Genomic DNA, 144179 nt, shown 5'->3' on the forward strand with positions numbered 1-144179 from the left:
CATGTACGACGTCCAGCAGCACGTCCAACCGCCACCGTCAGGGCTCCCACTTGCAGTCAGCTGAGAGAGAGCGAGCGAGCGATCCCTCTCGCCGCCGCCATGTCCCCTGACTGCCTGCGGCCGCTGCGGCCACCCCCCCCCCGCTCCCATCAGACACTTGCTGTCGACGCCAGAGGAGCTCCAGCTGGGCGGGGCGCTGCCGGTACTTCCGTCCTGGGGCTCCCGCTCGCAGCTGTCCCCCGCCTCCTGCTCGATGCCGCGGTTTTCGGCGCTCTCCTGCTGGGCCCCAAAGAAAGAAGGCAGGAAAAAGGTGCGAAGAATGGAGCTCTCCTTCTTCCTTCCTGCCTTCCTTCTTTGGGGCCCAGCAGGAGAGCGCCGAAAACCGCGGCATCGAGCAGGAGGCAGGGGACAGCTGCGAGCGGGAGCCCCAGGACGGAAGTACCGGCAGCGCCCCGCCCAGCTGGCACACCGGTTGGGAAACGCTGCACTAGAGTGCCTTCCATCCCCTGTCCTATTGCTCTCCTATATCTCCTATACCTTTCTTCTATTCCTATATCTCTTCTTCTATTCTTTCATTGATATGTTCTGTTACTATATCTTCTTTTCTATTCTTTCTTAGATATATTTTACTATGAGTATCTCCTCTATAACCTTCATCATGTATTTTACTATGTGTATATAGATAGATATATACCCACTAAAACCCTTATTGTGTATTGGACTAAATAAATAAAACAATAATTAATTAATTAATTAATTAATTAATTAATTAATTAATAAAATAAAATAAATAAAATAAATAAAATTGAGAATGGGAAGTTCAGAGTTCAGTTCAGAAGTTCAAAAAAAATTGGCAAATTTAAAAAATGTGAATTATAAATAAATAAGTAGCATGGAATGCATTTGATTAACAGTTTCATTTAGTCCCATTTAGAAATACCTTAAAGTTGATTTGTTTGGCAATTTTTTTTCCTGTAAACAAAATTCCATACACTACTGAAATATTCTTTGTAGGCTCCAAATGCAATGCAAACATATCAACATGCACTTAATCATGTTAGCTTTTTAAAGACCTTGTAGAGAATTTATGGTAGGTAAACAGTGAAGGAGATGGAAAAGGGGAACAAGGGGGAGATCAAAGGATAGTAAACAAGGGTGGTCAGCAATTGGTCAGTTAGAAGAGCAAAAAGAACAATAATAATGTCAAATAACATTTCCCTTACAAAAATCCAGATACTGTTTTTTATTTAGAGAAGAATAATTACCGCTGTTGCAGAAAAGGGTTTTCTATAGGTTGGCGACCGCTTCTTCACGTGACGAACTTGTCCTCTTTTGCCTAGCTTCCTTGGCTTACGCTTCTTGACCTCTTGTTTCTAAACATTTCATATAACATAATTATAGAAATAATAGAATAATTATATTTTTCAAACATCTGCCCTTGTAAACAAATACATTTATGACCTAGAGACAGGAGACAGTGTTCCATATAGACATATATTTATTTTTAAAATACACTACAGCTTATCAAATTCAGATTAAAAAAATTACATATATAATTTTTTCTTATTCATTCAAGCTTGGTAAGATGCAGGATTTTAACATCAACCCAGATAGCACTACTGTTTATAGAAAGCTATAAAATATCAATTAACACATAGCCACATTTTAAAAGAGCACAAAAGGATAATTAGTTTCTTTAGATAGAGATGGAATGAAACATTGTTATAAAAAGAAACATTATAAAAAGAAGTTAAAAGCAATTCCCAGAAAAGCAAACTATTACACAACAAATTAAACATTTACATCAGCAGTCCTTTATTTTAATGAGACAAATTGAAATAAAAATAATCTAAAAGAAATTGAATGTACAAATAATCTGGGGAAATGTTTGCTATATAAGCTACAAAAAAGAAAGAGAAAAAAATGATATTAAAAGTACAAGCTAGAAACATTATGACAAGATAAACTTTTAGAACAGTTCTAATTTGTTGCCAAGCAACAAATCCATTGTTATAGTTAGAAAATACACACTTGTCACCAGCAGATGGCAGCATTTGTGGGTCAAACCCTTTAAAATGTTATAAGCATAGGCAACATTTTTGCAAAATTTCCTTTGAGAAAATTGGCCCCAAATGATTTAAATCATGGCATAATGACAGAACCAGAGTGGCTTTAGGGAAAAGAAGAGAAAAGGCCATTCAATTATTATATTAGAAATTTGCTTTTCTGCTGCCATATTTGGGTTACTTTACATAAGTCCACTGAGCAACACGATCTTAATTGTTGGTATCTATTTTGAGATACAAAAGGGCATTCAAGCATGAGATCTGGAATCTCGGGAGCGATCATTTTTGTTCAGGCTTAAACTGGGCTGTGTTCTATGAGCAAAATTCCCCAAATATCAAAATATAAGTATTAGAAAGAAAAAAAAGCTCAAAAACCTTCACTCCCTTCTGTATTTCGATCAAGCCTGAATGTGTGGCCTTTTCTTCAAGCGTCTTCTGCTTAGGATGCTAGGAAGCAAATGCATTTAATTAATTAACAACATTCAAACAATAAATGGGAGATCAAAAAAATCTAATCATTACAAAATGAAATAAGTCATAGAAATTTCTTATTTGTATTGTGCTGTGCTCGATACTCTATTTACATAACTGAAGATCGAAACTATTTTATTATATATGCACAACTGTGCCCAATTCCCTGGTGGCATTAATTGGTTTATAATGATACAGCAAAGAAAAAAAAAGAATCCTGAATGTTAAATTCCATGGATTAGACCAGTGATGGCGAACCTATGGCACAGGGGGCACTCAGAGCCATATCTGCTGGCACCTGAGCTGTTGCCCCTAGCTCAGCTCCAATGTGCATGTATATGCTGGCCAGCTGATTTTTGGCTTGCAGAGGCTCTGGGTGGATGTTTTTGGCTACCAGAGAGCCTCCAGGGGGATGGAGAGGGTGTTTTTACCCTCTCTTAGCTCCAGGGAAGCATTTAGAGCCTGGGGAGAGTAAAACGCTAGCCTACTGGGCCCACCAGAGGTTGGGAAACAGGCTGTTTCCGGCCTCCAGAGGGCCTCAAGAGAGTCTCCAGGGGGCGGTAGAAGCTGTTTTTGCCATCCCCAGGCATTTTTATTATGAGTGTGGGCAATCATGCATGTGTGATATTCCTCGCCCCCATTCTTTTGGCACACAAGGAAAAAAAGGTTTGCAATCACTAAATTAGACTAATAAAGAAATGGAATATATGCAACCTGGTAAGCCTTAGCTAAGGACCACAGAATACTAACTTCACTTTGTAGCACAACCTGAACTAATTTTCCAACTCCATGTAAATTTAACCTGCTCGTAAGGATGTTCTGAAATATAGGAGCCTCCAAATCCAGTACTACAGAGGCATGCATATCAGCGGTGGGTTCTGGATTCCTTTACCGCTGGTTCACTCAGGGATGCGCAGGCACATGCACACTTTTTACAAAGTATTGCACAAGTACAAAAAACAAGATGGTGACGACTATGTCACAGCTGAGAGAACCGGTTCTGGGGTGTGACAAGCCTGGGTCGGTGCCAGTTCCAATAACCCAGGCTGCCAAATTACTACCAGTTCTATAGAACTGGTCTGAATTAGGAATAATCCACCTCTGATGCATATGATACAGCATAAGTGCAGCATGAAGTAGTCTGTATGCGTGATAGATCATAGGGGCCAGCTTTTGATATATTATGTGTACAAAATAATAAACTGTATAATACACACACACACGCACACAGTATAACAATATAACTATGAATTTTAGATTTTTAAAAAATCAAGATACTAGTTTAGAAGATTTTTCTCTGAAGACTTAGGGGGTGGGGCATGGGGAGCTTAATTTATCTTCCAAGAATTGGCTTCCTGTCGAGTTAACACAATCACAATTTTTTAAATTAAATTAAATTCCCTTTAAATTAAATTAAATTAAATTCCCTTTAAATTAAATTTATTTCCCTTTAAATTAAATTAATTTAATTCCCTTGTCTCTATGAAGTCGCAAAGCAATAGCAACTTAAATATAAGCAGCCTTTCCTGCATAGCAAGGACAGAATAATACAATGAAATCCAATTAGAACAAAAACTATTCTGCTTGACTCTTCAGTTATCCAGTTAATGTTAACCCTGACCTTAATTTATGATGACATAAACATTCTGTTATGATATTGCAGTGAGGCTTCTGAATACAAAAACGTGTCATGATACATAACTTAGTGTTCTTCAGATATATTAAAATAGGCCACAATCTATGCCAGGAGTGTCAAACTCAATTTGACACAATTTTCAGATGCGATTCCAGGTGTTGGTCATTATTGTTACAGTCCTACATGGCTTAGGGCAACCGATAAGAGCCCACAGGGTTGGTCTTCTCTGGGTCCCATCAGCTAAATAGTGTCAGCTGGTGGGTCCACGGAAGAGGGCCTTCTCTGTGTTGTTTCAACTCCCTGGAATCAATTGCCCCCTGAGATCTGGACTGTCCCCACCCTATTGACCTTCCAGAAAGCGGTAAAGACCTGTCTTTTCCAGCAGGCCTGGAGCCATTGATCTGATGGTGGTAACCATCGAGATCTGCCCATAAATGGTATGCATGGATTTAACTGTTGTATTTAAATTGTTTTTAAACTGTTTTATAGGAATTTAGTATTATTTGGATGTTTATTGTTGGTTGTAGGCCGCTCAGACTCCCTAGGGAGTTGCGCGGCATAAAAATCAAATAAGTAAGTAAGTAAGTAAGTAAGTAAGTAAGTAAGTAAGTAAGTAAGTAAGTAAGTAAGTAAGTAAGTAAATGAATAAATTTTATTGAGGGTTGCATCAGGGTTTGTTGAACCTTAGGGGTGGGGGGTGGCTAGTTTGACATCATTCATTGAGACTCTGTTTCCAGCCACAATGGCCTTCTGCAGTCCTCAGTCATGAAAATGGGAGGACCACACACAATCTTCCCAAGATCTATTTTCACAGGCAGAGGGCTGCAGAAGGCCGTTGTGGCTGGAAACTGAGCCCAGGATGCCTGCGTGTGGCACTCCTGAGCTCCATTTTCTCTGGCAGAGGCACCACAAGCCAGTCCTTTGCTGTTTCCAGGGTTGGCCCATGAGCCAGATGTAGCACCCTACAGACCAGATCCGGACCATGGGCCTTGAGTTTGACACTCCTGATCTCTGCCTTGATTAACTTTGGGTGTTTTAACCCAATGCATCTAGATGGCATTAGGAGAGAGAAGGCTGATTGCTATACAGTTATAAAGAAAATGATCAAAGGGATCAAATGCAGCTCTTTTCTCCTTGTTTAACTTTATTTCTGATTCTTCTCTTTCTTCTCTTGCCTTATTTCTGATGTAGACTGCTGTTTTCTAATTATTTGTCTCTATATTTGAGAAACATTGTGGATCTCTTCTTCCTGACTCTGGGGAGTTTCTCAGTAAATACTAAATCTAATTTATTATTCCTTATGTAAGTATTCCTAGTAAATTACTGAAAAATCACATTGGAAAAATCTTTAACAATAATAATAATTCAAATTAACATGCTTATTTATTAAAGTGACAGTTTACAGAAATGTGCTTTATTCTCCTATTAAAGGCAGTAAGTTTTAAAGTAATTTTATATTAAGTGAGATTTTACCGATTCTCTCTTATGCAGACTGTCTTTTCCAGAAGTTGATATCTTTTCTTCAAAGATGTAAGAATCTAACCAAAAGGAAAAATAAAATGTGATAACTAGTGTGATAATTTTATTTGCAGGTATCAAGTACAGTAATACCTCATGATACGAACTTAATTGGTGCAAGGAGGAGGTTCGTATGACGAAAGGTTCATAAGACGAAACATTGTTTCCCATAGGAAACAATGTAAAGTCAATTAATCCGTGCAACCAAAACCCCCCCACAAAAAACGGCTTTCGGCGACTGCTGGGAAGCCGCGCGGCTGTTTTAAAAGGTGACAGCCGGCCTGGGGGGCTCCCCAGCACCCCCCGAACCCGGGTTTGGGGTTCAGAGGGGTGCTTGGAAGCCCCCCAGGCCAGCTGCGACCTTTTAAAACAGCCGCGCCGCTTCCCAGCTGTCTCCTGAAGCCGAACGCCAAAGCCGAACATCCGCGTTTGGCTTCAGGAGACAGCTGGGAAGCGGTGCGGCTGTTTTAAAAGGTCGCAGCCGGCCTGGGGGGCTTTCCAGCACCCCCCCCCCAACCCTGAATCCAGGTTCGGGGGGGTGCTGGGAAGCCCCCCAGGCCGGCTGCAACCTTTTAAAACAGCCGCACCGCTTCCCAGCTGTCTCCTGAAGCCGAACGCCAAACCCGAACTTCCGCGTTCGGCTCTGGGAGACAGCTGGGAAGCGGCGCGGCTGTTTTAAAAGGTGACAGCCGGGCTGGGGGGCTTCCCAGCAACCTCCCAAACCGAACCCGGGGTTCAGAAAAATTTTGCCTCTTCTTACGAACTTTGTTCGAGTTATGAACCGGCGTTCAGGAGGCTTCTGGGAAGCCCCGCCGCCCGGCTGTCACCTTTTAAAACAGCCGCGCGGCTTCCCAGCAGTCTCCGAACGCCGGTTCGTAACTCGAAAAAAGTTCGTAAGAAGAGGCAAAATTTTTCTGAACCCCGGGTTCGTATCACGAGTTGTTCATAAGACGAGGGGTTCGTATCTTGAGGTACCACTGTATATGGAAATAGCAACATCTTAAAAAATGTCTATAGAGGAAATAGTTCTTAGTTATTTTTATGTTGCTCTTCAAACTACATCCAGTGATGGGTTGCTGTCGGTTCGGTTTGCCTAAACTGTGGTGGAACTGGAAGCAATGGCTGGCTGGCGATGCCCCCGAACCGATCCTCTGGTTGCTGCTCCTTGAAAGTGGCTGGGTCATTTCTCCAATGCGATGCGAACCGGTAGGGAGCGTAAGTGGATCCCACCCCGACTACAATCCATTGGTACACATGCTATCGTAGGCCAAATTTGTCTGTAAATCCAAATGGTAATGGCAATTTTTGTTTATAATTCATGGCCTGAAGGCAGGGGACATGACAGTGAACTCAGCTTCCTAATAGCAAAGTTAATACTGTACAATGGTGGTTCTCAACCTTTCTAATGTCGCGACCCTTAATACAGTTTCTCATGTTGTGGTAACCCCCAACTATAAGTCTAGTGCCAATTATCCCAAGAGAGCCTTAAGCTGATTGGCAGGAAGGTCAGAGGGACACTCCCACTGTAAGCACCTTATTGGTTGGATTGTAAAAATATGTTCCAAAGTGCCAGAATAGAAGCTTTAGTTCCTAACACCATGGAAATTTGTCTTCTCCTATGGTTTTAGGCAAACCCTATGAAACGGTCATTCGACCCCCAAAGGAGTCTCGATCCCCAAGTTGAGAATCACTGTTGTACAAGATTTACCTTCCAAAAGGAAAAACAGTAGACAGGACAAATGTAGAAAATGCCACACATCCTGCCAGCAATAAGCCAACTAATATTTTATAATATAAGGAGAAATATTTTTACAATGTTTAAATATGTAATGCATAATATAAAGGCAAAGGGAATTTGGTTTTTAATTATATCAGTAGAAGCTCTTTAGTTATGAATGGTTAGTTCTTCAAACGAATGACAATTAAATGGAAATCCAGTAACAGATCTGAACGAGAGCAGGAATTGGAGGCAATAATATCAAGGTCAATGATTAAATGGAGTTCAGAAAAACAAAGAGACAGTATAGGGATCCTGGAAGTTTCTGAAAGTGGCAGACCGATCATGCCATTGCTTCTGTTTATGGAAACTCTACTATGGGCTTTTAATTATTATTATTATTATTATTATTATTATTATTATTATTATTATTAATTAGATTTGTATGCCGCCCCTCTCCACTGATTCGGGGCAGCTCACAACAGTGATAAAAACAGTATACAATGACAAATCTAATATTAAAAGTCTATAATAATAAATCTAACATTAAAAGTCTAAAAAAAACCATTGTTTAAAAATCATACATACAACATACCATACATAAAACTACATAGGCAAGGGGAGATATCTCAGTTCCCCCATGCCTGACGGCAGAGGTGGGTTTTAAGTAGTTTACGAAAGGCAAGGAGGGTGGGGGCAATCCTCATCTCTGAGGGGAGCTGGTTCTAGAGGGTTGGGGCCGCCACAGAGAAGGCTCTTCCTCTGGGTCCCACCAGACGACATTGTTTAGTCGAATCACAAATCCCTATATACACAGGGGCTTCAATTCTAGTGATTTGGAGAATTTTAAATTTCTTTTTCTGACTAAGCAGCATTTTAAATCTTCCTCTTCTTTTCTCAAAAATGCTAACTGCTTTAATGGGATGGAAATGCTGCAGTATAAGATATATAACAAGTGGGAAAAGGTTCCACTGGTTATACATATATTATATTCTAGCCGATAACCTAGCATTGCCTGGGTATTTATTTATATTTATTTACACACACACACAAACACACACCTATGGGTGCTAGGGGTATCTTACCCCCACAGTATTTGCTTCCAGTAGTAAGTCATCTGTGTACCAAGATTGGTTGAAATTGCTCAAGGCATTCCAGAGTTATGCTGGAACACCCACACCTACACATCCATTTTTATATAGAGAGAGATAACAATTATTGTAATGATATACTGTATGACATTACTTTGGTATGTTTTACTTAGAAGGGCATCTGAATGAATTCAATCAGATTTATGTCTTACAGCATTAGAATGCATTCTTGCACTCTTTACCTTAACTCTATAAAGCAAAAATGAAGCTCCAATTTCAGAAGGAAATGTATTAAATAATACTTGACATTCAATCCAAAACTCATCTTTTTACTTTACGGGAAAGAACAGATATATTGACACACATCTATTAGCACAGTTATGTGGCCACAAAATTCAACACTTAACTACCAAAATAATACCAATTGCTTTTAGATATTTCATGTAGATAATGAAAACTCACATTTGCAAATATTTGGCTCTGATTGTGTCTTTTTATGCAAACAATAATACTGCTTTGGAATGATTTCTGCTGCTTTTGGAGGCACCTCTTCACGAATTTGCTGCTGTGTTTCTTTTAAAGTTCCTTTTAATGGCTTCTCTATGGGTAATGAAGTCACTTTTTCAACTGTCTTTAAAACAATAAAGCAGTCTTAGAGGTCACCAATGAAGTACAGTACTGAAAATAAAAGACTCAAAAGTTCATCTCTTTTGCTCATAACGTAAATACTGGTAATTAGTGTTGGACGAACCCAACAATATTCGGGTTCAGCAAACTCACCCAAACTTTGCTGTAAAGTTCAGGTGAGTCCGCCGAACCTGAACCCGAACTTTACTCGAACCCGAACTTTACTCGAACCCGAACTTTACCTGAACTTTACCCGGACCCGAATCCAAATAGCAGCAGTGCCGTTGCGGCATCTTTTTCTGTAAAAATAAACAAGGAGGTGGGGAATTCCCCACCTCCTTTTGCTTCCTTTTATTTTTACAGAAAAGGTCGCCGCAGCGGCGCTGCAAGCAAAAGAAGGTGGGAAATCCCACGATGGGATTCTGGGGGCGGGGCTTTGACGTCATGGAGACTCCTCTCCGTGATGTCAAAGTCCCGCCTCTGGAATCCCATCGTGGGATTTCCCACCTCCTTTTGCTTGCAGCGTCGCAAGCAAAAGGAGGTGGGAAATCCCACGATGGGATTCCCCACTCTCCTCCCAGGCGGCAGTGTTTTGTGGTGTTCGGCCGAACACCAAAGCCGAACCCGAACTTTACCCGAACTTTTAAAAAGTTTGGGTTCGGGTTCGGCATGCCGAACACTGCAAAGTTTGGCACGAGCCCGAACTTTGCAGGTTCGGTTCGCCCAACACTACTAGTAATCCTAGGACTGTAACCAATGGTGGGATTCCAAATCTTTTCCTACCGGTTCTATGAGACCGCACTTTGCCCATGCACATGTCCAATGCATGCTTGCACAGGCGTGTAGCACTCAAAAACTGCGCTTTGTGTCAGTGTGATGAGCTGAGCTGTTGTTTACCTCTGCTGAGGTGCAGCAATCCACTTCGCTGTGCAAATCAGCTGAGCTAAAAATCAAGGGAATGTAGTACAGGGAACGGTGGGGGTGGGGGAGGGGGGGTTTGGGGCCAACCAGAGGAGGTATATGTTGGTTCTCTTAACTACTCAAAATTTCTGCTATGGGTTTGCCCAAACTGTTCCGAACAGGTTGAATATATACTTACTATAACATAAACTTGATATTGTAATATACTGCTAATGAAGCTCATATACCAATTCTTTTTTCTTTTAGTTTCCAAAATAAGATAGTCCTCAACTTACAACAGTTCATTTAATGACCATTAAAACTTTACAGGGTGCTGAAAAATGTGACTGATGACCATTTTTCACACTTACAACCTTTGCAGCATCTCCATGATCATATGATCAAAATTCAAATGCCTGGCAACTGGTTCAAATTTATTGCTGTCTCCCAAAGCCATGTGATCCCTTTTGCGACTTTCTGACAAGCAAAGTCAATGGGGAATTCTGATTCACTTAACAATCAGTTTATTAATTTAGCAATTGCAGTGATTCATTTAACAACTGAGGCAAGTAGAGTCAGGATGTGAGGTAAAACTCAGTTAATAAATGTTTCACTTAACAACAGAAATGTTGGGCTCAATTATGGTTGTAAGTCGAGGACTAGCTGTATATAAGAAAGAAAAGGAAAAGCAGAAGGAGGTGTTTTGCTCTCCAGAAAATTGCCAGATAAATAAAGGTATTAACCGAATTTGCCCACCTTAGTGGAAATGGAACTCCAAAGCTTTGAGATGGTGAAAATTAAGTTATCGTGTAGGGGAGATGGGCAGCATAAAAATTTAACAAAATACATAAATAAAAATAAAACAAACTCCAAAATTAGAACAAGAAAATGGTAAAAAGAAAACGGAAAGGAGACTAGAAGAAAAAAGTGAGACAGCAAATTGGGGGGAAAGATAAAAAGAAGAAACAATGGAAAAGGAAAATATAGGACCAAATATTCAGGGGGGAACAAGGTAGATAGGCTAAAAATTGAAGACAGAATGAGAGAAGGAAAACAAAAGAACTCCACTGGGGAAAAAATCAGTACTGAAAATAGCTGTAGTTCATAATATTGATTTGCAAAGAATTTCCTGCTTAGGATTCTGTCCTCTTCTTGCTGACAACTCTAATGCTTTAGCAAATGGAGGACTAGTTAAACATAAGCTTAATATTAACTTAAATATTAACTTAAACTTAATATTAACTGCTCCAAACTTGACTGTAAAAAATATGACTTCAGTAACCGAGTTGTTGAAGAGTGGAACTCATTACCAGACTCCATAGTGTCATCCCCAAACCCCCAACACTTTACCCTTAGATTATCTATGGTTGACCTATCCAGATTCCTAAGAGGTCAGTAAGGGGCGAGTACAAGTGCACTAGAGTGCCTTCCGTCCCCTGTCCTATTGCTCTCCTATATCTCCTATACCTTTCTTCTAATCCTATATCTCTTCTTCTATTCTTTCATTGATATGTTCTATTACTATATCTTCTTTTCTATTCTTTCATAGATATATTTTACTATGGGTATCTCCTCTATAACCTTCATCATGTATTTTACTATGTGTATATAGATATATACCCACTAAAACCCTCATTGTGTATTGGACAAAATAAATAAATAAATGAATGAATGAATGAATGAATGAATGAATGAATGAATGAATAAATAAATAAATAAATAAAGCAAAATCACAGGGAAAAGGCATTGGTATTGTTGTTATCGTATGCTATTCGAGCATACTATTCACTTTTTCTAATAAAAGATGTCACCACAGTCCTAGAATCCAGGCAAAACCACTGCTAGAATAATGGGTGTGAAGCTTCAGTGTCTTGATGATTTCAGAGAAACTTATATTTCCACCCAGGCAACGTAAGCTATGCAGAAGAATAGAAGAGATTCTATTTGCACTTAACATGAGCAGATATTAAACAAACAAGAATCATACATGGCAATTGGAATGGAGAAGGTGCACAAATATTCAGCTGCAGCTTATTTGCTTAAAGAATTTTTCCTGTGATATTTTAATATTAACTGTACAAAAAATATATATAATCATAAAAACCTTCTTTTCTTCCGGTTTAGTTTTCTTAAGTGGCACATGAATAAAAGATGGAGATGGAGAAACTCCGAAGAAGGGCATTTCCAACATTGCTGGTGCTGCAGGTTTTGGCTCAGGCATATATTTCATATCTTTGGTCACAATCATTCTTTTATACACTGAGGAAATAAACCAAATTGTCTTATCCATTGAGACTATACATTTATCACTTAAATCAGAAATTTGTGGCTGAAAAAGCAAGCTTTACTACCTTAAACTGAAACTGAATGTTCATCAACTAAAGTAAATTGCTAATGTTTGTTTGATTGAGGATAGAACAAGAAGCAATGGGTGGAAACTCAACAAGGAGAGAAGCAACTTAGAACTAAGGAGAAATTTCCTGAGAGACAAAACAATAATCAGTGGAACGGCTTGCCTCCAGAAGTTGTGAATGCTCCAACACTGGAGGTTTTTAAGCAGATGTTGGATAACCATCTGTCTGAAGTAGTGTAGGGTTTCCTGCCTAAGCAGGGGGCTGGACTAGAAGATTTCCAAGGTCCCTTCCAACATTGTTGTTGTTGTTGTTGTTGTTGTTGTTGTTGTTATATTCTCTCTTTCTCTATTTGTAATAGTGCTGAATTATCTGCCTCTAATGTTTTATATAGTGATACAAAGTATAGTGTCTGAGCGGCAGTCCCTTCGGGACTGGGCGGCACAGAAATAATAAATAAATAAATAAATAAATAAATAAATAAATAAATAAATACATAAATAAATAAATACATACATAAATAAATACATAAATAAATACATAAATAAATACATAAATAAACAAACAAACAAACAAACAAACAAATAAAAAACCCACCCTGTTTTGCCTCAGAGAATTTCAAAATAAAATACTGTACTGTGTGTCTATAACAGTGAGCTCATAATAGGGCAACTCTATCAATATCAAAATGCCACTTAAATAGTTGAGCTAGTTTCAAAATAGATTTTGATTTTCTTTCTCTCTTCCTTACTCCCATTCTTTTTCTTTTTCTTTTTCTTCCTCTCTTTTTTCTATCTGTTTCTCTCTCTTCCTCTCTTCCTCTCTCTCTCCTTCCCTCTCACTCTTTCCCTCTCGGCTTCTGGGCAGGTTTGGAAATGATGATTTTTAAGTGAGCGATTGCTCACTGCTCAGCTTAGAGGGAACTATGTCCCCCGTATATGTTTGCTTTCCCTCTGCACTATGTGAAAGGAAATTTACATCACACATACAGTGAATATTGTTCAGTTTCTAATTTGGAATGCAGTGTACTAATTTACACAGTTTCAACCATTTATTTGACAAAATTTGGAAGTTCTGTTTAATATGTAGAAATCTTATGCTTTTGCTGGTCCTGTTTAATTTCCAAAGCAAGCAAGGTATCATCTCACAATTAGAAATAACAATTTTTGTTAGATCCAATCACAGTCGTTTGTCACAACTCAGTAACAATAATAACAATAATGAAAATAACAATAACAACAACAACAGTGTTGGAAGGGACCTTGGAGGTCTTCTAGTCCAACTCCCTGCTTTTATGAATGGTATGATTGTATTGTATGGTTCTTAATGATGGGTTTTTAAAATGTTTTTGTTTTCTTTTTTAATATTGGATTTGTATATTGTTGTGATTGTTGTGAGCTGCTCTGAGTCTCCGGAGAGGGGCGGCATACAAATCTAATAAATTAAATTAAATTAAATTAAATTAGGCAGGAAACCCTACACTACTTCAGACAGATGGTTATCCAATCTCTTCTTTAAAACTTCCAGTGTTGGAGCATTCACAAGTTCTGGTGGCAAGCTGTTCCACTGATTAATTGTTCTAACTGTCAGGAAAAGTCTCCTTAGTTCTAAGTTGCTTCTCTCCTTGTTTAGTTTCCACCCATTGCTTCTTGTTCTACCCTCAGGTGCTTTGGAGAATAGGTTGACTCCTCCTTGAATTGGGTGCTACAGTTGAATTGGGAACTGCAGTTAAGTGATAAGTCAATAAACTGGTGGGTACATCTTTCCACCTATATAGTGCTTTGAAGAGACTATAAAGTAGAAACAAACTGCAGCAAAAGGAGGAATGGGAAGAAGGACAAATAAATGAGATTAAGAAAACAAAGCATATATAATCAAGTTGAAATGTACAACTGATTTTTCCTTTTGTGTTGCATCAGGACATTTCATGGGCAATAATTTAATCATAATATATAATAGTTCCCAATTTTTCTCCATTATTCTGCTTTTAGTGCACACCAATCAAATGAAATGAAGATATTGTTAAGCTACAAAAAGTATGCTGGTTGGTCTGGGATAGGTTTTCACAAGACAGAAAATGCATGGCTTTCAAATAATGGGTACTATACTCATGCCAGGAATATATAAATTCTCAAAAACATTACTTTTAGCTTTATCTTGTTCTTCTAAGTCATGAGTTCCAGCTTCGAGAAGGAAATCAAACATTTCTAAAGATGCCTCTGAGGTACAAGGAGACAAGTATATCGTTGAAGGAGCTACTGGTATTGGCCAGAATTTCTAAGGGAGATATAATTGGGATTGTAATATGCTAAACAAATCCAACTTCTTTTATTAATTGCTTATTAATTATATATAAACAAATTTGGATATAATCTAACACTATTTGTAGAACCCTTTAAACACTACAGAAATTATGACTTGACTCAGTAAGTGATACTTTAGCAATTGTTATTAGAAAGGCAGCCTTAGTATTTTCCTTTTCCCTTTTCCTGCTATAGTTGTTAGATTTGGGCAAATAAGGACTCAAAGATGCTGTAGCTGCTATTTTTTTATTTGCAAGATCAAGCTGTAGCAGGAATGAAGTGAGCCACGCTGCAAGGAATAGCCGCTTTTAAAAAGGCTGCCTTGGAGGCATGGCTCTGACAGTCGCTTTAGCCAATCCGTAACCGGCATGTAAATTTTGGGTAGCGTCCCTCCGTACACAACAATAATCATCACAACATAATCATGACAACTTCAAAAGCAAAGAAGTGAGACCTTTAATTCTCAATTCTATTAAAGTTGCACTGCACTGATTAACAATTAAACATTTAATAGTTCTGATATTATATATATAGTATATCACCCCCCCCACCGAAACTCCTTTCTATCTTCAATAAAATAATAAGAAATAGTTAGTAAAATAGGAAATAATTTTGTTTTCTTTATAATTCTGGTATCAAACTTGATTGCTTTGAGATCAACATTAATTAATTCACCCATTCACAGTTTTATTCATTAAATCACGTTAGCCAAATCTTGGAGAGATAGGACAGAAGTATATTTTTCTTTAGATTGTAGGCCTACAAGGAGACTGGATAGAAGTACATTTTTCTTTATATTGCAGGTCATTTGTATTCTTGCCTTTTCTTTCTTTGCTAGCAAAACTTGCAGCTCTGATGTAAAATCTTCAGTAAAGGCGTAGCCTTTATAAGGCATAGCCTTTATAAGGATAGAAGTACATTTTTCTTTATATTGCAGGTCATTTATATTCTTACCTTGTCTTTCTTTGCTGGCAAAACTTGCAGCTCTGATGTAAAATCTTCAGTAAAGGCATAGCCTTTATAAGGCACCTAAGAAAAAGAAAACAAACAAAAAACCAAAAAAGTATATATACCTATGGCACTATAACTTTTAATATTATAATACATGTAAATGTAGCTATTTGATATCTAGCGTTAGAAAGTTTTATACTTAAAATTTACAATGCTATTTTGTATGTTTTGCCTTTTAATGAATGAAATGAGGCTTATGAGTAAAGAACTGAAATCTTGATGAATTAAGTGTTTTGCACTGTATGAAAAGGGAAATATGATCCCAATGAGAAATCAAAGTTACTGGGGGGAAAAACACAATGTAAGAACATGCTTATACACATAATGCAGGAAAATATTTTTTGTTCATACCATATTCTAAACTTACATTCTAAAGAAATCCCACAACTAGAATTTCTCCTTGCTGTTATTATGCAAAACTACATCTAACAGAGGGTGGCACATGCTGCATTTAACATTAAATGCTGTTTAGTTTACTGGCCTATATCTTTAATACTCAATGTGGTTTCAGGTCCTCAGCTGATTAAAATAATATCAAAAGTGTACATACCAGATATGAAGCCAACTCAACTGGTTTAGGGGGCTCAATTTTGCATAGACAATCTAAAAGCTGGGTTTCAAAAATATAGGAATCTAGAAAAGAGATCACAATGGAGATACTTATATTGTAACACTACATGATAGTTAAATTATTTATTTATTTTATTTATTTATTTATTTTTATTTATTTTGTCCAATACACAACAATACACAATGAAGGTTATAGAGATTACACTCGAGTAAAATATATTAGAGAAATAATAGAAGTGAAAATTTAGGAATAGAATATATCAATTAGAGAATAGAAGAATATTATGAGAGTAGTGTAAGAGGATTAGAAGGATTAGAAGAATACAGTAGTAGATATGATATATGAGATATAGGAGAGACAATAGGACAGGGGACGGGAGGCACGCTAGTGCACTTATGCACACCCCTTACTGACCTCTTAGGAATCTGGAGAGGTCAACTGTGGATAGTCTGAGGGTAAAATGTTGGGAGTTAGGGGAAGATACTACGGAGTCTGGTAATGAGTTCCATGCTTCGACAACTTGATTACTAAAGTCATATTTTTTACAGTCCAATTTGGAGCGGTTAATATTAAGCTTGTATCTGTTGTGTGCTCATGTGTTGTTGTGGTTGAAGCTGAAGTAGTCATTGACAGGCAGGACGTTGCAGCATATGATCTTGTGGGCAATACTTAGATCATGTTTAAGACGTCATAGTTGTAAGCTTTCTAGACCCAGGATAGTGAGTCTAGTTTTGTAGAGTATTCTGTTTCGGGTGGAGGAATGAAGGGCTCTTCTGGTGAAATATCTTTGGACATTTTTGAGGGTGTTAATGTCTGAGATGCGGTATGGGTTCCAAACAGATGAGCTGTATTCTAGGATGGGTCTGGTGAAAGTTTTGTAAGCTCTGGTAAGTAGTGTGAGATTGCCAGAGCAGAAGCTATGTAGGATTAGATTAACAACTCTTGAAGCTTTCTTGCCGATGTTGTTGCAGTGGGCTTTGGTGCTTAGGTCTTTTGTTATTAGTACTCCGAGGTCCTTAACTGAGTTGGGGTTATCTGTGATAATTTGTTTGTTCAGTTTGTATTTGTGGTTCTGATTCTTTTTGCCCATGTGTAGGACAGAGCATTTGCTGGTTGAGATTTGGAGTTGCCATTTGTTAGACCAGTCAGAAATAGAGTCTAGATCTTTTTGGAGAGTAATTGTGTTATCAGTGGTGTTGAAAAGTTTAACATCATCTGCAAAGAGAACACAGTTGCTAGTGATGAGATCGCAAAGGTCGTTGATGTAGAGAATGAAGAGTGTTGGTCCCAGAATGCTACCTCAGGGGACACCGCTTTTAACAGGGATGGGGTAGATATGGTGTTTCCTATCTTAACCACTTGTTGTCTGATGATAGGAATGCTGTAATCCAGCAGTGGAGGGATCCTGATATGCCATAGGATTTGAGTTTTAGTAGTAGTTTGTCGTGGACCACTGAATCAAAGGCTTTGCAGAAGTCAATATAAATTGCATCTGTAGATTTCCCTTGATATATTCTTGCAGTGGAGGAGCTGTAGGTTGCAGGATAGTTTTTTTCTGAATCCGAATTGTTTGTTAGAGAACAGATTATTAGTTTCAAAGTGGAGGGCAATTGATTGGTTTATAATTGATTCCATGACTTTGCATCAGTGTTCCCTCTAATTTTTTTTTTGGGGTGGGTGGAAAAGTATAGTGTCTGAGCGGCAGTCCCTTTGGGACTGGGCGGCACAGAAATAATAAATAAATAAATAAATAAATAAACAAACAAACAAACAAACAAACAAATAAAAAACCCACCCTGTTTTGCCTCAGAGAATTTCAAAATAAAATACTGTACTGTGTGTCTATAACAGTGAGCTCATAATAGGGCAACTCTATCAATATCAAAATGCCACTTAAATAGTTGAGCTAGTTTCAAACTAGATTATGATTTTCTTTCTCTCTTCCTTACTCCCATTCTTTTTCTTTCTCTTTTCCTTCCTCTCTTTTTTCTATCTGTTTCTCTCTCTTCCTCTCTTCCTCTCTCTCTCCTTCCCTCTCACTCTTTCCCTCTCGGCTTCTGGGCAGGTTTGGAAAACTCTGAGTTGATGATGATTTTTAAGTGAGCGATTGCTCACTGCTCAGCTTAGAGGGAACTATGCTTTGCATGGGATGCAGCATAGTGATATTGGTCTGTAGTTATCTACAAGAGAGGGGTCTCCTTTTTTGAAGATGGGGATGACCATTGCTTTCGACCATAGTTTAGGAAGTGTGCTGATGCTGAAGGATTTTTCAAAAATTATGCTCAGAGGTTCAGCTACAGCAGAAAAGAGCTTTTTTTAGGAAGTATGCACATAAACCGTCTGGTCCGACTGATAGAAAAGGTTTAAAGTCACGTAATGCTTTTTCAACTCAGTCTTCAGTGAAGTCTATTTGGGTTAGGTCATTTAGAGCAGGGGTCTCCAACCGCCGGTCCGCGGACCGGGCCCGGGCCGTTGGGGGTTTTCAGCCGGTCCGCGGCGCCAGGGCCCCCTCGGCCTTTCCGCGCTGCCCACCGCCCGCCCGATTTGCCCCCTCTGCTCCTCTGCCACCTCCTGCCTTTCACCGCAGCTCCTCCCGCACCCGGAACGCACGCCCTGCCCGCCTCACATTTGCCGAGAGGACTTTCGCCCCGGGCTCTCAGCAAGGGGGCTGCATGAGAGGCGGGGCCGGCGGAAGGTGATATTCAATGTCGGGGGTGCACGGGTGGTTTTGCGCGCGCTCCCTATCTCCCTGCTAGCCCACTCGGAATACTGTATTCAAAATAAGAAAAGCCTTCGCCGGCAAAGGCTTTTCTTATTTTGAATACGTATTCCGAGTGGGCTAGCAGGGAGATAGGGAGCGCGCGCAAAACCGCCCGTGCGCCCCCGACATTGAATATCACCTTCCGCCGGCCCCGCCTCTCATGCAAACCCCCTTGCTGAGAGCCCGGGGCGAAAGTCCTCTCGGCAAATGTGAGGCGGGCAGGGCGTGCGCACGTCACCGCTGAGAAGAACGGAGAGAGAACGAGAGTGAGTGAAAGCAACAGACAGCAAGATAGAGAGAAAGTGAGAAAGAGAGAGTGAGAGAAAGGGGGGGAGAGAAAGAGATAGCAAGAGAGAGAGAACAAGAGAGAGAAAGAGCGTGAGAAACAAAACAAGAGAGAAAGAGTGAGAGAGAGAGAAAGCAAAAGAGACAGAAAGAAAACAAGAGAGAGAAAGTGAGAAGAAGAGAGAGAAAGAGGGGGAGAGAGAGAGAAAGAGAGAGGGGGGAGAGAGAGAAAGAGAGGGAGAAAGAGAGGGAAAGGGGGGAGAGATAGCAAGAGAGGGAGAGAGAAAGAGAGAGGGAAAGGGGGAGAGAGGGGGGAGAGAAAGAGGAGATAAAGGAAGAGGAGAGAGAGAAAGGAAGAGAAAGAAAGAAAGAGGGATAGAAAGAGAGAGAGAGTGAGAGATGCTCAGTGAGCCTTTCTTTGAAGTTGCCTTTCTTTCTTTCTTTCTTTCTCTTTCTTTCTTTCTTTCTTGCTCTTTTTCTTTCTCTCTTTTACCTTTCCTTCCTCTATTTCTTTTCTTTCTCCTTCCTACCTTCTTCCCTCCCTCCCTCCAGTCCTTCCTCTCTTACTCTCCCCTTTCATAAGTTTCCTTGCTTCCTTCCTCTGTTCCTGTCCCTTCCCTCTTTCCTTCTTCCTTCCTTCCTTCCTTCCTTTCCTCCCTTCCTTTCCTCCCTCCATTTCTTGCTTTCCTTTTCCTTCCTCCCTTCTTTCCTCCCTCATTCCCTTCTTTCACTCCTTCCTCTCTTACTCTCCCCTTTCACACCTTTCTTTGCTTCTTTGCACCCTTCTTCTGTTCCTGTCCCTTCCCTCTTTCCTTCCTTCCTTCCCACCCTCCGTCCATTCATTCACCCATTCCTCTCTTGATCGCCCCTTTTACGGCGCCGCTGACAGCTAGCTCCCCCCCCCCCCACCGGGCCATGGAAAACTGGTCTAGCTGAAAGCCGGTCCCTGGTGCAAAAAAGGTTGGGGACCTCTGATTTAGAGAGTTTGAGGTGTGAGAGATTAAATTAGTGCCAAAGAATGAGTTGAAGAGGTTTGCTTTAGATGAATCATCATGGTATTCTTTGTTGTTGGGTCCTTTGAGAGGTGGAATAGGTCTAGAGTCTTTGAGTTTATTGTTGACATAGTTGTAGATGGCTCGACTGGATTTGGTACGTAGGAGGTTTTCCTCTTGTATGCTGTGGTAGTGGAGACATTCTGCTTTTATTTGTTGCATATACTTTTATAACGGTTTTTGAAGTTTGCTATTTGTCCTTTTTTGTTTTTACGCCAGAGGGATTTTTTCTTTGTTTGTAATTTTCTTATTGAGATGGGGAGGCTATTTTTCTTGATTGTGGTGGATGTTAATGGTACGTAAAGTCTGATTATTGTTTTCATCTCTAGCAAGAATGTGTTGTAGAGGTCATCAGTAAAGTTGCAGTTAGAGAATATAGTTTGCCAGTTTAATGTTGAGAGATGGGCATCAATGAGTTCATAGTTAGCTTTTTTGAAGTTGAATTTTGGTGTTGCATTGTTTGGGTGGATCTTAGTATGGCTTAGGTTGAGATTGAAGTTGATCATGCAGCGGTCACTGTTGGAAAATGGTTCTTTTATTTGTAAGCCATATATTGCACTCTTGCTTTTGCAGAAAATGAGATCCAGACAGTTATCTAATCTAGTATTGTTAGTTACTAGTTGGTCGAGTCCCAGACTAGTGACGGTGTTATATATAGTAGAGTGGATAGGTTCGGTGGTACATTCATTTAAAGTCCAGTTAATGTGTGGTAGGTTGAGATTTCCGAGGACAATGATGGGGTGTGGGCAGTGGGTAGCCCATGTTAGTAGTGTGATAATTTGTTTGCATGTGCAATGTCATAGTCAGGAGCTCTGTAGCAGAGTAAGAAGCGAACTGTGGTATTTAAGGATAGATCACAGACAATGGTTTCAGGGAGTAATAGATCCTGCGCAACTTTGATGTTTTTTAGATGTAGAGATTTTTTGTAGAATATAGCTACTCTACCTCCTCTGCGGGATTCACAGTCATAATGAGAGACAAGATAGTTCCTTGTTGAAATAATGGAGTCTGGGTAGGATGCATTGAGCCATGTTTCACAAACAAAGATGATATCAAAGACTAAGGAGTCAAGGAGGAGGAGGAATTCTTACATCTTATTAACTATACTTATGGCATTTAATAATTTGCATTTAAGATTGGATTTGTGTTGGGAGTAGGTTTTGGGTTGGTTAGTTAGAGGTAGTAAGGGGTGCACTTTTCTAGCCTTTGTTTCTGGTGTTAGGGATGACATTTTGTTGTTTTTGTAGTAGTGCTGGTTGGTAGGTGTCAAATTGTTGGTGTGAGATGTTCGGCTGGAAGATGAAGGGTGGTCAATGATAGATGCTAGGTTGGTCATTGTGGGGAGGGTTGTAGGTTCTGGATTTGATGCATTCTGTGCGATAATCTATGTATAAGTTTGTTTCACCCAGGTCACGACGACTCTTTAGTTCCGCCCTTAGTTCACGGGAGCAGATGCGTTGAAGAAGCGAAAGGTCTGGTCTGGATCTAAGTTTGTTGAGACTGTTGCTGTTTCTGGCTATGTGGTTAATGGTCTTGATGAAAAGCTGTTTTGCAGGTTCATTTTTAAAATGCTTTACCTATCTGAGAATCCACACAACAAATTCCCTATTAATACATAGAACAACGTATCACTTGACACAAAGAGGCTGCAATATTAGAAGATCTTAAATTCCATTAAATGTAGTAATGTATGCATCTGAATTCAAAGGACTGGGGTAGACTACTCAGTTAATATCATAATTAAGTTTACCTGTTTCTGAAACTCTGATAGTTTGAATACTAGTTCTCAAAATTTTCATCATTTTACTGTGATGTAAAATATAAATATCATTTTTGAAAGCCAGTAAAATATCCCCAGAACCATTAAGGAAACAGGCTGTGCTTAAAGTATTATCAAGTGTGATATCAGCCATTAGGTCTTTCTGAATATTCCATAGTTTTATCACAGCATCTGAACTAGAAAATAAAAGAAATAATCATAACACAGAATTTATTGTTAGGCAAATGCTTAAGTTCAAGAGCCATGGATCCACTGTTAGACCCCCTGCAATTTGCATACTGAGCAAACTGATCAAAGGATGATGCTGTTAATATGGCTCTGCACTACATTTTAACTTTATCTGTAGATTGCCCTCATTTATCTGCCTTTAAATATTATACATTTTATTAACTTCCTTAAAGTTTTATTAGAATACTGCAGATATAATATATTTGATTTCAGCAAGGTGCTGGGCAAAATAACCAATGCAAATTAGGCACATAAAACATGGGATTGCTATAGGCACAATATATCTTAAGTGAAGCATTTGATTAAGAATCCCATGACATGCTGATTATCCTACTTTTCAACAAAAGTAGAATTAAAAATAAAATATCTTAAGTAAATGTAACTAAAAAGAATTTCTCAATTTGATTCCATGTATTTCAAATACTTACAACGATTTAAAACAAATAGACGTCATTAAAGATAACGTTGAAAAAGCATTGCACCGCTGAAAACCTTCTTTGTCAATCAGACCTGATGGACTATGTGCATACTTCCTTAAAAAAACCCCTCTGTATAGCCATAACTGAACGACTAAGCATAATCTTTGAAAAATCTTACAGAACCAGTAACCTATGGTTACTAGCCATGGTCACTTCCATCTTCAAAAAGGGAGATCCCAGTATAGTAGAAAACCAATCTCTCTATGTTGCATCACATGCAAAGTCATGGAATCAATCATAAACCAATCCATTATCCCCCACCTATAAACTAACAACCTACTTTCAATTTGGTTTTAGGATAAAAATTATTCTGCAATCTACAACTACTACAATGCAAAAACATATGGACTTTAAAACTTAACCAGGGCACAACAATAGATGCAATTTACATAGACTTCTGTAAAGCCTTCGACTCACTGGTTCATGATAAACTACTTCTGAAACTGAAATCCTATGGCATCTCTGGACCCCTACATGACTGGATAACTGTGTTTCTATCAAACAGACAACAAATGGTCAAAATAGGGAGCGCCCTATCTAATCCTGTTCCTGTTAACAGTGATGTACGCGAAGGTAGCATAATAGGACCAACACTCTTTATACTCTATATAAATGACCTTTGCAAACACATTACAAGCGACTGTGTTCTCTTCACTGATAATGTAAAAATCTTCAACAGCACTGACAACACTGCTTCCCACCAAAAAGACCTTGACTCTGTTTCAGAATGGTCAAACATCTGGCAACTCCAAATCTCAACCAATAAATGCTCTATCCAGCATGTTGGCAAAAAGAATCAGAACACCAAATACAAGCTGAATAAACAAGAGCTTGCAGATGACCCTCACTCTGTCAAAGATCTTGGAATATTCATATCAAATGACTTAAGTGCCAAAGTCCACTACAATTACATTGCCAAAAAGGCTTCAAGAGTTGTTAACCTAATCTTATGTATCTTGTTATCCAGTAATATCACATTACTAACCAGAACATACAAAACATTTGCCAGACCAATCCTTGAATACAGCTCGTATGTCTGGAAGCCACACTGCATATCAGACATAAATACACTAGAAAGTATCCAGGGATACTTTACTAGAAGAGCCCTCCACTCTTCTACTCACAACATAATACCTTATGCAACCAAACTTGAAATCCTAGGCTTAGAAAGCTTAGAACTACATTGCCTTCAGCACAAACTATGGTAGCATTAAGAATGAGCAGTTAGATGCTGAAACAAGAGGTTTTAGAAGTAGCTGCGGCAGCCCTCCTAATCAGAAATCCAAATAGAAAAGTTAAAGAATCACCACCAGCATTATTTTTCAGAGTACCAATCTTTTTTTAAGAAGCTCTGGTTTGTCTGCAATCATCTTTGCTCTATTTCATCATTTTATGACCCTATTTTATAGAAGGGCAATGTTGATTTATTTACCTACCCACAACTCAGAAAGACAGAAAGATTCTTGCACGAATCCACTGATATCACAGGACCCTCGTGGTAGGTTGATGGAAGATTTTTTTCTTCTATTTGCTCTTGAAGATAGAACATAAGGATCAGTTCTCAATTATGCTACATAATTTCACAGTTAGAATATATCTTTCATTTTAAAATTATTTTAATACAATCTACAGGATTTTACTCTACTTCTATAGATTTGTATTTTGCTGTATAGCTAATTTTGTAAAAATACTTCTACAAACCATAGTATGAGTAAAATGTACAGAGGGATTACTCTTCGATAATTAAAAAAAAAATTCACACTTACTTTCTAACATGCTATAACACACAGGATCTTTTTCATGCACTTTAATTTTCCTTATTTAAAGTAAGTCCTAGTAAAGCATCTTTCAATGTCAAAATAGTTCCCAATGAATATTTCAACGTGTAAGCATTACTTCCAGTCAGGGTAGGTTCTAACTTATCTCACTGATAGTTTGCTTTCTCCTATGCCCCTTGAGCAAGCATCTGCCTGCTTCACCGTGCTAGAAACTGAGCTTCTGCACATGTACAGAAGTGAAAAACAAGATGGCAGCATTTATGGTGCCACTGAGAGAGTCAGTTCAGGAGCCCGTCCAGCTGGCTATCGCTGCCAGTTCAATGAGCAAGGGGGAAATTCCCATCACTGTTTCTACAGAACTGGCCCGAATGGGCAGGAACCTACCTCTCTTCCCAGTATATAAGATAATATTTAAAAATTATTTGAGCTAGGGTCTACCCCAAATTAGGTCAGAAAAGTTGTTCATATAGCCCTGTTTCTGCTTATTATAATAATCGGCATATACTCTCAACAGTCTTAACCTCAGTTGTTATTTGTTCCTCAGACTCTAAAGATGAATGTAGCCTGTTATCTGAAATTTGTTTGTCTGTCTGTCTGTCTGTCTATCTATCTATCTATCTATCTATCTATCTATCTATCTATCTATCTATCTATCTATCTATCTATCTATCTATCTATCTATTGGATTTGTATGCCGCCCCTCTCCGTAGACTTGGGGCGGCTAACAACAATGATAAAAAACAGCATGTAACAATCCAATTAATAAAACAACTAAAAACCCTTATTATAAAACCAAACATACACACAAACATACCATGCATAACTTGTAATGGCCTAGGGGGAAGGAATATCTTAACTCCCCCATGCCTGGCGGCATAAGTGAGTCTTGAGTAGTTTACGAAAGACAGGGATTGTAAAATTCGTAAAATTGACCAAGAAATCTTTATTTCAAGACATGGTGCAAACAATATAAATAAAAATAACTGAGAATTCATAGCAAATTAGGTATGCCTGAAGGAGCAGGAATGTGGTGAAGATCGGCAGCCACATGACAATGCATTTTAGCCAGCCAAGTCTGACAGAAAAGGGAGAAATCATAAGATTCCCAAATGTAACTCAATGGTTAAGATTTGCTCAGCCTCATTTCCTAACCCCTTCCAGAAATTGCTTAATTATTTTTCAGTTAATTAAAGAAACTGAATTCAGAATGAGTTTCCTTCAATCCTTAGCCAAAATACTTTCAAATACAAGTTTAAGGAATTTTAAAACTTCTTTTTTTTAATAAATAGCAAAATAGTGTTAATAGCATGGAATTTTGGAAAGTTATGAACAGACTAAGATGGATTTGAAATAAGTTTTTAAAATTAAGAATCCTTCCATTCTTGCTTCACTTTTAAATTCTTTTTTAAAAAATGACAGGATGGGATTATCAACTTTGGATACCAGAGGGATCAGAAGGAACTAAAATTTACAATTAAAGAAGAATAATACTTACATTTGATCTACTGATACATAGCAAAATAATTAAACACTGGACATATTGAAGGATATTTGTGAACAATTGTTACAGAAGTTAATTTTAAGATTTTTTAAAAAAGACCTTTCAAATATAGGATAGTCCCCTGAGAAACATCCCAAGAGCTGAATAACCACATGGAACAGCCTACATAATTTGTGAGTTATAATACATTGTTACACTAGCTGTTGCCAAAGCCTGAAACTGCTTTTCCCACAACTGGGTAAAAGCTATCTGCTAAAAATCTATAGGAGCATATAACACTGCCTAATGTTGACATTAATGTTGATAAGAGAGGGTTTCCTACAAATGCTCTCACTTTTTGTTGAAGCTTCAGGGCTGCCACATTTATTGCCTGGGAAAACAAGGAATGGTGGAGAATTAGTCATAACAACATTCCTTTCTCTGGGAGTCAAGGGCATTCGGCCTGCACCTGTATGGGAATGACTGGGAGGCATTTCCAGTTGGAACAGTGCATTGATTGGACCATGCAATGGTCATGTAGGTACAGAGAAAGGGACTTGGACTTCCTTTTGGGTGGGGTAAACCCGGAACTCTCAGATTTGGGTTTTCCCAGATGTGCCAATATGACATCTCTAATAAAATGGAATTTGGAGGAACATGTCTTGACGTCTTCTTTCATTGGAGGTGTACCTTGGAACCCTGACAATATTATTTGAAGGGATTTAAAAAGAATAAAGATTGTTAAAAAGGAAACAATGTAAAATTAGTTGATCAAGGTTAAAACAGACATATTGTCATCTCTGATAATCTTTAATAGACGTGGATTCCCAAGTGATACAGCAGTCATTACTGATATAAAAGGAAATTATTTAATTTTATGGGCTAAAATAACAGAGATTATGGTAATTATAGTTAATGTTTATGGATCAAATTTAAATTTCAATGAAATATTGGACACTGAAATTAAAAGAAATATACTGCCACTCAAAAAAATAATTAGTAAGGTTTATAAGATTTATATGAAGATTAAGATTTGTATCAAATAATTGAATTTAATAGACTCCTGGAATTCAGTTTAAAGGGTACATTTTATTGTATTTAAATGTCCACTAGAATTTTATTAGACTTCATTACTTTTTAATAACATTGACCTTCTATCACCATATATTGTAGTTCAATTGCTTCAAAATGTGCATTTCAGAAACCCACTAAGAAATTAGTGTTTTAATATTTCCCTATTGACTGATAAAGCTTTTGATTTGAATTCAATGTTTTTTTAAACAAGAAGCATATTTTCAAGGTAGAATTATTCCTCGTGCATCAAAAATAAGATGAAAAATAGAAGAGAAAATAATTAGAAAGATGAATCAAAACATTATGGACACAGATGGTAGGTGCCCATCTGCAGCTGTCTACAGAGATATATAGAAAAAGATATATGAATTAACTACTATTTATAATAACATGGTTATGACAGAGATCTTGGGAAAATGGAGACAGAGATGTTAAGATCTTTGCTAACCATTTAAAATAAAAGAAAGCACAATGATCACATGGAAATACTGGATGGAAGCAAAGATATTGATTTTGGATCAATTGATAGCTGGCGAGGATCATTTAAAAATATTCTGTGTTAAAGTTGACTATATCAATAACAAAACTCAATGGCAATATTTATAATTGGAACATTTATTATTACATTTTTAATTTGCTACAAAGTATGCTGGCCAAAGGCAACATATTCTTGTTGTGCTAAGACTGATCTTAATACAGCATCCATTGCATGCAAGGTATCAAACATCTTTTCTGGTATTTTTCATGTGCCAATTATGTTCTGCATAGAATAAAGGCCATAGACCAGGTGGTGGTGGTAGCTTTTAAATGCTGTATCCAGCAAGTGCAGTTGGCTAGCATTGAACCCTGTCAGGAAAGCCTTTTAACATACATTAATATATTGTTTTAACACTGTCATAACAGTAGTAGCAATACTTACTCATAAATACTGTAGGACATGTGCTAATTGTGCATGAAATTAAATTGGAAACGGACTTAACTGCCTTCTTAAACATATCAATTACAATCTATTGGAAAGTTAAATGAGACAATAAATTACAGCTGCCTAGGTCTTCCTTGAGAGCATTGACAGTGCATAGGGATGACTAAATAGAGAGAGATGACTCAATTAAGAGGAAGTAACACTGAACTATCCATCAACCCTTTATTGTACCTCATTTCCATATGCAGTGCAATTACTCAATTCTTTTACAGAGTAAATAACCAGAAACACATTTTTCTTTCCAAAATCTAATGCTTATTTATTTTTAAATCAGCTAAAAACAGATAAATGTGGAGGGAACACTTTCCAATAGCCAGCAGGGGCCAACTGATGTTTACGCAACATACCTGGTTTCAATATACCTGATTTCTATTTATAAAAGAAAAATCTTGATATAGTCTCTTTACCTCTACCCTCTCTCTTCCCCCTCTCACTATGTGAAGGAGGAGGAGGAGGAGGAGGAAAAAGAGGAGGAGAAGGAGGAGGAGGAGGAGGAAGGAGAAGGAGAAGGAGAAGGAGAAGGAGAAGGAGATTTATATTATTTATATTTTGTTGGTAGAGAATTAGAATTTGCAGCAGCCAATTTATCAGGTGATTGATAGTAAAAAAAGGAGCAGGCTTGAATTTCAACAAATCCACTCGAAATAGAATACCCTACAGCAGTGTTTCCCAACCTTTTTGGAGCCGCGGCACATTTTTCATATTTTCAAAATCCTGGGGAACATGGAGGGGGGGGGCGCTAAAAAAAGTTTGGACAAAAAAAATCTCTCTTCCTCCCTTTCGCTCTATTTCTCTGTCCCTCCCTCTTTCTCTCTCTTCCTTCCTTTCTCTCTCCATCCCTCTTTCTTTCTCTCTTCCTTCCTTCCTTTCTTTCTGTCTCCTCCTTCCTCTCTCATCTCTCTTTCCTTCCTCTCCCTCCCTTTCTCTCTTTCCTTTCTCTCCCTTTCTGTCTATCCTTTCAATCTCTCACCCCTTCTCCCTCTTTCATTCCCTTTCTCTCCCTCCCTTTCTCTCTCATTCCTTTCTCTCCCTCTTTCCTTCCTATCTCTCTTTCTTTTTCTCCCTCCTTCATATCTTCTTTCTCTCCCCCCTTCCTCCCTCTTTCCTTTCTCCCCCTCCCTTTCTCTTCCTTTTTCTCTATCCTTTCTACTTCTTACTCTTTCTTTCTCTCCCTCCTTCATTCAATTTTCTCTCCCTCCCTTTCTCTCTCTTTCCCTCCTTCATTCAATTTTCTCTCCCTCCCTTTCTCTCTCTTTCCTTTCTCTCCCTCCCTTGTTCTCCCCTGGGGCTGCCTGTGCCTGCCCTGCACCACCCAACACGGACAGCCCCCGGTCGTCGGTTCGTCGCCCCCCACCCCCCCACGGAGGGAGATCGGGCTGGCGGGGGCGGCGAATCCACCTCCCCAGCCGCGCGGAGGGAAATCCGGCAGGCGGGCGGGTGGCCGCGGCTCCCTGCGCGCCCCTGGAAAAGCCTACAGGGAATGGTGCCCGGGGCCGCTGCAGCCGCCCCCCGCTCCCACCGCCAGTGCCCTCCCGCCGGGCCCCAAAGGACACTTGCCGCCGCCGACACGGCCAGGTGTGCCGCCGTCGACAGGGAAGCTCCAGCTGGGCAGGGCGCTGCCATGCCGGTGCCTCCGACCTCCCGGTTCCTGCTCGATGCCACAGTTTCTGGCGCTCTCCTGCTGGGCCCCAAAGAAGGAAGGCGGGAAAAAGGCGCGAAGAATTAAGCTCTCCTTCTTCCTGCCTTCCTTCTTTGGGGCCCAGCAGGAGAGCGCCAGAAACCGCGGCATCGGGCAGGAGCCGAGAGGTCGGAGGCACCACAGCACCCCGCCCAGCTGGAGCTTCCCTAGCTTCGCGGCACACACCGGTTGGGAAACGCTGCCCTACGGGACTAGACTTTCAATCCTGGGCCTAGAAAGTTTAGAACTAAGACGCATTAAACGAGATCTAAGTATTGCCCACAAGTTCATATGCTGCAATGTCCTGCCTGTCGGCGATTACTTCAGCTTCAACCACAACAACACAAGAGCACACAACAGATTTAAACTTAATATTAACCGCTCCAAACTTGACTGTAAAAAATATGACTTCAGTAACCGAGTTGTCGAAGCGTGGAACTCATTACCGGACTCCATAGTGTCATCCCCAAACTCCCAACACTTTACCCTTAGATTATCTACAGTTGACCTATCCAGATTCCTAAGAGGTCAGTAAGGGGCGAGTACAAGTGCACTAGAATGCCTTCCGTCCCCTGTCCTATTGCTCTCCTATATCTCCTATACCTTTCTTCTAATCCTATATCTCTTCTTCTATTCCTTCATTGATATGTTCTATTACTATATCTTCTTTTCTATTCTTTCATAGATATATTTTACTATGAGTATCTCCTCTATAACCTTCATCATGTATTTTACTATGTGTATATAGATATATACCCACTAAAACCCTCATTGTGTATTGGACAAAATAAATAAATAAATAACAATAAATAAAATGGCAGACAAGCTGAAAGGGTAGCAATGCTCAGCAATCTCACTAGACTAGCAGAGATACTGAAAGCCTACAGCAAGCCAGTGTCTAGTCAAGCATCGCCCTCCCTCTCTCAGCATAGACTGAGAGACAATGCAAAGATAATTTGGCAGTTCATAACAGCAGCTGGTAGCAACAGCTAACAATTTTGTTGTAACCTCAAGCAACAAAACAGGATAGAATTGTTCATAGGACTGTTCATGAATTATTCAACTATACAGCATATATCACACACGCTATAATATGGTGCAGGGTTAGTGAAACATATTATGCCAGAGATTAGGAAATAAATTTGTTAAACTTTAATACAATAAAGGCCTTCCTGGAAACATAAGAAAGCTAGCGATCTCTTTGTTGATGGTCTTCCCATTTCTTTTATATTTTTTTATTAAAGAAATTTTTAACAAGGTAAAAACATTACAAATGTTAAAGAAGAAATAGAGAAAAGAAAAATAATGAATGGATAAGAAACAAAATAAATTATCTTTTAAACAATACATTTACATTTTGTCCCCTTATTTATTTATCAAACTTGTATGCTACTCATCTCAAGATAAGTTTTGCTTGAAGATTATATATAAAACTAGCAAAATACCTGTGCTTCGCTATGAAACTATGTGATGGGGCTTGATAAATTGACACTTAAAGGTTGAAAATTAAGTAGTAGTTAAAAAGGGACTCTATATTTCATTAGAGATGGTAAGCTAAGTTTCTGTTACAGATGAAGACATTATTATATTTGCATAGCATAGAGTTTCAATTTGTCCCTCAGATGAATTGTTCAGGACTTCTCTATAAACAATATTCTTGGTTTTGTTCTCTGGCTGGAGGATGACCAGGCTGTCAGGTGAACTGACTCTGGAGCATGCCACATAGAACTGGCCATGGGAGAAACATGCAGCTTCCCTTATTTGTGCTTCCTAATTGCATCTGTAAATCTTTTCCTGCATTTTTGCCTCTTTTCCCTTTAACTGGTGGTTACAGTAGAATGAAAAGATTTGTCTGAATTGAGGAGGAAAATAAGGGGCGGAAATCTATCTCTGCCTACAAGCCTCCACTGGCATACATCTGGTTAGTGTCCTGTCAGTATGTGAGAGAAAATCAAACAGTATTAGCTGTGTGAGCAAGGAGACAGGAAGGAGTCTGTATGTGGCTTAGCTCAACTGTTCTGCAGCAAAAGCAAAACTGTTATGAAAGCAAAAGCAAAACTCCTCTGCTTGTGTTTTGCATTTGGATCAGATTTCTTTTCAGGTGGGGAGGGGGGGAGGAGAACTTCTTAGCATCAGAGCTTGTTAATAATAATATAAGAAATACTCATGCTCTGATGGTCATTTTCAAAAATCATTTTTAGTGAGTGCCTAGAAGGAAACAGGAACATACACCACATGGCGAATTTGTAAGCTTTATGATTCTGGAGATTTTGTGATTAGCACATCCCTTCCTAGGCCTTCCTACTAATATTTAATCAGTTAAAAATAAAGAGATTGGTTTTTGGCGGGATTTTCTGACCTAGGCTTCAGCCCATTTGAAAAGAAAATGTATGGCAAGTTCAACCAAACATCTCCAACTCGCAAGACTTTTTTTTTTTGAACGAGCTGCCCTGGACACACTGCTGAGGAATGCGACAGCGGAACCAGTACAAGTGTCAGGTAGGACGTGCGTCTCATGGTGGGGAACAATTTGGGGGTGGCAGGTTGGATAGGATGGGCCATGATGCTATTTACAGTCGCGGTGGAGAGTTGGGGGGCTCAAACTGTTTACTTCTGCCTAGGGTGGAGTGACCGAAAATAATTGAGAAGCACTGTCACAAACTATCCCTTCTTTTATTTCTTTGTTTTGAACCCAGCCATAGAATCGGGTGTTCAGGGAAAGGGGAAAACTGTGTTAGTGGTGCATGCTAGAAAAAAAAATTCTAATACAGAGATTTGTGTTTTAGTTCTTCTAATTTATTTGTACATTAAATAATTAATAATGAATTCCATACCTTTTTCAGGAAATTCATTGTTTTCTAATTCATTGTTTTCCTCTAAAATATTTAAAATATCCACGATGCCAGATTTCAGCCCAATAAAAAGTGATCTGTCCTGAAATATGCAAATTATTTTAGTTTGCCAAATGCAAATGTTGTTTACTTTGTTTATAGTTTAGCCCACATTAAAAAAAAAAGTTGGTTCAGAATGAGCAATGTCTTTATCGTAACTCTTAAATCATGTTTTTTTTTCACCTAATACAAACATAAAAACCCAGATGTGTTTTCAGATCAACAGCTTCTGTTCCTAGTTTTTATCTTTCCTGATGCAGAGGAAACAAAAAAACTGTGTACATAAAAATAAAGCGTTAAACATATAAAATTATTAAAAGTGTTTTCCAAACAATTTTCCAAATATTTACTGGTATTGTTGCACACTTTCACTATTAACAGCATTATTTTATGAAAGGTAAAAGTAGTTCAGTATCATTAGTCCAAAACCACAATTTAAAAAGTATGTCATATGGAAATGTCTAAAAGACAACTTGGCAAGAATTATACTACTTTAGGAAAAGTCTCCATCTATAGTGAAATCTGAAATACAGCTGGACATATCTATTTCATACCATTTTTTCATCATTTTTAACTGTGCGTGAATAGAAGTGCTCATCATTCAAGAGTCTTGGGATAATAAATTCAGTACAAATATTTAAAAATCTCCACATATGCTTCCACAATTAAAACCTTTTTCTTTTATATGACTAATTGCAGAGATATAGCCAGTTATATCAAACAACATATACATATTTTCAGAGTATAAGATGCACTTTTTTCCTCCCTAAAAGAGGCTTAAAATTCAGGTGCATTTTATACTCTGAATGTAGCTTTTTTCCAATGCTTTTTTTCAGCCCTAACTAAGTGCTAACAATCTTCCCAGCTCTTACCTTGCAGGTTCTTTCATTGTTACTCTCTACAAAGAATGTTTTCCAAGCCTAAGTCTTTGCAGGGTTTTTTCATTGTTCTAACTTGCTCCAAATAAGTTTCTCTCCAGACCTAACCAGATGTTCCCATCTCTTATCGGCTTTCAAGCTCTTTCTTTGTTACTCTATGAAGGATGTTTTCCAAAGCCTGTCTTTGTAGGGGTTTTTTTATTGCTCTACTTGCGCCAAATGTTTCTTTCCAGCCCTAACCAAGTTCAAATGATTTTTGCAGCTCTTACTGGCTTGCAAGTTCTTTCATTGTTATTCTCTCCAAATAAGGTTTTTAAAGCCCTAACCAGAGGATAAAACAATGTGCTGAACCTGACCAGACTAAGGATGCTAGCCAGATGAATATCTGGTAAGTAGACTCCCCCCCTTTTTTTTCTTCCCCAAAAATTAAGGTGCATCATATACTCTGAAAAATACAGTAGTAGAGGTCCCCAAATTTGGCAACTTTAAGACTTGTGGATTTCAACTCCCAGAATTCTCCAGCCAGTTGGCTGGAGAATTCTTTGAGTTGAAGTCCACAAGTCTTAAAGTTGCCAAGTTTAAAGACCTCTGAGATATAGGATTCATACAATGTGATTAGATGAATCATAAAAAACAAGCAATTATAATGAATAAATAAATAGTTCTTTCAATGATATGCCATTCAACTCTACACTCACAATATTATATAACTATTCCTATTACTCACAAGCCTTGTGAAATCGGTGGCATCGTTCGGCAAATAAACTTGAAAGACCAGTTCCAGAGCAGGTAGACTCCTGTAGTGAATCAATTTGTATTTTGGTTTCTGGCACATGATTACCAGTTGGCGATGGACTATATCATGTTCCAAACGGATGACCTAAATATTGAATGTATTTTTGAATAAAAACAATTTGTAAGTGATTATATAAATTAAAAATAAAAACTAATGTTAAAAAATTATTGGATTAAATAGGTTAATATTTCTATGTAGTCTTTGGAATCAAAACACTAATATTTAAGGGATTTTTAAAAAAATACAAGCTTTAAAATATCAAATTCCTAGAAACCAAGTTTGAAAGTCATAAATGTGATTGTGAATTTTTATTATTTTTGTTATTAAAACCACATGAATGTCCCAGAATAGTTGCTTGGTAGACTTCCGAAATTCACAAAATTTACTGTAAAAGATAGTGGCCATATACCCTATTTTTCAGAGTAAAAGATATACCTCCCCCCTTAAAAGAGGGTGGAAATGTTGGTGCATCTTATATACTGAATGCAGCCATTTTTGCTGTCCTGAAGCCCCGCCCCACCCCACCCCACCTACAGAAAACTCTTGGGTGCTGGGAGATGGCAAAAATGCCAGTTTTTACAAAAAATTAGCTCTTTTTCGCCCCACTCCCTCCACAAAAATGGGGTGGCCAAAGTTACTGGAGAACGTGCAAAGAGCTCCTGGGGCTGGGGAAAAACAAAAATGTCTCAATTTTTGTGAAAAGGGGGGTGGAAAATGGCCCATTTTTCATAAAAATGGGGGCATTTTTGCCATCCCCCAGCACCCAGGAGCTCCCTGCAGGCTTCCCAGACCCTTTGCCCACCCAATTTTTGTGGAGGGAGTGGGGCTAATTTTTTGTAAAAACTGACAAGCGTGGGGGCATGTTATCGGGCATTCACGAATGCCCACACCCATAACTCAATGCCTGGGAAGGGTGAAAATATCTTCCCCCACCCCCTGGAGGCCCTCTGGAAGCCAGAAGTAGCCTGTTTCCCAACTTCTCATGGGCCCAGGAGGCTCGTGTTTCGCTCTCCCCAGGCTTCCGTCGAGCCAGGGGTGGGTAAAAACGACCTCACCCATCCTGCCAGAGGCTCTCTGGAAGCCAAATATCAGCTGGCCAGCACACACATGCACGTTGGAGCTGAGCTAGGGCAACAGCTCGTGTGCCAGAAGATATGGCTTGGCGAGCCACCTGTGGCACCCGTGCCATAGGTTTGCCATCACTGCTATAACATGTAGGATTATCTTGTAACAGCTTTTGATAACTGAAATGGTATTTTTTGCGTAACTGTATTGAAATTTTCCTGACAGCTTTTAACATTCCAAAATGGATGAAGATTTGTCCAGTAGCAGATCCCAGTGATATCCATTTCACAGAACCAAACCTTACTTAAAACCATGACTGTGTACATTTATAATTCTAAGTGGCATTATACTGAATTTTGAAACAAGAAACTGGCTACTGACTAATGCTGAAACAAGAAACTGAATATATGTGTCAGGTCCCATAGATCTTCTAACAGGAACTTGCCATTCTGGTGGAGGTGAGGGAGGTTTGGGATTATGCTTGCAATGGGATTTTCCCTTGTTCCTGTTCTCTGTTTCGATGTACCTGTTGTGGCCTATTAGCCACCACCCAAATCAGAGGAGGAGGAAGTATGGAGTCAGGATCAGCATCAGGGCAACCTGGGAGCTCCAAGGGGGAAGATGGAATGGAGCTGGCAGAGAGAGAAAGACAAACAGACAGAGACAGAGCCTGGCCATCCGTCAGACCTCACATGGAGAGTCAACAGCCTCCAGGCCTGGAGGGGTTGATGCAGAAGAGGAACAGCTGGCTCCAGTACCTGACAGGCAACTTTGTAGACTGCAGAGAAGAGGAGAGCAGTGGAAAGTCGTGGGCTGATCCTGGGGAAGGCAGAGCCACTGCTGCTAACAAGGCCCCACCTTGTCTCTGGGGATAAAAGGCAGAGGGCGGAGATGAATAGGTGTGGCAAATAACTATTCATCTTCCGGCCAGTGTTCTGCCTGGCTCTATGGTATGAGTCTCCCGAAAATTCAAGGGTACAAATTTCAGACACACACACACACTTGAAAGTTCAAAAACAATGTTCTTTATCCCAAACATTCAAAAGAAACAAAGCACCCTTTTTGTATTGCAAAGAGCACTCTTCCCAAAACAACCTGGTAGTCTGTACAATCCCTTAATCAGTCCTTAAGTACTTAGCTAGCAGCTGTGAAGAAACGTCACAGTCCTCCTTCTCCCACAAAGTGAAACACACACACTTTGCTCTGCTTTGGTTTCAAAGTCGTGAAAAATCAACAAAGCCCAGAAACAGCAAGGCACAGTCCTGAAGTACAATGATCAGATAATCTTCCACAACGGCCCAAGCCAGCACGCTGCTATTTATACCAGCAGCTCTAATTACTGGAGCCCCACCCAAACACAGGTGGCCTCTCTCATCTCCTATATTTCCTCAATTGGTCTCTTCTATGTATAAGTCTGCGCCTGCATGGGTCTAACACTTCCTCATCTGAATCAACCGAAGATAATGGAGATTGGCTTCCTGGGCTGTGTGCAAGTCACCCCCACCTTCTTCTTCGTCCAAGGAAACTGCACTCCCTGACTCTGTCGGCAATAAAAGAGGCCTATGACATGTTGATGTTTCCCCTGCATCCACTTCCACATTCCTTGGGGCAGGAGCTGGGCCAGAGTCAACCACAACACCCAGCCAGATTTGTTAGCCTGCAAGAGGAACTTTTCGCCGGAGCTGCCGGCATTCCTAATAAAAGAATCTTTTGAGTTCACATCAGGGGGTTTGTCATGTTTGGTGAACTGGTTCAGAACAGTACCTTGGGAAGTTGGGAGAGGAGAAGAATGTGCCTTGGGCCTTCTGTTTTGTCTCAATACCAGAGGAGTGAGATCATGGTGCCTGGAAACTGCCTGTTATCACCATTTCTGCACAGAGTTCTCACAACATCACACCTGGGGATTGGTTCAAAGATGAAATGGACATTGGGAAGGGCCTCAAAGGAAGCGGCTTACCCTAACTCTCTGCAGGAAATTCAGATCCTGCATTACATTCTCTTTCCTATCACTGTCGTCCTATAAAAGTTTCTTTTGAAATACCATTTGTTTCAAGAATTCTGTTTTCTTGAGAAGGCTGGTGAGGCAGAACCTTACATTATGTTTCTGCATATATTTGGCATTAAATTAAAAGAAATATTAGGAAAGATGCACTTACAGGATCTTCATAAGTAGCCATCTCATAATATACCAAGTTTTGAACAGATGTATGGAGAAATAGAATTCTTCCATCCTTTTAAAAGAAATATTATACCCAATCTGATGAAAATCTGCTATACCACATGAAAACACACATACACATATGAAATTTTCTATAACAGTATTATGGGATGCTTTCTCATTGTACCACTATGTTCTGGAGGCAATGATTTTCTGCTATTTATTTTACACGAATAAACTGCTTAGAATATTTAAATCTAAAATAAATGTTTTATAGATCAAAGTTTTTCAAAGGTGTTTCATGGAACTCTAGTGTTTCCAAAGAATTCAATGGAGTTTCTGAAAAGACTAAGGGCCAAAAAAAACACCATTCAAATACAATCAACTTTTTATCGCTAAAGTTTTGCCCCTTGATCAAGAATTCTGGGAAGTTTTTAATTGATAAATACTTCTGCCTGAAAAACTTCAAAGCCCTTATTACAGATATTTGCAGTTTAATATAAGCCACCAAATAAAAATCTAATGACTAAATCTTAAATTCAACTTCAGATTTTTAAAAATAATATTTGAGTCACAGCTATCAAAATATAAGAGAATCACTCTACAATAACATAGAGAAACATTTTATGTTGTACAAAACTCTGGGGGAAATTGAAATAATGTAATTTCACAACTCATATGTACTTTAATAAATGGATGAGATAGAAAGTTGCTTATCCTTTCTTTCAGTAATCCCAAAATAATGTACGTAAATTTATTTTATGTGTTGATTTTAATGTACTAAACAAGTAAACTGAATGTTTCATACTGCATTTTACATAATGTCTGAACACCAGAACAAACTAAAATATGCATTTATACTTAACTTTAATTGTTTGCTATACTTGCTCAAAAATATACTAAACACCTCAAATATAATTACTGGCATGAAAGCACCTAGCATGAAAACAAGGAATATAAAACTATGAAAACTTATGTCCAATCATTAAACTCATCTAAATTATCACATCTAAGTTTAATTTTATTTAATTTTAATTTTACTCAATGAAATTTTGATTGATTCAGAACCAGAATTTAAATGATTGAATGAATGTTAAGTATTCCCTTGAAAAATGAAATTTCAACGTTTCCTGAATGTTAGGTTTAGAAGGCAATCAACAGTCCTGTTAGGTAACCCTTAATATTGCATCTCTGGAACATGGCATTCAGCCTCTTTTTAATAATACTTCCATCACTAGATAGCCCACAACTTCTCCGGGCAATCTGCTCATATCATTAGGATCCCCTCAACCCACCCCCGATATTAAGCTAAAATCTACTCGTTTGCAGTTTGAACACATTTTCTTCTCCTATCTTCTGGAACAAACCTGAACATTTCTATGTCACAATTCTTTACATGTATGAAGATAGCTTTCCTGTCTCTATATATACTTCTCTTCTCCAGGCTAAACACAGCCAACACTTCAAATCATTCCTTATAGCTTTTTGAATTCCAGACGCTTATAAGTTTAGTTCTGATGGTGTGGATATTTTGTCAATGCTATCTGCTCACCTGATACTATTTTATAATCTCCAAGCCCTCTTTTCCCCCTTTCATCTCCTTGGGTGAGTTTGCTCACTTTTCTCAACCTCAATGCTCATTTCCTTTCAAACTCAACTTTTCACTTTTCCTATCAACCAATATCTTAGATGAGATCCAATACAGTAGTAGCTCTAGATATGAGCTGCTCCACATGCAAATATTCCAAGTTACGAGCCGCAACGCGAGCGAAATTTCTGTTCGATACCCGAGCTCAAATTCGGAATATGAGCCGAGCTTCCACTAGGTGGCGAAAGAATCTCCTTGCTTCCAGTTATCTCAGCGCAAAAAACAAAGTCTAAAGGCATTCGTTCGAGATGCGAGTTGATCGACTTACGAGCTCGGATCTGGAATGAATTAAACTCGTATGTCGAGGTACCACTGTTCTACCTTTATTAGACACCGTGACTCATATTACTTTCTTGAAGAGTATAATTCAATGTGTGATGATACTTTAGAGCAGGGGTGTCAAACTCACAGCAGTAAGGCATTAGTCACATGACGTATTGGGACTTTTCCCCTCTCCGCTAAACCGGGCAGGGGCGGAGACAGCATGTAATGCAGCCGGCCCCTGGGCCGTGAGTTTGACACCCCTGCTTTGGAGCATATCAGTACATGTAAATTCTGTTAGGTAAGTTACACTATAAAATCAATTCGACAGGAAGACTATGTAATTACTTTTATTAAGATTGACTATAATAACAGAATCTTACAATTTTGATTGTGTGTACCACCTTCTTAATGATCAATGATTTTGGGAGGGATTTTTAAAAAATTTGTAATATTCGTGAAACATCCCAAAGTTGCTTCTTTGCAGGGTAGAGCAGGCAAGGGAGGGTGGGAGAAAACTTTTTTTAAGTACTTCATTCTGTGTTGCAGACAAGTGGACACTAGAGGGACCGTGAGGGTTTGGTCAGAATACACTGTTTTTGAATTTTGCGAGAGGATGGTGGCACTTTTCTGGGTTTTTTGTTGTTTTGTTTTTACAGTGGGAGGAGAGCAAGTGGAGGGAGACGGCCATGCTTCCGGCTTGTGTAGCAAAACTTCATTGTAGCAGAATGGTTGTATAAAAGTTGTTATCATTTTCAAATAAATTCCAATACTAAATATGCACAAATCTATATCCAGCTGCATTTTTACCTGCATACCAAGAACCAGAAATTCCTCATTATCTGCATACACTTTTCCTTCGTCTACCAAGTAACATAGTGGTGAGGACAAGCTGCAGAGGCATTCGCATTTCGCTGAAGTCCTAAAGTTCCTTTTCTGTGTGTGTTGAAAATATCCATTTTTCTCAATACATCTAGGAAGATATATGAGATGCCTTTTAATCAATATGTATCTTGTGAAGTGTAAATCAATTTACTTGTATAAAAAAGACAACAAACTATTAATTATCAATTGTTAGTCATAAAACTACAATATGAACATATAATTTTTCTAATGAAGTTATTCCATCCCAAAAGCACAACTGAGTAGACACTTGCAAATTAGTATTTCAACATGGTAGGCAGTAGCTTTTTTCCTTCCCAAAGAAGCTGTTTCCCTAAGTTGCTGAGTCTAGTACAGTAGTACCTCTAGATATGAGCTGCTCCACATGTGAGTATTTCAAGTTATGAGCTGCGACACGAGCAAAATTTCTGTTCGACACCCGAGCTCAAATTCGGGATACAAGCCAAGCGTCCACTAGGTGGTGCAAGAATTCAATTTTTTCCAGTTATCTCCGCGCGAAAAGCCAAACCTAAATGCATTTGTTCGAGATACGAGATGATCGACATACGAGGTCAGCTCTGGCATGAATTAAACTCGTATGTCAAGGTACCACTGTACAGCAGTTCTCAATCTGTGGGTTGTGAATGGGGGTCGAATGACCCTTTCACAGGGGCCATCTAAGACAATTGATAAACACATATATTGATGGTCTTGGGAACTGAGATACTGCTCTTCTATCCATCTCTAGGTAGGTCCACCCACATGTAAATAGACTACTACAAAAAGAAATCTGTACCATGGGAGCTTCTGAGCATGCGCAGATGTGGAATTTCCGGCAATGCGCATGCATTGCCATCTTGCTTTTTGCTTTTTTTTTTTTTTTTTGCAATTTTTAAATGCAATTTTCAGAACTGTGCATGCTTGTGCGCGCAAAGCAGAAATGCAGCCACACAGCACAGGAGGAATCAGACCGGCAACAGAATAAGTTAGAACCCACCCCTGAGTTGTCTAATTATTTTATTATTTTCCACAGTCAAGTTTGGAGCGGTTCACTTTGAGTTTGTATCTGTTGTGTGCTCGTATATTGTTGTGGTTGAAGCTGACAGGAAGGACAGGTAGCACATAATTTTATGAGCTATGCTTAGGTCGTACCGAAGGTGACATAGCTCTAAGCTTTCTAAGCCCAGGATTTCAAGTCTGGTTGCGGGTATACTGTTGCGGGTAAAGAAGTGGAGGGCTCTTCTTGTAATATATCTCTGGACACTTTCTAATGTATTTATGTCCGATATGCAATGTGGGTTCCAGACAGATGAGCTGTATTCAAGGATTGGTCTGGCAAATATTTTGTATGCTCTGGTTAGTAGTGTGATATTACCGGAGAAGAAGCTATGTAAGATTAGATTAACAACGGAAAAAGCCCAGTCTCTATTCTCTGGAAATAGTTCTCATTTGATGGGGACTATCACAAAATCAGACCATCTTCCTTCTGAACCAGAAACTACCTAGTTTTTCCATTATTACCAATCACTGCAACATAAGAAATAATAATTCTAAACTTTCATGCACAGCCTTAAACAATCTAAAAACACAGTTTATAGACAGTGACATAAACATTTGCCTTTTCATTTGTAATTAAACCTACACTTTCATATCCCTACTGTGTTTCCCCCAAAATAAGACAGGGCCTTATATTTTTTGAACCCCAAAATATGGTCTTGGCATTATTATCAGGGGGGTTATTATTTTGGGGGTGCAGGAGGTAGTGAGAGTGGATGTCTCATAGCCACCACCTGCTCTCCCTGTTTTGGGCACTGGCCAAGTGGCTTGCCCGCAACCACTGCCTCATGGAGCAGGACTCTGCAAAGCTTGTTGTGTCATTGCATACACAAACTGCAGGACTGTAGCGAGCTTCGTCATAGAGCACAGCTGAGATCCTACTGCCATTCGTGCATGCAATGGCACAAGCCTTGCAGAATCCTTTTCCACAAGGCAGTGGCGGTGGCATGGTAGAGACTCATTTCTGGCAGATGGGACATGTTGGGCCATGAGATGCATGTCCTACCTGGGACTTGTAATTCCCTCGTGTTTGTTGTGGTTAGCTCTGGCCCTGCTCCTGCCCCAAGGACTGTGGATGTGGGGGAGACATCCACATGCTGCAGGCCTGTTTTTCCCCCGGTGGAATCTGCTGATGAAGGCTCCTCTGACCAAGAAGACATGAGTGACAGGGAGGAGGAGAGTGGGGCAGACAGCTCAGAAGGAGATCAATTATCTAGCTCCTCCTTGGATTCAGAACAAGAGTTAATGATACAGCCACACATGCGGAGAGCGATGCATAGGCAACAACAACTGAGAGATTATTATCAAAGAAAATGAGGCCACCTGTGGTTGGGTGGGGCTGTGGTAATTAGCGAGGCTGCTATAAATAGCAGCCTGTGGGTTTGGCCATTGTGGAGGATTATCTGATCGTTGTGTTTCGTGACTGCTTTACTGACTTTGACTTTTCGTGTGTTGATGATTCCCCGCTTTGAAACTAAACCAGAGCAAAGTGTGTTTCACTTTGTGAAAGAAGGACTGTGAATTGCCTCACAGCTGCAAGCTAAGTATCCCAGAACTGATAAGGGACTTGTACACATTACCAGTTTGTTTGCAGACGAGTGCTCTTTGCTATACCAAAAGAGGGCTTGGTTTAAGTGAATTTTCATTAGAAAGAACATTGTTTTGAATTTTCAAACGTGTGTGTGTCTCAAATTTGTACCTGTGAATTTTTGGGAGGAGTCTACCAGAGAGCCCGACAGAACAGTGTTCATCGGTGTTGTGTCCAGAGAAGCCCATTGCAAAAGAAAACTTCTCATGAGTTCAATCAAACTCTTCAAACTCACAAGAAGTTTCCTTTTACAATGGGCTTCTCTGGATACAACACCGAGTAATGTGATGGAGCTCGAATGTCAAATAGGATGCATGTCTCGCAGTCGGGCACAATTTGGGGGTGGCAGGTCAGGCGGGGTGGACCACAAGACATTTGTCCTACCTGGGACTTATAGCTCTTCTGTGTTCTTCAGTGTTGTATTCACTGACCTCCCCCACCTCTGGTATTGGAGTGAAGTGGGAGGGGGAAGAAACTTTTAGGGGCTGTCTGAGGAAACTAAGCTGACAGTCAAAACATCTAGCCAGGCTCAGCAGCAAAAACAGCCGGGCACACACTTCCTTGTCTCTTCCAAACGCACCTACCCTCATTCAGCAAGGATGGGGAAAGAGTGCACTTAAGACACAGCTCCAGGATAATATATATCTACATAACATATGAAAAAACTGACCAAAAAAACTGACCAAAAAAACCCTAAAAAAAAACTGACCAGAAATTTGGTTTAATTACAACAAAAATTAAAGATACTTGCGAAGCTAAAGGGTGTTTTCGATATAAATGTTCTTGTAGTTCCCTTGTGGTCCATACTGCTGCTCTACATGCAGGATCAGTCCTAAAATCAAAACCAACCTCAGGTGTATAATGCCAATAGCAATAATAATGGGGCTAAGATTAAATTGAAAGAAATGTATTAGGAAGAACAAGCAATTCACACCAAAAACATATACAGTATTACATACAAAATGCTGCTTTGATTTTTTTTTTAAAGTTTATTATCGTAACAATAAAGATGAAAGATAGGAACCTGTCTTTGACATTGAAAGCAGGAAAAAAAATACTCATACAATTTCATTTGGGAAATTACTTTTTGAGTTATCTTTTGATGTTTATTTCATTATCTTTTTACATTAGAATGAACAATGTGGGGGGAAATTAGTCCGCTATATTCCATGTTCTTACTTTAACTGCAGCTGCATGTGTTGACATGAATATCCAATCAACCGTTCTTCAGATTACAACACAAAGTCTGTTTTGTTTTTTCATATTTGGTACCAGAAATTCCAAATTCCTTTAAATATTATTTTTCAAGTGCTTCAAAAATCACAAAGCTAGTCATCATCTCACCCAAGGGGCAAAGATAAGATCTTTTGAGAATTGATACAAACTATTTTTTTAGGAATTAATGATGCACACCATCTGTAAATAATCAGAACGGAGTTTTCAACTAATATTCATTGAGCACATTGTCAGAGGCAATCCATCTTTGTCAATAATTTTTATATAACAACCAAAGGCTCCAGGTTAAAAACAATAGGGGCATGGCAGTCAGAAGGGCTGACTAAAAACCAAATGGAAATTAAACATAAATAATTTTAAATTAATATTATGATTTTCTTATCTTAGCCAACAATTTTGGCTAATAACTGTTTTATAACCAAAAGCGTAGAGCTACTGTTGATCTCCTCTCAAGTCCTGTTATTCTATCTCATCATGAAAGATTGTTATTACTAGAGGAGATGACTAAAGAAAACAGAGACAGTATATCAAGAATATAAAGATATCGGAAAATACTGGAGGACTGATAATCAGTTTGAAGACAGGCTTATTATTTAGATGATAGCTTGTTATTTCCTTTATTTCTTTCCCATATTCAAATGCAAATTGAAAATCAGAAGTTGGAACTGTCAATACTTGGAAAAAAATATCAAAGTATCATATATTTCAAGATGGCATATTACTATGGATTTGGAAGCAAGTTCATATTCTTATATATTAATTTTCTTTTATCAAATTAACAGTTCAATTATTTTTATTAATTAAAAACACAACACAAAACAATTGGCACAACAGGATTATACAATGGGGATGCAACAACAAATACCGTATTTTTTGGAGTACATATTGCACCAGAGTATAAGACACACCTAGATCTTACAAGAGGAAAACAAGGGAAAAAAATATACTGAACCAAATGGTGTAGTAATATATACTGTTCAAAAAATAAAGGGAACACTTAAATAACAGAGTATAACTCCAAGTAAATCAAACTTGTGTGAAATCAAACTGTCAACTTAGGAAGCAACACTGATTGACAATTTTGTTGTCAGCACTTTCAACTTTGTACAGAACAAAGTATTCAATGAGAATATTTCACTCATTCAGATCTAGGATGTGTTATTTGAGTTTCGCTTTATTTTTTTGAGCAGTGTATTATTTAATAAAATACTAGTGTAGCAGAATACTTTTTACAACCATGTACACTTTTTATAAACTTCAAACTTGACCGTTTTAAGACTAGTAGATTTCAACTCCAAGAATTCCTCCTCCAGTCATGCTAGATGGAATAATAAGAAGGTAAAAACACCCTTTAAAAAAAAAAAACAGACCGTTTTCAGCTCACCCCCCCACAAAATTGGAGTGGGCAAAAGGCAGGGGTGGGCTACGGCCCAGACTGGGGGAGGGGCACAAGTGGGGAAGCAAAAATGGAGCTCCACCCCAGAGCACCCAATTTTCACTGAAAGATGTTGAAAGAAAATGCAGGTTGTCCTGCATAAGCCAAGGCCACAGTGTGGTAGTACAAATTTTGGTAGCCCTTCACTGGCAAAGGGTCTGGAAAGCCTGTCACTTTTGCCCATTTATTCACAAAAATGGGGGCATTTTTGCCTTCCCCCAGTCCCCATGAGCTTTCTGCCGTCTTCCCCAACCCTCTCTCCACTCCATTTTTGTGAAAAATTGGCCTATTTTTGGCAAAAATAGGCCATGGGAGCATGGCTTTGGGAGGCGTTTAAAAAGAGACTGGACAGACATTTGTCTGAAATGGTATAGGCAGTAATGGGCAGCCAAAATTTTTACTGCCACACTGTGGGTGTGGCTTATTTTGTGGGTGTGGCTTGATGTGACTGGGTAGGAGTGGCTTGCCAGCCATGTGACCAGGTGGGAGTGCCTTGAATGATCATCATCGTTCAAGTGAACTGTTATTGCCGCACAATGCCTTTTCATCTCAGTTGTGGGCAGAGGGGAAAAAGATCGCAGCCCAGACTGCTTCGGTGTGGCGCCGCTTTCCTGGCCTTGGGAGGTGGCTGTGTGAGGCTGGAAGGGAGCTAGGCAGGAGAGAGGGAAGCTCGTCTGAGGCCAGGAAGAAGGAAAGAGGAAAGAAATAAGGAGCGCACAGCAGCAGCAGCGGGGGGGGGAGGGAAGGAGAGCCGAGCTGAAACCAGCAATCCAGGAAGTTACTGCCACTGGTCAGCTGGAGCTCTGCATGCACCTTCATTTCCTACAGTGGAACTGTGTTCCACCATGTCCTGCCCGCTGCCCACCCCTGGGTATAGGGCCGTGATGGCAAATGTATGACACACGTACCACAGATAGCACGAAGAGCCCCTTATGTGGGCACGCAATCTGTCACCTCAATTCAACTCCACTGTGCATGTGCATGCCTCCCTCTGGCCAACTATTCACATGGTCGGTCATGCGTGCTTGGGGGCAGGGCACATCTGTGGGCATGCATGCACGGGGTCATGTGCGCATTGCATTTTGGGAATTTGGGTGTACACTTTGGGCACTCGGTCCAGAAAAGGTTAACCATCACTGATATAGGGTCTCCTGCTCAAGTAGGGAATTGGAATAGAAGATCTCCAAGGTCCCTTCCAATTCTATTATTCTGTGTTCTATTCTATACTCTATGTTCATAGAAACATAGAAGACTGACGGCAGAAAAAGACCTCATGGTCCATCTAGTCTGCCCTTATACTATTTCCTGTATTTTATCTTACAATGGATATATGTTTATCCCAGGCATGTTTAAATTCAGTTACTGTGGATTTACCAACCACGTCTGCTGGAAGTTTGTTCCAAGGATCTACTACTCTTTCAGTAAAATAATATTTTCTCACGTTGCTTTTGATCTTTCCCCCAACTAACTTCAGATTGTGTCCCCTTGTTCTTGTGTTCACTTCTTGAACTTTTCCCATTTTTCATATCTAACTCATTATCCACTCCTAATATAATAATTATTTTCAATTGTTATTAAAACAGAGATATTGTGCTTTCTATTACCTTGCTGTATAAATCCATATATCATAAGGTGTCAATAAAAAATAAACAGTTCCACAAGTCCGGTTGCAGGTAAAGCTGAGAACTGGCTGTAGCACAGGAGGATAAGGAGGTGGCAAAACGGTGCATAATTTTTTCCCAGTTTGAACAGAGAATATTCTTAAACTTCGAAAATAAACAGAGAAAAATTAATAAAAAATGATCCATCAACCTTAAATATAATAAATAAAATCTATGAAATTGCTGAAAGGGATAAACTGACAATGGAAATTCGACAAAAAGACAATACAGAATTCTACCAGACGTGAAAAACGTGGTATAACTGGGTTGACCAAAAAATCTACTTAAAACTTTAAATAATCACATTATAGTCAAATATGTTAACTACAAGCAATCTTGATACTCTTTATTATTCCTTTACTACAAAATACTGGATATAAGTGTGAAACACACTCAGCCAGTAAATATATGAATATAGAAAACAACAGTGAAAGCTGTAACAACAAGGCCAACTTGTAGGTTGGCAAATATATGTTAATTGGTTCGTTTTGCCTTTTTCTCTCTCTTTCTTTGTTTCCCTTTTTCTTCTTTCTTTTTCTTTGTCTTTCTTTTTTCTATATTGTAATTGTCTCATCTTTTTTTTAGAGTAAATAAAAAATAAAGATTATTTTTCAAAAAAAAATTATAAAAAGACATTTAATGGTTATACCGTGTTTCCCCGATAGTAAGGCAGTGTCTTACTATCTTTTTACCCCCAAAAGCCCCACTGTGTCTTACTTTGGGGGTATGTCTTACATTGTCCCGGGCACCGGGGCCGGCTCGTCTTCGGGCGCGGGGAGCTGCCGGAAAGGAGGCGGGCGAAGGAGGGCGCCTGACCGCGCCACTCACCTTTCCGCTCGCCTCGGAGCCGATCGGCCTCACTGGCCGCTTGCAGCTGAGCCTCGGCAGGGGAAGAGGCGGTGGCGCCGCGGCGAGCGAAGGCGAGGGGCGCGCAGGGAGCTGCCGGACAGGAGGCTGGTGAAGGAGGGCGCAGCTCCGGCCGCTCGCCTCGGAGCCAATCGGCCTCGCTGGCCGCTTGCAGCTGAGCCTCGGCAGGGGAAGCGGCCAGCGAGGCCGATAGGCTCCGAGGCGAGTGGCCGGAGCTGCGCCCTCCTTCACCAGCCTCCTTTCCGGCAGCTCCCTGCGCGCCCCTCGCCTTCGCTCGCCGCGGCGCCACCGCCTCTTCCCCTGCCGAGGCTCAGCTGCAAGCGGCCAGCGAGGCCGAGCGGCTCCGAGACGAGCGGAAAGGAGGCGGGCGAAGGAGGGCGCAGCTCCGGCCGCTCGCCTCGGAGCCAATCGGCCTTGCTGGCCGCTTGCAGCTGAGCCTCGGCAGGGGAAGTGCCCAGCGAGGCCGATCGGCTCTGAGGCGAGCGGCCGGAGTTGCGCCCTCCTTCAACAGCCTCCTTTCCGGCAGCTCCGTGCACGCCCCTCGCCTTCGCTCGCCGCGGCGCCATGGCCTCTTCCCCTGCCGAGGCTCAGCTGCAAGCGGCCAGCGAGGCCGATCGGCTCCGAGGCGAGCGGAAAGGAGGCGGGCGAAGGAGGGCGCAGCTCCGGCCGCTCGCCTCGGAGCCGATCGGCCTCACTGGCCGCTTGCAGCTGAGCCTCGGCAGGGGAAGAGGCCGTGGCGCCGTGGCGAGCGAAGGCGAGGGGCGCGCAGGGAGCTGCCGGAAAGGAAGCTGGTGAAGGAGGGCGCAGCAATAGTATTTGTCTAGTTTTTTCCCCCTTTAATTCCTTTTATACTACCGTGTTTCCCCAAAAGTAAGACATATGTCTTACTTTCGGGGTATGGCTTATATAAGCCGACCCCCCTGAAACCCCCCATATGTCTTACAATCGGGGGGGTCTTACTATCGGGGAAACACGGTAACATACATAAAATAAATCTTAAATAAAGATTTTGTTGTCATACATTCATCATAAATTAAGAAAGTTTGTTTTAGTTATACAGTATATGACAACATTTTAACATATATTGTTATCCGCAAGTGTACTTATTTGGAGACTATTTCAGTTCTTAGTAGAATTTAGTTCAAATTAAAAACATTAATATCTAACAAAAATCCTGAAAAGACTTAGAGGAAGATTGCCAGTTTTATTATTGTTTTAGCATACCTGTTATCAATTCCCATTGCAGCCACTCTGTTGGATTTTCCAACAGCGCTATAGATGAAGAAGTTATTTACTCGGCTGTTCACATGACTCCAAAAGCTGGTAAATGAATTCAGATCATAAATATGAACATTGTGAGCAGAGGAGCAGTAAAGAAATTTATCTTCCATCGTGCCAATCGAAAGTACTCCTTCTTGGAAGGGGCATAAACTGGATAAAGAAGAATAGCAGTATAGACCAAAGGTAAGAAGAAGAAAGGAAGTCAGCTGACAGTTATGTACTCCTGAAACAACCAGTTTCAAATGGGTGACAGAACAAAATTAAACATGTTCATAAAATGATAATAATTTGTACAACTGGACCAGTCTCTTCACAGATGTTTTGGAATACAACTCCCCAAATTCCCAACCAATAGAAAGGCAGAAGGGAATAAGAATTATATTCCAAATACCTGAGGTAATTTAATAATAATAATAATAATAATAATAATAATAATAATAATAATAATAATAATAACAACAACAACAGAGTTGGAAGGGACCTTCGAGATCGTCTAGTCCAACCCCCTGCTTAGGCAGGAAACCCTACACTATTTGAGATAGATGTTTATCCAATGACTGCTTAAAAAGTTCCAGTGTTGAAGAACAGTGTACTTTTGTCACAAATGAATACATTACATAATGTATTAAATTATTACATTATTATTACATGTAATCATTTCTGTGTAATCACAGAAGATAACACAGAAAAATGCAGAACATATTCTGCACAATTTTTATTTAAGTCCGCTTGAACACTACTATAGTTATGCATCATTGAGGTATTTATAACGATTTGTGCAAGGGAAAAAATCCAACATCTTTATAAAAATAAAATTATTTTTATGGACACTAATTCGAAACAGCTTTATACGTACTCATATCCATTTTACCACCAGCTTATTCGGAAGCCTGCTTTGCACTACAACATTAATATGTATATCTTATTTATAACTTTAAATTCTATTTATGTTTTATATTCTAAAAGCTTAATACTAGTTACTTATTGTATGTAATTGATACAAAATTGATCCAAAGGTATCCTGTCACCCTAAGTCCTCCTGAATATTTTTAAACTGCCAGTATAATGTCTCAAAACTATCTCATTTCTAGCCTGATGTTTGTACAACTTATTCTTTCTGCATTTCTTGTTTGCCTAGTACATGAAAATTGCTTCCTTTCTGGAGAGGAATTTTTTCACCACAAGCCTGATTCTTGTCTTCAGTTTCACCGTTTTATTTTCAGCTGAAACCAGAGCAGGTAATACTATCTGCAATCAATTCTCTCCCTCTATTAAAGTCAGTATTTTGTCATGGAACTTTTATACCCTGGTATTCCTACCAAAAGGCTTCTCAAAGGAGATTTACCACTATTTCACCTTATCTAAAAGCATTTGTTTATATTTTTATAATTCTCTTGCTATTATCTTTAAGCTTTTTTTGGGGGGGGGGTGTTATGTATATGGTGGGTTGGTAGGTTTTTTTTTTTGCAAGCTACCCAATATTTCTTTTAAAAATTAAGGCATAGTTTAGAGGCTATTTAATTGTTGAAGGGAAATGAAGAGTTCTCATTAACTCATAATCTGATGAACTGATTATGGGATCAAAGAGAGTTTAGTTACTGGCTACCTCCAAGATTACAAGAGAAAACAATGATAATCTGACATTCTCTGTATGTTCCAGAGTTGCAAATGCTGCAATAATGGTGCCCACAAATGTCTGTGCAACATGTAGCAGAACATTTTGTGCCCATGTAGGCTTGACAGCCACCTCTGGACACGTCACGTACAGACCACAACCCATTAGATGTCAAAGTCCTCTTTGAACACGATGGACGGACATCCAGAGCTGCAAAATATACTCACAATTATAGTGCAGTGGTACCTCTACTTACAAACCTTTCTAGATAAGAACCGGGTGTTCAATATTTTTTTGTCTCTTCTCAAGAACCATTTTCCACTTACAAACCCGAGCCTCCGAAACTGTAACCAGAAAAGGCAGGAAGAAAGCTTCATGGGGCCTCTCTATGAATCTCCTGGAAGGAAACAGGGCCAGAAAAAGCAGGGAGAAGCCTCTGTGGGGCCTCTCTAGGAATCTCCTGGGAAGAAACAGGGCCAGAGAAGGCAGGGAGAAGCCTCTGTGGGGCCTCTATAGGAATCTCCTGGGAGGATACAAGGCCTCCATCCTCCCTGTGGTTTCTCCAATTGCATGCATGATTTGCTTTCACAATGATTCCTATGGGAAAAATTGCTTCTCCTTACAAACTTTTCTACTTAAGAACCTGGTCACGGAACAAATTAAGTTCGTAAGTAGAGATACCACTGTACTGTGAATATTTGCATAGGGTTTTTTTTAAGAATCTGAAGTTCTCTGATATTTTTTTAAAGTACATATTTTAATATAGGAAACATTTGGACTGATGCTTAGGAAATTTTCTTTGAACTAGTGTTTTTGGATTCAACCCAGGAGATATGTAGATTTTTTTTAAAAAAATCAGTTACCTGTAAAAAGCATCCATGGTATCAAACGACCAGAGTTTGACTGATCCATCTAGAGATCCAGAGATAAATAAAGACGTAGTATTTGGGTGCAGTAGAAGCTTTGTAACTGTTTTGGAATGACCTTGAAATACATGAAGCAAGCAGCCTTGGTCATTCCAAGATTTTACTGGATTAAAAAAGATAAGAAAAACATGGATCCAGTTACAGGTATAAAGATGGAAACCACGTATGAAAGACTGGCTATGTGCATTGAACAAAGAAATAAACCTCTGTACATAAATACTTGAATGACAATCAATGAATATTGAATCTGTCAATGCCGGATTACTTGCGGGACCGCCTCCTGCCGCATGAGTCCCAGCAACCAGTTAGGTCCCGCAGAGTTGGCCTTCACCAGATCCCGTCAACTAGACAATGTTGCTTGGTGAGGCCTTGGGGAAGAACCTTCTCTGTGGGGGCTCTAACCTTCTGGAATCAGCTCCCCCCAGAGATTCGTACTGCCCTCACCCTCCTCGCCTTCTGCAGTAGTCTGAAGACTCTTCTATGCCACCAAGCTTGGTGCTATTAGACTCTAGTCCCCAGGCCAATGAATGCTATGTACTGTATGTTTGTTGTCTGAATATGTATAGAAATCTAATGTTTTCCCCTTCACGTTAAGACATTCCTTCAGTAAATCATACAATTAATGAACGTAAAAGAGAGGAAGAAACAAAAAGAGCAGGGCTGACAGCCAGTTTGAATTATAAATTGTTCAATTTTTAAAATTTCAGTAGCTTAAAGCACAGCCTGGCCAAAAGTATTGTATGTAGTTTTGATGTTAACCAAAAGAACTGGTAGCAGAAATGTTGAGTAGTTTGGAGAACTGGTAAACACCACCTTTGACTGGCCCCACCCCCATCTATTCTCTACCTCCCGAGTCCCAACTGATCAGGAGGATATTATTATTATTATTATTATTATTATTATTATTATTATTGGGACGAGTCACAGCATATAATATAAAACAGTAAATACAAAGACAAATCTAATTAATTAAAAACTACATAAGCTAAAAACCCAAAATCAATCAAACAAATTCAAATCACAGCCATACATCACATTTATTGGCCAGGGGGCCAAGATCTAATTACCTCAAGCCTGGCAACATAAGTGAGTCTTAAGACTCTTGCAAAAGGCGAGGAGGGTGGGGGCAGTATGAATCTTTGGGGGGAGCTGATTCCAGAGGGCTGGGGCCCCACAGAGAAGGCGCTTTCCCTTGGTCCCACCAAATGGCCTTATCTGGTTGACGGGACCTGGAGAAGGCCAATTCTGTGGGACCTAACTGGTAGGTGGGATTCATACAGCAGAAGGTGATCCCACAAATGGGATTTTGCAGTAACCTTTCCTTGGAGTTTATTTATTTATTAGATTTGTATGCCGCCCCTCTCCGCAGACTCGTCCTTCCCCTATCATAGTCACCAAACTATGGCCACCAAGTCACAGCCACAGAAATGGCAGTAAAATTTTTTGAATCCTATCACTGGGTGTCACCCATTGTTCCTGTTCAATTTTCTGAAAAACGCACAGGTAGCTAAATACATTAAAATATCAGTTCTGTTTTTATGATATTGCTGATTAAGTAGTGTAAATTCCATAATATTAATGAACATCTTTCTGTTAGTATCATTAGAGGTAGATTAAAATAACTGAGGTGCCAACTTACTTTCATTGCCTTTCGAAGAAGTAAGGAAAATGTTAACATTGGATGAGTAGACACAGCAGAGAATAGAAGTTTCATGTGCATTGGGTATCTCAAGCAGCGTTTTCCCATTGATATCATAGCAGAAAAAGTGGCCTTCAGAAAAGCAGTAATATCTTTGCATAGCGATATCAAAATCCATGTTTGTACACCATCTCTTCCCCATGTATGGATATTCTGTACTACAATTCAAAATTTTAGCAAAATAATGAATTATGAAAATGCCATGAACATTCTTTAAATCTCTTTTTCTTAACCAAAAGACAACAAAAGAAAAAAGAACTTTTTCAATCAGATAGGAAAGAGTCCCAGAATTTTAACAAGTAAAAGCCAGTGAAGGCCTGCTACCGAAACGGTAAGGTGCTATATTCTGGTAGTGATTTTGGAGATACGTGTGCAGCTGTGCGCCTGATCTATGCACGCATGCCTGTGTGTAAATCTGTCTGTTGCACATGTGCAACAAACGAAATCTCATGTGAAGACACTCCGCCGAGTGAGATATCAGCAATTTCTACTGATCTTTTGTTTCTGCGCATGTGCGGAAGCAAAGATATCGAAATCTCTCTTTTATATATCAAGATTTCACTTGCTACACATGTGCAGCAGACAAATCTTGCACCGCCGGTGCGCTTGTGCCCGCTGGGCGTGCCCGCACCCGCGACAGCCTCGGAGAACACACTAGTAGTGGTGAAGATGGCAGGCCTTCTCTGGTAAAAGCAGAGGTACAAACCTGTTATGAGAAAATAATACCACTAATTTCTCACTGAACTGAGCTGAGTTGATTGTGTTCTGACAGAACAAAATCTGAAATGGCTTGAGTGCTTTTTATTCTAAGCATGAAACAAAATTTCTGAAATGTATACATGTTGCATAGAGAATAGAATACTGTACATGAAATCGCCAATTTCAAGCCTGGGAATGGCTCCACTTCACGGTGACTTTATAGTTTTCAATATTCAAACTGCAAGATCAGAACAAGACTCTCAGAAAAACATTTGTTCTGAAAGTCAGAATATTCAAAATGTTTGTTCTAAATTCAAAATATTTTGCACACTTAGTGAATATAACATGACCAGAGCAATTTAATTTCATCTCCTATTCTTATGGTTAGACGTAGCTTTCCCAGCATTATACAGTAGTACCTCTAGATACGAGTTTAATTTGTTCCAGAAGGGAGCTTGTATGTCGAACAACTCGTATCTGGAACAAATGGCTTTAGACTTTGTTTTTCCCCTCCGAGATAACCAGAAGCAAAGATTCTTGCGCCACCTAGTGGACGCTCGACTCGTATCCCAAATTTGAGCTCGGGTCTGGAACAGAAATTTCTCTCCCCTGGTGGCTCGTAACTTGGAACACTCGCATGTGGAGCAGCTCGTATCTAGAGGTACTACTGTACTGCATTCCCATATATATTTAAGTTCCGCAATTTGTGAGAAAATATAGTAAAACACATTTACAGAGATTTAGCTCATAGCATGTCGTTCAAAGCTCAAAGAAATAATGTACCTAAGGAAAAGACTGTAATTATACATTGGAATAGGATTATAGTCAAGTGGTAACTTCTTTTCTTTAAAGGTCCAAGTCTAAAAGACAGAAAGAAATATAAATATATATATATAAGCTTACATAAATATACACGGCTCAAAAAAATAAACACTCAAAGAACACATCCTAGATCTGAATGAAATGAAATATTCTCATTGAATACTTTGTTCTGTACAAAGTTGAATGTGCACAACAGCATGTGAAATTGATTATCAATCAGTATTGCTTCCTAAGTGGACAGTTTGATTTCACAGAAGTTTGATTTACTTGGAGTTATGCTGTGTTGTTTTAGTGTTCCCTTTATTTTTTTGAGCAGTATACATAAAAGTAAACCAACTATGATTTGATATTTGAAGTGGATATCCAGAAATGTAAGAATAAATATGTAACACAGTGCTGGCTCACAATGGGATTATAGAGATATTACAGATCATTTATGGTTTTTAAAATAACTTATTATTGGGATCTGTAATACCAATGAAGGAGAATATTGTAGATTAGGGTTGAAATGAAGGGTTCCCGGTGCTCTCATTCTCAGTGCTAGCATGATGTTGTTACCTAGCCTGAGTAAAAAAAGTCTGCAAGAAAATAACCATGCTCAAAGAGCACCAAGGATCCCTGAGATCTGTGTGTGGGGGGGAATCCAATGCATGTTACATTCATTAAATTTCACTCATACCTGCTTTTCTATGGTACGTATATGATACACTTTGTTACCTAATTCAGAAAGAAAAACTAGTCTATTCTCAAACTAACTGGTTGACAATCTATTTGCATTGGATGGGAAATGAACACTCGGATACCAAGCTGGGTAAAATGGGTCACTTTATTAAATATAGAAACATAGAAACATAGAAGACTGACGGCAGAAAAAGACCTCATGGTCCATCTAGTCTGCCCTTATACTATTTCCTGTATTTTATCTTACAATGGATATATGTTTATCCCAGGCATGTTTAAATTCAGTTACTGTGGATTTACCAACCACGTCTGCTGGAAGTTTGTTCCAAGGATCTACTACTCTTTCTGTAAAATAATATTTTCTCATATTGCTTTTGATCTTTCCCCCAACTAACTTCAGATTGTGTCCCCTTGTTCTTGTGTTCACTTTCCTATTAAAAACACTTCCCTCCTGGACCTTATTTAACCCTTTAACATATTTAAATGTTTCGATCATGTCCCCCCTTTTCCTTCTGTCCTCCAGACTATACAGATTGAGTTCATTAAGTCTTTCCTGATCAGTTTTATGCTTAAGACCTTCCACCATTCTTGTAGCCCGTCTTTGGACCCGTTCAATTTTGCCAATATCTTTTTGTAGGTGAGGTCTCCAGAACTGAACACAGTACTCCAAATGTGGTCTCATCAAATATTAACAGAAAGACCTGCAGAGGTCACTAAATGGGGCGGGGTTTCCTGAACACAACATGCTTAGGCAACTAATGGGCGTAACTCCATGTCTAGTCAGGGTGAGGCATGCCCCGCCTGCACCCAGCCTGGTAAGCCACGCCCAGCATGTGGGAGGGCTCACCCCCCCCCCCCCCATGACCCGGAACCGGAAATGACATAGGTGAGCCCCAAGGGCACCCCCTTCACACTGCTCCATCTGGTTAGGCAGCATGAATTGTGCAACGGGGGTGCCAATAATCTTACAAAAGATGCCCAAAGGAGAACACACAGTTGCTACTGATACCCTTTCCGCCCCGTTTCTGCCATATAGTGACCAAGTATATATACATCCAATTGTTTAATCAAAACCTATTTACATACAGATGCACCCCGTAACCACAAATCCATTTCACTCATCCAGGATGGAGTAGGCGAAAAAACAATCCATAACAAGTGCTCTAAGATTGCAAAAAATTATATACATTTTGATGGGAGGGTAAACATGAGCATTACTTATTTCACGAAGACAATAATTCCAAAAAGTCAAGAGAGAGAGAAATTATATTTTTATCGACCAGATTGTTCCTTTTTGAATAAAACTCCTGCATTCTATAGTACTTGAAATAAGTGCCAATTATTAACAAAAACTTCCTAAGAGGTTTCTGATCATACAGAAATATCAGGAATAACATAAAAAGGGCTTTAAATAACAAGATATAGTATCTCTTGGTTTGATACAGATCTTTTCCCAAATGTCCAATTTCTTATATTACTGAGCATTTCAGCAAAAAGCCAACCTATCAATAATAATGAGGAAATAAACCATCACCTTTACTCCTGTGACTCCTCCGCTGATAAGTTCCTCTTTCACTGGGTTAAATGATATAAATGTCATTCGTCCTAAACCTGCATTATCTATAGAGCAAATTTCAGCATAGTTCTTGTTGTAAACCTTAAGAAACAATTACTGATATCAAAAACCAACAAACCAAAACCAAAAATGTATCAAAAACTAACAAACCAAGAATTTAACTATATACCTGATAAATTTTTAGAAGCTGAACACCTTCCTTTTTAGGATGGTTTCAACATATAAACTTTTTGCTGTTTATTTATTTTTTGTCAATTTCTGCTTGTTAAGCACTATTGAGCATAACTGCTGTTTTCTACTTTTTATTTGTACTTTATAGCAATAATGTTCTAATGTATTTGCTGTAACTCTAGAATTCTGTAAAGGACATGGATATATTTTTTAAAAAAATACCCATTCAGCATGTAGACAAACAAGAAAGGAAGCAAATTTGTTGTTTAAAACAGAGCCAACACTGCAAAAAAAAATCCATCTATTAAAGACATAGATATGTTACCAACAATATGTGACATTATGCATTTTATAGAATACCTAGGAAATTTATAGAATGCCAAAAATGGGATATCAAAGTATGAAATGTTTAATATTTCACACATTTTCTAGGCATTTTATGCAATGCCAAGAGGCAAACCTGTGAAGTATAAAATATTACCATTAAAATGCCATTCTAGCCTTTCTTGAGGCAACATGTAGGTAAATTCTAATAGTAAATTGTAAATCTACAATAGTAAATTGTAACAAATATATATCTCAACTTGTTTGAGCATATACATGCATAGCAACCATTATTTGTTCTCAGAAACTCTCTAGCTTTAAATAATATATTTATTGTGCCATAATGTTTATTGTAGTAGCAACATTATCATCCGAGGTTGGAGTATAGGATGAGTTTATCATGAGTTTATATATATCATATATCCTAGATACATTTTGAATGAATCAATCCTATTCTCAAATCTTTAAATACCATTTTAATATATTTAAAGACCTGCTATAGCCTTATTAGAAGTGCCAATTCTTTCTTCCATCTTTCAAATATTGTAGAAATGTTTACTTTAAAAATATTCTTGGCCTTTTCATAGGGATATATAATAAGGAAATATATTAGCTTACTTTTATTGCATAATCTTTTTGCAGAACAAAGTAAACATTGTATTTTTCAGAGTAAGTGATGATTCTTGCCAAATTAAATTGATACTTTGGAAAAAGCATCTCTCTTGTAGCTAAAAGATTAAAATAAACATGATTAAACTTGATAACCAAATTCACTCTTAAATGAATACAATGTTCCCTCGATTTTCGCGGGTTCGAACTTCGCGAAAAGTCTATACCACGGTTTTTCAAAAATATTAATTAAAAAATACTTTGCGGTTTCCCCCCCATACCACGGTTTTTCCCACCCAATGACGTCATATGTCATCGCCAAACTTTCATCTGCCTTTAATAAATATTTTTAAAAATAAACTTTAATAAATAAACATGGTGAGTAATAATCTAAATGGTTGCTAAGGGAATGGGAAATTGCAATTCAGGGGTTTAAAGTGTTAAGGGAAGGCTTGTGATACTGTTCATAGCCAAAAATAGTATATTTACTTCCGCATCTCTATTTCGCGGAAATTCAACTTTCACGGGCGGTCTCGGAACGCATCCCCCGCGAAAATCGAGGGAACACTATATATCATTCTCTTTTCTTAAAAATAATTAACTATTTATCTATGAAGACAGTAATAATTGTGCTTCTAAATTGGCTGCAGCAAAAGGGAAAATGATTGGATTGTAAGCATAGAAATGCAACTATCTTTTTAACAGGGTGCTAAATAAATTACTCCATTTAACCAAGAAGACAAGCAGAAAGAGTAATGTATATGCCATTAACGTGTGTACTTGCTTACATATGTTGCAGTATATACCCTAGTGCCTACAGTCCAATCTTCCTAGTAAAATAATCCAAATCCAAAGAAACACATATGTCTACTTAATGTATAAAAAATATTTCCATAAATGGTACCTTATTTTTGACTCAAAAAATTAAATTTAAAAAATTTAAATTCATGTATTTCCAAAAATTCTGGAATAATGGGCAGAAAATTATTTTCTAAAAAGATTGAAATATTCAGTAAAAAGTAACCATACTATTATAAAAATTGGAAAGCGGTAAAACCTCAACAGAGAAATGAAGCCAAAAGAGTTAATAGCGAAGTATTAAATATAATACTAGAACAAACCTTATAAAGGAGTTATGGATTCTTATAATAGATACATCTCTACAAATACAATATATAAAATGAAACGGAAGCCCATCTTTTGATTCACCTCACCAGTACAGTTGGAAGGTATCAAATCCAGACTGAAAAATCCTCTTCCGTCTATCAGCACCAATTTTCTACTCCTGTTGTTATAGGTTGCTACATAGGATTGTGAAAAGGAGTGTTTTTAGATCACAACCAGCAAGAAAATTATCTTGCTTTGTTTCGTAGTAAAAAGCAAAGTGAGATTCAAACAACAGAGTGGGCAATAAATATGAACTCTATGCCTAAGCCAGTGATGGCGAACCAGTGGCACGTGGAGCCATATCTGCTGTCACATGAACCGTTGCCCTAGCTCAGCTCCAAAGTGCATCTGTGTGCTGGCCAGGTGATTTTTGGCTCACGCAGAGGCTCTGGAAGAATGTTTTTGTCTTCCAGAGAGCCTCTGGGGGATGGTGGGGGGCGTTTTTACCCTTGTCTGGCTCCAGGGAAGCTTTTGGAGCTTGGGGAGGATGAAACATGAGCTTACTGGGCCCACCAGAAGTTGAGAAACAGGCCATTTCTGGCCTCTAGAGGGCTACCAGGGGGTGGGGGAAGCTGTTTTCGCCCTCCCCAGGCATTGAATTATGGGTATGGGCACTCGCCCAAGCGTGATAACATGTGCGCTCACTTTTTCGGCATATGAGGAATAAAATGTTCACCATCACTGGCCCAAGCCAGTGCTTTTTTGCAAAATAAATAAATAAATAGATAAGAAGCAAATGTTTTCATATATTACTATTATTCCTGGTTCAGTCTTGGTCCCAAAGATGCTTTTTCCAAAGGCAACTGGACTTTGTTTCTTTCTTTTGAAGATGTTTCACTTCTCATCCAAGATGTTTCTTTAGTTCTGATTGAATGGTGAGGAATGGAAGGATTTACATTTCTTGCAGTTATCTGGTTATTAGCACTCTGCAAGATGATCAGTAGGTCTCTGAGAGTCATTGAGACCACTTCTTCAATCCTCAGGGCAAAAATCAAAGAAAGTCCAGTTGCTTTTGGAAAATAAAAACACCTTTGAGACAACCATGACATGAATAATTGAGAATCGCCATAAACATACTTCAGTATTCATTATAACTTCTTGATGATATTTGATGGGTTCTTCCTATTCTAAAAAGCATATTGGGAGTAGTGACATGCATGGACAAAAGAAATCAATTAATATGGCCTCTTTGTTAATTCAAAACTTTCATGGGATTCCTCCATTTTTTTCTAAAAGCAAAGATTAAATATTTCAATCAAGGCCACTGATTCAACACATTATATCTTTCTAACAATAAGTGGACAGTGGGATAAAGGATTAAAAAATTTACTCTGTGTCCATTCTTTGCTTATCACTCCAACCATTTTTGACTAGGAGATTGCTTAACTGAAATAATTTCCTTTTCTCTTCCTTCCTAGGCTAGTGATGGCGAACCTATGACATGTGTGCCACAGGTGACAACACAGTGCCCTCTCTGTGGGCACGCGAGCCATCATCTTAGTTAGCTCCACCATGCACACGCTTCCCACCAGCCAGTTGTTGGATCTCTAATGCACATACGTGAGGAATCACATGTGCAAGTGCGGGGGGGGACAAGAAGTGTATGTAGGGATTGCACACGTGTACGGTGAGCGAGATGTATGTGTGTGTCACATGCACAAGGGGTGGGGGCGGGCAGGAGGGGTCATGTGTGCATGTGGGAAGACCGAACTTGCATTGACTTTTGGTGGTTCAAGCATGCTTTGGGCACTCTGTCCAGAAAAGATTAGCCATCACTGTCCTAGATACTTAAATATAGTGCACATGGTTTTTGACCATTCTTGTGGTAGGATAGACTAGAGTACACTAAGGGTTGAAACTATATCTATAGGTGTAAAGTTTGTTTCACTAATCCTTACTAACATTAGGTCCTACTCTCTCTAATGCTGAAATATATACAAACAACCCTTTATATTTCATATTATATTATATTATATTATATTTCTCCAGACTTTTTTATTTAAATAAGTAACATTTATTTTTCTCTTACCTCCTCCTATATCTAGACTATGATAAGGTAAGCTTTTAATAAAAGCAAAGCCGAAGGTAAGATAGCTAGTAGTCTTTGCTATGACTCTGAAACAGAGGGGGGGAAATCAAATGTTGAAACAGTTTTTAGAAATATATCAAAAACATATACATAAAATAAAATTTTAAAATGCATCTGAAAGGTATCTAATTATCCTCGTCTTTAAAAATCTTAAAAGGGAAAAAACTCATCAACTTAGAACCATAGTACAGTCATACCTCATCTTACGAACCTAATTGGTTCCAGGGGGAGGTTCGTAAGACGAAGGGTTCGTAAGACGAAACATTGTTTCCCATAGGAAACAATGTAAAGTCAATTAATCCGTGCAACCAAAAAAAACCCCGCAAAAAACCCGCTGCCGCCCGGCTGTCACCTTTTAAAACGGCCACGCGGCTTCCCAGCAGCCTCCGAACGCCAAATGCAGAAGTTTGGGGTTGGCGTTCGGCTTCGGGAGATGGCTGGGAAGCCGCGCGGCTGTTTTAAAAGGTGACAGCCGGGCTGGGGGGCTTCCCAGCAACCCCCCCAGCCCGGCTGTGACCTTTTAAAACAGCCGTGCGGCTTCCCAGCCGTCTCCCGAAGCCGAACACCAAATCCAAACTTCCGCGTTCGGCGGCTGCTGGGAAGCCCCGCCACCCGGCTGTCACCTTTTAAAACAGCCGTGCGGCTTCCCAGCAGCCTCCGAACGGTTCAGAAAAAATTTGCCTCTTCTTACGAACTTTTTTCGTGTTACGAATGCCAAACCCGAACTTCCGGGTTTGGGGTTCGGAGGCTGCTGGGAAGCCGCGCGGCTGTTTTAAAAGGTGACAGCCAGGCTGGGGGGCTTCCCAGCAGCCTCCCGAAGCTGAATGCCAAACCCGAACTTCCGCGTTCGACGTTCGGAGGCTTCTGGGAAGCCCCCCAGCCCAGCTGTCACCTTTTAAAACAGCCGTGCGGCTTCCCAGCAGCCTCCGAACGCCAAACCCGGAAGTTCGGGTTTGGCGTTCGTAACACGAAAAAAGTTCGTAAGAAGAGGCAAATTTTTTCTGAACCCCGGGTTCGTATCTTGAGTTGTTCGTAAGACGAGGGGTTCGTATCTTGAGGTACCACTGTATAGGCTTAATATTAAAGCTCAAAAGGAAAGCTACATGTTTTTGTTATCCTAAAACTCAAATAGTACAAGATGACTTGCATAAGATGATGTGGAGAGACCTGGCTCATAGAATTGCAAGAGTTGGACATGACTGAATGGATAACATTATCATCATGAATAAATTTATATAGTATTCCGCAGTATAGATACTTACAAATGTTTTGATTCTTTTAAAACTAAGTGCTCTTCACGTTGGGCTTCATCTTGAAATGTTAATCTTCACAAAAATAAAGATTTGAATTAAACAAGGAATTCTTCTTATCCTCATTTTTGATCAACGAAGTATAATATTTTTGAAATGAAGTTACAACATCCCCTATTACTATGCTATCACAGAAAATGTACCACAACAAAAATTTTGGAATACAATAATACAATATAGCGAGAAATGAAGTGTTTCTGAGTATTTCCTAAAAATAAATTTATTGATGAATATGAGAATCAGCTTTCACTCATTTTTAAATTAAAAGCAAAAACAGCAGAGAGCTGTCTCCCTTCTGACTGGATATTGCAAGAAAAAACAGAATTTACTGAAAGAGTTTTAAGCAAAAGGAAAAGCCAATAACAAAGTACTCATATCTATGAATTATTCAAACATAAAATCAAGATAAACCCAAGTGGAAAAAACAAAAACAAAATGCAAACATGTAAGAATTATAATTTCAAATTCACCTTTTCTTTTTATCTTTGACACCTCTTTTTTTCGGCTTTTTAATAGCACTGACAATTATTTGATTAACTTCCATTCTCAAACCTGATGATCAAGCAGAAAAGAATGAGCCTTGGCTTAGCAGTTTTCTGGTATTCAAGAATGCAGTCATTAACTAGTAAAACATTTATCTGAAACTAAAAACAAAACATAAATTTCCCAAAGAAAGTGGAAGTGACACACATTTTTTTAAAATAAGAATTTATCAAACCCTTAAACAGAGCTAACCTTAGGATAATTCTGTTCAGCTAATGAGAGAGAGTGTTATAACAATAGCAATAGCTCTTAGACTTACATATCACTTCACTGTGCTTGTAGCCATCTCTAATTGGTTTACAGAGTAGCATATTGCCCCCAACAATCTGGGTCCACATTTTACCCACCTTGAAAAAAAATGGAAGGCTGAGAATCTGATTTAAAATATTCAGTATCCTATTTTTTTCCCCATCAACTAATCTCAGAACAGGTATCTTAGATCTTGAAAAGAGTTTTCTAATTGAAAAAAAGAGAACTTTACAATATTTAAAGAATTTAATGTAGAAAATGCCAAAAGATGTTATTAAATACCCAAGATCAGCCAGAGGAATTGATCAACAGGGCACTGAATACAAACAAAAGGACTCAAAATAATTTGTCAGACTATATTGAAAATACTACAATATTAAAACCCCATCAAACAATCATGGGAAATAGCATGAGTGCATCAATTTTAATTCTGAATACAGAAAATACAACTGTAGTGAAAGAAGAAATATGATTATGACAAAGGCAATGCAAACCCAATATACATAGAGAAGAAATTATGGAAGTAAGTTTACCTTCCTAGGTTCCAAATTCACAGAGAAATGAAACTGCAGCCATGAAATAATAATCATACAACCTTATTATTATCGCAGACACTGAAATTGGATTGCATTGATTATGCACTATCAAGTTGGTGTCAGCTCTGTATAAGTGGAATCAATAAAACTTGGAAGAAAGTAAATGTGTAATACAGGGATTAAAATGTACTAATTGATATATACACTGCTCAAAAAAAATAAAGGGGACACTCAAATAACACATCATAGATCTGAATGAATGAAATATTCTCATTGAATACTTGGAGTTATATTCTGTTGTTTAAGTGTTCCTTTTTTTTTTTTTGAGCAGTGTATATTCTATTCCACCTTCAACTACAGACCTTCAGTGGGTGACTTTGGGCTGTTTACCCTCTTTTCAGCCTACCGCGGCCTACCACAAGGTTGTTATTGCGGCGGGGGGAAAAATAGGTTGGATCAATCAAACTGAAATATTTGGTTCACCAGAGAACATAAGAAGAGCCATGCTGAATCAGGCCAAAGTCCATCGAGTCCACCATTCTGTGTCACACAGTGGCCCACCAATTGTCCGTGGGGATCTTGAGCAGAAAGAGAAGGCAAGACCCTCCCCTTCCCTTGACCCCCAACAAATGGTACTCAAGGGAATCATGCCTGCTTCAACCAACATAGAGGCGGCACTTGGACATCCGTTTCAATAACCACCAATACACTTGGCATCCATCAATCTGTCTAATCCTGCCTTGAAGCTATCAAGGCTGACAGCTGTCACAACCTCTTCTGGAAGTGAATTCCATAAACCAACGCCCTCTGGGTGAAGAAATATTTCCCTTGATTTGTCCTCATTTTCTTACCAACATAGCCAAGAAGGCTTCAAGAGTTGTAAACTTAATCCTACGTAGCTTCTGCTCTGGCAATCTCACACTACTTACCAGAGCTTACAAAACTTTTGCCAGACCCATCCTCAAATACAGCTCATCTGTTTGGAACTCATATTGCATCTCAGACATTAACACCCTTGAAAATGTCCAAAGATACTACACCAGAAGAGCCCTTCACTCCTCCACTCGAAATAGAATACCCTACGAGACCAGACTTTCAATCCTGGGCCTAGAAAGTTTAGAACTAAGACGCCTTAAACAAGATCTAAGTATTGCCCACAAGATCATATGCTGCAATGTCCTGCCTGTCAGGGACTACTTCAGCTTCAACCACAACAACACAAGAGCACACAACAGATTTAAACTTCATATTAACCGCTCCAAACTTGACTGTAAAAAATATGACTTCAGTAACCGAGTTGTCGAAGCGTGAAACTCATTACCAGACTCCATAGTGTCACCCCCAAGCCCCCAACACTTTACCCTTATATTATCTACAGTTGACCTATCCAGATTCCTAAGAGGTCAGTAAGAGGCGAATGCAAGTGCACTAGAGTGCCTTCCGTCCCCTGTCCTATTGCTCTCCTATATCTCCTATACCTTTCTTTTATTCCTATATCTCTTCTTCTATTCTTTCATTGATATGTTCCATTACTATATCTTCTTTTCTATTCTTTCTTAGATATATTTTACTATGAGTATCTCCTCTATAACCTTGATCATGTATTTTACTATGTGTATATGTATATATACCCACTAAAACCCTCATTGTGTATTAGACAAAATGAATGAATGAATGAATGAATGAATGAATGAATGAGCTTTAGGGAGTGCCCCCTTTGACAGAGAAAATATTTTTTTCTATCCACCTTTTCTATCCCATGCATTACACATTACCCTGTATTACACTTTTCTGGATTGCTAGAAAGCACAGCTCTTATTACAGCATTATAGACTTGGAAGGGATCTTGGAGGCCTTCCAGTCTAACCCATTGCTCAAGCAGGAGACCCTATACCATTTCATTAAAATGGCTGTCCAATCTCTTCTTAAAAGCCTCCAGTGATGAAGCACCCACAACTTCTGAAGGCAAACCATTCCACTGCTTAATTATTCTCACTGTTAGGAAATGTCTTTTCAATAATAATAATTAATAATTTATTAGATTTGTATGTCGCCCTTCTCTGGAGACTCGGAGCGGCTCACAACAATAACAACAATGTGACAAATCCAATATATTTAAAAACATCTAAAAACCAGTCATTTAAAACCATGCAACACAATCATACCATACATAAACAATACAGCTGTGAGCCAATGGAGGAGTCTTGTATCTGTAAGTTTACATACAGATTTATACCTATATTAGCCGCAACATACAGGTATAGTCAATTACAATGATAGGTATATTCAATTACAATGATCAATAATTAGTTTTCTCCAGTGATGGGCTACCAAAATTTTTACTACCACACTGTGGGTGTGGCTTATGCAGGACTGCATGCATTTTCTTTCAACATCTTTCAGTGCAAATTGGGTGCTCTGGGGTGGAGCTCCATTTTCAGTACCCCACTGCGTGTGTCCCCCAATCTGGGCAGCAGACCACCCCTGGTTTTCTCCCAAAACTTATTCCTGACAAACACACTGCACTGTGAACAGTTTCCTATTAGCTGCATCAAAAGGATTTCCCCCTCAACAAAAAGGGCTTGTAGCCTCGAAGGCTTTCCCTGCCCTCCCCACCCATCAACTCTTTCTTCCAGTTACCAAAAGTTCTTGATTCAGGTTAAAACAACGAGATTTCCAAGAAATAAGAGAAAGAAGGGGAAAATGAGAGCTCTGTCTACGACCCTCAAAGCAATGGCGGGGAGAAAAAAAATGGTGCTTGGAGTTGGCGCTGGGAGAAAATTCGTCTTCCCGGAGAGGCGAGGGTGGGGGGAGGAGATCCAGGCAGCAAGTCCAAGAAGTCGCTCCAGAGGGGCTGCCAGAGAATCGCATCAGGAGGTGGCGAGAGAACGGACCCCAGCCCACCCTTCCAAGTTCGAACGCGGCCGCAATTCGCAAGCGCGCCGCCTTCTATTAAAAAAGTTCCCAGCAAGCGGGGGCGGGCGGGGCCGAGAGCCTCTGGCTTTCAAGCCCGGGGGAGGGTTTGCGCTTGGCCGCTTTAGCGACGCTTTTTATTGGAGCCGTTCTAAGGGAGGGAGAAGCGGAGGCGGCGGGATGAGGGCGTCCCCTTCGGAACTCCAGTCCCAAAACAAAATCATCTTGTAAGGGGAGACGGGCGGCATAAAAATTCGAGATGATAGATAGATACACAGACAGACAGTCAGACAGAGAGACGATAGATAGATAGATGGATGGATGGATGGATGGATGGATGGATGGATGGATAGATTAGATAGATAGATAGATAGATAGATAGATAGATAGATAGATAGATAGATAGATAGATAGATAGATAGATAGATAGATAGAAAGAAAGATGATAGATAGATGATAGGTAGGTAGGTAGGAGATAGACAGACAGACAGACAGACAGACAGATAGATAGATACGGATGGTGGACTGAAGGAAAGACAGTCCTTTTGGAGTGATCCGCATATAATTACAATAAACAAACAAACAAGCAAGCAAATAAATAAATACAGGCTGCCAAAGCAGCCGCCCGTGGTTGACATTTCCTTGACTTTGCTGATACAGACGAATGAATTATTTGGAAAATGGGAGTCTGCGGGTGCCGATTAACGGAATGTTCCCACCGAAGTTTTTAACCAGAAAGACAAAACTCTGAAATTTCTAGATACTTTAAATACTTCTGCTGCAAATCGCTTTAATGAACCTTCTGGATATTCTGATGAAAGGAGCCGCAATGAAAGGACGAGCTGAAGGGGAGGGAGGATACAGTCTTCCTCAGGCTGCCCCGTCCGTGAAAATGTGGCCGATCTGCGAAGGAGCGGAACGTTTGAACTGGAGAGAGTAAATCCATTTTTTTCAAGTAAATCTGCCCTCCCCTTGCCTTCATTGCGGGGATTTGCGCATGGACTTAACGATAGGTCAGGTGCCTATGGATTCCAGCCCTGTTGCACCGCCTTAATAACTTTTCAGTCTTCTCCTTGACTGCGCGATCAGTCTCGTGCCGCTGAATGAAAACAATTTTAAATCGTCTTCAAATGGAATAAAACTAAAATCTTCCCTTGAATTGATATAACATTCTTATGATAATAGTAATAGTAGTAATAAGCAACTGCTCAAAAAAGTAAAGGGAACGCTTAAACAACACAATATAACTTCAAGTAAATCAAACTTCTGTGAAATCCAACTGTCCACTTAGGAAGCAACACCGATTGACCCTCAATTTTCACATGCTGTTGTGCACATTCAACTTTGTACAGAACAAAGTATTCCATGAGAATATTTCATCCATTCAGAACTAGGATGTGTTATCTGAGTGTTCCCTTTATTTTTTTGAGCAGTATATGATACCTCAAGTCATAGAAACATAGAAACATAGAAACATAGAAGTCTGACGGCAGAAAAAGACCTCATGGTCCATCTAGTCTGCCTTTATACTATTTTCTGTATTTTATCTTAGGATGGATATATGTTTATCCCAGGCATGTTTAAATTCAGTTACTGTGGATTTATTTACCACGTCTGCTGGAAGTTTGTTCCAAGGATCTTCTACTCTTTCAGTAAAATAATAGTCTTAGCTATATTTTTGTTTCTAGGGGGAAAATATGCCAGTCCAGCTGTTAGGCTCATGTTTGTGCCAATTTGAATGGAGTCCTGAAGATTCCAGATGTTCTCTTGCTAGAGGAACCTTCTGTGTTGAGATTATTTAAGGCTTTGGATGCTACCAGTATGTAATGACCCATATTTTGTGTGGCCCAGTTCCGCTTTCCCCAGCTGGACCAGGTGGCAAAGGTTGGGTGTTGCCATAGTATACTCTTTAAAAATCCAAGTTCACTGTACAATGGTACCTCTACTTAAGAACTTAATTCGTTCCGTGACCAGGTTCTTAAGTAGAAACATCCTTAAGTAGAAGCAATTTTTCCCATAGGAATCAATGTAAAAGTAAATAATGCGTGCAAACCCATAAAAGCTCAGAATATGGGTGGGAGGAGGAGGAGGAAGAAGAGGAGGAGAGTCACTGCCGAAGGAAGAAGGTGAGGTGAGGGGAATCAAAAAATTCCATACACTGGCTGCTGCTGCTGCTACCTGCTGCCTCTTCCTTCCCATGCTGAAGGGCTCCCCTCTCTTCTCACTCGCTTGCTTTGTAGCCGGCGCCTTTCCTTCGTTGTGGTGACTCCTCAGTTGCCCAGAGCGAAGGGAGCATTTCTTTTCTCTGGGTGCTGGCAGAGGTTTATTCCCTGTCCAAGCGCCCAGAGAAAGGAAACTTCGCTCTGGACTGCCAAAGCCTCCTTAAGCGCCACCGAAAGGTTCCTCTGGCACCCCAAATAGCCGGGATTAAAGGAGGAATGGCAGGAAACTGGCTGGGCTTTAGTGCTGCTCTCAAATTTCCTGGGATTTTTTTTCTGGGCTCGGGTTCTTAAGTAGAAAATGGTTCTTATGTAGAGGCAAAAAAATCTTGAACACCCAGTTCTTATCTAGAAAAGTTCTTAAGTAGAGGCATTATTAAGTAGAGATACCACTATATTTTCATATGTCTGTCTATCTTTCTTTCCTTCCTTTTTCTTTCTTTCATCAGATTTGTATGCCACCCCAACTCCCAAGGGACTCTAGGTGGCTAAATGTATTTATTGATCTAAATATATTTATTGATGACTTATAACTTATAACTGACTTATCTATTTATTGATGACTTATGTTTTCTTAATCACTGTGGTTATGCCATGGGGTTAGAAACCCAGTCTCTTCTAAGGCTTGAAAGCCATCTGGGTGGCTTTGGGCCAATGGTTTTATCTCAGTCCCAGGGAGACAATGAAAACTACTTCTAAAAAGCTTTGCCAAGAAAGTTTTCCAGGTGGTCTTCGAAAATTGTACCATGATGGAATAAAAAATCCCTTTATCTCTCTTATTGTCATTCCATAGTTGTACAACTTTTTCTAGAGTTCAATCTACCTTTTATATTAATATCAAAGAAATAGGTCTTTGGATTTTCTGTTTGTTCCTTTTTAGGCTCAATTTTTTTACCTCACACCCTTGTGAGGGAAGGAAATAAACACCCCCATCTCTAGTTTTTTTTCAATTGTTGTTGCCTTTTCCTGTTGCCTTTTCCCATGAAGGCTGTTTTATGCTTTGACTCTTCTAATTTTTTTGCAGTTTTGCTCAAGTATATACTACCATGCACTAGAATATCTCATATTTAATTGTAGATCTCAATTAACGAGTTATGAATGGAAGAACTGGATTTTGAATGAAAGCACACATGACATCCACTAATTTGCATTTAAGAAATAACTACCTCCCCTATTTAAAAATGAATCATTTTGCACCTACTACTTATTTGAAACCACTGGTCGTATAATACTAATGTGCCAGCTTATAACTGACACCCCTTTCTTTCTTTTCTTTTAAAAAAATTCCTAACTTTGATTTGTTGTTGTTGAGGGGCGCTGCTGCTGCTGTTGGCACCAACACCGCTGATGCTGCCACTCCTCCTCCTGCTTGGTGGCTGCTGCTACTGGGCATGATTGATCTGCCAGATACGAGACAGAGGAAGAGGCTGCCTAGTGAGGAGCGGGCAGGATTGAAGGGGGAAACTGCCTTGCCTTCTTATAAGGTCACGGAAACCCTGACTGGTCCTTGCAGAACCTTGGGTTCCCCAGAATCCTGGTTGAAAAACACTGATCTTAGTGCACTGAATGCACTAAGGCTGAAAGTCTTTGTGGCAATGTACAGTTTGTACTTGCATTAAATGGACTGTCTCAAGAGAGAAGTGGATACATATCTGAAATATTAGCACATTTCTGGGAATCTCTTGAGGATATACAACAGTTATGAATCAATGGGGATGAGAATGGAAAAGGCAACCAGAAACTTCTAACATCCATTTTAAGCTGGAGAAGGGCTGAAGGTTTTGGCCTTTTCTATACTGGGGTTCTTAAGTAACTACGTACATTGGTATCTTGAATACAAATACAGGGTTCCCTCGATTTTCACGGGTTCGAACTTCGCGAAAAGTCTATACCACGGTTTTTCAAAAATATTAATTAAAAAATACTTCACAGGTTTTTTCCCTATACCACGGTTTTTCCCACCCAATGATGTCATATGTCATCGCCAAACTTTTGTCTGCCTTTAATAAATATTTTTTTTAATAAACTTTAATAAATAAACATGGTGAGTAATAATCTGAATGGTTGCTAAGGGAATGGAAAATTGCAATTTAGGGGTTTAAAGTGTTAAGGGAAGGCTTGTGATACTGTTCATAGCCAAAAATAGTGTATTTACTTCCGCATCTCTACTTCGCGGAAATTTGACTTTCGCGGGCGGTCTCGGAACGCATCCCCCGCGAAAAGCGAGGGAACACTATATAAGACATTTATTCTAACTATAGTAATGTAAACACCCCCCTCACCAATGCTGGGGTGATTTTTCCATCTGGGGTTTAAGAGGCAAAACAGGTGTCTTAAATTGCTGCAAAATTAATATTTGCAATTTCAAATGCAAATAATTTAAAACTTCTCAACATGAAGGTGAAATCATTTTAGCCTTATCCATTCTAATTATATCATAATATCACTGCCCAGATCCCTGGACTCTTCTTCAGGCAGAACAGAAAATACTATTTTATACCCCATGGTAAAAAAAAAGTCATCAAAATCCCTCCTGGCACCAAATGTTTTTTAGTTTTGAAGAATACAAATACATACTTTAGTAAAAACTGCATTCTTTAATGAATGTAACAATTTACATACATAACATTGCTTATTTTTTTTTACTTCTCTCCATGATGCATCATAGTTTAAAACTCTCTATGCAATACAATTTTTGAATTGAAGCATATAGAACATAACATACATATTTGGACAGCTGAGCCTAACCTCCTCAAGCTATCCCAAGTAGAGGATTGCCAAGGAGATCTCCACAGATTAAAACTATTTACTATAATAAGAATTTCACAAAGCACAAAATCTAATTGTCACTGGTATGGCAAAGTTTAGGCAATGTACTTAAAAAGTAGCAACCTAACCAAATACAATTTCAATTCTATGGCTGAAATTATTAGCTTACTGCATAAACAGAAAACATCATAGATGGATGGTTTCAATTTTATTTTGGAATATTTTAGAATAGATAAATGTGGGAGATGGAATATTTTTAAAGAGAAATGCCAAAATAGAAATTGTTCTCCAAAATTAGTAAATTTAATTACATTTGTTAACATTGCTTTTTCTAATGACTAGAATTATACGGATTTTATTTTGAAAAAACACATATTACATTTCATGTCGTTGGAACTTTAATGCCCAGGGGGATACAATGAATTAACAGATTTCTGATATATGAACAGGAATATTTATTTTTTAAAAATGAAAACAAACCTCAGCATTCATATTAACAAATAATAAAATGCACTAGTGGCTGAATGAAGGTAACAGGATGCTAGCAAAATTTATATCATCTATACATTCAACTGTGCCTGAGTATTCATACAAAACCACTACAACTAAAAAAATTCATCTGTGCAATACAGAAGTTTCTCTGAAAGAAATTTTTCTACTTGTTTGGACGAATAGGTTTTTCCCAGCTGGTATAGAAATCATCAGCTATGACTCGCCTGCAGATGAGGTTCAGAGCCATGACTTCAAAAATACACTTGCGTGCCATTCTAACCATGTTGGGATTAATGTTCACCCTGCTGTTTGACTATTTCTGGTGAAGACCACCATCTTTTATAGAAGTTTCAGAAATGCATCACTTGTAGTATTAAAATACTACAATCACATACTACTTATTTACCCGTGTATTTCATATGCATTTTGAAACTTCCAATAGGTAAGTGGCCCATCAGAAAATAGTTTAAACAGCAGGGCTTAACCTCAGCAACCACTCTGACTGATATCTTTTCCTGAAGATTTGGTAATTTCCATTGTAGTGAATATCTGTAAGAGAATGAAATAGCAGAACTAGATTAAAATCCTAACAATTAAGCATTTAAACATTTTCAATTATATATAAATATGTATATAAGAACAACAAAATGAATATCCATATCTTACTCCTTAATGTCTTCCACTGATTTAATGTAACTAGAAGGAAGCTCTAAAAATGCTGAATATAATGCCAGGTTTTACAGAGAAGATTTACAGGTACCAGAAAACAGGTGGATATACATATGTGGGAGAATACCTGTATTGCTATCAATACAGGTAGTCCTTGACTTAAAATAGGTCACTTGGCAACTGACTCATATTTATGATGGTTGCATTGTCCCAGGATCATGTGATTCCCCTTTTGCAACTTTTTGAGAAACAAACTCATTGAGAAAGCCAGATTTATTTAACAACCACGTTACCGATTGAACTGCTGCAATTCACTTAACAACTATAACAAGAAAGGTTGTAAAATGGGACAAAACTTACTTAACAGATGCCTCACTTAGCAACAGAAATTTTGGACTCGGTTGTGGCTGTAAGTCAAGGACCACATGTAATTAAGCTGCATTTCCTTTCCTTAAAAAATACTCTTGTTTTAGATTAATGCATTATATACCTTGTCTAATATAATCATATGTGGGAAACAGGTTGTAAGAATGGGAAAAGATAGTTGCCAAGTAAATAGTCAGGGAAGAGAGAGCATAGCCCACAGCTGGACAGTAGACAGGGCAAATGACCTAGTTGTAAAGGAAGTGGGGGAGAGTGTAGAACTTTTAAGATATTGCAAGACAATCTTGCAAAAACACTTACAATGAAGTGGAATTAATTCATCTGGTTGTGATTTCTAGCTGGTTTACTTTACCTGATACCTAAACAGCAAATAATTCAACCTGAAATAATTACTTTTGTTCTAAAAAACAAAAGGGTGTGTGTATGTATGTATGTATGTATGTATGTATGTATGTATGTATGTATGTATGTATGTACGTACGTACATCTTTTCAGCAATATTTTAAAAACACTATAATTATTACCTCTGCACAAGTTGGATGTATGCCAATTGTTTCATCAAGTGATTCTTTTGTGATACCACATTTCATTGCTGTTCCAAAACCCTGGGTTATTTCTCCAGCATTAGGTCCAAGTATATGTAATCCAATTACACGATTCTATAATTAGGAGGTGTGAGGTAGAAGAAGAGACAAGGATAGAGATCAGTTACTTTGTTTTTTCTCCCTTTCTATTCCTCCTCCACTGAAGAATGATGATCAAATTCCATAAGTTAGCCCTTAAGTCTTGCTAAAAATAATAGACACATTTAATTTTTAATCTGTTTCCTAAAGAAAAACTAGAACACGTTAAGATCAATTCTAAAGTAATAAACGTCTACATAGATGTGTATATTATGTATATTAACAGCTTTATATATTATTGTATTTCAAAGCAATAAGCTGGATTTAGATCAGGTATTAGAAAAAGAATGAAATTCTACATATGATGCTACTAATGAAATAAACACTGAAATTGACCAATATCATGTTCTACTTGATGACTCCTCTCCCCAATAGAAAAACTGCTTTAGAATTATGGGAGGCAGCAAAAATTAATTTTACAATAACTTCTAGGTCACAAGCCTTTGAAAAAAGCCTTCTGTTTAAGGGAGAATTTTGTATCCAACCTGGAACAAATATTTTAGAGTTATTGTAAATATCAATATAGCAATACACATAACATTCATTTCTGAAGATTATGATTTAGGAACATTAAAAAAATATTTTAGAGCAAAATACATACATCATTAAGCTTATTGCAGATTATTTTTGCATAACAGGTATTGTTGTCTCTATTTGGTATTGTCCATTCAAGTGGCCAGAAGTAAGTGTGATATACCTGAAGAAAAATAAATTCCAGCTGTTATATGTTTTTTTAAATCAATCTGTTTGACATCATGTGCATTTGCTGACTAAAATTGCATGGCAGAAGTCTAAACTATGAAATGAAAGCATGAAGTCTGCTTTTATTTTATGAAAACAATGATTACAGTGGTCTCATTCTGGAAAAATACCACGATTCCACTATTTTGGATACTTTGGTTTTTCAGTAGATTACAATCTCTTCCTGACATGGTCCTCAATACTGTACTACTGTACTTTGTTTCTCTCATCACATCTTTAACAGAATAACAGAGCTGGAAGGGACCTTGGAGATCTCCTAATCCAACCTTCTGCTCAAGCAGAACACCCTATACCAGTGATGGCGATCCTAAGGCACAGGTGCCACACGTGGCATACGGAGCCATATCTGCTGGCATGTGAGCCGTTACCCTAGCTCAGCTTCAATGTGCATGTGCATTCCGGTCAGCTGATTTTCAGCTTGCCTGGAGGCTCTGGGAGATGCTTGGCAATGACATGTATTTATGACAGTTACAATGTTACAGATTCATGTGATCACCCTTTGTAAAATCAATGGGGAAACTAGATTCACTTAACAACCATATTACTAGCATATTTGCAGGTATTAGACAACTCTGGTAAGACAGTCATAAAATTGGGCAAAACTCACCTATGAGTGGTCTTGCTTAGCAACAGAAATTTTGGGCTGAATTAGGGTCATAAGTTAAGGACTAGCTATATATTTCCATCAATGATAGAACTTATATCACATTATGTTACAACACAATGCTTTACAGCAAATCATACAGTTTTACACCCGCTAACTAAAACGCATGATGGATTATATGACTGGAGATGTGTTATATGTTTATTTATGTAACATTTTTCAAATAAAAAAATTCAAGTGTACCTCTATATTTTCCTGTCCAAATAGTTCAATAGCTTTTTCTTCTGGGAAGCCACAACAACCATATTCCAAAGGTGTAAATACTGTAGTTGGCACATTAATATAATCACACTAAAATGGAAGGATAAAATAGGACTCAAAACATTCAAGAACTATAGCAAAGAAGCAAAAAATTGTATTGTACCCTAAATAACTTAAAGACCAAACGTGCAGATAGTGGTCTGGTCTGAAGTAAAAGGTGGTGGTGGGAGCAATTTTCAGGGTATACATGTATATTTAAACTTTATGGAAGAGAAAAGGTCAAGATATTATGGCCCAAGCTTCCCCCCCCCCTTGTTTAGGAGTGATTCTAGATCAGAGATAAGTTTCTTCTGCAATTTTTTAATATGTAATTAAAAAAAAAAAGAGAATAAATACTATGTTACAAATGTTAACTTTTGCTATTTTTACAAAATTATTTTGTAAATTATAGATGATTTCTAAAGCAAATATTACAATCATTGCTAGTATTTTTATTTATTGCAAATCTTGAGAGACTTCAATGTTTTGCTTTTTGATTATTTGTTTCTGAGCATCATAATACAATTTAATTTGAATTCTGAATGTTATTGCTGGAATAAATGTAAACATAGACTTCTTCCAGTTTTATCCTGCAAGTATTTATACAGTATTATAAATAAGTTATGTAGGTCCTGTGTTAGATTTTATTCAAATAAATAAATCAGCTACATTTTGAAAACATAGTGGCTACTGATGCACTGCATTTGAACTAAATTTAGAATTAGTAGAATAGTTGTATTTTCCACCAACATTATTAAGTCTTTTCTCTACTATGATTAAGAATATACATTTACCTTTACAGAACTTCCTGCAAAAAGTCTGCGAGCTAATAGCTTGCCTGCCTGTATGGCAACTGGTGTAAGTTCCAGCTTTCCTTCCAAAATATCCCCAATTGCATAGACATAAGGTACATTGGTTTGCTCTTCATCATTCACAGGTATTTTCCCATTACTTGTTATGAAAGAAAAAGATAACAACTGAAAATCACAACTGAAAATCACAACATAACTGCACCCCTCTCTCTCTTTTCATACACAAAATGTATCTAAAGATTTTGTTTCTCAAGCAAATAATACAATGTTACCAAAATAAATAATTTTGGTTTGTCTACAACAAATTGAAAATTAATTCAAGGAAGTGGGATCTTCCACTTCATTCATAATACTCATATAAAATAAGCAAAATAAAAATATAGAAAATCTCTAAATTGAAAGCAGTTGTGCATGTTCATTACTGGCAATAAAAACTGCAAGCATTCAACCATAATCTGAACTAATCAAAAACTAATTACGATCACGATGTTTAAGATTCAGTAGTTAACCTTATAATTCAGGACTTCTAAGTAAGCATTCTGTGTTTTTTAATCGAATTTAAAACATATTATGAGGTTTTCAGGAAGTAAAACAGTTCAAATACTTACCTTTCATTCATTTTCACACCAATTTTATCCAAGCCAATAGCCCTGGTGCAAGCTTCGCGCCCAACAGCTATCAAAACCTAAATAAATGAATCATGTTTGAAATATAGTGTGGCATTCCTATATAAGTACTCTTTCGCATATTGTGTTTAAAAGCACGATATTGTTAAAAAAATAAAATTTAAAAGTAATAGCACAATTCATTTCCTTTACATCATTAATGGATAGATTTTTAGCAATTAAATCAAAGGGAGAAATCCAAATACAAAAGTTCAACATTTTTTTGCAAAAACTGCGATGACAGGCTATTGGTAAACTTTACTAAGATTTACCAACCATACTAAAAAAAAATGCAAAAATGTCTTACAGTGTTATATTCTCCTTCAATAACTTGTGATCCTTCAGTGGATTTTGCAATTACTTTGAGTTTTCCGGGCATGCCATCCTCCAGCTTTATAATCTGCAGGGAAGAAGAATGAACAAAACCTCTATAGCAATACTGTATTGCTATAGTCTTTATTCTGATTTGTATACTAGCCATTTCAAATTAAATCACTGCTTATGCTTATATCACCCAATCCTGGAAAGAAGGGGGAAAAAATCTTACACTGAAAAATACTTGCCTCAATAGGAACAAACTTTCTGATGAATTTTACTCCATGTTTTTCCATGTAGGCACCTGCTTTCTCTGCCATTTCTTGATCAAAGCCACGGAGAAGGATTGAGCGTACCATAACCGTGACATCCAAACCAAGGCCAGCAAGAAATCCTGCACATTCCAAAGCTACATAAGAGGCTCCCACAACTAGAGTCCTTCCAGGGCAAAAGGGGAGGGAGAAGAGGTCATCGCTGAAAAGAAGAAATATTAGTGTAAATTATTCTGTCCAACGTTATGTCCAACAAACCAAAAAAAGTAATGATTTCATTTCAACTAACCTCGTTATACAGTATTCTTTGTCTCCTGGGATACCCAAATATCGCGGTCTTTCTCCAGTAGCAATAACAAATGTCTGTGCTGTATAGAAAGTTTCTTGTCCTTTTCTGTTGATTGCCTAGTAAAATGAATCACAGCATCATATCTACTATCCTTTTAGACATGAAATATTTTCTAAAAGCTATTTCCAGCAGCATACATTTATTATGTACTCTTAAAATATTTTATACATTTATTATGTACTCTTAAAATATTTTATATAGGGCATGAAACATTCAAAAGTTACTGTTCTGTGCATGGCTTCTTGGAACAAAACCACTGACCCAAAACTCCATTCTTTCATGATAAAATCACCCTTTTTATTAATAAAAGCAACACGACAAGCAGATTGAATGGCAAGGAAAAGGGAGTGATCTTCCTCTCTGAAGTGAAGCATACACAAAGTCTGGGAAAAGTGCCAACTCGGCCTAATGTCATTCCTTAGATAACAGAGTATATTTATCATTCAAGAGAATAAACCAGCTCATCCGAATCTCGGACAAACATCATCCAGCAAAGAATGTCTTTTAGTGAGGCAGGAATCTTGTTTTTGAAACTTTTTTCAAGTACACCCCCCCCACACACACTCTAAATCTTCTTCTATGAACTGCGTTGAAACCCCATACCCAATTACCCCGAATTCTTTACTTTTATATTGCCTGGAAGTGACATCACATCCCAAGGAGGTAAAGCTATAAGCTTATTTCCTTTTACCTCGCAAATCCTCTTGCCTTTTCAGAAATCTTCTATATCTAGCATCTAACCATGGATTGTCCTCTCTAATGTCTTCCTCATCCTCCAACTGGGACCACTCCCCCATTATTATATCAGCCCCCTCTAGTGCTTCCTCAGGTTTACTCAGGTCACTTTCCCCCTCATTCTCTGCATCAACTGGCAACCCCCCTGGCCCAGGGTATCCAGAGGGGCCTGGCTCATCCTCCTCAGAATCTGACATGACCAGAGGTGGACAAGGAGCACTCACTACAGTTACTATATTTTGTGTTAAGTTAAATCATTTTCTTTTGTTAGATAGTACCAACTATCTTACAGTGGATCATAATGCAAAGACTTAGCTTATAAATCCTTGCTTCAACTCTTTCTGACAAAAAGTCACTTCCTTAAACAAGTTTTCCGTAAGCAGGAGACAGGCACTGTACTTATTTTTTTTTACTCTTGAACAAAAAAAGACTGACATAAGGTATTTGTTTTAACTTTTTCAGTGTTACCTAAGATGGGACATTTGAGAAGTTTATAGTTTACTTCCAGGGCAAATTATGTTATGATGGAATATTTTAAATAGTGCCGTTTGATTTTAAACTTGGAATATTTTTTCATTATGTTTAGAGCCCTCTTATCTATAGAGGACAAAGAGAAATAAAAATTGTAAACAAATAAGGGAATCGATATAGAAATTAATAATTTTATTATCCTAAACATGCATTTTTTTACTAACAGTAGGAAGACAGTATTAATCTCTCTCTTCATATGCATTCAAAACATTTTTATTTAATTGCATGCTATCATAATGGGAACAAATGGGTTTCAAGCTTATTCTAATTACAGTCTTAGAACTAATTAGTTGGTTTTTGTTACCATAAGTACTCATTATTTATTGAAACAATACCTAAAATGGACTTAGTCCAAGAACAGTTTTAATGGAATAGATCTCAAACTTCATTTCAAATTTAAATGTCCTTTTTTATTTTCTTACTTTCAAGTTTATAGAAAGCCTCTTTGAATTCTCACTACTTTATATTACTTGTATACAGAACTTAAAAACTCTAGCTTATTTCAAGTAATAATAATAGAATGTAACATTACTATGCAAAAGACAGAAATAGCAACATAACCAGATACTTGCATTTTTTAGATTTCAATTTAATACAGCAGTTTCAATTTAATACAGGAGTCGGAAACACGTCTCTTTCAAATGCACATAATAAAACCAGAAATTGAAGTTGCATAATGTAATATCAATTTGCAAATAAATTAATATAAACGGTAGTTATATAAATCTTAAAACTATTTTCCTTTTAGCAAAGCTCCAGCTAAAACTTTGTACCAATTCTCTAAAACTGTCTTCAAAACTGATTATAATATGTTTAGGTATCTATTGGTTACTAATAGATTCAATGTTTTTGAGTGGTTTAAAATTTAAGATAATGTAGTCTGCAACTGCAAGCAAGTTTAACAAATTTCAAGTTTTTTCCGACCCATATTCACTTTGAACCATTTAACTGACTTTTTACTCTAGTACTAAACATAAGGTTGTACCAAAAGCCAGACTCCATACGCCAATTTCAAAGTTTCATGATTTTTTGTTTTTCAAATAAAATGTTACTGTACTTAGGAATATTGAAATATGATGCATCAAATGAATATGTTTGGAAGCAGATGGCAACCAGTCATCATTAAATTTAATATAATTTATATGATAAATTATTTATGGGGCCTTCTGGTACACCCTGTAGATTCGGCCAATTTGAGAAGATTAAAACTTTTCTGCAAGTACCTTGATTTTATGTGGTCCAATAAATTCTCCATACGCATTGAGGTATGTCACACTTTTCTCACGTAAAGCCACCCGATACCCCCAATTCAAAGACCCTATATAATTTTGAATTCCTTCAACCATGGTTTCCCAATTGTGTTTAACTAAAAGAAAAAAAAAATTACAAGTAAAACAGCATGCAAACAGATTAATTCATATAACTCATAGCGAGCTTGTACAAGTACAGTGGAATATTTAATTGTAAAATATTTTAAATCCAAATGCTTTAGAAATAGGAAATCAACCATGTCATATTGAATACACAAACAACTTTGTCTGTTTCTCTCTCGCACACTACTCCTCTATACGGTGATCCTTCGAGTATCGCGAGGGTTACGTTCCAAGACCCCTCGCGATACTCGATTTTTCGCGATATAGTGGTGCGGAAGTAAAAACACCATCTGCGCATGCGCACCCTTTTTCCATGGCCGCGCATGCGCAGATGGTGGAGTTTGTGTGGGCGGAGGGGAAGACCCAGGGAAGGTTTCTTCGGCCACCCAGCAGCTGATCTGCTCGGCAGCGCGGCAGCAGCGAGGAGCCGAAGATCGGGGTTTCCCCTTTGCGTGGGCGGCGGGGAAACCCCGATCTTCGGCTCCTTGCTGCTGCCGCGCTGCCGAGCAGATCAGCTGCTGGGCGGCCGAAGAAACCTTCCCTGGGTCTTCCCTGCCGCCCACGCAAAGGGGAAACCCCGATCTTCGGCTCCTCGCTGCTGCCCCGCTGCCGAGCAGATCAGTTGCTGGGCGGCCGAAGAAACCTTCCCTGGGTCTTCCCCGCCGCCCACGCAAAGGGGAAACCCCGATCTTCGGCTCCTCGCTGCTGCCCCGCTGCCGAGCAGATCAGTTGCTGGGCGGCCGAAGAAACCTTCCCTGGGTCTTCCCCGCCGCCCACGCAAAGGGGAAACCCCGATCTTCGGCTCCTCGCTGCTGCCCGCCCGCCGCTCGCCCGCCCGCCGCTCGAGAGCAAGAGGGGGAGAGATAGAGAAAGAGAGAGAAGGAAAGAAAGAGATGAGAGAGGGAGGAAGAGAGTGTGAGAGAGGAAGAAGCAAGATAGAGAAAGAGAGAGAGAAAGATGAGAAAGGAAGAGCGTGACGTCATCGGGTGGGAAAAACCACGGTATAGCAAAAAAAACGTGGAGTATTTTTTAATTAATATTTTTTGAAAAATCGCGATATAGCGTTTCGCGAAGATCGAGATCGCGAAAATCGAGGGATCACTGTATATGACCAGTCACTTATTGGGACTTTATAATCCAGATTTGAAGTAACAATGGCCAATCTCACATCCTGTGGTTAGGATAGGACTACTTGTATTCATGGATATCTAGTATACCTTCTGAAAAACTTCACAAAGAAAACTTCAGGGATTAGTCGAGGCAGTCTTTCATAGATACTACTGAATTTGGGGTGTGTGGGACAACGACACATACATATAGATACAAATGAATAATAAAGAATATTTATTGTTCTTTAAGAGGCAAAATACAGAACAAGTCTATTCAGACCAGATTGCCAAGTTTGAGAATATTCAATGAAGAGACAAACTTAGTTTTACATTAGCTGCAACATTTTATATCCTCACATTACCATGAGTTCTTATCTTGCCAGATAAATACATTCACAAACCTTGCTGATCATATTCCCAGCCAAACTTTCTTGAATCTTGTAGTGCCTGACCTAATAAAGCTGTCTGATGCATCAATTTTTTAGGAATGCAGCCGACATTTACGCAAGTGCCACCAAGCCCTGAAATGGAAGATGAAATTTTAATTGTTTTGTTTAATGTTACAAGTATTTAAGAAATGTTATCATCAATGCATAGCCATGTTTATGTATCTTAGCTGCATTTTAACATGGTAATTATATCACTATGTTAAAAGACGGAAATCACTTTTTATACAGTGGTACCTCTACTTTCGAACGCCTCTACCAACGAACTTTTCAAGATAAGATCCCAGGAATGTCTAAACAATACAATCTTTTGCCGGAATATTATTCCAAAGGGCAGGGACCATGAAAAAAAGTACCGTATTTTTCGGTGCATCATGTTTTCAGCCTCCACACACACCATTTTTGGCCTCTGCGCATCACATTTTTGAGTGTATAAGGGTATTTTTCGGTGTATAAGATGCACCTTTTTCCTCCCTAAAAGAGGCTGATAATTTGGGTGTGTCTTATACTCTGAATGTAGCTTTCCCCTCCCCCATCCCTAACTAGCTAACAAACTTCCCAGCTCTTACCTTGCAGTCTCTTTCATTGTTTCTCTCTGTGAAAAATGTTTTCCAAGCCCTAAGTCTTTGAAGGGTTTTTTCATTATTCTAACTTGCTCTAAGTTTCTTTCCAGCCCTAACCAGGTACTAATGATTACCCAGCTCTTACCAGCTTGCAAGCTCTTTCATTGTTACTCTCTGCCAAGAATGTATTCCAAACCCTGTCTTTGTAGGATTTTTTCTCCATTGCTTTACTTACTCCAGATGTTTTTTCCCAGCCCTAACCAAGTGCTATTAATATACCCAAGTTCTTTCATTGTTACTCTATGCAAAGAATGTTCTCCAAGCTCTAAGTCTTTGCAGGGTTTTTTCCATTGTTCTACTTGGTCAGACTGTTTCTTTCAGTGTACTAATGATGTTCCCAGCTTTTTTTAAAAAGCCCTTAACCAGGATATAATACACTGAAGCTAACCGGACTAAGGGCGTTAGCCAGATGAATACTTGGTAAGCAGATTCTTTCCCCTATTTTCCTCCCCCAAAACTAAGGTGTGTCTTATATTCCGGTGCATCTTATACTCCCCAAAATATGGTAATATCAGAATAGTATAATTAATTCCAGCACTTAAGCAAGAGCTTAAACATGGTAGAATAATAAAAATTCACTATACTCTTTTCTGATCATGTTCTTGTATTGTAAGCAAGCAAACAATAATATCTTTTTTACATTACTTTATACCAAACTATAATTAATATCACTTATATGGAGAGCAGAAAACTTTAGCAAAAACTGCAGTTAAAAACACCGAGTTGGACCCAAGGAGACTGGATTTTAATACTGCTTTATTAGGGATAGACACTTTCTTGCAAGAAAAATGCAACAGCAAAATACACCACCCCCAAAATATGTCCATGTACTCAATAAAAAAGAGACTTATAGGTATGTGCATCCATAAAACCTATGTATTAACAGCAGGAATAATAGTATTGTAATGTTCAGGCCATTTAGCATATAAATGTGTGACATGATGCATAATCAGGAAGTGACATTTGTAGGAGAAAGTCAAAGCATATCAAATATATCCACATGCAAAGTGCTTATTCATCAGAATCCCCCCCACCATATTTGCAGAAAACGTTTTAAATAACAATACAGTAATACCTCATCTTACGAACCTAATTGGTTCCCAGGGGAGGTTCGTAAGGCGAAAAGTTCGTAAGGCGAAAAGTTCGTAAGACGAAACATTGTTTCCCATAGGAAACAATGTAAAATGAATTAATCCGTGCAATGAAAAAAAAATCAGAAAAAAACGACGACGCCCGGCTGTTTCAATTGAAACAGCCGGGCGCTTCTCAGCATTCTCCCAATGCCAAACCCGGAAGTTCGGCAAAAGTTCGGGTTCGGGAGGCCACCGAGAAGCCCCGCCGCCTGGCTGTCGCTTTTGGAAACAGCCGGGGGGCTTCCCAGCGTCCTCCTGAACCCGAACGCCAAACCCGAACTTCCGGGTTCGGCGTTCAGGAGGCCGCTGAGAAGCCCCCCGGCTGTTTCAAAAGGTGACAGCCGGGTGGCGGGGCTTCTCGGCAGCCTCCCGAACCTGAACTTTTGCCGAACTTCTGGGTTCGGTGTTCGGGAGGCCGCGGAGAAGCCCCGCCGCCTGGCTGTCGTCTTTTGAAACAGCCGGGGCGCTTCTCGGCCGCCTCCCGAACGCCGAACCTGGAAGTTCGGGTTTGGCGTTCGGGTTCAGGAGGATGCTGGGAAGCCCCCCGGCTGTTTCAAAAAGTGACAGCCGGGCGGCGGGGGCGGGTTCGTAAGACGGAAAATGTTCGTAAGAAGAGGCAAAAAATATCCGAACCCCGGGTTCGGATCTCAGGTTGTTCGTATGGCGAGGGGTTCGTATCATGAGGTACCACTGTAGCTATATGAGTATGCCTTTTTATGCAATTAAAGATATATATGTTTTCGTAGATTTTCATGGGTATATGTATGTAGATTGTTCTGAGTTCGGGTTTTACCCCGTGTAATATTTTGAGTGTCTATGCCAAGTTTTGGTGAAATCACATTCAGCATCATCAGACTGAAGTTGTTAGCTTCGTGCTGCTTTGAATATCTACACACACACACACACATAGTGGCCCCAGGATCAAATCCCAGTAAGGGTATGGCTAGCTGATGAGGCCAGAATAAGGCCGAAATAGAGCTATCCTAGTCTCCCTTAATTTTAAAAATTCAGCAAAACATGTGATACATACAGAACATAGTTTGTTGGCTATGAACAAATTAACTGACTTGAAATGGCCCTGGGTTGGGCCTATAGGCAAAAAGTAACTGTGACGTTCCTTCAATATACCAGGGTGATCCAACAGAAAATACACACATACACACACACACACACACACACACACACACACACACACACACAAATACATACATATACATATATACATAAATATATATAAATATATAAATAGGCTTGAAAGAGAATTGAAATATGCTGACCAATGGTTATCTCAAAGAACCATACATCTGTGAATTTATTAGAAATAGTAATTTTACTGAATCATTTAGATTAAACAGAATTAGGAATGTCAGCATTAATAAAGTTAATACAAGCATGAAACATACCCCATGTAGTACCCAACGGTGTTGGCACAACGTAGTCTAAAACCATGACCTTCTTTCCTAAGGTGGCAGCTTCCTGAAAAGAACACACAACAGATAAGCAGAATAGATTATGACTTTATAGAATTTAAGAGTTACATCATATTAATAATCACTAATTAAAATAAAATGCCAAATGTATGCTTTCGCAAGTAAATTTAGCATGTGTCAAATTTATTCAAAAGGATGATAAATAGAATTAAACATGGTTCCAAAAAAAAAGTAGAATATATAAATACAGAAAGAAGTTCTATGCAATGCTCAGCTTTGTTACATTAATAACCTTGAGTTATTAAATCTAGTCAAAACAAATCCTGGAGATTTCCCCTTTTCTATAAACATATGCTAGTCACAACTTGTATATATGGGTATGTCTATGTTAAGCGTGTATATGTATTACTAAATGTATATTGACTCTAAGCAACTTACAAAATAATAAAAAGATAATGTAAAATGATTAAAATTAAGAGGGATTAAATAAAGATTTAAAAATCTTCAATTAGATACACAAAGCGATGTTTGTCATGATCATCTCCTTTTTTGCAGTGTACTTTCAGGCAGATACTTTTCTTGTTTGGAACAGAACATTTTGGGGTGGTCCTGAGGGTTTTGTTGTGGAGGGGTTAATCCTCTGCAAGGTTTGGGTACCTAGAACATTGTAAACAGGTTTCAGGTTTGAGGGTTAACTTCTGGAAGACTGCTTGATCATCTCTAGAATGGCTGGAACAGTATCCTCAGAATAATAAGATTTTGAACACATACAAGTACTTCTTAATTTTAAAGAGTTTTAATCTTTATTTAATCCCTCTTAATTTTAATTGTTTTATATTAACTTTTTATCACTTTGCAAGCCACCTAGTTGCATATAACAAATCCATTTATGAAATTAATATATCCTCAACTTTATATATAAAACTTTATATATAAAATGTGTAGACATTTTTTGCCCTGCATAAAATAGTGAGGAAGAAAAAAGGGAACCTTAATTATCATTACAAAAGGATTAAAATAACTAGAAATTAGGAAAAGACCTATTGCTTCCAAATGGCCGATGAGGCTAATTTTCTATGATGCTTTTTGCATTTATTCTATTCATTTTCATCCTGACAGGTATACTTCCCCCATGGTCTCCAAGAAATACAGAAAAGGACAAAGGGCCATTTTTTTTTTAAAAAAAAGGATTAATTTATGCATGAACAATACATAATAGATCTTAGAAAGCATAAGCCAGTTTTGAACTTGGTCATTTTGGGGTTGAGTGAGAGCTCTGGATTTGATTTGTTCTATTACTTTTTTTCTTAGCTATACGTGAAATTCTCAGGAGACCTCTCCAATATTAAATTTGGTCTCCTTGATTTGAGTGATTTGTCACTGTCCTCTCCTGAGCAGTATAGAATGATTGCTTTGCCATGATTAGTAAAATGATATTCTACCTCCAGCATCTTTCGATATCCCTGATGCCCAATATAGGTGACCACTTGCTTTACCTCAGAAGATAGAATGTCATTCACAATTTCCTTTACTTGAACATGATTGCTCTTGGGATACATTTCCTACACTCTTCACTCATCCTTCCCAAGAACACTCATTATCACCACAATGAAATAGCACCACTTTACTTGGGGCCTGGGAGGGAGTTTGCAATATACAGGTCTCTATAACTCTAAATTGTTAATTTTTTTAAGATGGATGGGGCTGAGGAAAATTATAGTTCAATATGGAAATCACCTGGCCAAAAAATACATGAGTATCTGTATCCATTTACAGCAAAAGCTAATGTGTAGTGACTAAGGTACATGTTTCATAGTATTTGCTGAAATTCAAATGTAGAACTCCATGTAGGATTCTAGCTTGATTCTATCTTCCCAAGAGTTTCTTTAACACTATGATGTAAGCAAATTAGTTTGTCTATTGGTTTAACATCAATATGAAATACTGATGAAGTCTGTCTGTTTATCTCAACAGTAAGATGAATCTGAATTTAAAAAAACCTAAAACACAGAAGTAACATTGAGTACATACCTTGGAACAAGCAAGCCCTCCAGAACCACCACCAATAATAATTAGGTCATAATCATATGATTCCATCTCTTCAACCTTTCCATTCCCTAAAAGCTTCTGCAATTTACCCTCATGGTAAGCCTGCAATAAAAACATAGCTTATTAAAAAAGAATGAACCTTTTATTAGTTTTCTTAAACTTCAATGCATAACTGTTAAAGTATATCTAATGTGTTTCTTCCTTTTAGGGCTGGATGTTTGATCCCATAAATATTTCTGTAAATGAAAGGAACATATACAATTTCCCCTTTAGAAGATCATCTAGAGAAGCAAAGGTGGAAAAAGAAATCTGAAAATTGCCTTCATCCCCTTTCTATTCACACAAACTCTACTTCTATTAGCAGAAGGACGCTAGATAAATCTTGATGCTGATCCTCAAGATTTGTTTAGCTAACAGAATGCAACTAACAAGGTCAGCAATCATACAGATCAGTACTTTCTTGAGCTTTAAAGGATAAAGACTACAACTGGAAAATTCATTTGTAAGCAATTAATGTAATCTATAGCTTTAGAGAATAACAACACCAACAAAAAACCATTAGGAAAAGCAAATACTACATTCTCAATCTACAAAAAAAGAATATGTTGTATGCAGACCACTTACGGTATATATCAGTGAGCAGGCTATTCTTTACAATAATTCATTCCAGTAATAACTAGAATTTGTGAAAGTAATCTACTGAGGAACTATTTAAAAATGTGAATCAGAGTTATTTTCTTATATAAGAGAAGGAAGTTGAAGATTACTTGAAATGTTTGATCACATCCACCAATATGGTTTCCATTTATAAACACATTGGGAACAGTCCTTTGGCTCGTCAGTTCTAGTAATACTTCCTGGATACTAGGTCCATCATCTAGAATTAATAAAAGGGAAAATATTATTTATAATAGTTCATTGATTTTCTATGCAGCATAAAGAGCACTTTACTGCTTGTTAAGATCTATTTAAGAAGCAAGGTGTCTCAAATTAAAATATCCATGTCTATTACAAAACAAGAGTTGGAAGAATTAATAAAAATATTTATTCTCTAACTGAAGATACAACATTAAAAAAGGTTGATCTAAATTTGAAATATGTTTTAAAAATCTAGCAATAAAAAAGTTTTCCAGACTTGAAAGACTTGTAAATTTCTGTGGAGATGATAAGTCATCAAAGTCATAGTTGTCTCGAATGGGGCTTTTAAAAAGGCAACTGGACTCCCCCCACTTTTAGATATTTCACTTCTCATCCAAGAGTCTTCATTGGTTTTGCCAGAATGATAGGAGTGCTGGAAGGATTAGTTCTAGCTAGTCCTGTCAGAACTAATTCCTTCATTGCCCCCACCATCCTGACGGAACCAATGAAAAGGTCTAACTGCATTTTGAAAAAAATGACTTTGAGATTTCTATCACTTAAATGTTGCAAATTAAAAAAAATAGCATCATTATTCTTGTTGTCATACAGTTGTCATAAAAAGGACAGACAATTCCAGATGTTTATTCTCAACAATAGCTAGCAAAAGCACAAGACAGCTTCATTATCACTGGTTCCCAAAACAACATTTTGGATTAGTATACCAATTCCACTCTCGATATTGTAACTGTCAAATTCCCCAGATTTTTAAAACACAGGTTTGGATGTTTGTAATTTAAAAAAAAAGGCGTGTGTGTGTGTGCGAAAAATGAAAACTAGAATAAAATCTACTCATTTTTACTTTTAAGAATGCATCTGAGCTCATAACAGTTCCTAGAAAATACATATAGCAAGGAGTTATAAGTACCTATATGAAATATGCCTTTAAAATATAACTAACTTTCTGAACTTGCTTTTAAAAAAACCCCACTTATGTCTAGGAACCCAAAAGGTTAAAAACCTTTAAGGCCCAAATTCAAACTGGCTTGATAAAATTAAAGGAGATATAATTAATCAGATTTATTAAGGTTCAGATAAGGCAAAACACAATTCATAAAAACTATAATTGAAACAAAATATCTCACGATCTTTATCAAATCGTCAACTAAACAAGGAAAACAGGTGGAAAAGAAAGATTCAGATCATCTTACAACTTTTCTTCTGAGTTAAACATTACATTTAGTCAGCTCTCTATATAAACATCTGAGTATGATCACTTTCTTAAAAAGTATTTTCTTGCACTATAAATTTATTAGTAATTAATAATTTATATTTAATATTCTGCCTCCAGATTTATACAGTAAAGTTTTGTTTAGGAGTGAGTTGTTCTGCAACCTACTGGTTTGGGTCAATGTGATTAGAATCAATCACTTTTTGGCTGTTTAACTAAAACAGATAAAAAATCTGTTTCACAGAATTCAAAATCTAGGAATGCAGAGATGCAATTTAAAAGGTTTCTGTACAGCCTACAACTTAGTTACCACATCCGGCATTTATACAGAAGACAAGAACTTGCTTGTCCCATCTGGCTGGTTTCTCAATTAATATATACAGTTGACACCATCAACAAAGATATGCAAGCTGTGGGCCTGCACCCTGTAGACACAGCTAATCATGCAAAGTGATGTTCAATTATCTGAAAAGCAGACCCTGCAAGTGTGGGAATATGATAGGAAGAAGAAGGAACTGTATAATTCCAGAGATGAAAGAAATTCACAAAAAGCTTCAATATGAATTTTAAGAGCTATTTGTTCAAAACAAAATCTTGAAAAGTTATGGCATTTTATTACATATTCTAGTTGGAAGCAAGTTTGAATTGCATATGGAGATTAATGTTATCCTTACCAATCTTGTCAAGCTCCAGAGCACTATATTCTACTCCCAGAGTATGAAAGAGATCTTTCACCTGTAAAAGATAAATTCTGATAAGGAAATAGGAAAAAACATAAATCTAGAATTTATGCTCCTCTTGGAAAAATGCTGCTCTTTAGATGAGCAAACATTTAAAATAAACAAATAAATAATGGCCACCTACAGTATTGCTTAAAATATACTGTATATAGGGATGGCAGTTTTGATCTGGTGTGTGTTTATGTGATATAAATAAATAAATAAATAAATATAAGCATTTGGAGACAGATGCAACAAAGCATCTTTTATTTGAAGGTACAACTACAATGATTACTGGACTCCTTGCCAGAAGAATGCAAAAGAGCTCCAAGGGTCATGAGGTTACAGGTTATACACCTTCTAGAAATGATACATAACACTTACAAAAGCAGAGTAAATTACAACAAAACCTTTGTTACAGGAATCTGATAACAATGTAGGAGGATCTTACTGAGATAACTTAGTTCTTCTGAGGTTAGATTCTGTTCTACTAAAAAACTCGAAATCAGCCCTTTTTACTGATACTAGCACTTTTCCAAGATAAACAATGTCTTTTTTTGTACCCATAAAGTACTGTTTGTCTCCCACAGCAGTTTAATCTAAAGCCACCTTCAAACAATAATATTCTGCTACATCATCTTTCAGTCAACTACATACTACTAAAACTCTCTTGTCTGTTTGTGACCTTCAATTAGTTCAAATTAGGCATCACAGCACAATAATTTTTGAACTAAGTTACCTAAAATCTGCTAAGAGATTATGAACAAAATCATGAGCCCATTACTCCCTTGCAATTGGTATTCCAAAGATATCCACACCAGGTGCATTTGCACAGTTGTGGCCACCACAGCAACACCACAGTTGTGGTCACATGATTGTGATTTCCAGCACTCCGTGCCAGTTTCCCATAAGCAAAATCAATGAAGAAGACGACTAAGGATAGAAACTACTATGCAGGAAGGAAAATGACATAGATATTACCAAGTGTGGCTTTCTAGAGGAAAGAGGATTTGAAGGGAAAAGAATATTGTGGATGTTCTAGCTGTGGGAGGTTGGCACTACGTTCTAATTAAATCACTTGCTTAATTCTAATATGAAATTAGTAATTACTTTACACTTAGCAACAGCTTATTAAAGGCATTACATACTCTAATATTAGCAAAAACAAAACTGTTCCAGATAAAAAGATAGTTAATCTCAGAATGATAGAGCAATTTGGCCATAAAACTATTTACTACATTCATTCCCCCATCCCCCAAAATAATCTCTCAATCACAACATAGGAAATAATTCACTTTTTTTTGTTTTCTTTAAAAGACATATAGATGCAAATAATTTAATTTCAGTCTTTTCCCCATATTTTAATTGTGTGAAAAATTTTGGTGTCATCCGTCACTTTATTCCCAAACTTTGTGATACGTGTATTTCATTATCTTATTCATTCGAGACACTTAAATGTAATGACCACTGAAATTTCAATTGCAAGAAAGTGAAATGCCCGAAAAGAAAAACAGTAATGTTTAATAATTGAATTACAAGTGAAATTTAAGATGCAAAAAGAAATATAAAGGGCATAAGAACAAACCAAAATGCAGGAACCAAGAATTTCAAGACGAAAACTCTGAAAGTAAATTAAAATTCAAGGAAAGTATATATTCATGCACAGTATAAAAGGGGTTAAAGACACAAAGAAATTTTTTACAGAATGAAAGCAACAAAAACCAGAGCAACAAATTAATGTCTAAAGCTGAAGAAAAATATATATCTACACAAATGTTTACACGAAGAGCACAACTAAAAATTTAAAACATAAAACAGGGAACCAAAATATAATATTGAACTGGAGTACACACTAAAAAAGTACAATACAAAGAAACACACAAAATGTTTTAGAGAGCACAAAAATTAAAAAACAAGGCTGAAAAGTCAAACTGGAACATGAAATCCAATGCAAGCAAATACAATGCTAAAAGCTCAGACAATTATTAATGGAAAAAATGTATTTACAGAAAAAGCAATAAATAAATACAAAGAACAATGGCTGCCTTGTGCTTGGTGAGCTGATGTCAATTTCTTGATGTCTGGAACCATTTTTGCTAATTGCATTCTTAAATCACTTCAGAGATCTTCAACATGTTCCTTGACTTAAGAAAGGGTCTGTTGGAGGGTGATGAAGCCCCTCTCCACTAAATAAGTTGAAGTGAAGGCTAAAAAAGCAACTCAACTTCTTCCCAAAATATTGGGTAAATGTTCTTCATTTTCATCCAAAAAGCTTCATAGTCGTAACTCTGAAAATGTGACTGGGCTTCACAGTCATATTTCAGTTCTGTCAGTGGCTCTTGCAGTTTGGGATGAAGTTGTGCAATGTCCCAAGTGGGCATTTCCAGATTTATCAGATCATAGGATCTAGTTTCCATATCTTTCTTTAGTTGCTTCATGTGGCAGCAAAAAACCCCATCCAAATCTTCTGATTGGAGTTCACCAAGGCTCAGGAACTGATACAGCTCCTGGCGACTCATATTACTTGCAAGAAGGTTCCAATTTGGAAATAAATGAGCAGATTACTCACTTGGCCTTAAGAAAATTGATGTTATCTCTTTGCAACTTTACAGTCATTTCATTCAGCTTGTCAAAAACATCAGCAAGATAAGCTATATTCGGATGTCAAAGTTTAAGAGAACTGCTTTAGACATGGGTCAATGGATTCAATAAATTTGACAACTGTATCAAAATGTTTGGGAATGTTTGGGGAATCACTGCAAGGACTTTCCTTTGAAAGTCATCTTACTTCGATGTGCAAAAGGAGATGTTCAAACTCATCATTTTCTTTACAAAGCTTGTGAAAATGTCAGTTGTTCAAGGCATTTGACTTAATTTTATTCACAGAATTAATGATGCAAAGTAGAGACTCATGCAAATGGTCACTCAAATTTTTTGAGACAAGGTGCTGTCTATGAATGATGCAATGGACAGTTCTAATTCCAGGTACAACCGATTTTAGATGAGCTTGAAATCCACGATATCTTTCAAATATGAATGCAGCTCCATCGGTTGCACATGCCACAATGTTTGTCAAAGGGATGTTTTTTTTCATTAAAAAACTCTTCAACTTTTTGAAGAACCTTTTGTGTCGGTGGCTAAATTTTGAACAAATAACAATTCTTCCCTGATCTCTTCATTTCCATTGATGAAACGGACATAAGTCGTAATAATAAGGCTTTATTTTCACAAATCGTTGACTTGACAATCTGCATAATAAATTCTGTATTTTTCAAGGTGTCAATAAGTTTTTCTTTTACATCAGCTGCCATTTCATCAATTCCTTTTGATATAGTGTCATTGCTCAAAGGAATCAATTGTGCTTGCGTTGGGCACCAACATGGTTGCAACAATCTGTTTCACTGCGGGTAAAATCAGCATTTCTCTGATAGGTTTGCCACAATTTGCTATCAACAAAGATACTTCATAGGAACAAATGAGCTCCTTGTTGGCCTTGAGTGACGATTTTTCAAATGATTTCCCAACAATGCTGCAATCCCTCAAACTTGGCCTTTAAGGATTGGCCAGTTTGTCAGCTTTATCCAAATGAATTATTACCAAATGGTCTTTCAGTTGAGAAGGCTTCATTGCTTCATTTGAAAATGTTATCTCACAAAGAAGACAAAATGGAAGCTGTACGATGGAAGGAGATGGAATGAATCCCAATTTTAGGTATTCTGTCAAATATTGTCAAACCTTCCTCTTCTTGGCCATGTTGAGAGGCCTTTGAAATGAAAGGCACTACTTGCAAATAAAATTTTTGACTGTGCTGGAAAAACACACATGGACATCGATAAACCTAGTCTCAACAGTTACGTTGACATTACAGCTGATGTCACAGGGGACAGCAACTCAGCATGTGATGTTTCGGAAGAAGCGCCCCCCTCTCCATCACTGTCCATTCTGGTCAATGGCGTGCCACTGTATGGGTAGAAGCTGCTGTGCAATGTGCATGAAGATAAGTGATGTGTATTCACATTGTACGCTGTTCTATACTGAAGCTCTCTGGAGGAACATTTGAAAACACAATTCAATCCACAAATAGAAACAAACCTGATATTTTCTACTGACAGATATATAGCAATTTACTCAGAGATGGGTTCTGAATTTTTTTGCTACCAGTTCCCCCTATGAGGATTCCTGCATCTGGACCTTTTGCAATCCCCCAAAGGATTAAAGGAAACCAGATTTCATACAGCTCTGAACCCTTAAGGCAAACCAAATACAAGTAGTCCTTGCTTAATGGCCAGCTGCTTAGCAAGTGTTCAAATTTATGACTGATCTCAGAGCTACTTTATTTTTATTTATTTGATTTTTATGCCACCTTTCTGCTTAGTCAGGACGGCTTACAATATGTTAGCAATAGTACTTTTTAACACAGCCAGCATATTGCCCCCACAATCTGGGTCCTCACAATTCTACTTGACCTGTTTTTGGAGTTTCAACAGCCATATGCTCACGCATGGGGGGGGGGGGCTCACGTTTATGACCAGCTACAACATCCTACACAGTCATGTGACTGAGGTTTACTATGTTTTTCACCAACAATTTCTTCTGGTTTTGCTGCTTGTAACGTACATCATTTAGACACACCATTTCAAAACATTGCTGCAGGTACACTGTCTGAAGAAACGCAAAATTTACACACACACTCCTGACAATTCAAATAATGTACAGTATATCTAAAGTTTCACATTCATACTATTACTTTAGGCTGAGGAAAAAAAAGTGGTGCATTACTTTTTGGGTGACTCTTGTATGTTACAAGCAGCATGTCGTCATTTCTCACAGCAGAGAAGAAACTGTTGGGAACATTCACAAATGTTTGTGTATAGTTTATGGAGAATCTGCAGTCGACAGAAGTATGGTTAGTCACTGGGCACAGAGGGTGAGGCCATTAGAAGAACAGAGCAGAAGAACAGAGGGTGAGGCCATTAGAACAAGGAGTGCTACCGACAGGGCATACATGCCCTTGCGTCTCACTGGAGGAAGGCCATAGAACGGGATGGAGATTACGTGGAAAAATAGGGAGTATAGAAGAAACATCATTCTTCCTTGTGTGTAAGTTTCATTGTGTTCAATAAATAATTGTTGAAGAAAAAAATGTGGTGCATTACTTTCTGGGCGACCCTTATAGTTTAAGTGATCATAAACTATAAGCTAAAATATGGTTAGAAGCTAATTTCTACAATTTTTTTCAAGCACAAGTAAGAAATAACTTGATTTAATTTCATAGCAGAATTAGAATGTAGGATTTTTAAGTAGCCTAATATTAAAAGGTTCCAAAGATAAAATATGGGAAGATATTCACTACTTAGACTAGGAAAACGTTATCATTTTGTGCCAGCACACTGTGTATTACAGATAATTATAGTACAAGTAATGCAGGCATTACTAATGTAAATGGAAGAGAACTAGGAGGGATAGTCTATGGTTTCATCTCCATACCTAAAAGACACAGTATATTATCGGAGATGATACTGGTCAAGAAAAATTGCAAACCAAGCATATTGATAAATAGCTAAAGGAGATGGGGTAAAAGTATTAGTAGCAAGAAAACTATTGAAACCTTTTAATTATGGGAAACCAGAACATTGGAAAATCCACTATCAAAAATAGAAAGGCTGTTAACTGAAAAACAGACAGGAAAAAGTTGAATGCAATTTTTGTCTTCTAATGCCAAAATACTATTGCTGGCTGAAAAGAAATGGAAGCAACTGAAGGCTATGATTGAAGACTTCTGTTGTTGAGATTACTCTAGCTATACATGATTTGATGAGTTCTATTCATATCTTGAGGGTACCTTCCATTTCTGTACTTTTCGTCAGAATTTATATATGTAAGAACTGGGGAAGATTCATGAGACTGAAATATTGATGATAATTCACATCAATACTACTCTGCTCACGTGGTGATTTGAAAGTTGATTGGAAATTACTTTGGTGGGAATAGTTAAGATGGACAACTCGGAAGAATCTAGAAAACCTTGCAATATACTGTGGACGTAAGTTTAGCAGCCAAAATACATACATAAATACGAGAGAAAAGCAATTCAATATAATTTAAGTACAGCTATTTTTCTATAATTATCCAGTGCTGCATATACAGCATTGTACCATTCATGACCATACCTATGGATTATGAAAAAATTAACATAATAAAAATAGAACTATAAAAACAATTATCATGTCTCTCAGAAAATAAGACCGTGTGTTATATTTTTTTGAACTCTGAAATAAGTGCTTGATTGTCATGTACTCAAAAGCCCAATTGGGCTTATTATCAGGGGATGTCTTATTTTGGGGGAAACGGGGTAGACTTTCTTAAGTAGATTTGGAAATAAGAATTTCTAAATTCAACACATGCCTATCTATTCAGGACATTTAACTGATTTTATTTCAAATCTTCAAGAACATTTTGAAGGTAATAATATAACCCCATGGTTTTTTTAGTACTAGGCCAAATAAACATTTATTTTTAATCCAATCAAGCCATCAGAAAGAAACCTCACTTTAAAAGGTTTTTTAATGTCATTATTAAATGAATAAGAAAGATCTAATGGAGAATCTTTTTAATTGAATGCAAATAAGATTCAGTGGAATCCTATCTAGGAAGGAATTTATACTATCAGTATTAGCAAAAGGTCTGCGGCTCACTATTTTGACTCGGGAAACACCTGCATATCCTGAAATCTTTTAGTATAAAGCTTCTCCCAAGGTTATTTCACAACAAGGAGATTAACTGTGTTTAGTTGTTTTAATTTGTACTTATTTATATTTAGATCCGGTTCCACCTGTAATTTAAATGTAGCCATTCAGAAGTGAAGTATGAAAAACTTTGTGCCCCTTTGATTTATTTATACTTTCTTAAACCTAATATTTTTCTTATTCAGTACAGTATTTCTTCCCTATATTGCCTTTTGAGTTGACATTTCAATAAACTATAGTATTTTTTCCTTGTATAATTTCATTCTCTTTATCCAGCTCATTTTCTACTTCTTTAGAGATAATGCAAGATTAATATATTCTAGTCAAATGCTTATTCACATTAGGTCCTGTCAAGGATATCATGATGGTATTTAATTACCACAGAGTTGAATTTCCACCATGACTCATTATATTAATGTCTTCCTAGGCCCACAATGATACCCAACAGAGTGAAGCATCATATTAGCGAGGGTTGTACAAGGCAAGCTGTTGTACAAGGAGAGTTACTCAATAATAAGCTGTTTCTTTATAATTTCCAGAATTTCTTTTATATAGAGTATTAGTTTTACAAATTAGTCATAATTAAAACCTGCAACAAGCAATTATTAAATTAATGGAATCATATATGTGTGTTAGTAATTAAAACTCCACTTCCAGCAATAGATCAGAATAACATTGGAGAAGGGATTTATCATTTCATTTCATCAAATCTGTTTCTCTGGAATCTATTTAATCATATACTTATTTGTCTAAATTAAGAACATTTACATAAACTACAGCCACAATCGATATTATTTCCATGAAGAAAATCTCTATCTCAACTACTTGAACTTAGGAGTTCAGAAATGATACACTAAAGGAATTTTTTTTAAAAAGTATCTTATTTTATAAACAAAGGCAAATATACACGTCCCAGGATATTATTGCAGGATCCAATCAGGGTTGGTTTCTGGGATCAATGGTTTAGTTTCCTGAGCTTTCAGACTTCTGCTTGAGCCCATCCTCAGGAAGTTTCTCTCAGAGGAATGATTGAAAGGCTAAATCTCTGGTTCTGGTAACAAATCCTGGCTGGATCCTATCGTATTTTAAACCACGCCTAATTACCATTATTTTAAGCGTGACAAATAAGCTTATTTAAATACAAGTAGAATTTCATGTGTGAATTTGCCCAATGGCAAAAAGACACATTTTACGTCCTTTCAATAAAATTTATTGCCAAAGAACGCGCAGCACAGCATTCCTTAACAAAGGACTCAGAAATCTTGGCACTGTGACTCCACCTGGGCTTTTCCAATTGAGGGCAATGAATGAATTGGCTCTTTAGACAGAACTTGGTAAGGGCAAAGGGGATCTGGTCTTTTTCCAATTTGGTCTCCCCAAAAACCGTCAGTGTTGTCTCCTGGCACTGCTTGGACAAGTCCCCATAGGGTTTGTTTTATTTATTTATTTTTTGGGGGAGGTGACTTCAAAATTGACTGAGATATCACAGCCATTAATGAGGAATGTTTGTGAGAATATATTTATTAATTTATTTATTTATTATTTGGATTTTTAGACCGCCCTTCTCCAGAGACTCAGGGTGGCTTATAACAGAAAAATACATAAACATGATACAATAGAAATCGAAGTTAAACTAGCCCAATTTAAAACTAAAATCCTAAAATCCATTTTATTTATTTGATTTTTTTATACCACCCTCCTCCTTAGACTAAGGGTGGCTTACAACATGTTAGAAATAGCACTTTTTAACAGAGCCAGCATATTGCCCCCACAATCCAGGTCCTCATTTTACCCACCTTGGAAGGATGGAAGGCTGAGTCAACCTTGAGCCGGTGATGAGATTTGAACTGCTGATCTGCAGATCCAGCAGTCAGTTTAGTGGCCTGCAGTACTGCACTCTACTCACTGCACCACCTCGGCCCATTGAATGTACTACGTCCAAATATATTATTATTATTATTATTATTATTATTATTATTATTATTATTATTATTAATTAGATTTGTATGCCGTCCCTCTCCGTAGACTTAATGTTTTAATGTTTCAATAGGGGGTTTAACTAATGTGTTTATATTACGAGTTGTTTTTACTTGTTGGAAGCTGCCCAGAGTCCTTCAGGAGTTAGGTGGCATATAAATAAAATAAAAAAAATAAAATAATAAAATAAAAAATAAGGTCTCACAGAGTCGGCCTTCCCCAGGTCCCGTCAACTAGACAACGTCATTTGGCGGGACCTAGAAGAGCCTTCTCTGTGGGGGGGCCGGCCCTCTGGAATCAGCTCCCCCCAGAGATACTGTGCCGCCAGGCATGGGGCCCTTAGACCCTAGCTGAGTGTTAAGTATGTCTTGCTGTGTGAATGGGAATGAATGATTTTAAATGCCATTAGGGTTTTAAAAGACTTTTAGCTATATTAATTAGATTTTTAGATATGTATACTGTACAGTGGAACCCCGACATAAGAGCTGCTCTACTTAAGAGCAACTCGAGATAAGAGCTGGGAGGGGAGAGATATTTTTGTTCTACTTACAAGCCCAAATTCGAGATACAAGCGCCAAGGAGCTGTCTCCTGAAGCCAAACGCTAACTTCCGCGTTCGGCTTCAGGAGACAGCTGCGAAGCGGCGCGCGTGTTTTAAAAGGTTGCAGCCGGCCTGGGGGGCTCGGGGGGGTGCTTGCAGCTTTCTTTCTTGCTCTTTTTCTTTCTCTCTTTTACCTTCCCTTCCTCTATTTCTTCTTTTCTTTCTCCTTCCCACCTTCTTCCCTCCCTCCCTTCACTCATTCCTCTCTTACTCTCCCCTTTCATAAGTTTCCTTCCTTCCTTCCTCTGTTCCTGTCCCTTCCCTCTTTCTTTCCTTCCTTCCCACCCTCCGTCCATTCATTCACCCATTCCTCTCTTGATCGCTTAAAGCCGGTCCCTGGTGCAAAAAGGGTTGGGGACCTCTGTCCTACAGGATTGGGTGGCAGAGAAGTTGAACATATGTAAATTTAAAAGTTTAAGAAAGTTTACAAGTTAAGTGAAAGAAACTTCATTATTCATTTATATGTACATGTACATTTCTTCATTAAAAACATGTCTTTCTGCATAATTTAGACTAACTTTGTGAGTTTTTTGAGGGCTGGAACCAATTAAAATTATTTACATTAATTCCCATGGGGAAAAGTCGTTCGAGATAAGAGCTGCTCGACTTAAGAGCCCAGGTCCGGAACGAATTAAACTCGTATCTCGAGGTACCACTGTATATTGTTTTGATATGTTGTGAGCCACCCCAGGTCCTGGGAGAGGGGTGACATACAAATCCAATAAATAAACTAAATAAGTCAAAGTGGTGTGACATTGCTTTTTTTCTGAGTGTGTTGGCCACCGTGTTTCAAAGGGTAACAAAGCCCATGCTCTTAAGAGTGATTGGCCCAAGGTCAACCAACTGGCTTATTGCCTAAAAAGGGAAACCAGAATTCATGTTCTCTTTCCTGGTGCCTGCAATCGGTATGATAAAAGTTTACATTGCCCAATTATTAACTTCGGAGCCTTAACCCGGACGCCCTATTGTGTCACTTTCTTCTGCCGGCCGGCCGGCCCGCCCGAGCCTGCTTGGCGCGAAAACATTGGAGACCACAGCGAGGAGGGCCTAGCCTTGCGTCATATACTTATATAAGTATATATACTTATATATATACTGTATATACAAGTCATATACTTATATGCAATATACAGTACTTATATACACCCCCCCACCCCCAATTCCTCCAGATAGCGGAAGAGATTGCACAAGGCCTCCGGGGGAGAAGAAATAGCTCACGAGGGAGAGAAGAAGAAGAAACGGGAAACAGCCAACGGAAGCGAGCGCGTACGTGAATACGTGTGTGCGAGGGCTTCATACGAGGAGACTCAGGAGAGCCCCCTGACCGACCTGATACCCGGCAGGAAGCGAAACGGCGGCCTAAGGCGGCAAGACCGGCCCGGCGGGACCGTTGCCACGGCAACCGCTCCTTCCTTTCTCCCCCTCCTCCCCCCTCCCCCACGCGACTCACCTTCCTGCAGAAGGGGCAGTAGCTCTTGCTGAAGATCATCACCCGGTGGGTGCTGATCAGGCTGCGGACGCGGAGCTTCAACGCATTCGGGTCTGGGAGATGGACTTGACCCGGAGGCGGCATGGCGGGGAGCCTTCGCTTAACGCACACCCCACCACCACTACCACCACGGCAGCCGAAGGACCGCCGGCAGGATCTCTCAATTGTGCGGTCACCTCCGTCTCTAGCCTGCTCGCTTGACTCTCGTGCATGCGCGGCCGGGTCTCCGGGAAGCCCCGCCCCATAACTCCGCCTGTAACTCCTCCTCCTTCTTGACCAATGGGAGAGGCGGGAAGGGCGGGGGTGTGTGGGGAAAGGCGAGGGTTGACTCGACGTTTCCGAGAAGGCGAAATCGCAGGAGGCGAAACCGGAGAGGGCGGCCGGTTGGCTCGCCGCACGAGGGCGGCCAGATGGGAAGCGAAACGGACGGCGGCGGAGTTGGTCATTGGCAGTGCCCTTTCGGGTTTCCGAGGCTCCTGAAACGAGGAGATACGGTCGACGCCCCCCACGCCATCCGAGTATAAATTGTGGGAGGAGAACAATTTTGGGTTCTAGCTTCCGTCCCGGAATAACTCCCGTTTGATTTCGGATGGGTTTTTTAAAATTTTCCTTTCTCACAATACAGTACTCAAAAAAATAAAGGGAACATTCAAATAACAAATATAAGAGGCGTGCATAAGTGTACTAGAGTGCCTTCCGTCTACTGTCCTATTGCTCTCCTTTATCTCCTATACCTTTCTTCTATTCCTTCATTGATATGTTTTATTCCTATATCTTCTCCTATTCTTTCATTGATATGTTTTATTCCTATATCTTCTCTTCTCTTCTTTCTTAGATATATTTTACTATTTATTTATTTATTTATTTGTTCAATTTTTATGCCGCCCTTCTCCTTACTCAGGGCGGCTTACAACATGTTAGCAATAGCACTTTTTAACAGAGCTAGGCAATTGCCCCCACAATCTGGGTCCTCATTTTACCCACCTTGGAAGGATGGAAGGCTGAGTCAACCTTGAGCCGGCGATAAACTATGTCTATACCCACTAAAACCCTCATTGTGTATTGGACAAAGTCAATCAATAAAATAAAATAAAAATAACACATCCTAGATCTGAATGAATGAAATATTCTCTTTGAATACTTTGCTCTGTACAAAGTTGAATGTGCACAACAGCATGTGAAATTGATTGTCAAACAGTGTTACTTTCTAAGTGGACTGATTTCACAGAAGTTGGATTTATTTTGAGTTATATTGTGTTGTTCAAGTGTTCCCTTTATTTTTTTGAGCTGTGTACTTGGGTATGAAATGGGAACTTACTTAATGTTTTGAAGTTTGGAATTTATTTTATAACTGGCTGGAAAGGAAAAATAAAAAATAGATGACTTAATGCTATACATAATGTATTGCCGTGTTTAATGTTTTGAAGTTTGGAATTTATTTTATAACTGGATGGAAAAGAAAAAAAGTATATATACTGATGCTTAGTTAAAGAATGACTATAGAGTTTTATAAGTTTGGATATAATGGACAGATGTATTTACTAATAGATCAATAGGTAAAAACTAAAGGAAATAACCGAGAAGGATCTTGGAGTCCTAGTAGATAACCATTTAAATATGAGCCAGTAGTGTGCAGTAGCTGCCAAAAAAGCCAACACTGTTCTAGGCTACATAAATGGGGATAGAATCAGGATCAGTGTTAATACCACTTTATAATGCTTTGGTAAGGCCACTGTTGGAATACTGCATTCAGTTTTGGTTGCCACAATTTAAAAAGGATGTTGAGACTCTAGAAAGAATACAGAGAAAAGCAACAAAAATGATTAGGGGACTGGAGGCTAAAGCATATGAAGAACAGTTTCAGGAATTGGGCATGGCTAGTTTAATGAAAAGAAGGATTAGCGGAGACATGATAACAGCGTTCTAATATCTCAGGGGTTACCACAAAGAAGATGGAGTCAAACTATTCTCCAAAGCACCTGAGGGTGGGACAAGAAGCAGTGGGTGGAAACTAAACACAGAGAAGCAATTTAAAACTAAGGAGAAATTTCCTGACAATTAGAACAACTGATCAGTGGAACGGCTTGCCTCCAGAAGTTGTGAATGCTCCAACACTGGAAATTTTTTAGATGTGGATAACTATTTGTCTAAAGGGGATCTTGCCCAAGCAGGAGATTGGACTAGAAAAACTCCAAGGTCCCTTCCAATTCAGATTATTATTATTATTATTATTATTATTATTATTATTATTAAATACAGTTTATATGAATTATATATAAATGAAAATTTAGTGTTAAGACAATTTACTGGAGTTTTATATACATATAAAACTCCTTGGAGTTTTATATGTATATTTGTAAATGTATTATTTGTTTTGTTTGATGTTTGTCTTTTTTAATGTCTATTAATGTTTATTCTCAGTAAAATTTTATTTAAAAAAAAGAAAAATAAATGGGAACTTACTTGACATATACCCAATTACAAGTATACGAAAGAACGCCCTGCAAACCATTATGATTGTACTATACAGTACAAACTTTTTGGGTGTGTATTGCAAATAGAAATAACAAGTAATCCAGTATAAGGAACATGTGAGTTTTTTATTTGATTATAAAGAAGAAGAGAAATCCTCTTGTATCTAACATTTTTGATGGTATGGTCTCTAAAACATGGAAAGATGTTTTCAATTGAGGCTTTCAATATATTTAAAGATGTCTTTTTTTAAAAAAAAAATATCTCTGTTTCTGGGTTTGATAAGATGATCCATGCCTGGTTGCAGGATTTTTCCAGATGTATTCTATATCCACAATAATTGGTACTGTACCTTTAATAATGACTTAGCAGTTTTCAACAACTGTGTGTACAAACCAAAATACTGCTGTCATGTAAGTGTGGAGGGAGTTGAAGGAGAGTCTGAATAAGGAAGGTTATTTTAAATGAGCAAGCTTCATGCTACATACAAATTTCTGCATATCATTTGTCTGGGGTTTTTTTTTAAAAGAATCCCAGAATGATTCTAAAGATTTAGAAAATGAAGTTAAATTTATATTCTAATCATTAAAACTGAAACCCAGGACAGGAGAGGGGCTGGAATATGAGGGGAAAGACAGTCTAAATAGAAATTTCAGACTAAACAACAGACCAAAAATGACACATGTACTGGAAACATTATCTTTGATTATTGGAGAGCTAAGCTGCAGTAAGGCCAGCTTTGAAAAAATTACTACCGGTGCCTTCACTTTGCCAGTGGTAGCACTACAAATAGAACCATTCAAGGGTCTCCCTAGGTTACTGGAGTACAGGATACCTCTAAAAGTCAAGATAAAAAGAAAGAATCTCCACAAAATATAGGGTGCCCAAATTGCTATGAAAGAGCCATCTGATCTTAGCATGGGGGAGTGGGCACATGAGGAATATGTTTTTTCCAGTATTTATCACGATGCTAGAGAGAAAACTTTTTTATTTTATTTATTTGCTTATATTCTGCCTTTGTTTGTTTTTAGAAATACAGTGATCCCCCGATTATCGCGAGGGTTCCGTTCCAAGACCCCTCGCGATAATCGATATTTCGGGATGTAGTGGTGCAGAAGTAAAAACACCATCTGCGCATGCGCGCCCCTTTTTCCATGGCCGCACATGCGCAGATGGTGGAGTTTGCGTGTGGGCGGCGGGGAAGACCCGGGGAAGACCCAGGGAAGGTTCCTTCGGCCGCCCAACAGCTGATCTGCTCCGCAGCGCGGCAGCAGCGAGGAGCCGAAGATGGGGTTTCCCCGTTGCCCAGGCAACGGGGAAACCCCATCTTCGGCTCCTCGCTGCTGCCGCGCTGCGGAGCAGATCAGCTGTTGGGCGGCCGAAGGAACCTTCCCTGGGTCTTCCCGCCGCCCAGGCAAAGGGGAAACCCCAAGATCGCTTGCCGCTTGCTCGTCACCCGCTCGCCCGGCCGCTCGCTTGCCGCTTGCCCGTTTGCCCGCCCGCCTGGCTGCTCGCTTGCCGCTTGCCCGTTCGCCCGCCCACCTGGCTGCTCGCTTGCCCGTTCGCCCGCCCGCCTGGCTGCTCGCTTGCCGCTTGCCGCTTGCCTGTTCGCCCGCCCGCCCGGCTGCTCGCTTGCCGTTCGAGAGCAAGAGGGGGAGAGATAGAGAAAGAGAGAGAAGGAAAGAAAGAGATGAGAGAGGGAGGAACAGAGTGTGAGAGAGGAAGAAGCAAGATAGAGAAAGAGAGAGAGAAAGAAAGATGAGAAAGGAAGGGAGTGACGTCATCGGGTGGAAAAATCGCGATATAGCCTTTCGCAATGATCGGGATCGCGAAACTCGGGGGATCACTGTAATGCAAGGCAGTGAACATATACATTATACCTTCTTTCGTTTTCCCCACAACAATCACAAACCAGTGAGGTGGGGTGTGAGTGACTGACTAATTGGCTAAGACATGCCTTGAATTCAGAGTCTTCAGCTTTCTTGCCTGGTGCCTTAATCACTAGGTCACACTGGTATTTGTGCACTGTCAGAGCCATTTCCTGGCAGTATATGTGCAAAAGACTGGCCACCTTTAATAAAGACAAATTGTAGCAGTTTCTGAGAAAGGTAACAGGGTTGGCACAGGAAAAACATTCTATGAGCAAGTTATTGAAGAAGGGACTAACTGGAGAGCAGAAGACACACTTCTAGATCTAATCTGAACAGGAATAGAGTAGATTACAATTTATGAGTGGAAAAAAATCTTGACAATGAGAAAAATTCAACACCAAATAATTAAAGAGGAAGTGTGCTATTTATTCCCTCTTTGGAAGTCTTGACAACATCGGATACAGAATTGTGAAAGAAAATTCTTTGCACTGGTCTAATGATACAAGAATGTCTGCACAGAGCAGGAGGTCAGATAAAATAGCTTCAAGGGAATTTCTAATGCTATACTACAGTTTAGTATATCTAAAATTTACATGGTATTTAGAAGTAGCACAACCTGTATATTCCCCCCTCAAACTCCCTATTTTTTTGGGACTTTTATCATGCCTGACAAAAATGTCTTGAAAAGCTTGCTTCAATAAGCTATTGGTCTACTAAAAATATTGCCCTGATAGAAAAATGTCCTTCTGCTCTATTAATGTAATATACCAAATTTGCTTAGAGTCAATGGAATGAAATAAACTAAGTAATTAAGTAAATAACAAGAGAGAGAGAGAGAGAGAGAGAGAGAGAGAGAGAGAGAGAGAGAGAGAGAGAGAGAGAGAGAGAGAGAAAGGTGTCTGCCACTACAAAATAGCAAAAGTCAATAAGTAATGCTAGATTAATGCAGAGAAAAACAGAGGAGACACTGGAATTTTGTTTATCTGCCTTTGTGCCTACTTATAATTCAACATTATTTAGGGAATTAACCTAATTTTTTGGATTTGTAGAAGGTACATTCTGATACAAACTTAATAACACAGGTTATAACAGGATAGACTAATTTGTCTTTGGTTAATTTATTAATTCAGTGTATTATGTGAATATACACCATGTTTTTAGTGTTGAACAACATCTATTAGAAACCCAAAGATGCTTTTCAGAAGGCAACTAGATTTTCTTGCCCTCCCCCCACAAAAAAAATGTTTCGCTTCTCATCCAAGAAGCTTCTTTAGTTCAAGAACTTCAGAGCTTCAGAATTTCATTTCCAGAACTGAAGAAGTTTCCTTGGATGAGAAGCAAAACATTTTCAAGAAGAAGAAAAAAGAAAGTCTAGTTGCCTTTTGAAAACCACTTTCAGGACAACCATGGATGGTTGAGAATTGCCATAGACAATTATTAGCAATAATAGTATTATGCTAATTCTTCTGTTTTCATTATGGGGCCAGATATTCTGGAAATTATTGTCTAATACAATTGACAAGTTAGTAGAAAAATGTTTAAATCTTGGCTAGAGCAAGGAATCAAGTACTTTTGGTATACAGATACATGATAATTTGTTAAATCCTATTAACTGAAAACCTTTTTTAGAGTTTGATGATAAAATATAAAATATATAATTAAATTGAACGTTTTACTAAATGTGTTGCATCATTAGAGAAGAGTCCATAGGATGAAGGCTAGAGGGCTCAAAACTTTCCTGGAAATCTGTAGACTAGCTTGGTCACCTGTTTTGGATTAACAACTTGGTAGTTACTCCTGCTTGCCCCTGTCTTCTAGAGGGAAGCCATTACCTGGTGTGGTCTCTGTTCCTGGCTTGGAAGAGATAAGGCCATCACACCCAACCTACCTTAAGAAAAATAATAATGAAAATGTAATTATAGAGTTCCTGGCCATTGAGGCTAGGAAAATCAGCTCTACTATTCTGGGAGATAGATTAACCTGTCAAGTTCTATTTATAGTTTTGTTTTACAAAGAGAAGAGAATGGGTAAACATTTTTTTTTAAAAAAAAAAATCCCTAAATTGTATATAAAACATTTAGTAGCGGAGGAGATAAAATACAGAACTACTGACATTACTGAGTCTTCAGTGAAAAAATATGCAGGAAAAAATAAAGTTCTGACAAATTGTAGGATAGGATAGGATAACAGATTGGAAGGAATTTTAGAGGTCTTCTAGTCCAACCCCCTGCTTAGGCAGGACCCCTACACCACTTCGGACAAATGGTTATCTAATACAGTGTTTTTCAACCAGTGTGCCACAGCACACTAGTGTGCCGTGGAACATGGTCAGGTGTGCCGCAAGAGGGGAGAGAGAAAGAGAAAGAAAGCAAGAGCGAGAGAGAGAGAAAGCAAGAGCGAGAGAAAGAGTGAGAGAGAGAGAAAGAAAGAGAGATAAAGAAAGCAAGAGAGAAAAAGCAAGAGAGAGAGAAAGCAAGAGAGAGAGGGGAGAGAGAAAGAGAGAGAAAGAAAGCTAGAGAGAGTGTGTGTGAGAGAGAGAGAAAGCAAGAGAGAGAGAGAAAGAGAGAGAGAGAAAGAGGAGAGGGAGAGAGATAAATGAGAGAAAAAAGGGGAGAACAAAAGAAATTAGAAAATTATTGAGGCAGAGAATGAGAGGAAAGAGAAACAAAAGAGAGAAGTGACTCTTGATTTAAAGCATATGATTAAAAGCACCCAAAGAATAAGAGAGAAAAAAACCCCAGCCCTCACCTGTTTATGGAAATGGTTCAAGAGTGTGTATACACAAACGCACAAGGGGGGGGATAATATGTATAATATGTACTGTCTTAGAGTGTCATTTTGGTTGGTGGTGTGCCCCAGGATTTTGTAAATGTAAAAAATGTGCCGCAGCTCAAAAAAGGTTGAAAATCACTGATTTAATATAATAACAGAGTTGGAAGGGACCTTGGAAGTCTTCTAACCCCCTACTTAGGCAGGAAATCTTCGGACAAATGGTTATCCAATGTCTTAAAAATTTCCAGTGTTGGAACTTCTGAAGGCAAGTTGTTACACTGCTCTTTTTCCTAATTTAGAAACAGCTATGATGTAACGAAGTTCCATATTTCACAAAAGCAAGCAAGTTACTTGATGTATCTAGAGCAGCGTTTCCCAACCAGTGTGCCGCGGCACACTGGTGTGCCGTGAGACACCGCCAGGTGTGCCGCCTGGGCGGGGCGCTGCGGTGCCTCTGATCTCTCCGCTCCTGCCCGATGCCGCGGTTTCTGGCGCTCTCCTGCTGGGCCCCAAAGAAGGAAGGCAGGAAGGAGAGCTCCATTCTTCGCGCCTTTTTCCCGCCTTCCTTCTTTGGGGCCCAGCAGGAGAGCGCCAGAAACCGCGGCATCGAGCAGGAACAGGGAGGTCGGAGACACCGGCACGGCAGCGCCCGCCCAGCTGAAGCTTCCCTGTCATCATCGGCAAGTGTCCTTTGGGGCCCGGCGGGAGGGCACTGGCGGTGGGAGCGGGGGGGGGGGGCGGCTGCAGCGGCGCAGGCAGTCGCGGGGAGATGGCGGGGGGAGCGGGGGGGGCGGCTAAAGCGGCCCCGGGCACCGTTCCCTGTAGGCTTTTCCAGGGGCGCGCAGGGAGCCGCGGCCACCCGCCCGCCTACCGGATTTCCCTCCGCGCGGCTGGGGAGGTGGATTCGCCGCCCCCACCAGCCCGATCTCCCTCCAGTGGCTGGTGACGTAGATCTACCGCCCTCGCCAGCCTGATCTCCCTCCGTGGGGGGGTGGGGGGGCGACGAACCGACGACCGGGGGCTGTCCGTCCGTGTTGGGTGGTGCAGGGCAGGCACAGGCAGCCCCAGGGGAGAACAAGGGAGGGAGAGAAAGGAAAGAGAGAGTAAGGGAGGGAGAGAAAATTGAATGAAGGAGGGAGAGAAAGAAAGAGTAAGAAGCAGAAAGGATAGAGAAAAAGGAAGAGAAAGGGAGGGGGAGAAAGGAAAGAGGGAGGAAGGGGGGAGAGAAAATTGAATGAAGGAGGGAGAGAAAGAAAGAGTAAGAAGTAGAAAGGATAGAGAAAAAGGAAGAGAAAGGGAGGGGGGAAAGGGAAAGAGGGAGGAAGGGGGAGAGAAAGAAGATATGAAGGAGGGAGAAAAAGAAAGAGAGATAGGAAGGAAAGAGGGAGAGAAAGGAATGAGAGAGAAAGGGAGGGAGAGAAAGGGAATGAAAGAGGGAGAAGGGGTGAGAGATAGAAAGGATAGACAGAAAGGGAGAGAAAGGAAAGAGAGAAAGGGAGGGAGAGGAAGGAAAGAGATGAGAGAGGAAGGAGGAGACAGAAAGAGAGGAAGGAAGGAAGAGAGAAAGAAAGAGGGATGGAGAGAGAAAGGAAGGAAGAGAGAGAAAGAGGGAGGGAGAGAGAAATAGAGCGAAAGGGAGGAAGAGAGATTTTTTTGGTCCAAACTTTTTTTAGCGCCCTCCCCCCCATGTTCCCCAGGATTTTGAAAATATGAAAAATGTGCCACGGCTCCAAAAAGGTTGGGAAACACTGATCTAGAGAACATAAATATCAGTCAATAAATGAGATTTAAGAGCCCACAGTGAAAGCTAACTGTAAGCAATATTTCCAGCTAAACTTTTACTAGTCTTTTCAAAGGCAGCCCTTTTTCTTGAAACAGATTTCTCTCTGCCTCGGTTGCTTTTACAGTCCCAAGCATTCCACTCAGTTAATTCTAGGGAGATGAAAGATGCCTTATTTCTTCTTCTCATTCTTCAGTTCTCAGCTTCATTTTAAAAAGAGAAAATGTATTTTCTCTCTATCAAAATGTGAATGTATTTTCTCTCTATCAAAATGTGAATTAAGAGATCTGCTTGTCGTACAGGTGGTAAAATTCATACCCTTCTGCTTCAGCCAGGGAAGATGAGTACAGTGATCCCCCGATCATTGCGAGGGTTCCGTTCCAGGACCCCTCGAAATGACCGGTTTTTCGCGAAGTAGCGCTGCGGAAGTAAAAACACCATCTGCGCACGCGCAGATGGTGTTTTTACTTCCGCAGCAGCGAGGAGCCGAAGATTGGGGTTTCCCCACCGCCCACGCAAACTCCTCGCTGCCGCTCGCCCGCCCTTCGCCCGCCCACGCCGTTCGCTCGCGCCGCTTCCCAGCTGAGTCCTGAAGCCAATTCGCTTCAGAACTCAGCTGGGAAGCGGCGAGAATGAACGGCGCGAGCAAACGGCTTGTCCGCCGCCCGCCCGCCCTTCGCCCGCCCACGCCGTTCATTCTCGCCGCTTCCCAGCTGAGTCCTGAAGCAAATTCGCTTCAGGACTCAGCTGGGAAGCGGCGAGAATGAACGGCGCGAGCGAACGGCTTGTCCGCCGCCCGCCCGCCCTTCGCCCGCCCACGCCGTTCATTCTCGCCGCTTCCCAGTTGAGTCCTGAAGCGAATTCGCTTCAGGACTCAGCTGGGAAGCGGCGAGAATGAACGGCGTGGGCGGGCGAAGGGCGGGCACGCGGGCAGGCAGGCGGCGGACAAGCCGTTCGCTCGCGCCGCTTCCCAGCTGAGTCCTGAAGCCAATTCGCTTCAGGACTCAGCTGGGAAGCGGCGAGAATGAACGGCATGGGCGGGCGAAGGGCGGGCGGGCGGCAGTGAGGAGTTTGCGTGGGCAGTGGGGAAACTCCTCGCTGATGCCCGCCGCTCGCCCTCCCGCCAGCAAGAGGGGGAAGACCTAGGGAAGCCGCCCAGCAGCTGATCTGCCCGGCGCCATCTACGCATGCGTGCCCATAGAAAAAAAGGGCGCGCATGCGCAGATGGTGTTTTTACTTCCGGGTTGCAAAATCGCCATATAGCCGTTTCGCAATGATTGGGATCACAATACTCGGGGGATCACTGTACAGTATTCCCTGTCAGGAGAACATTTGTCAATCTTGTGAATGCCAGATGTGTTATCACACATCGGTTCCATCAATATCACTTCTGAGAAAATACCAAGGACCAAATTCTGGAAAACCATCACTTATGAATGATGTCAGCAGAGAATAAAGTGACATTTATTTTGGCATTCTTGTTTCAGAGACCCCCAAATTTATTGAACAATAAATGTGAAAAATGTGTTAAAGTCCTCGGCACTACTCTGTAAGGGCTCCCCAACTCCCCCCTGGTTAAGAAGGGAGCGGGTCACTCTAAACAGAGGGGCCGGGTGAGATTCCGCTGAGGTATTCAAGGTGGCATGATACGTGCATCTTGCCGCCTTGAGCGCCACTTTGTAAGTCTTAATATGAGCTCTTACAAGTGTTTGGTCAGATTCGGACTTACTCTTCCTCCATTGCTTCTCTAGACGTCTCTTCTGGCGTTTCAACTCCCGGAGCTCCTCGTTGAACCATAGAACTCTGGGGTCTAGTGCCACAGAGAGGTCGCAACGGTGCAATCCGGTCAAGAGCCTCCTTCGCAGCCTTATTCCAGGCCACAGCAAGAGACTGCTGAACTGTGGATGAGTGCATCTGGTATAACCCCAAGCGCCCTTTGAAAGCCCTCTGGGTCCATCAGGTGTCTGGGGCGGAATCACCTAGTCGATTCCGCCTCCCTGTGTAATGATGATAGTAAGCCTAAATCCAGGGTGGCTAATACCAATGGTCCCTAACCTTTGTAGCTTGATGGGCTGGTGGAGGTGGAGGAGAACCAGGACACGCAAGTTGTGGGCCAGTACACACGCAGTTCAACTCACCCAAGTGGTGGCTCATGGACATGCAACTCGACTGCACATTGAGCTGTGTGCACATACCCATTCACACCATCACACTGCTCACATAACCTGATTCCAAATAAGCCACAACTACAACCAGGGCATTGGGGACCCCCAGCTTATACAATACTTTAAAAAAAAATGCAACAAATAACGAGAGAGAAAAACAGCTCATGTATGTCTAGAGTAAAAATGATATATATGAAGCAGAAAAAGAAATATAAAATATAAAAACATAGAAGATTGACAGCAGAAAAAGACCTCATGGTCCATCAAGTCTGCCCATATGGTATTTCCTGTATTTTATCTTAGGATGGATATATGTTTACCCCAGGTATGTTTAAATTACTGTACATTGTCTTATTATTGCTGTTAGCCGCCCCGAGTCTCCAGAGAGGGGCGGCATACAAATCCAATAAATAATAATAAATAAAATTCAGTTACTATGGATTTACCAACCACCTCTGCTGGACATTTGTTCCAAGGATCTACTACTCTTTCAGTAAAATAATATTTTTCATGATGCTTTTGATCTTTCCCCTAACTAACTTCTGATTGTGTCCCCATGTTCTTGTGTTCACTTTCCTATTAAAAACACTTCCCTCCTGGACCTTATTTAACCCTTTAGCATATTTAAATGTTTCGATCATGTCCCCCCTTTTCCTTCTGTCCTCCAGACTATACAGATTGAGTTCATTAAGTCTTTCCTGATACGTTTTATGCTTAAGACCTTTCACCATTTTTGTAGCCCGTCTTTGGACCCGTTCAATTTTGTCAATATCTTTTTGTAGGTGAGGTCTCCAGAACTGAACACAGTATTCCAAATGTGGTCTCACCAGCGCTCTATACAGCGGGATCATAATCTCCCTCTTCCTGCTTGTTATACCTCTAGCTATGCAGCCAAGCATCCTACTTGCTTTTCCTACCGCCCGACCACACTGCTCATATATATATATATATAATATAAATCCTTAGAGCTGTAAAGCACTGTGAAACGATATATAAGTCTAAGTCCTATTACTATATACAACCCAAGTTTTTGTTTTTTCTTTCTTTTCATCACTCGTCAGATTCACAGACTGCCTGGACAAGTCCTTGCAGTTTTCTTGGCAGGTTTTTAAAAACAAAACCAAGCCCTGCCATTTTTGCTATTGTCTCCTCTCTCCTAGGACTGAGAGAGAGTGACTGACCTATGTGGTCATCCATCTGGCTTTGTAGCCACGGTGGGACTAGAACCCACAGTGTCCTGGTTTCTAACCTCGTGCTTTAACCATAACATCAATCATATGCTGCAACGTCCTGCCTGTAGGCGACTACTTCAGCTTCAACCACAACAATACAAGAGCACACAACAGATTTAAACTTAATATTAACCGCTCCAAACTTGACTGTAAAAAATATGACTTCAGTAACCGAGTTGTCGAAGCGTGGAACTCATTACCGGACTCCATAGTGTCATCCCCAAACCCCCAACACTTTACCCTTAGATTATCTACGGTTGAACTATCCAGATTCCTAAGAGGTCAGTAAGGGGCGAGTACAAGTGCACTAGAGTGCCTTCCGTCCCCTGTCCTATTGCTCTCCTATATCTCCTATACCTTTCTTCTATTCCTATATCTCTTCTTCTATTCTTTCATTGATATGTTCTATTACTTTATCTTCTTTTCTATTATTTCTTAGATATATTTTACCATGAGTATCTCCTCTACAACCTTCACCATGTATTTTACTATGTGTATATAGATATATACCCACTAAAACCCTCATTGTGTATTAGACAAAATAAATAAATAAATAAAATAAAATATAGTGTGGCATAGGTTTCTATTGTACACTTTGGATCAGCTGTACTTTCCGAATGTTTTTTTATGGGCAAGTGAGGTGACTTAAGACATGAGTGACTGTCTCTAAAGGCTTTCCTGATCTAGGAATAAACAGATATTTGGCACCTTAGGTGAATCTGTACAAAGGTCCCTTGGGCCACAGTTTCCACCTGTGCCTCACTGGTAACAGAAGGAGGAGCACAACCAGGCATACAAGATTCAGTTATTGTAGCTCATCTCAATAAAGTTAATTGTAACGCTCTGTGGATGGTCCGAGTAATATCTACCAGACATTTGGTGGAGAAAACCAAGCTCTCTTTGGAACCTTATCTCCACGGGGGACGTGATGACGCAATGTCCTGAAATGTCACTGAAATGTCTTTCAATGCCAGACCATGTTGCAGCTACTCCAAGATAAAAACACAAAGCACAACAACTGGTGATGTGGCCCGCCAGCGGCTTGCAGAGTTGGCAGCAGAGTTGGATAGCGAGGAGCCTGAGGAAGAACTTGGGCCAGGCCTGGAGTCTGGAGAAGGCTCGGTGCCAGAGGCAGGGATCCAGCCCCGGCCATCTGGGAAGTCTGTCCCGACTTCAGAGCTTCCAGAGGCTGACTTGAGCGAGACAGAGGAACGCAGGAGCCTCTTCTCAATGCGCACATGCCCAGAGCTGCCAGAAGGCAAGAATAGAGGATAATAATAATAATAATAATAATAATAATAATAATAATAATAATAATTAGCTACCCCAAGTCTACGGAGAGGGGCGGCATACAAATCTAATAAATAGATAAATAGATAAATAGATAAATAAATAAATGAATAAATAAATAATAATAATAGTAATAATAATAATAATAGTAATAATAATAATAGTAATAATAATAATAATAATAATAATAATAATAATAATAATAATAATAATAATAATTTAGATTTATATGCCGCCTCTCTCCGAGGACTCGGAGCGGCTCACAACAACAATACACAGTGTACAAATCTAATGTTAAAAAACAATTTAAAACCCTTCTTATAAAAAATAATCACACAACGTAACAAACTATACATAAAAAAATCATAGTAGCTAAGGGGTGTATCAGTTCCCCCATGCCTGACAACATAGGTGGGTTTTTAGGAGCTTTCGGAAGGCAAGGAGAGTGGAGGCAGTCCTAATCTCTGGGGGAAGTTGATTCCAGAGGGGCGGGGCCGCCACAGAGAAGGCTCTTCCCCTGGGTCCCGCCAGACGGCATTGTTTTGTCGACGGGACCCAGAGTATGCCAACTCTGTGGGACTTAATCAGTTGCTGGGATTCGTGCAGCAGAAGGCAGTCCCGAAAGTTTAGGTTTAGGTTTAGGTTTATTGGATTTATATGCCGCCCCTCTCCGCAAACTCGGGGCGGCTCACAACAATAATAAAAAACAGTACAGTACATAATACCAAATCCAATGCCCACCCATCTAGTTACAATTTAAAATTAATAATCTCATAAAAACAGTATATATATATAAAAAAACAGGCACCCAGTCAATCAATCAACAAAACAACATGGGCAAGGGGGAGGTGTTTTAGTTCCCCCATGCCTGACGGCAAAGGTGGGTCTTAAGGAGTTTACGAAAGGCAGGGAGGGTGGGGGCAATCCTAATCTCAGGGGGGAGCTGGTTCCAGAGGGTCGGCCCCCCCACAGAGAAGGCTCTTCCCCTGGGTCCCACCAGACGACATTGTTTAGTCGACGGGACCCGGAGAAGGCCAACTCTGTGGGACCTAACTGGTCGCTGGGATTCGTGCGGCAGGAGGCGGTCCCGAAGATATTCTGGTCCGGTGCCATGAAGGGCTTTATAGGTCATAACCAACACTTTGAATTGTGACCGGAAACTGATCGGCAGCCAATGCAGACTGCGGAGTGTTGGAGTGATATGGGCATACTTGGAGAAGCCCATAATTGATCTCGCAGCTGCATTCTGCACGATCTGAAGTTTCCGAACACTTTTCAAAGGTAGCCCCATGTAGAGAGCGTTACAGTAGTCGAGCCTCGAGGTGATGAGGGCATGAGTGACTGTGAGCAATGACTCCCGGTCCAAATAGGGCCGCAACTGGCGCACCAGGCGAACCTGGGCAAACGCCCCCCTCGCCACAGCTGAAAGGTGTTTTTCTAATGTGAGCTGTGGATCGAGGAGGACGCCCAAGTTGCGGACCCTCTCTGAGGGGGTCAATAATTCCCCCCCCAGGGTAATGGACGGACAGATAGAATTGTCCTTGGGAGGCAAAACCCACAGCCACTCCGTCTTGTCTGGGTTGAGTTTGAGTTTGTTGACACCCATCCAGGCCCCAACAGCCTCCAGGCACCGGCACATCACTTCCACTGCTTCGTTGACTGGACATGGGGTGGAGATGTACAACTAGGTATCATCGGCATATTGATGATACCTCACCCCATGCCCTTGGATGATCTCACCCAGCGGTTTCATGTAGATATTAAATAGCAGGGGGGAGAGGACCGACCCCTGAGGCACCCCACAAGGGAGAAACCTCGGGGTCGACCTCTGACCCCCCACTAACACCGACTGCGACCGACCTGAGAGGTAGGATGAGAACCACTGAAGAACAGTGCCTCCCACTCCCAACCCCTCCAGCCGGCGCAGAAGGATACCATGGTCGATGGTATCGAAAGCCGCTGAGAGGTCAAGGAGCACCAGGACAGAGGACAAGCCCCTGTCCCGGGCCCGCCAGAGATCATCCATCAACGCGACCAAAGCAGTTTCCATGCTGTAGCCGGGCCTGAATCCAGACTTCTGAGGACCTAGATAATCGTCTTCATCCAAGGACCGCTGGAGTTGAAGTGCCACCACCTTCTCGACAACCTTTCCCATGAAGGGAAGGTTGGAGACTGGACGGTAGTTATTAAGCACGGCTGGGTCCAGGGAAGGCTTCTTGAGGAGGGGGCGCACAACCGCCTCCTTATAAAGGGGCGGAAAGGACCCCCTCCCCAAGGAGGCGTTGACAATCTCCTGGACCCAGCTCCGTGTCACCCCTCGACTGGCCGAAACCAGCCAAGAGGGACACGGATCCAGTAAACAGACCAGACCAGTAATCAGACCAGAAAGTATTCTAGAAGCTCATGTCTTATTATTTGCAGAGCAGAATCTCTGAAAATCCTTAACGTTTCCCAGAATACAAAAGCCACACATACCCCTCCACTGGGCTTTCAGGTGGGCACAAGAGAGGAATTACATTGTCCATGGGGCAAATATATTACAGACTGACCTGGCATTCAAGAGCAGCAACCAAAGTTCAGATTTTAAAATAGAAAAGTTCACTTTAAATCACATAGCAAAGAAGCAAAAGGTTCAGCCAGATTTATTTCACAGTAATTAGATTTTCTGTGATGAGTTCAGTGAATGAATTTACTTTTTATATAAACTTTCTCAAGATACTGGTAGTACTACTACAATTCTGCTAGTAGTAAGATGTCACATCTAACTCTATGTTGGAAATTGGAAATGAAATATTTATATATTGAACTAATTATTTGAAAGAGGAAATGGTTAGTATCTAATGGAGGTCTGTTAGATTATAACCCTTGTCATCCAATGATGGATAGCCCTTGCCAATATATCTTTTGCCTTAAAATGCTAAATTTCACCTATATACTGTATATTGTCTACTGTATTTCATTGTATGATTATGCTGCATAGAGGAAAACATATATAAAGCAACTGGTTAAGATTCCATCAGAAGCACATCTTTAAAACCCCCCATAAATTTAAATTTCCAAAACTCATTTATATTTCTTTCTTTCCCATGAGGTAGCTGTCAAAAATAATGTTCCTGCTTAAGCGTGTAATTGCAAAAAGCATTTTGAAGAGAGACTCCAGCACAAAATTCGAATTTACCATGAAGTAATACTATTAAATTGAATCAAGATAAGGGCTGTGGGTTTGTTTGCAGATCTTAATTAACATAGAAAAATGGAAGGTTTCATAATATAAGTTGTTCCTTTTGTGAATATTATAGCCATTTCTGATAAAAACTGTTTTCCTCACATCTTATTGTGATTTGACCCTAATGACAATTAATAGAAAGGTCTACTGAGACTTTGTATTTTCCTTTTTACATATTTTTTTCAACAAGCCCTTGTTTTAAAGGCAAAATCTATGCAACTCTTGTGAAGGATGCTTTAGATTTATGCTTCTATAACATAGGAATGTTATGTGCAGTTTCATATGCAATTATGAAACTTTATTTTGCTCAAATAGCAAATGGAAGCATGCAGCCAATCTTAGGTGATCCTGGAAGATAAGCAGAGTTAGATGAAGGTGAATTTCAGAGAAATTGGGGTGGGTGGGTGGGCATTCCAGGAGATGTAAATGGTGAAACTGGTGAGACGTGAATCAGTGATTCCCAGGTTAGGAAAATCTCTTATGCAAATAGATTTAATTTATTCAATATATATGGCACAGATATTGCCCAGATGCTTCCAAATTTCAAAGCAAATCATTTATGTATTCGTCATTTATGAAGCTTCTACATCACTTACAGTACAATAAATGAAGCAGGACACATGTAATATAGAGTGCATAATACAGTACATCAATCAGCAATGTATAAATGCTCACAAAACAATACATTGCAATAGCATCTCCTAATTACAATATCGTACTACTTGCTGACATTTTTCCAGAACAACTAAATCTGATGAAGTTTCCAGAAGATTATGAGAGAGGAGGAGGCATCCTCATTTCTTCCCTCAGAGGGTGGGGTCTCTACCATACCCTTTCCTTCCCATGGCCCAATATAGGGAATACCAGAAGATATTCACTAAAGGCATTTGACAGACCAATTCTGCTAGGAACATATGAGTGCAAAGATCTCAGGTTCCAAGCTGTACTGGTTTGTCTATCTAAGGGATAAAAATCTGTATCTTGAATTGTAGGAAATGAATACCCAAATAAAATTACAAACTTTATTGAGCAAAGCAAAACAATTAAAATTTCATAACAGAACATAACTTTGAAATATTTTACAGGCAAGACAATAAAATAAGACCTGGCAATGTTCAGTAGAAGAATGTCCTTTTGCCTGCCAAGATACCCCTGATCATTCTGATTAATATATAGCACCATTAGTAGATATCGAATCTGGGCTGAAATTGATTCTAGAATGGGTTTTCCATCTTATAGAGCATGCTATTTTACTTACTTCTTCTTCTTAAGTGCACCCATTGTTTATACATGTATGTACATAATAAGAGCTATGAGTAAGTGCTAGCAAAATTTTATGTGAGAGAGCAGCAGCTCATCTTTCAGCCTGTTTTTGCAGAAGTGGTTGACCTTGGGGTTAAAAGGTTGTGACACTTGAGCTACACTGCATAAGAAAATGAAGAAGGAGAAGAAGGAATAAGAGGAAGAGGAGGAGGAAGAGAAAAAGAAGAAGGAAGAGGAGGCGGCGGCAGGGAAATACAGAGGCTTCTTTTTAAACATCTAAAGGGTAGCTGTTGTTTTTTTTCAGAACAGAACAGTCATTCATTCAACAAATCCCACTAAGTTACTCATGTTCTTGTCATATTGTGTGAACAAAGATCACTTTTGACGCACTGCTTGCATCTGATGAAGGGACTGTAGCCCACAAGATTGAATGCTACTATAATCTCTGATTCTGACATGTTCATTTATTTGCTGCAGAGTACAAAATATATATGTGGTACTTGGGTTTTAGTGGCCAGGCCTGACTGCTGTTCTATTGTGAGCCAGGCAAGGAAGTGAGCAACAGGAGAAAAAGTAGCTCACTTCAGGGCTTGGAGTGCAGCTTCTCTCTCACAAGGCCTGATGAGCTGTGAAGATTTTGAGTCAACAATTCAGGAGTCTCCAACCTTGGCAACATTTAAGACTTGTGGACTTCAACTCCCAGAGTTTCTCAGCCAGTTCCTCCCTTGGTCTAGTTGGTGCCTTGAGGTAAATAGTTGTGAAGATTAGGGTCCTGGGGAGGGACTCCATTAGTTCAGGAGACCTTGCTAGTTCAGGGGTAGGCAAAGTTGGCTCTTCTATGACATGTAGACTTCAACTCCCAGGATTCCTCAGCTAGCATGATTGGCTCAGGAATTCTGGGAGTTGAAGTCTACAAGTCATAGATGATCCAACTTTGCCTACCTCTGTCCTAGTCTAATCCAAAATTGAAAGAGAAAATAAGTAGAGTAGAAAGAAAGAAGGAAAGAAAAGAGAGAGAAAGAAAGAAAGAAAGAAAGAAAGAAAGAAAGAAGGAAATAGAAAGAAAGAAGGAAGGAAGGAAGGAAAGTGAACTGAGTAGCTGAGAGAAGTTTGAAGAGAAAAAGTAAGTGTACAGATCATGTGTAGGCTCCTTCCTGGTTGAGAAAGGAAGAGTGGCTTCCCCAAAAGAAGAGAAACAAGGACTTGGAGTGATGAGAGAGCTCTGTGAATTTAAAAATCCACTTTTGTAAAGTGATTTAGATGTACAGTACTGTACAGTATGTGGAGTAGGAGTATACAGTGTGAGAAACTAGCAAGAGCTGCCACCCGGAGGATTGACTCTGACACTGCATTTTCACTATAATTTCTAAATTTCTGTCCTGGGGAAATTATTATCATTATTATTATTTTTAAAAAGCTCAAAGTGTAAAACAAAATGCTCCCAAAAGATAGAAATAAGGTGAAGAAAATGTAAAATAAAATCTTTTTGTCAATTGTATGAAAGATACATTATTCATCTGACACTATAATCTTGCATTCAGATGGCAAGTTTAATTATATAGAGAGCTAACTACAATCCAACACTGGATTAGGTTGCGTCAATACAATGTGATATCAATCAGTTTAATAAACACACCTTACTTTCCCCAGGAATCTTTAGATAATCCAAACTTTAGATAAAACAAGGAAAACGGAGTGGGAGGGAAAGAGAGTCATGGTGCAATTAGCACCATTTGAGATATGGGAGACTTGGTGTGCATATATGCTCACAGGCAACAAAATATAGAAGCTATGCAGATCATTACATGTACAGGCCTGAAATGCATTTTATTATCCATAAAAAAATACTTTTGGGGCCAGAAACTATGATTTCCTTCACAAAATTAAAACTATAGTTATTGAAAAAAGCTAGTGAACAAAAAGATGTTTCTAGATGCATACAACCTAAACAGAATATTTTTCTGCTACTGGTTCTCATAGTCTCTTCTATCTTTATCAGCTTCCCGCACTCGTTGATCCTTCCAGGTTTACTGGATCTTCTCGAAGTGAGCTCAGTGTTTTGGACCAGCTTTCTATTAGTTTAGGTCTAACCCAGCTTATATGTCCTCTACTACCTACTCCAGATGTAATGTTCCCAGGCATGCAGCTGCGCGAGCTGTCATAGGTGTACTTCGGTACACCCATATAACACCTACGCTCCACAAGCTGCACCGGCGTCCTATTAGTCTCCGGGCACAATTCAAGGTGTTGGTTATTATCTATAAAGCCCTACTTGGCTCAGGGCCAGACTATTTATGGGATCGTTTCCTGCTGCAAACCTCTCAGAGACCAATAAGAGCAAACAGAGTTGGCCTCTTCCAGGTGCCGTTGACTAAGCCAGTGTTTCCCAACCTTGGCAACTTGGGGATATTTGGACTTCAACTCCCAGAATTCCCCAGCCAGCAAATGCTGGCTGGGGAATTCTGGGAGTTGAAGTCCAAATATCCCCAAGTTGCCAAGGTTGGGAAACACTGGACTAAGCAATGCAGGTTGGCGGGGCCATGGGGGAGGGCCTTCTCTGTTGCTGCCACGGCTCTATGGAATCAATCCCCCCCCCCCAATGTCCATACTGCTCCCACCCTACTGGCCTTCCACAAGGCTGCAAAGACCTGACTTTGCCAGCAGGACTGGGGGTCATGAATTGACATCTATCATAGCCAAATTGTGTGAATGGTCTGCATCTATGCTAATTGGATAGTATAACTGTGGGTTTTAATTGAGGTTTTATAGTTTTAGACTTTACATTTGACTTCTTTTTTACTGTATTTGTAATTTTATATTATTGTAAGCCACCCTGAGTCCTTTGGGACTGAGCGGCATAGAAGTCGAATTAACTAATTAAATAAATAATAATACCGCCACAGAACCAGTGCACTTCCGATGTCCCCAGCATGCGCATGTATGTCCAAGTGAGATTTTGCTTCTGCGCATTCGCAGGAAGCAAAAGTATGTGCGGGAACATGCACAAGCACAAGATTTCGGTGATTTTTTTTTTGCATCCGTGCTTGTGCAGAAGCAAAAATCACCAAAATCTTTCTCGCACACATATCCCCTCATGAGATTTTGCACATGCGCAGAAGCAAAATCTCACTTACACGCCGTGCATGCGTATGCTGGGAACGCAGAGTTGTGCGTGCAGCTCCATTTTCTCTACCAAAGCTATGGTGTGGCCCATACTGGTAGCATCCCACTACTGACTGTTCCATTATATACCCACTATAAATTATAACATTTTCACCAACCTTCTCCAATCTAATACAGTGGCACCTCTACTTAAGAATGCCTCTACTTAAGGACTTTTCTAGATAAGAACTGGGTGTTCAAGATTTTTTTGCCTCTTCTTAAGAACCATTTTCTACTTAAGAACCCGAGCCCGGAAAAATTTCCCAGGAAATTTGAGAGTGGCACAAAGGCCCGGCCAGTTTCCTGCCATCCGCCCTTTAATCCCAGCCATCTTGGGCTTTTCTGGGCTGCCAGAGGAGCCTTTCGGTGGCACTTAAGGAGGCTTCGGCAGTCTAGAGCGAACGAAGCATTTTCCTTTCACTGGGTGCTTGGAGAGGGAATAAACCTCTGCCAGCGCCCAGAGAGAAAAAAACACTTCATTCACTCTAGACAGCCCAGTATGAATGGAGTGTTTTCCTTTCTCTAGGCGCCGCCTCAGAGTCCCTCTTTTTGAAAAAAAAAGCTTTAAAGTTTTGGATTTTTTTGATTCCCCTGACCTCACCTTCCTTCAGCAGTGACTGTCCTCCTCCTCCTCTTCTTCCTTCTTCTCCTCCCACCCAAATTCTGAGCTTTTATTTCTTTCCTAATGGATTTGCACAGATTATTTGCTTTCACATTGATTCATATAGGAAAATTGCTTCTACTTAAGAAAGTTTTTACTTAAGAACCTGGTCACGGAACGAATTAAGTTCTTAAATAGAGCTACCACTGTATTCCCCAAACATGTTGGAGCTCAATCCCTATTATGCCCTGCCATTAACAGTTATGGGGAAATGGAAACCAATGGATTTCAGGAGGGTCAGATTGGAAAAGCTAGACCTAAGCACTTGACGTTTGTCCAGAATCTGCATTTGAATTCCATGACATATTTTCCCTTATTGATTTGAGAGAATCAAATGCCATCTTTTTTCCATTTTGTTTGACTATATTGTTGGGGGTCTTTTTTTTCTGAGAAGGCTTTATCTTTAACTTGGTGCATTATTTTGCATTTTTAATAAAAGCAGAGTCTATTTGTGTCTGATCTTATACAACCAAAGAAAACAGTTAATTTCAAAGATAAAAAGGATAACTATACTGTAACAAAATGGCCACAGTAGACATTAAAATGATATCCCTTGTGATGAAGGCATGAAGACAAAAAAGAAAAGGAAGAGTCCCATCAAAAATTTAAAAAGAAAAAAAAATTCCAGACCAGAGCTTTTGAAGAGTTTAATCCTGTAGTGAAATCTGGCATAGTTGTAAATCCAGTCTGGTCAGTTTCACTACTCAGAAAGTTGCCCTTAGCTTCCATACAGAAAGCAAAAGTAGTTCAAACAACAACAACAATAATCACCACAACAAAACAAAGCAATAAAATAAAATTAACATTAAAATACAGCAGGCAATTAGAGTAAATCATCTTTCAACCAGTCATTAACTTTTAAAAATAAGTATCAGATTAAAAGCAAAAAACAACCCTTTGAAATGTGCAATTAGAAGCCAAGCATGCTTAAAAAACCCCAAACAGCTGAGAGGAAAGATGGAGAACAGAACTCTGACTGCCTTTATTGGAAATTGCAACCTCCTGGATTCATCTTTCCAAGAGTATCCATGTTCATATAAGAGTTGCCTTGGATAAATTACTTTCTGTTCTCATTCAATCTAGGGAATGTCTGCCAAGGAATCTGCTTTGGCACTAAAATTAGATGTACTACTTATCTTTGGTAAAAATGCATAGAAATGGATTTATTCATTCATTCATTCATTCATTCATTCATTCATTCATTTATTTATGGATTATTTAAAAAAAAACATCCTGCACTTAGTTTTTGCCCATGCACTACAATGTAGATACAAAATGCTCCATGTGCTTCTGTATTCTAATTTCATGATGGGAACAGAGTTAGAGGCATAGCTTTTAAATATAAAATGCATTTCAGTAGACCATCTAGGACCGTGATGGCGGTACATAACCGTAGTTAGGCAAAGGCCCCTCTAGTCACAGCATCTACATAATCTTCTAGCAGGAGCCATGACCTTCAATTGCACAATGCTCTCTGCCATATCCCCCTTAGCCCAACTCTACTGGGATTGAGTGCTTATGGAATTAAAAACAACAACAACAACAACAACTGTTTGCATGCTGGTCCGGCAAAAAACATCTGCAAAGAAGCCAATCCATCGTTCATACACTTCCATGCAAATCTGCTTCTCTTCTCTTGGTAATGGTGACAGCATAATAGCAATGCTTGCTTCTGTCACTCAAGCAAAGTTCCTATTAAAAGTCTACTGCTATGGCAAGTTCTTTAACTTGTAGAACGCCAGGGGAAAGCACTGATATAAACTGAGGGAATGGGATTGGGGTGGGGGGGAATACAGGGTTCCAAAAAACTTGAATTCTTGAGGACAGCACCTGCAAATGCAATCATGTCCCATCACCTCATACATTTCCTCTTCTCCCTATAATGAGTTAGGTGATTCTTATTTTGAGCCCACTCCAATAATGACAGAAACATTTACAGTATAAGCAGCAGGCAGGGTTCTTTGATGGGCATTTTCCCATCAGTTCCATGGGCATAGGGGCCCCTTACCTAATCTGTGTATGTTCACCCTTGAATGCATCTGGTATCACATAAATACAACAAGATACTTATTGCATTTTATTGCATTTTTATATTAATACTAACATGCAAATATATGTTTAATCTTATCATTTACATTTTTATCCCTGTGAGTAGTTGTTGTAGGGCCCAGTATACTCCTTTGCTCAGGGCCCATAATGTTGTTAAGACAGCCCTGGGCATGTGGCTTGCCCCCAAAAGCCCAATTCTATCCCTCCAAGAGAACAAAAATGAAAAACAAAGAACCAAGAGAAACACACATGATCAGTTAGATTAACAGAAATAGCAAGTCATCCCCACCCCCACCCGCATATTCCTGGTTGATTAAAGAAAAAGATTCTGTGCTACTTGGAATTTGGGGAAAGGTTAGGGAGCTGTGAATTCAATCTTCTGCAAGACCTTGAGAAGAACTGCCCTAGTTTCCAAATTCCCTTTCAGGAAGGGAAGGGCAATAAATCATGCTTCCTCTGCTGCAGGGTACATCCATCCATATGGCAATTTAAATGCCTAATGTAAAACAATGAGAAGCTCCATATATTGGAGAGGGTAATAGGATGAATCAGACATAAGAATGCCATGCTAGGCATATTTCCATTGTCCAGGTCTTTCATCTCAATCCTACATCCTCTCAACAAACCTTCAGTAGTCCTGACTTCCATTTGCTCCTATTGAATGCAAGGTCACTCTGTAATAAACTCTCTCTAATCCACAATTCAATTGTGAATGAAACATGTACTACTAAGACCTGTCTGGGTCCTGAAATTTGCCCAGCTGGGTTTTGAATATGGCATCAGCTGAGACTCCAGGTCAAAGGTGAGGTGTGACAATTGTCATCAGAATTTCATGGCTTTTAAGAGCACTGCCCCACAACTCCCTAGTTGTGAGACCCTCTTAATTAGTTGGGCTTTAGGGAACAGCTGGTATTGTTGCTATTGAACCAACCTCCCTGCTGTTTAACAACTTCTGAGCTCCTCAACTCCATTTCTGAGTCGGCAGTGGAGTGCCACAGATTTATGGTTCTAAGGGACTGTAACCTCCCTTTCCTAGGAATGGTGAGATGTCTGAGATGTAATGCCTGCCTCTTGAAAAGACCATGTTCCTTTCAGACCAGCATTCTGTCCTTCAGTTTTCACATTTGCCTTTTTCATTAATCATTCTATCACCCCTAACAGCCAGGTCATTAATAAAAATGTTGAATAAGATTGTTTTCAGCTTTCCAATACAGTGTAGAGCCATATATGCTAATCTATTGAGTGTAATTAACTACCCAGTTATGGACCCATCTTATGGTAGTGCCATCCAAGCACTATTTTGGAAACTTAATATTTCCTATGAAACCTGAATCTTATGGATAACATATGTATGAGCCGAGGTGGCTTAGTGGGTAGAGTGCAATACTGCAGGCCACTAAAGCTGACTGATAGATTTGTAGGTCAGCTGTTCAAATCTCATCATCAGCTCAAAGTTGAGTCAGCTTTCCATCCTTCTGAGGTGGGGTAAAATGAGGATGGGGATTGTGGGGACAATATGCTGGCTGTGTTTTTATAAAAGTGCTATTGCTAACATGTTGTAAGCCACCCTGAGTCTAAGGAGAATGGCAGCATAATAAACAAACAAACAAACAAACAAACAAACAAACAAATAAATAAATAAATAAAACTCCCCAGTAAGAATGTTCTATAGAATCTTGTCAAATGCTTTGCTGCAATCAAAGGGAATGACTGACAAGTATTGATACTTGACAATCATCATAAGACACATTAGAGAGCCAGTTTGATTAAGGATTAAGTTAGCAAGGTTAGAAACCAGACGTCAGTGAGTTGTAACCCTGCCTTAGGCATAAGGCCAGCTGCGTGACCTTGGACTAATCTTTCTCTCTCATCCTTGGGAAGCAATCAAGTGCAAACCACTTTTGAAGTCTTGCTAAGAACATTGCAAGAACCTGTCCAGGCAGTTGCTAGGAGTCAACATTGTTGAAGGCATCTTTCTCCAAGAACCACGCTGGGAAGATTTTATTCTGATTGCTGAAACATGAGTATTTATAAGACACGATCAATTAAATTAAAAATGGATATTAAAAAAATTTAAAGCAGTCAAATGACTTTATGCTACAACTATAACAGTAGAAACATTTAAGCTCTACATGTCAAGAATAAGGTCATCAGAAGGGGAAGAGTTGAGTTCAGTTGAAATGAAGAACCACTTTGAGGCTTTCTTTAGACAAGCTCTTTGGTTTAGAAAAGTATTGCCCCACACCTATGACCCACAAAAAACAGTTCCAAAATCCATTTTATAAGTGGCACAATATGGACTCAGCAGATAATCCACTCTTCTTCTTCTCCGTGAAGAAGTTCATGCAATGCTTTAATTTTGATAGTACAACGTGCAAGGTAGCAGAAATGTTGGAATCTTGAGAAAGTGGATTTTTGTGAAATTTTAGCAATGTTCAATTTTTTAAAAGTTTTGAACCCTGCCTTAAATAAAATAGGGAAGATGGGATAGGTAAGGTAAAATAGGGGAGGAGGGATAGTAATCTTTAACTAAAGATTTCCTTTAGTTAACTTTCATTCTTGGTGGCTATTTCGACATGTTCATATTCCTAGCAAGAATCTAGAAATGGCTGATCATGGTTTATTGACATATTTTTCTTCCAGTTTTATAGTCTCAATTAAGAGTCCTGTGATTGTCTAAGGGCTTCCCATCCAAGAAGCAACTCGGATTAACTTTTTTTCAAGATCAACTCAGGCCACGTGTTCCTGTCACCTGTTATGACAGAATCATCAACCACATATTGATTGGAACATCTCCATCTTCCTCCATTAACTAGGAAGGGCAAGCAGTGCTTTGCTCTCAATACACTATGACTGATGGTGAGTTGTGAAACAAAACATACCCATTCCCTTATTGAAATATCTTGCTTATGTCCTTCAATCATGAGCATGATTGGCTGATGATAATAATTACTCAACAAATCACCTGTTATAATCAAATCTGAATGCCTATCTCTAAGTGGGTTGGATTGTTTTGTAGAAAATTGGCACCCATCCCTTTCCTAGGAATATTTTAAGAAATATTAAAAACACAGAATATTATATTTCTCCTGAAGGAGAAATAGAAATATTAAGGGAGACAGAAACTCAGAGCTTCAGCTCTCTGCCCCGAGCAGATATTTGGTCCCAATTGAGAAGGACAGAGCTAGCCTACCTACAAAACAAAAGACCTTCAGCTCCAGGGTGATGGGATTAAGATATGACCTTCCAGATCATAATAGGATTATCTAGCAGCAGAGGTCACCATGTGGAACAATCATCTGGGGACATTGCATCGCTACCCAGCCTTCAACCAAACTTGATTCAGACAAGCATGACCCCATATGGCCCCAATAAACAGCCAATAAAATACATTTCTTGCACAGGAACAAAAAAATCTGGACCGGGACTCACTGCTCACAGTCACTCATGCCCTCATCACCTCGAGGCTCGACTACTGTAATGCTCTCTACATGGGGCTACCTTTGAAAAGCGTTCGGAAACTTCAGATCGTGCAGAATGCAGCTGCGAGAGCAATCATGGGCTTCCCTAAGTATGCCCATGTTACACCAACACTCCGCAGTCTACATTGGTTGCCGATCAGTTTCCGGTCACAATTCAAAGTGTTGGTTATGACCTATAAAGCCCTTCATGGCACCGGACCAGATTATCTCTGGGACCGTCTTCTGCCGCACGAATCCCAGCGACTGGTTAGGTCCCACAGAGTTGGCCTTCTCTGGGTCCCGTCAACTAAACAATGCCGTTTGGCGGGACCCAGGGGAAGAGCCTTCTCTGTGGCGGCCCCGACCCTCTGGAACCAGTTCCCCCCAGAGATTAGAACTGCCCCCACCCTCCTCGCCTTTCATAAACTCCTTAAAACCCACCTTTGCCGTCAGGCATGGGGGAATTGAAACATCTCCCCCGGGGCCTATACAGTTATGTATGGTATGCTTGTGTGTATGTTTGCTTTTAATAATGGGGCTTTTAGTGTTTCTTTTAAATTATTAAATTTGTTATATATTGTTTATTATTGCTGTGAGCCGCCCCGAGTCTACGGAGAGGGGTGGCATATAAATAAATAAATAAATAAATGAATGAATGAATGAATGAATGAATGAATAAATAAATAAATAAATAAATAAATAAATAAATGTCAAAGCCCATGGGATGCCTCTCTTTCTCAGCTCCATGTGTTCAGCTGCACCAGGACCATGTGCTTGATGATTCTGCTTCATTACATTTCCAATCAGCCTCCATGTTTCCAGTGTCTTTCTCCCCGCTAGGAACTGAACCAGTTCTAGTTCGAAACACTTTCCATGCCCAAATCAGGGTCTTGGATTGGATACCCAAGCCAACGCCAATAAAAGATTAAGGTATTTGGACAAAGGAAATATTTTCTGCTTCTTTGTTTTGCACAGCCAATTTATTTTTTATCCTCTAGTAGCTTAAGGATGCACAGCAGGGAGGTCAGATAATAATTCAGAAACAGAGATTTTTGCATTGCCTTTCATCACAGATGTATTCGCAGTGGGTCTCTTAAATTATATTTACTGGACTTTTTCTCTTTGGTAGGTAAATGATCTCCCATTCAGTGCACTGGCTCAGAAACAATTTTGTTTTTCAGAGAGGAATGAGCAGACAGCCCATCAACACAGTTTACCTTCATATTTTTGGTGAAAATTCCAAGTATAACTTCATGACTTCTGTCATCAGTTGCAAGATAGGGGAAAAAATATTGAAAGCAGCATTCAGAGATACTAACTTTATCCTTCTATTATTTACATATACAGTGGTAACTCGGTACTTGACCACAATTCGTTCCAGAAGTGTGGTCGAGAACCGATTTGGTCGAGTACCGAATTTATTTATCCCATAGGAAATAATGGAAATGGATTTAATTGGTTCCCAGCCTCTGTTAACTCGCTGGGAACCAATTAAATCTATTTTCTTTATTTCCAATGGGATAAATAAATTCGCTACTCCAAGCTGCAGGAAAAGTGGGGGCTGCTGCAATCCCGGCAGCTTTGGGGGGCTCTTTTCCTCATTGCTTCCTTTTATTACCTGTAAGCAGCTTCAAAAACTTTCTCCTTCCCTGTGGCTGCAACAGCGGCGCCTTCCCTTCCAGTAGCAAGAGCGCCGGGAAGTCACGTAATGAAGGGAAGCTGCTGGAGCGGCAGCAACTGCTGAGATGGCTCCGGCGGCTTCCCTTCATCACGTGATGTTCCCGGTGCTGTTGCTACTGGAAGGGAAGCCGCCGCTGTTGCAGCCACAGGGAAGGAGAAAGTTTTTGAAGCTGCTTACAGGTAATAAGAGGCAGCAATGAGGAAAGGAGCCCCCAGAAGCTGCCAAGATTGCAGCAGCCCCCACTCTTCCTGCAGCTTGGAGCTCTTAGAGAGCTCCTCAGCCCCTGAAGCTGCCGGGATTAAGCAGCCCCCACCCTTCCTGCAGCTTGGAGCTCTTAGAGAGCTCCTCAGCCCCCTAAAGCTGCCGGGATTAAGCAGCCCCCACCCTTCCTGCAGCTTGGAGCTCTTAGAGAGCTCCTCAGCCCCTGAAGCTGCCGGGATTACATTTCGGATAATGAACAAAATTTTCTCTGGCTGTTCGGTATCTGAATTTTTGTTCAGATACTGAAGCAAATTTTTGCCGAAAATTTTGTTCGTTATCCAAAATGTACAAGAAAGGAAGCGTTCGAGTACCGAGGTACCACTGTATTTGGAAGTTGGCTTCCTGAATTGCTACTTAATGGATGTGTAAATATTCTCAACCAACTCAGTGAGATTTAATGGCATTGGTTCAAAAACAAACTTGCCATTTCAGGGTTGAAATGTCAGTTCTCTTATTGCCATGGACCTTTTGAACACATCTGGAAAACAGGAATTTGGGAAAGGGTGGTTTAACTTTCTTTCTGCAGCATTCCATTGCAGAACACTGAAGTGCAAGGAGAAAAAAACACAACATGGTAAAATTAAAAACCATACTTAAACCTAAGGACAAATTAAGTGTTGCAATGCCTTCTTGAATACGGTAATCAGGTCAACTGTTGTGCTATGTAGCCAACGAAGTAGTATTTCTGGTGGTGGAGAATATTGCATTAGAGTATTTATAGCATCTCTATTTTATGTTAATGCACTTAACTATAATCTAGTGAAAGGAAAGTAAGTGCTGTATGACAAAGGTCAACTGCCCAAATAAAAGCTAAGAGAATTATGGATTGATTTAAATTTTTTTTTAAAAAAAAACCACTGAGTGGTCAGAATAGGCCAGTGATGGCAAATCTTTTCTTCTTTGGGTACTGAAAAAGCAAATGTGCACGTTATCACACATGTGCAATTGCCCACACTCATAATTCAATGCCTGGCGGTGTATGTGTGTGTGTGTGTGTGTGTGTGTGTGTGTGAAAACAGCTTCCCCTGCTCCCTGGAGGCTGGAAATGGCCTGTTTCCCAACTTCTGGTGGGCCCCATAGGCTCAGGTTTCACCCTCCCCAGACTCCAAACACTTCCCTGGAGCCAGGGTAGGGTAAAAATGCCCTCCCCCATCCCTCTGGATCTTTCTGAAAGCCAAAAATACCCTCCCAGAGCCTTTGTGAAAGCCAAAAATTAGCTGCCTGGCACACACATGCGCATTGGAGCTGAGCTAGGGCAATGGCTCATGTGCCAACAGATATGGTTCCACGTGCCACCTGTGGCATCCATGCCATAAGTCCACCATCACTAGAATGGGCCTTATGAAATCTACCATAATATTCTTATGACAATGAGAATTAATTCGAGTTTTATTCCAGACTTATGGCTTTAATCAAAAACTATTTTAAACCTCCAAGAATTGCAGTTCAGTATTCCTGAGAGATATCAGTGTAACAACGGCTTGTTGGAAGAAATACGGTATCCACCTGGTTCAATTCCAAGTGGGGAGAAAGACACTGGAAATATAGGGGCTGTTTGGAAAGAGGATTTAATGATCAACAGCGCCAGAAAAGCACATGGTCGTGGTGCAGCTGACCACATGGAGTGGAGAGTGAAGGTTATTCATACCTCCCTTGTGCCTTGCCCTTGAGCTTTCTGTTCCTGCAGAAGAAATGTATTCTATTGGCTGTAGTCAGACCCCCATGGGACCATGTGGGGCCATGCTTGTCTGAATCCGAGTCTGCGGAGAGGGGAGGCATACAAATCCAATAAATAATAATAATAATAAAATAATAATAATAATAATCAAGTTTGGTTGAAACCTGGAAGGTGATGTAACATGCCCAGGTGATTTTGCAATGTAGTGAGCCCTGCTGATAGATAATTTGATTATGTCCTGGCTGGTCATGTCCAGGCGTGGGTTCCAAATTACCTCGTTGCTGGTTCACTTCCTCTTGGGCCACATAGCCGTGCCTCGTGGTGGCCATGGGCATGCTTTGCCTGCATGTGCATGCACAGTGACAAAAGCGTGCACAGTACCATTTTTTAAAAGCCCAAAACAAGATGGTGATGCATGTGTAGTGCTGGAAACTTGGCTTCTGCGAATGCTCAGAAGAAAAAATAATATATTTTTTAAAATATTCCCCAAAATTAATTTTTTTAAAAAAATGGCAGCGCTCTCAGATCTGCATTGACCAAACCAATTTTGTGATGTCATTGTGACATCACCAATGGGTTGCTGCCAATTTGGGTGCGGTGGTCCGAATTTGGAGGAATCTACCTCTAGCCATGTCTTAATCCCATCACCCTGTAGCTAAAGGTCTTTTGTTTGGCAGGTAGGCTGGCCCAGACCTTTTCAATGGGAACCAGGGATGGGCTATTGCCTGTATGGGGGGGGGCAGTGGGGTAGTAAAAATAGAGCTCCACCCCAGAGCACCCAATTTGCACTGAAAGATGTTGTAAGAAAATGCAGGGCATCCTGCATAAGCCATGCCCACAGTGTGGTAGTAAAAATTTTGGTAGCCCTTCACTGATGGGAACCAAATATTTGCTGGGAGTAGGGAGCTGAAGCTCTGACTTTCTGTTTCCTTTAAGGTTTCTGTTTCTCTTTTAGAGGAAATATAATATTCTGCCTTTTTAATATTTCCTAAAATATTTCATTCTTCTAGGAGGGGTGGGTGCTAACTTTCTACAAGCTGTACTCAGTAATGGGCAGCCAAAATTTTTACTGCCACACTCTGGATGTGGCTTATTTTGTGGGTGTGGCTTGATGGTCATGTGACTGGGTAGGAGTGGCTTGCCATCCATGTGACCAGGTGGGAGTGGCTTGAATGATCATCATTGTTTAAGGGAACTGCTAAGTCCTCATCTTACAACCTCACCAGTGTTGCTCTCTGGGGTGACAATTTGCTTCGCATTTCCTGCGCTCTCTTTCCTGGGTCACCCCCTGCCTCAGCCTGGGTAGCTAGGCGAATGGGTGCTGATCAGCTGTTGAGAAAAGTGGGGGGAGGAAATGGGCCCCCTGAAACTCCTGCTGGTGCTGGTCTTCCTGTCGCTTTCCAAGGAGGAAGAAGAGAATGGGATGCTTCATTTCCGCCGGTGGAACTGCGTTCCATCCCGTCCTGCGTTCCATCCCGTCCTGCGTTCCATCCCGTCCTGCGTTCCATCCCGTCCTGCGTTCCATCCCGTCCCGCGTTCCATCCCGTCCCGCGTTCCATCCCGTCCTGCGTTCCATCCCGTCCTGCGTTCCATCCCGTCCTGCGTTCCATCCCGTCCTGCGTTCCATCCCGTCCTGCATTCCATCCCGTCTTGCTGCCCACCCCTGGCTGTACTATAAGAACTCTTCTGCGCTCTAGTTCATGAATGATAGTCTGTAACTCTTTCCCTATAGTTAGAAGTCAACTGCTGCCTCTGTTGATTAATTGCATGAATAAGCTCTTAATTGCCCCAAGGCCTTTCTCCACACTACTACTATCTGGCTGGGTCATACTACACAAGGAAGCACAAACAACCATGTACAGAACAGTGTATTATACAAACTGGCTGGGTTCATGTGGTTAGCTGCTCCGTATGTGAAAAAGTTAGTGTGCTGAATAAATTAAAGATGAGCATATTGTGTAATCAGCCGCCGCCTATGTGACTGTTTCAGTTTTATGCAATTTTTCAATGATTCTCAGTTTCTTAGAATTGAATAAAACCCAAAACCTGTTTTTTTGGAGGGAGGGTGACTGAGAGTCTCCATAGACATTTTTGGGGGCGTGCCCCTTGAAATCCAGCTCGTCTTGCTCAAAAGACTAATTCTTCCATTTTATTTTCAAAAAAGGAGAAAAAGCAAAAACTCTTTTCCCAAGAGCTTCTGCTGTTTTATTTAGTATCAGTTGTATATCTTCAGAAGTTTGATAACAAGGTGTGAAAAGAAAAGAAAAAAACAAACAAGACAGAAAATCTTGTCCTTCTTTTAATTGCCTTTTAATTGCCGTAGCTGTTTTAGACAAAAACCTGTGAACCTCAGCCTACAACCCTTGCCTGTTACACTTTCCTGTTTTTCATGCAGGAATGGATTCTGTAATCGATAACCTCTTCTGCCAGAAGCTTTAAGGTTAGTGACCCATTTATAAATGCAAACAATCTAACTGCTTGCATCCACTTAAAAAAAAAAACGAGTACAAGGAACCAAATGGAGCTTTCTTGTTATTTTTCACATATAAGGCAGATGCACCAGAGGGCAGCATATCATCAAGTTTAGTGAAACATGCAAAGAATTATCTTGCAGCCAGGGATGGGAGCTGGGCTACGTTAGTGCCTGAAAAACTGAATAACAGAAAATTAAAGTACTTCCAACAAACATAAGGGTTTCAGAGGATTTTTTTTTGAGCGGTCTTTTTATGCAGTAATGATTTGACTGCTTTAATTTTTATAGTAATAGGAAACTGCTAGCATCAGTATCTTTTCCCATTTTGCATGGTTCCTAACAGCAGCCTCATTAAAGAAGGAATCATGAAGTACAGATGGCAATAATGCAGGCTGGCTTCCCGTCATAATGTAACATTTCATCATAGAGTGAATGCAGAGTTTTGAAACTGAAGCATTTCCTACACAAACAGCCCCTGTGACAAGTGTTTTCTGGGATATGACAGCAACGAAGCAAGCAAGAGAGCAACTGGGATTACACGGTAGCAGGCATCTTTCACAAGATGAGAGAAAAGGCAGATGTTGATACCAGACTTTAGTCGCTCTTAAAATTCCTGAGAACTGTATCATCTCTTTGGGAAGCCCAAACATCATAGCTCCAAGTGGTGTCTCTGTTTACACTTTCAAAAAAACTAATTCTCATGAATAATCCAGTCAAGAGAATAATGAGATTTCTACGCAGCATCTGTGGATCTCCTACATGAAATGCAAAATCTAAAATTAAAAATATTCAAAATCTCTTGAGATCCAAAAATCCCATGTATCAACTTTTGAGTAAAGTATCACCAATTGGATGAAGATACTTAATCATGCATCACCAATATGTGCCGAGCTGGAGATGCCAATGAAGCCAGGAACCAGTGCTTGTAGACTGCAATGACCTGGATGGAGCAAAACAAGCTTAGGTTACAGCCAGGGGTAAAATCCAGTAGGTCCTGACAGGTTTCGGAGAACTGGTAGTGGACATTTTAAGTAGTTCAGAGAACCGATAGCAGACATTTTGAGTACTGTAGTTCAGAGAACCGGCAAATACCACCTCTGGCTGGCCCCAGGGCAGAGTAGGAATAGAGATTTTGCAATATCCTTCCCCCAGGAGTGGGGAGGGAATGCAGATTTTGCAGTATCCTTCTCCTGCCATGCCCACCGAGCCATACATGCCCACCAAGCCATGTCCACAGAATTGGTAGTAAAAAAAAAATGGATTTCACCACTGGTTATAACCATAGGAGATGGAACTGTTGATCATCAAGATATGCTATTCAATCCTTATAGTTAAATTGAATGTGCCTGGGTTGGACATCTATCTCCTGCATAAATAGGTGAAGTAGAGGTGAAAGGCATGGCAGCAACAGGGGAGGCAGCTTCTCCCAGCTTTGACATGGCCTTACTCTAAATAACTTGATGACAGTAGCCTTAATTACTGTTCAGCTGGACTACTGCAATGTATTCTGGATGAGGAAGCTTTTGGCACCAACCAGGATACCACAATAGAATAGAATAGAATAGAATTCTTTATTGGCCAAGTGTGATTGGACACACAAGGAATTTGTCTTGGTGCATATGCTCTCAGGGTACATAAAAGAAAAATATACATTTGTCAAGAATCATGTGGTACAACACTTAATGATTGTCATAGGGGTCAAATAAGTAATGAAGAAACAATCAATATTAATAAAAGTCTTAGGATATTTGGCTACAATGCTTTCAAGACAATCTTACCTGTGCACGGTGACATCTGATTTGAAATCACTGCATTGGTTGCCAGCAGGCTTCCAAGCCTAATTCAAAGTCCGGGTTATTATCTTTAAAGAAGCAAAAGGTTACATTGTGTGTAGTGTAATCAGGGGTGGGCTGTTGCCCGGAACTGGGGGCGGGGGGGTTACCCAGTGGGGTAGAAAAAATGGAGCTCCACCCCAGAGCACCCAATTTGCACTGAAAGATGTTGAAAGAAAATTCATAAACCACGCCCACAGTGTGGTAGTAAAAGATTTGGTAGCCCTTCACTGAGTGTAATGTAATGTTCCAGGTAGAATCTGACCATCTAGTTTGGTCATTATGGGAGGGACTGCTGAGAGTATCTCCCCCTGTTTTTCAATAAGACACACTGGAAAGACACACAGCTCACATTCTGGCTTTTCGTAAATAAGTTAAAATGGACATACACTATTTCATTGTGTGGTTGGCTAATGCAAATATCATAGTGGACTTTTTTTCCAATATAAATGTTACTGTACTATTATTTTAATAGTACTGTTGTTTATTGGGAATCTTTTGGGGTGGCGTAGGCTTGAAATGCCAAAGTAGTAGAATTCTCATTCAAGAGGATGCTGATAAAACTTTAAAGAATTCAGTTTTTTTGTCCACATTTTTGTGAGATTTGGATCTCACAGCTTGCCTCCAGAAGAGTCTAGACCAGTGGTTCTCAACCTGGGGGTCGGGACCCCTTTGTGGGTTGAATGACCATTTCACAGGGGTCGCCTGTGACAAATTTCCCATGGTGTTAGGAACTAAAGCTTCTATTCTGGCGCCTTGGAACATATTTTTACAATCTGACCAATCAGACATTTACAATGGAGGTATCCCTCTGATCTTCCTGCCAATCAGCTTAAAGCTCTGTTGGGAGAATTGGGGCTAGACTTATGGTTGGGGATCACCACAACAAGAGGGACTGGATTAAGGGGTCAGGCATTAAAAAGGTTACTTTCACTTATCTGAAATAGTATAGGCTCTCCTGTTTGAGCAGGGCCCTGACTAGAAGCCTCCAAAGTCCCTTCCAGCTTATTCTATTCTATTCTAGATGTTTTAGGTGAAATTTTACAGGAGATTTTATAATTCCATGGTATTTTTATTTATTAAATAAAGAGGGGATCCTAGAATCATTGTGCAATATGATCCACGTAATGGCACTCAGTGTCTAAAATGTTACCAAATCCTATAAGCATATTTTTTTTCTTTTTCCTGCACCCTTCCCCACATAGTGCTCACTGCTCACTCCAGGAGTTCAATTCTGAGCGGTTCAAGGTTTATTCATCCTTCCATCTTTCCCAGGTCAATAAAATGAAGACCCAGACTGTTGGAGGCAATGTGCTGACTCTGTAAACCACTTACAGAGGGCTGTAAAGCTCTGTGAAGTGGCATACATATTTCCATATGTTGGGTCACCATCCATCATCCTCAGATAACACAGCCAATGGTGAAGGTAGGAGCTATAGTCCAAAGCCTCTGGATTAGTGCATATATTTGCCTTTAAAGAGCCCTACTAAAGAAAAAGGAAGATAAATTCGGACCTGTCTGAAGGTAGTCTTGGAAATAAAAGATAGATAGCACCATGTTAACAATTGAAAATCCTCTGCCAGTTGATGCATTACAATGATTTGTCTATTGTGCCCAATCACCACATCACAATTAATACGACTGTAGCCTATTAGATAGATAGCACTAACCATAGACAGCTGCTGTAGGTTAAAAGCACAAAAGATCACTTCACTGACTTCTACACTGCAAGGTAGGTCGTTTTCCTTAGGAGCAAATATAATTGGTGCCGAGTGTGCCATCATTAGCTACATTTCAACGGGGATGTAATTGCTACTGAAGAAGTGTGAACGCTGCAGGGGTAGGGGCAACCCCAGTGGGTTAATTATATTATCAGACACAGTAACAGAATTTTTTGTGTGGAAACAGATGGCAAAAAAAGTGAGTCAATCAGTAGGAAGCTCCCTGCCTTTGTCTGGCTCTCAAGCTTTGCATTGATGCTTTGGGAACTTTGGAATGTCTCCTAAGCCCTTCCGTCCATGTGTTCTTTTAGGCCAGACCTGGGCAAGGGGCAGCCCGTGGGCTGCATCTGGCCCCCCCGCTGTCTGTGACCAGCCCAACTGCTATCTGTGACCGGTCCGCGGAGGTCAGGGTCCGCTCCAGTGTGAGGATGAAACAGCTCCCCACATCTGCCGGGACTCTTCCGGTTCCTGCTTTCCTGATGAATCATGAGGAAAGCAGAAACTGGAGGAGTCCCAGGATATGCGTTGAGTTCTTTCATCCTCACACTGGAGCGGACCCCGACCTCCTACCAAGAGCAGCTGAGCACATAAACCATGCAAACACTTCAGCGCAGTGACTGTGGTGCACAATGTTGCCATAAAGCAAACAATTAGGGGTCTGTAGAGTGGGTCTGGGTGTTCAGGTCAGGCCAGGGTCTGGGACTTTACAGTATTGGGTAGAACTGAGTTAATTATATTAGTCTGGCCCTCTAAAACCATCCCAATTTCTCAAGTGGCCCCCATGGCAAAATTAATTGCACACCCCTGTTCTAAGCCCTTCCTTCCTGGTGAGTTTTTCAGTCATTCTGATATTTTTAGATATCTAGGGTGTCAAATTTCATGGAGGACCTGTGTTTGACCTCAGGGGACTGGGTGGGTGTGATCAGGGTGAGCATGGCCAGCTCAACGTCACTCATGCCAGCAGCACCTGTGGAGGCCTGAGTGCTCTGCCAGTGAAAACGGAGCTCAGGGGAGCCACACACGGCCCTCCCAAGCTCTGTTTTTGCTGGCAGAGGCACCATGGGCTGGTCGTTCACTGTTTTTAAGGCAGCTGCGCAGGCCACATCTAAGCCCCAAGAGGTTTGGATCTGGCCTGCAGGCCTTGAGTCTGATACTCCTGATCTACAGCATGCTTACTTCGAAATAACTCTCATTCACAGGACCTTTTGGTTTTCACAAGTTTGAGTTGCCCATGTGGGACTACTTAGCTGACCTTGGCTGATTTCGGAAACAGCTTATTTCCTCAATGATCTGGATGAGCCATTATCAGAAGTTCCCAAGAAAACATTGGACCACCATTTGTCCAGGATGGTACAAAGACTTGGGCCTCCAAGGCCTCTTCCAACCCCTTGATTATATGAGAGTGGGCACATTCCCTGGTTTTCTGAAGTAGCAATTTCGGGATACAGTGTTCCCTCGCTTTTCGCGGGGGATGTGTTCTGAGACCGCCCGCGAAAGTTGAATTTCCGCAAAGTAGAGATGCGGAAGTAAATACGCTATTTTTGGCTATGAACAGTATCACAAACCTTCCTTTAACATTTTAAACCCCTAAAATGCAATTTTCCATTCCCTTAGCAGCCATTTAGATTATTACTCACCATGTTTATTTATTAAAGTTTATTAAAAAAATGTTTTATTAAAAGCAGACAAAAGTTTGGCTATGACATATGACGTCATCGGGTGGGAAAACCGTGGTATAGGGAAAAAACCCACGAAGTATTTTTTAATTAATATTTTTGAAAAACCGTGGTATAGACTTTTCGCGAAGTTTGAACCCGCGAAAATCGAGGGAACATTGCATATGCATCTGACCAAACTCCATTAAGAGCAGGCAATGTGTTACCTGTGGCTTCAAGGCAATGGTTCAGCCCTATTGTTCTACTAGTTGAGTAGTTCCAGTTGCTGACTTCTGACAGCAAGTTACCGATTTGGGATGGCCCTTTTTAAAAACCCTTTTCCCCATTTGCAAAGGGTATACTTTCAGGATATCTTCAGGACATGGAAATATTTTTTTTAAATTCTTTCATTTAAAAAATCTTCTCTAGTCTCAGCTAAATAGAATAATCACAAATTCCACTCCCTTCTAGCACTGATGATGTTACCTAGTTGGGTAACAGAACATCTGCAGGACATCAAACAAGCCAGAGAACATCAAGGACCTCAAAGAATCATCGCATCTGTGACAGAAAGAGATGGAGATACACAGGGATTCTCAGAATAAGAGAAGCCAGTGATTCAGTTAATCAACTGTGCAGAGAATATGCAGTAATTACCCAGATCTGGGAAAAGCAGGAACTGCACACCCTCTCAAAACTTACTGCAATAGTAAAATTGTGTGTGTGCTTGTCATGCTTGGGGAAAATAGTGAAGAGCTAAATACTTTGAAAGGACCAATCCTTTAAAAGCTTGCAGTGACTGGAACAACTGTATAGAATACAGGCTGCCAAACTGGTGGCCTGTTGGCAAGATTTGTCACATACAGGCCATGCCTACTCCAGCTCCATGGATGGGGAAAGCATTGCAAAAACATCACGTGACAGCAATGCAACACTTGTGGTCTAAATGGCTTCTTTCAATTCTGGAAAATTGTGAGTATAGACCCAATATGTTCAAGACCTTGTCAATCAACAAAACTGTAGCCCAGTTTAAATCCTACACTGGTATCTGCCTCTTGTATTTGATTGCAAATATATATCTGAAGGGAGAGAGAGAGAGAAGATAACTTCAAGGAAGTGATGAATTTGTCCTAGTAATGATGACAGAGCTCGTTTGGAAGATGTTATTTAGCTGAATGGTTTGGTTTTCCAATCCATTTCTGTGTGCTCAGATAAAGTTCAAAACGACCTTTTAAAAAAATCCATTCTAAAGATTCTCTTTACTTTGGGAAGGTCTGACTTTAGCAGCTTAAATTTAATTTTGTTCTTGAGAGAGATGGCTGGAGGGGAGGGTGGATAGCAGTGAAGATGCTCACATTATCCAAGTGGCAGAGAAAATGTCATTTTAAAAAAAGGCATGTGCCAGTTACAGAAAAATAATTAATGGATTTCACATTCTCCAGCTCTCTCTGGTTTGATATTCAGACTCTTGACTTTGTAATGACTGACACTCTGCTGCTGCTGCTTATGTTAACACAAAATTATTAATCTAATTAAAGGTATCTATAGGCAAAAGTGCAGATTCCACAGCAAGCAAGTCTAGGTTTTCAAAGTTACATTCCCTCTTTTCTTATTTCTTTCCCATTCCCAACTCCGGAAGGAAAAAAAACCCCCTAAATTCTATTGTTTTTTCTCCAAATAAACACTGCAAACATAAGTAACCCAAGTAATCCCAACTAAGCTAAAGTGGCTTTGATTTCTATGCTAATAGGTGTAGGGTTATGACCTAAGAAGACAATACATATGAACCTCATTACAGGCTGGAACAATGTCCAATGTTATACAATTTAGGATGGGATTTATTTGGGCTTTTAATAATGATAGTAAGAAAATGTTAAGAGTTAGAGTTGGAGACAAGAAGCTAATGAATTTGCCCCCCAAGAGTCGTTTGAATAATTAATATTCTTTTGAATCTACCCCTCTCTTGAACCTTTTATATTCATCTTGAAATGTGTAGAGTATTTATGTCACTAATTGCTGGAAGGGAAGCATGTATCTATTTTTCACTCGCTCCTTTAAGAGAAAGGAGTAATAATGCTTTCTTATATACCTATTTTGCTCTAAATTAGAGCACTGTCTGCTATTCTTTCTTAATTATACCCAATCAAGAGCTTATCGATTGATTCACTTCTCATCTTTTCTTACATGGGGGCTGCTTTAATTTTGCCCCTACATCAACACATTATGAAATAGGTTGGTTCAATGAAGAGTAATCGGCCTAATGAGCTATGTGATCAAGTAGCCACTTGACTGAGTCTCTTTATCCATTTTTCTACAGTTGTTTTCCATTAAAAAAAAAACAGTGAAGAATTATCTTCAACAGACTCTTTTGCAGCAATAGCACTTAGACTTATACACTGCTCCACAGTGCTTTACAGCCCTCTCTAAGCGGTTTACAGAATCAGCATGTTGCCCCCAACAATCTGGGTCCTCATTTTACTGACCTCAGAAGGATGGATCAACCTTGAGCCTGGTGAGATTTGAATTGTCGAATTGCAGACATCTTGCAGTCAACAGAAGTAACCTGCAGTACTGCATTCTAACCACTGCACCAACATGGTTTAGATGAAAACTATGGTAGGTTTGAAGGTTTTTTAATGAAATCTTTGAATAAATATAGGGTTTTTGGAGGATATTTCAGATATCTAATATTTCTAGTTACATAGAGCTAGTCTATTTGTCCAAATACTCCAACTATAGGAAAAAACATTTAAACTGAAATTACTTAGTTCTACTAGTCAAATCCTAGGACAATCCTAGAATAACTAATATTGACATAGATAGGTAGGACTATAATTACAAACTATAGGTATCATTCTGTGCAGGTAACAAATTTTGGAGCAACATGGATCAAACTTCTGAACTACTATCAAAACTAACCCAATCTCCTCCCCCTCCCCTTCTGTTTATGGAGAAGTGCGACCTAGAAGTCCAAATAATAAATAAATATAGTATTATACTGCTATCATATATTCTGTGAGCCATGGATTCCCTGGCTTAAATCTGGTCTTGTGGGGCCTCTCTAGGAATCTCCTGGGAGGAAACAGGACCAGAAAAGGCAGTGAGAAGCCTCTGTGGGCCTCTCTAGCAATCTCCAGGGAGGAAACAGGCCTCCACCCTCCCTGTGGTTTCCCCAATCGCATGCAGTATATACTTTTACGTTGATTCCTATGGGAAAAATTGCTTCTTCTTATAAACTTTTCTAATTAAGAACCTGATCACAGAATGAATTAGAATAGAATAGAATAGAATAGAATTTTTATTGGCCAAGTGTGATTGGACACACAAGGAATTTGTCTTGGTGCATATGCTCTCAACGTACATAAAATAAAATATACATTTGTCAAGAATCATGTGGTACAACACTTAATGATTGTCATAGGGGTCAAATAAGCAATGAAGAAGCAATATTAATAAAAATCTTAGGATATAAGCAACAAGTTACAGTCATGCAGTCAACATGGGAGGAAATGGGTAAAAGGAATGATGAGAAAATCTAGTAGAATAGAAGTGCAGATTTAGTAGAAAGTCTGACAGTGTTGAGGGAATTATTTGTTTAGTAGAGTGATGGCATTCGGAAAAAAACTGTTCTTGTGTCTAGTTGTCTTGGTGTGCAGTGCTCT

General features: G+C 39.5%; 1 protein-coding gene and 1 long non-coding RNA gene across 3 annotated transcripts; both read right to left on the bottom strand.

Moving 5' to 3' along the window:
* Positions 1 to 40476: 40476 nt before the first annotated feature.
* Positions 40477 to 49522, bottom strand: LOC139158450 (uncharacterized). The gene is made up of 3 exons (XR_011557695.1): positions 49486 to 49522; positions 47338 to 47499; positions 40477 to 40509 (listed from the first exon to the last, which is right to left on the bottom strand). It is a non-coding gene; the product is annotated as an uncharacterized lncRNA (long non-coding RNA).
* A 22745-nt stretch (positions 49523 to 72267) lies between these two features.
* Positions 72268 to 102070, bottom strand: TXNRD3 (thioredoxin reductase 3). 2 transcript variants are annotated; one of them, XM_070738361.1, is made up of 16 exons: positions 101774 to 102070; positions 90956 to 91016; positions 88963 to 89072; positions 88178 to 88297; positions 86120 to 86192; positions 82916 to 83035; positions 81256 to 81398; positions 78707 to 78822; positions 78394 to 78619; positions 78138 to 78230; positions 77774 to 77850; positions 77148 to 77304; positions 76297 to 76404; positions 75289 to 75384; positions 74529 to 74663; positions 72268 to 73500 (listed from the first exon to the last, which is right to left on the bottom strand). In XM_070738361.1, the coding sequence occupies exons 1-16, from the start codon at positions 101894 to 101896 to the stop codon at positions 73438 to 73440; spliced, it is 1821 nt and encodes a 606-aa protein (XP_070594462.1). In that variant the 5' UTR covers positions 101897 to 102070; the 3' UTR covers positions 72268 to 73437. The 2 variants fall into 2 exon arrangements, with proteins under 2 accessions (XP_070594462.1, XP_070594461.1); XM_070738360.1 differs by lacking the exon at positions 101774 to 102070 and adding an exon at positions 101594 to 101734.
* Between the last annotated feature and the right edge of the window lie 42109 nt (positions 102071 to 144179).

This window comes from Erythrolamprus reginae, chromosome 2, assembly GCF_031021105.1.
Source record: "Erythrolamprus reginae isolate rEryReg1 chromosome 2, rEryReg1.hap1, whole genome shotgun sequence".
NCBI classification, from domain to species: Eukaryota; Metazoa; Chordata; class Lepidosauria; order Squamata; family Dipsadidae; genus Erythrolamprus; species Erythrolamprus reginae.

Coding starts and splice junctions, on each gene's coding strand:
- TXNRD3 (XM_070738361.1), bottom strand. CDS start 101,896: ATGCCGCCTCCGGGTCAAGTCCATCTCCCAGACCCGAATGCGTTGAAG. Junction 78,823..81,255: donor TTGGACCACATAAAATCAAG/GTACTTGCAGAA, acceptor TCATTTTACTAG/GCAATCAACAGAAAAGGACA. Junction 78,231..78,393: donor GAAAGTTTGTTCCTATTGAG/GCAAGTATTTTT, acceptor TCTTCCCTGCAG/ATTATAAAGCTGGAGGATGG.